Source organism: Anomalospiza imberbis, chromosome 2, assembly GCF_031753505.1.
Source record: "Anomalospiza imberbis isolate Cuckoo-Finch-1a 21T00152 chromosome 2, ASM3175350v1, whole genome shotgun sequence".
Lineage (NCBI taxonomy): Eukaryota > Metazoa > Chordata > Aves > Passeriformes > Viduidae > Anomalospiza > Anomalospiza imberbis.
Window position 1 is genome coordinate 107142028 of NC_089682.1, and position 144179 is coordinate 107286206.

General features: G+C 41.4%; 1 protein-coding gene and 3 long non-coding RNA genes across 4 annotated transcripts; 3 read left to right on the forward strand and 1 right to left on the reverse strand.

Annotated features, from left to right (window-relative positions):
• The first annotated feature begins 701 nt into the window (after positions 1 to 701).
• LOC137469583 (uncharacterized) lies at positions 702 to 1695 on the forward strand. Its single transcript, XR_010996598.1, has 2 exons — positions 702 to 1536; positions 1606 to 1695. It is a non-coding gene; the product is annotated as an uncharacterized lncRNA (long non-coding RNA).
• A 1949-nt stretch (positions 1696 to 3644) lies between these two features.
• On the forward strand, positions 3645 to 33924 carry RAP2A (RAP2A, member of RAS oncogene family). Its single transcript, XM_068182471.1, has 2 exons — positions 3645 to 3988; positions 30688 to 33924. Exons 1-2 carry the CDS (start codon positions 3675 to 3677, stop codon positions 30923 to 30925), a joined length of 552 nt encoding a protein of 183 aa, XP_068038572.1. The 5' UTR covers positions 3645 to 3674; the 3' UTR covers positions 30926 to 33924.
• A 13119-nt stretch (positions 33925 to 47043) lies between these two features.
• On the reverse strand, positions 47044 to 60918 carry LOC137469585 (uncharacterized). The gene is made up of 3 exons (XR_010996599.1): positions 60827 to 60918; positions 55064 to 55294; positions 47044 to 48372 (listed from the first exon to the last, which is right to left on the reverse strand). It is a non-coding gene; the product is annotated as an uncharacterized lncRNA (long non-coding RNA).
• A 2420-nt stretch (positions 60919 to 63338) lies between these two features.
• LOC137469586 (uncharacterized) lies at positions 63339 to 66000 on the forward strand. Its single transcript, XR_010996600.1, has 2 exons — positions 63339 to 63448; positions 63612 to 66000. It is a non-coding gene; the product is annotated as an uncharacterized lncRNA (long non-coding RNA).
• Positions 66001 to 144179: the final 78179 nt, after the last annotated feature.

Consider the following 144179-nt stretch of genomic DNA (forward strand, 5'->3'; position numbering starts at 1 on the left):
AGAATTGGCAAAACCTGGTTTTAGAACAGAAATAGATACTAGAGACCATTTTCCTCTTTTAAATACATACCCTAATGCATAGTCAGAGGCTACAATAGCTAGCAAAAAAATTACAAACCAGTGTGTTGGTTGCTGCGCAAGATAAAAATTCAATATTTATTGAGAAACTCCAGGCTACCACAAAACAGTGCGGTAAGCCACAGGCCACTGAAGCTTGAAGTAAGACAGCTCGATAGACGACATAAAAAGACTTGAGAAGTGAGCAATAAAACTGAAGTTTCTAAATCCTAGGAAGCCAGCAAAAGCCCAGCTGTACAGCACAGGGGGACTAGATCACTCTCAAGTCTCCTGTGAGAAGCTAAAAAGGAAGTCATGCTGAGAAAGCCTGCTGAGGGCTGAGATACTTGCCTGGCAAGCCTTGCCCAATTCAATCTTTTATGGCAGTAAGTTTCTCTTTCCCTGCAACTTACTACCTTATTTTTTTTCTCCTGTTCTTCAGTAAAGAATAACAAGTATAAGCAACATGCAATAAAAAAAGACTGGCAGTACCTAAATGACCCCATGTTCTCCACCTCACTAAAAATAACTCCACATAACTGATACTGTATTTGTTTTTAGGGCTGAGCCTCCAGCACTTATTAGGTGAATTTTCAGTGTTGTTGCTGTTGTCAGAGCAGAAAAATGGGGCAATGACCAGATGTTCAGCCTCGAAACAGCTATGGTGAGATCCTTGGAAAGAGTCATCCATTCACAGCATCCAGCACTTTCTCCAGTTGACCATCCTACCTGGACCACCATCCAGCTGACCTTTCTTTTACATCCTCCATACGCTATATACATCATCCCTCTGTATTTCCAGTTTCTCCATTTCTTAGGTCCCTGCATAGACTATTAAGTAAAATAATATTTTGCTGCCCATCAAATCTAAGAGACTGGTGCAAATCTCCTTAGTGAGAGTATTCCTGTTACCTCTTTCTGAACTGTGGCCTGCCCACCCTCCCCAACATGAACCAGCAGTTGACAGCTTTTTTTCTGCTGAACATCAGGGGGTTGCTTTGGTCTCAGGATGAGACAGGGAGGCCCAAAACTCCTCCCTCCAACACTGATCACTTAAATCTGTTTTGTATAATTACATATAATCTTCCTATTCTGATGCACAATAAATTTTAAAGCCTGTTAGATAAGTCCATTTTCACTGCTCTTCATGGAAGACAAAACCCTCACTGCACTGAGACAGGGCTTAGTTTTCTATCTAGGTTATAATCAGTTTAGATCCATGCTCTTCCATCAGTGTTGCTCATTAGGTTAAATGCCTACTCGCTTGAGCTTGACTCCACCCTGCCTTACTGGTTACTCATAACCCTCCCCTGCATTTGCTTTTCCTAGGTTAATCAAACAAATATTCCCAGTGTACTCTTGTAGATAAGCTTTGCTTACATCTCCAGTAACCCTCCCGGAAGTATTTTTGTACAAACCCCTCTTTCCTGGACGTGATTTATCAGAACTGGATACAGCAATGTCTCACCAGTCACTTCTGTACAAACCCCTCTTTCCTGGACATGATTTATCAGAACTGGATACAGTAATGTCTCACCAGTCACCCAGAAGCTTGGCTGTGTGTACACCACTGTCACACTCCATTTTTTCACAACCACATTAAATTGGCAGCCTGCTTTCATTGTTGACTAATAAATCCAGGTATTTTCCCATTACTCTGCTGGAGGGTTCCTGGAGTCACACTACTAATAGTTATTAGTCTGTACACTAGTTACAGTTAATTAATCTCTTACTGCTAATTAATTAGTTATTTAATCTGTACAATAGTTATTAATCTGTACAGTATCTTGTATTTTGTGATATTACACGTTCTTGTAGGCTCATTTCTAACACTTGAATGTCTCAAGTCACCAACAGAAATTAGGTCATTCGCTGAAACTATTACTCAGCTCTGACCAGGCTCTGCAATATTTACAAATTAATTCTGACAGTCCTGTAAAAAACTGTCTACCTCTTTCATACTGATATATTTAAATCATTCAAATACGTGTGGTTTCTGGTATACTTTGGCAGCTTTGAACATGGGAACTGCAAGAAGCTGGCAGATAATCTTTCTCCTTGAAGCACCAAAGCTATCACCATCCTACTACGAAAAATCTGTTTTGAAGCCTTGCAATTAAGAAAAAGAATCAAAAACACACAGAAGAAAAGCCAAACAGAATACTCAAGCAAAACACTGGAAAGTTTAAAATACTGCACTTGGGAAGCATTTAACTGAAAGACTTGGACAGGAACAAATGTGCTCCAAAAAGCCCTTAATACGTCTGCCACTGTTAGGTTTGGAAACATGAAAACAAGCCCAAAAGGAAGCAGAACGGGACTTGCCCAGAAAGCAGGCCGACACCTTGGGCCTTACTTCAGATGAAGAAATGACAATGCAGTGGGAACAACAGCACAAGAAACACAGCACCAGGACTGGGCTCATTTCCGACAGCCAGAAAGCATTTTCAGAAAGCATCGGAACAGCAGACTAAGGGCTCTGGCTGACCTTCAACCCGCTAACGGAAACAAAGTCTTTACTCCCTGTATCAAATAATTCTAACCAATTATGACTGAGAAAAAAAAAGAAGGAAAAAAAAAAAAGCGTTAAGGAGTCTGTCTCATAGCAGACAGGCAAGCATAGAAGTGAGCATCTTTCCGGAATTATACCAGTTCCTGGGAGGAACTGTGAATTCCATCCCATCAATCATCTTCATTTTGTATATTGTTTTGATGGAGCGCTTTTCCCAAGCTGGACCACCACGTTTTCTGGCCCCTTCTCTCTGTCAGAAGGGGACGAGAACGCAGGAACCCGCGGCCAACAAACGCCTCCGGCCGCCCCCTTGCAGGCACAGCCCAGACCGCAGTGCGTCCAAAGGGATCCAACGCGCGCCGGATCACTGCCACGGATGTGATGAATCCCGCTGACTTTTACATCCAGCAGCGTGATTCGCAGCCGGAAAGCCGCCAGGTCTGGAGCGGCCCGAACTTACCGCGCCGGAGCCGCCTCCCGCAGCCCGGGAAGCGGAACCGCGGGAGCCCGGCCCGCGCTCTCATTGGCTCGGCCCGCCCCCGCCCGCCGGCCCTGCCCGCTCGGAGCCGGCCCGGGCAGCGGGGCCGGGGGACGCTGTGTCCCCAGGGCGACGGCGCTGGGCGAGCGACGGGACGGGAGGAGACAGGGGAAGGGGAAGGGGAAGGGACAGCGGCGACAGCGGGGACAGCAGGGACAGCGCCGCCACCGCCCGCCGGCATCACGTGAGGCCGCCGCGCCCGGGGGCAGGAAGGCGGGCGCGCCACGTGACGGGGCGGTGCCCGCCCTCTTCTTCTTCCTCCACCTCCTCCTCCTCCTCCCCGCTCTTTCTTCCCCCGTCCCGCCCCGTTGGCTGTTGCCGTGGCGACACGGGAAGGAGGAGGCGGGGCCGCCGCCCCACCCCGGCCGCGCCGCAGCCCGTGAGCGCGGCCCCGCCGCCGGCAGCGCCGCCCAGGAGCCGCCGCGGCGGCCCGGAGCATCCGCCGGGCGGGGAGCGGAGCGGAGGCGGCTGCGGCGGCGGGCACAGGGCGGGGCGGCCGATGGCGGGGGGGTGAGGAGGGGCCGTCGGCAGGTGCGGGTCGGGCGGGCGGTCCGCGCTGGCGGGAGGATGCGCGAGTACAAGGTGGTGGTGCTGGGCTCGGGCGGGGTGGGGAAGTCGGCGCTCACGGTGCAGTTCGTGACCGGCACCTTCATCGAGAAGTACGACCCCACCATCGAGGACTTCTACCGCAAGGAGATCGAGGTGGACGCCTCCCCCTCCGTCCTGGAGATCCTGGACACGGCGGGCACTGAGCAGTTCGCCTCGATGCGGGACCTCTACATCAAGAACGGGCAGGGCTTCATCCTCGTCTACAGCCTGGTCAACCAGCAGAGCTTCCAGGACATCCGACCCATGCGCGACCAGATCATCCGCGTCAAGAGGTGACTTGCCCGGCGGCCGCTCCTCCGGCGGCCGCGCCCGACGCCCACCTGCGGCCCGGCCCGCCCCGCCGGGGCCTGCGGGCCTCCCGCCCCCCCACCCCGTGCCCTCCCCCCCGCCCCGGTGCCCGGATCTCCGGCCCGGGGGCTGCCCACGCCCGCTCAGGTGCCTGCCCCGCGGCTCCCTTCCCTCGCCCGCCTCCCTCCGCCCTCCCCCGGGCGGCGGGGCATTGCCCCCAGCCCGCCGCCCCCTCCGGAGCCGCGCCCGCAGCCCCGGGCTCCCCGTGGGCGGGTGCCGGCCGGGGGTGGCGGAGCGGGGGCAGAGGCCGGGGGCAGAGGCCGGGGGCTCCAGTGGTTTCCGCCGCTCGCCTTCCCCCCAGTCGCGTGTGCGGGGAGTTTGGGGTGCTCCCGTGTGGAATACGGTGGAGAAGCTGGCCAGAGGCTGGAACCGTGGGGGCGGAAAAGCAGTTCCCCCAGTGGAGTATCGGGTCAGCCAGCCCTCGAGTGCACTTTCTTGGTGCACGTGCTATGGCCGATGTGCAGGGGGAGCACCTGGATGCTTTCGTGCGGCAGACGAGAGATCTGCCTGTTCAGATACCTGCATAGGTATTTCCATGAACTTCCTACTCTTAAAAGTGCAGAACGCCAGCCTCTCTCGGTGGGAGTGATGGCTGTGAGTGTTAGGCCTCATGTGTGCTGGTGTTTCTCTTAAATTTCCCACGGTCTCGTTGCCAGCCGCTCTGTTAGGAGCGAGCCCACGGTGGTGAAACACCGGTGCCTACTGCCAGTTTGTTTTTATAATCGCTGCGTTGTTTAGATGTGCATCAATCAGTCAGATGTCGGCGGCTGAACTGCCGCCTGTCGCGCTAAAATAAGGGTAGGTGCACCATTTGAAATCATAGCAACCGTTTGAACCGGAGCGTGGATGAGAAAATGCCGCTGGCCAGACCGTGGCAGACAGAGAGAGGTCTGTTACTGCCCGTGGAGAGAGGCTGTAATTATATCGCAGAACTGGTTGTAGCTTTGGCTTGGACATCTGAAAGGGAAACCCTTGTAAATAACTTAGCTGGACCACATCTGTTGGATTTGCGTCTTAATGTAGAGTAGAGCATAAAAGGTGATGATGATAATAATAATAATGGCTAATCATATGGTCGGGTATGGTCTGTTCACAGAAACTGCCATTCCAGACCAAGGCCTGGGGAAGATGTATTTTGAAATTGGGGAGGAGGGTGAGTAGGGGAAAGGGGAGGGAGGAGGCAAAGCGCTGCTATTTTTAAAGACTTGCAACTTTTTCATAGTGGGTGTTTCTTAATGTGTGTCCTGACTCTTTCAGTGGAGATTTCTAAAGACCAATGTAATGGAGTTACTTTGAATTTATTATGAAAAGTGCATTTTCAGTATCCTTCCATTCTTATCGTTTGCACATACCTTACAGAAGAACATTTTTTCTTTAAGTAGTTCTGGTAGACTTTATTCATTTTTAAATGCTTTTAGTTTTCTTGTATTTAGTTGTCACTATAAATTCATTTAGCTTCTGAATTTATATCTGTGGCTTTTGCAGATTGCTTTGTACCTTGCACTGGAGCATCTGCATTCAGACCCCAGCTGACCAGCTGTAGATAGGTGAAGCAGAATAGAGAGCAACTTGTACTTCCATAGTTACATTGACTCAGCACTGCTGAGAGTGGGTCTAAATGCTCCTCTCGTTTTTCATCTGCCAGCTCTTTTACTGCAAGACTTCAGCTTTTGGATTTTGGTTAGATATTTTGTGAGACATATGAGCAACATTGTAATCCTGAATTTCATTTATGCAAAGTAATCTAAATGCAGCTGAAATCCTGAAAATTTTAGCAAGTCCAGATAATTTTAATTGAGTTGTAGTTGAAAGGAATATGATGCATTAAAAGGATGTAGCTTCAGCAAGGGTACCAGTTTTTTACTTGTTAACTTGCCTGATTTACATATGTGGGTTGTGGTGGGGGAGTTATGTTTTGGAACTTAGGTTTGCAGGCAGTGTAAGACCTAATATGCTGTAGACTTAAGGTTGCATGTTTCTTACCAGTTGAACCTGAAAAATGCATATTTACAGATACAATATGCATCTGTACAAGGACTTCTAAAGTATCATTTACAGAAAGGCATTTGCAGAAAGGCATTTAATCCATGATGAGAAACAAATAATCGTAGTACTATTTTCTTGGGGGTTTTGGATGACAACTATACGCTTATATCGATACAGAGCCACATTCTGAAAATCTCTGAATTTTAGTTGTACCCAAAAACCAATTGGCCAGGTCTCTAAGTCGTAGGTATCTGTGCATTTCACATATTGTCCTTGCTATTTTATTTTATTTTCAGATGAAAGAATCCCTGTGTTATACCATAATTAGACAGTAATTTTAATTACTCTCCCAAGAAGTAGAAAAGCCAGTTGAAGTTCCCTCTCTGGGTTAAGAGATGCACACTTGAGTCTTCTGCTTCCCTGGTCTAACCACCACATACCAGGCCAGCTAAGCTAAGCGAGTCCTTTGCCCCACCTGATGAATCTGAGTGACCTTAGAGGAGTGAATGACATGTTCATGAATGAAAGAGAGGAAACAAGTGGACCTTCACTTAACTCTGAAGCTTAGTGGTTAGCAGAGATTGAGATCGCTCTTGCCACTCTAGTTTCTGTTCTCTTTAAATGGCTATTGAATATTAGTGCATAAATAGGCTTAGTCTGAAATCCAGCTCTGCCAGCTTGCAGAACTCCCTAATGGCAAAACTGTGAAGTTGGGCTTCCTTGTGTAGTGTGTGTCGGCCTTGCATCCCTTTCAATCATGGTGCACAGCTTTATCAAGAGTGGAGGACATCTCCATGGCTTTTAAACAGGTAATTAAAATTCTTTCCTGGGAAAAGTTTTAAATGTAAACAGGATTCCTCTTTTCAACGTAAAAAAAAAAGAAAAAATTGTTTAGCCCTTTCTAAGAGAGAGTCTATGTGCTTTACCTTGAGAAGGGAGCCCTGCCAGTTCTGGGTGGATAGGTGCACCCCCAGCAGCTCTGCCTAGACAGAGGATGAGGAGGAGGAAGAGGTTTCAGAAGTGCTCACTGTACTCTGGGCTCGAGTTTCCTATAGTGCAGGGTGCTGCCACCGTTGGATGAAGGATCACGGTGGTACAAAATCACAGCTGCCGTTCTTCCTCCAGATACTTTATCTGAAATGCCTTGATCCAGTCCCAGTTTGGGCACCTAGAACTGATTTCTGGACCCTGCTTGTGCCAAATAGGTCCATTAAGCTTCATTTCTTGATTCTTGCATGTGCTGAAGGTTTGTACTGCTAGGAAGATGGAGCGTATATAAGGTAGCTTTGAAGACTACTTATTTTCTATATTCAAGAAGGATAAAGAGAATCAGCTACTGCTTTACTGCCTCCTGTTGAGGTAATACACAAAGTATGTTACCTGTGCATTGGTAGGTGCTGCAGCTTGGGGGCCTTCTTCCTTAGATGTACAGGCTTGGCAGCCAAGAATTTACTTGTTTATGCTGCAGACAGAACTTGCCATCATTTCAGAATGAGCTGTTTACTGGAGAAACCTTCTATTTGTGAGAGCAGGGCTAAATTGGATGAGTGGGCCCATGCCAACAAAGGTCTGCAGTGAAGGAAGAACAGAAGCTGTCAAAAGAACAGATTGGAAGTGGTATACCCCAGTTAGATGTCAAGATTTAGAAGTAATTAGTGAGTGTGAAGATTAGGTAGTGCAAATTTTATTTTTTTGGAAAAAGCATTTGGATATCTTCTAACACTTTTGTGTTTGTCTGTTGTGTGATTAGAACGCTCTCTAAAGAGAATCTGCTAGTATTTGCCAAATACTGAATTGCAATTTTTAATATGACTGCCAATGTTTTTCTATTATGAAGGTATGTTTAAAACTCACTGGGTGTCCATTCTAGGTGCTTGCTTAGCCTTCAATAGTATAATTTCTCAATCTGTTCTACAGGTGTTTTTATAGTGTTTTTTTTCAGTTGAACCCCATGAAATAGGAAAGTAGTATTATTTCTATTCAAGCAGAAGACTAGACCCTAGAAGTAAAAGCAAACTCAAAGTTATTTCAGAGTTCTTCACTTGTAGTTATTCCTCTAGTTGTCTGACCTGTGCTTTAAGTACAGGACTGTTACGTTCATATTTTAGGGACTAACAGAGCCTATTTAAAGTATTTCTCAAAAGTGCTATTTTACTCCAAGCAGTGACAAAAAAAAAAAACAAAACTTTTCATTAATCTAATGCTTTTTCTCTAGAAGAAAAAGACCAGAAAATTTATTTTATGGAGTGCTATGTTACTCCAAGCAGTGACAAAAAAAACCTTTTCATTAATCTAATGCTTTTTCTCTAGAAGAAAAAGACCAGAAAATTTATTTTATTTAGATTGGCTGAAAATGTAAACTAAATTATATAAGTATATTGCTATGAAATATCACAAAAATCTGTCTTTGAGTTGACAATGTTCTTTGTAGTCTGTGTGGTTTATGATCAGGATGAAAATCTGCCTCCCACTCTAGGGATTCTATGTAGTATTAAAACATACAAGAGATGTAATTATTGAAATTTATTAATTGTGAAATCAGCATCTTCAGTCAATGATAATTGATGTATTTAGTGACTTAATGGTGATTAAGTCTGGAAAACTATATTTGAAATTACAAATTGCTCAAAAGTTTAGTTGAAAATATTGCTTTCCAAATACTTTGAAACTGAAGTATGATTTTTATTCAAAGAACATAAGACCTCTTTAAACAAGGTCAAAATTTTCAGTTTTCTGAAGTTCTGTGAGTTGCATCCTTATTTTCAGAAAGTATTTTTTCTACTTTGGAGAAGTAGTTAGAGGATTCTTTGTGAACACTGGTATAACACCTTCAACCACAAACATGGCTTCAACCTTTCAGGAAGAAACACTGAAGTGTTTGGTGGAAGTATAGAAAATCCTGTTTCTTCTGAAGTGTACTGTATGCAAAGCTTGACAAATGTCTAGGGATTTTCATAGGTGCTAGCTGTGTAGAGATGGCAGAAATAAGCACACACTGAAATCCTTAAGTCTTTTTTAGGGAGAGATCTTTTTCTTGCAATCATCTTAATGTAAAGGATTGTTTTGAGTACTCATCTTTAGGTAAAAAAAGGCAGAGTGGCTAAAAAGCCCCTATTCTCTCCTTGGCCAAGCTGCCAGCCACTCTTGTGCACCCATGAGATGAAATTTAGGACTTCATTGGAAGAACAGATTAACAGATCCTAAATCTCAGCAAACTTTTGAACATATTTAAGTACAATAGAAGAACCCTGCTGGTCTCCCTTTTCCTTTTTTTATAGTTGAGGGACACGTATGGATAGTTGCTTATCAGGTGGGAACCTCATCCATTTATAAGAACAAAATGTAAACACTTTAAGCATCTGTAGAGCTATAAAGGAGTGGTAGACAGAAGTAGTCAGTCATACCTAAAATTGACTCTGTATATAATATCAGAACTTCAGCTGTCTGGCCATCTCTTGTGTTCTGCTGGGGAACTGATACATAGACTGTCCTCTAGAAAGGGTCTGTAATAGAAAGAGTATAACTCAGATTTGTGCTCTCGTGTTTTTAAAGTAACTTTAGAGATCAAAAGAAGTATTGTATAAAGCTTAGATTAATTTTTTGTGTGTGTGAATCTACCTTTGTTTTAATTTGAAATTAATGAACTAATTCTATCAGATAAAATTATAGGTTCCTACAAGTCATATGCAGACAATCCTCTAAAAAATGTCTCTGACAATGTGCAATTTTAAGCTATAGAAGACTATTTTAAAGTTGTTTGGCTTAGTCCTAAAATCAGCTATTTCAGGGTGCTTGTGCCTCTTCAGAATATATAACCTTTCATGTTTTCCTGTAGTAACTTTTGAATTTGATTACATATTTGCAGAGTTCTCTTGACTCTTAGGCCTCACACTTTCCCACTCTCACATTCTTGATAATCTGAAATATTCATACTACTTTGAATTTCTTTCAGTGGAAAATATGAAAATTGGAGACAATGCTTATAACCAGAGTGTTCTAATGTGTTGGGGTTTGTTTGGCTGTTTCCCTGCTCCCTACCATCCCGCAGCCTAGTCTAGATAATTTTATAGGTATTCCTTCCTAAGTTTTACTTATTTTTCTCTGTAAGGTAAAGTGACATGATAGTTTTCATATACGAACACTGAATATAAATATTTTTTATCCCCTCCTGCTTTTTAGGTGTTCTTTGGACTTTTATTGAAAAAGCCAGGTAGGCAAGCTCCTTTTGTATGCGTGTTTAGTTTAGATTGTGCTAGTTTAGAGTATAGTGCTTTTTTGTTGGTTTTTTTGGTTTGTTTTTTTTTTTTTAATGATGCCTGTATTCCTTAGCATCATCTTCTGGGTTTGGGTCTTAATTGCTGCTGTAGCTTATGTTGTTGTAGAGATGTGTGGATAATTTTTGGATAGCTACAATTATCGAATAGTAGAACAGTATGTGGCAAGACTTCTTAAATTTGTTTTTGGTCATGCAATATTGCTTAATTGTGTCTGTGTTGTAAAATGTCATTTAATGTGTTAAAGACCAAATATAACCATGACTTTAATTGCTTTCATAACTTAGTTCAGTAATATAACATTAATGCTTGGGGTTGAATGTTTTCTATCTTGCTCTTTATTAGGCTGTTTTGACAAAGATTTTTGAATATTTGGAAAATTTTATTAAAAAAAAATCATTGCTCATTAGAATTTCTAGTTTTGCCTTTGAATTTCTGTTTTGCTGAGAGGACAGTAATCCTTTAAATACTGTTTTTTATAGCCAACACATTTGGCAGTAAGTTTAATATCTTCTTTCAAAATAATTCTTTGGTTGGATAGTGTGTGGATAGAAATAAGTTTCATTCTTTGGGCAAACATAAAGCATTCTGGGTATCATTATGTTTTGTTAAAGCTCTTATGTTATTGGGCATACTTTTTAGACTAAAATTTCAAAAATAGGCATTCTTTGCCTGTTGGAAGCTTTTGAATGAAAATATGAAATGTCTGAGTGGGTGGAGCTCCCAAAAAAAAAAAAAAATCATCAAATCCTTCTATTAAATTTCTTTTCCAGTTTTCTTCTTAATAAGTGAATGTCAGATTTTTCTTTCTTGTACCTAAGAAAAAACCTGGGGTTACTGGTTATTTAATTTCTGGAGCATTACAAGTGTTGCTCAAACAATTTTTTTCCTCCTTGTAAATTGTGTAGGTGGTATGTGATGATAACGTTTTGAGAGAGAATAGGGAAGCAATCAGGACTGCAGTGCTAAATTATCCTGGCACGCAGTGACTTGTATAAAGATGTATGTATAAAGATTTTAAGGTAACAAGAACTGTAGCTATCTGCTTCTATGGGCTCTCTTATTCATTAGCTTGCTTCTGCCCTTTTGGGGGGTTTGGATTTGTTTTGTTCTGTTCTGGGTTTGTTTTCCAGAGGTTTCCAATACAGGACTAGTATTCAATTTTTGCTGCACCAAAGCAAACACTATAGTCTAGGTGCAGTTTACAATGATGAGTGCAACTTGAACACTTTCTTTGTCAATGGGTTGGATGCCTTTTGGCAGCTGTGTTGTCTTAAATCCTAGTCTAGACAAGAGAATTAAAGGTGTGTTATGAGCATGTTATCCTTTCTCAACATTAATGTCATAGGACTCGCTCAGTACTGTGGGGCGCTGTGCTCTTCAAAAATGCAATGGTGACAGTATTTTAATTCTTGTCTTGGTTAGCCCTAGACTGGGTGAAAGATCAGGTGAAGGACAAACAAAAGGAATGTTTTTTACGGTTGATTAGTTTGTTTTGAAATATCACTTGTGTCTTGTAGATAGAGCTTTAACAATTTTTAAAATACTATCTTCTGCAAAAGTCATAGTAATGAGGAAATTAAAGCATTTGTAAAAATATTAGGATGTAATAGTGTAGTGTAGTGGTCTGTGGTAAAATAAAATACAGTTCTTATTTTAAAGAATGGTTTGAAGAATGGAAGAATTTCCATTATTGTTCTGGTTAACAGGTAGCCACCTTAACTAAAAGATTAATAGTGTTTGAGATTCCCATGTGAGTTTCAACTCATCTACAATTTAATTTGAACTGGAAATGAATTGGATAAGGCACTGAACTTAAGTGCTCTGAATGTGAAGAAGAGCTTTGATCCTGGATTTCTGATTAATTGCAAGAAAGGATGCTTTCAAGAAATAGCCAAATAGGTCACTGCTAGCCTATGTGCATGTCTGCTGAATTATGAGCAAGTTTTCACAGGAGAATGTTTGAATTATTTGCCCTCTTACTCCTAATATATTTTACAGTAAAGAGGGTAAGCCAGGACTGATCAACCTACTATATCTGATTAGATCTGGTTGCAGTTTCCAGCACTGCTGTAACATCTTTTAAAATGCTGTACAAAATCCTACTTGAAATGTTTTATAAAATAATTGGAATCCTTCTGTCTTTTCAAAAAGCTGTGAGCTTTATAAGACTAGTATAGAAATGCATAAATTCTTTTCTTTTGAAATGTCCTTACTATGTTTTTAATTTAATTTATAAATTTTAGAAACTCCTTGGTTTTGTTAGAACTAAACAATGAATACAAAATGTTGGGGGTTTATACCATTTTCCCCAGAATTTATAAATGAGTGGGAGAAAAAATCTGGTGTTCTTTTTTTTTCACTCACCTCTGTATTTAATGATGCAGAATGCTGAACAAGTGTGTTTTTTTGAACTATGACATCAGTCCTAATTTGTATACTGCTGCTTGTAAATACATGTTTTTGGGAAGGTATGTTTTCAGTCTGTATATTACTTTCTACTGCCAGAAGAACTTGATGTGTTAATAGGTTTTCCTAGTAGTCATCTTCTATCTCCAGGTCCAGAATTTGCCCCTCTTCTGCTGAAACAATTCTGATGAAGGCCTGTCTCACAGTGGTGTTTTGTGGTTTAGTTGTGGGGTGTTTTTGTAGCTTCAGGAATTCAGGTTGGATTTTTTTTAATAATTTGGAGGGCAGAAGATGATCATGTTGAACTATTTCTTCTGGAGGATTTTATCAGATGCTTTTCATATCCCTCTAGCCCGACAAAGCAAAAAATCTTAGCTGGTCTGAGTGTTCTTCAGTCTCCAGCTGAATCCAGGCTCTCCATCTCAGTGCTTAAAGAAGGCATCTGCTCTGTTATAACAGTCCCAGATGCAGTTAGATTCTTGGTAGCTGACATGCATGTCACTCCCTACAATGCCTGGAAGAGAGAAGAATGAGTCACCTTCTGCTGGGTTAAGGCTTCTGCAGTCCACTGTCAAAGTCCAAGTGATAATGTGGAGTGAGTTCTCCCATTGCGTTCTTCCATTTGGGTGTGGTTTTAGGTTTGGAGGGAGGGGAGTGGTGGTTGTCAGTGTGGTACCAGTTAAATCTGTCCAATCTGCTTGGATTCCTTAACAGATGAGCTCCTCAAGATGCATGGAGGCTTTGGAGGTAGGAGAGGTTGGTTTTGTTGTTGTACCAAATGTGCAGGATGCAAGCAGGCACTCCTGGCATCAATCTTCTGAACATGCAGTGCTCTGGAACAGATGCCTTTTAAAATATATTTTTCCACAATGCCAACCTTCTCTTTTTATGCATTTCATTTAGAAATAAATGAGACCTGGGCCTTACAGGAAAAAAAAACACTAAGCTATTTTGGGTAATTTCCTTAGGAATCTGCTTTGTTCTAAGGTGTATGATACTGTTGCAGCAAACCACTCAAACTACCAAGTCATATATGCAGAATCTTTTCTTTTGAGAAATGGGCTTGGCCATGGGTCAAAACACTTAAAAAGAACAGGAGAGGAATGGAAGTCAGTATGTCATCATGAAGCAACAGCTGACTTTTCCTGAAATATTATGGTCACCTGGATGAGGGGAGTCTTCTGATGATCATTAACTATATGGGATATCAATTTTGCATTTTTGCAGTGACTTCCTAATCTAAAGAGAATAAACAGTTCTGAGAAATCACTGAATATCAGTCCTGATACCTTTCTTTATCTTCTACATACAATCTGTTTCTGTTGTTCCCTTGGGATTTGTGAATTTGCCTTCTTGTGTTTGTACTTACCTTCACAGCGGTACATCTTCAACAAAAAGATTGAAGAATATTTTCTAAACCTCTCTTGCAGCTGAGTGGTTAGAATAGTCTTCTGGGAAAAGCAGTTGTGAAACTCCTATGACTAAAGGGGGTGTGTGGTGCAGGTCTGTCACCTCATTGATCAGGCTTATAATCGCTGTACTATGTTAAATGTGAGAAACAGCATTGACACCATTTGCTTTTATTCCCAGGGCTTTCTGTGGAAGTGATATCTGTTGTGGATTAGTTGAATATCTTACTGTTGTTGTGTTGGTAGACTCAGTAAGCAATGTTTAGTGAATGAGGCCCCTTGAGGGACTTGGCTGCTTGCATGAGTCTGCAGAGACCATAGGTGTGTGGCACTGTTTTGGTTCCAGCATGTGGCTCACTTGGGCTTGCACAGCTCTAGGCCTTCAGACAGATACCTTGTTTTGACAAAAAGTTTTCAAGAAATTTAATGGGGAGGGAGAAATTTTATGGAGCAGTCTCCTGGTCATGGGCCTCTAAATGCTTCTGGAGTCCCAGTATATTATCTACCTCAGTTTTGCCCTCAGACCCAGAAATATTTGCCATCAGAATGAGTAAATCTCTCTACCTCCTTTTTCACATCAGTTTCATTCTGCATGTTTTGAGCAGTGAGTTTCTGAATGCCTTTGTAAGACTTTTTTAGTATAGAATATGGAGTGGGCCACAAACTTGATGATCAAATCATCCACAGCATAGACTTAACAATCCTTGTACTTCAGATGCCTTCCTTCTCTAGAAGGAGTTCTATGCACAGCTTATATTATATTGCTGATTGTAAAATTTTATTTGGAGTAGAATCTGCTTAGATGTCTATCCATATACAAATAGTTGTCTGAGGGATGGTAGACTCTTTCCTAGAAAGACACTGGAGAAAAAGATGATATCAGGATAGCCTGTCAAGAATCCGTAGAGTTTTAATGTTAAGTGTCAAAAGGAAGAAATTTGATTATTTTGCCTTCATTAGGTATCTCTTCTGTCTGTCTCTTAGTTTGGTTGTCTGCAGCCTCACTTAACATTAGAAACTGCAGATGCTCAGCAGTCTCTTTTCATGCCACCTGTTTTCCCAGTAGTTGGTATAGGTTGGCCATGTGAGAGAATCAATAGCCTTGTGCTCCTTGGTCCTTGATGTTCTAGAAAATTTAGGCATGATGACACATTCTAGAATTTCACTCAATCTGGATATTCACAAAATTCATTATAACTGGGGAGAAGCCTGGCTGCCTGCTGTGTGTGGCTATTGTTTTGATGGGAGTGGGGTTCAAGAGTCCTCTGCTGCCTTTAAAGATAAAATAATGGATCAGCTGATAATTTTGCCTAGACTGGTCTCTAATAGTCTTACCTTTAGTCTGGCACCATACACGATGTAGTTGTTCCCTCTGGGATTTTGTAACCTCTGTTACTTAGCAAAGTATTATGATGTAGTTGTTGCAAATTTCTGAGTCTGTTCGACTATCTAGCAGTTTGTAGTCAAACTTCTTGTAACTCTTTTTTATTTCTAAGGCTGCCTTGTAACCAGATCTCTTAGCAACCAAAATCAGATAGTTGCTACCCATCAGATGAGTCTGTTAACAGCTGTTGGCAAGGAATGCTGTTCCTATTACCAGTCCGAGTTCCAGATTTTACATTGTGGGAATGGTCCTGCTCCCACAAGGCCTTTTGCCCCAGATTCTGCACTGACCATGTAATTGGAAGACCTGCTCCTCATCTGGGTGAAGGTGATTGTCAGGACCCATAATGAGCAGATGCAGACCTTGGACAACCTCCTGATGCACTGGAACTACTGTTCCTTTCATCTTTTTGATTTACACTGTTGGTTACACCTGTAATTGCCAAGAGCTCAGCTACTGCAGTGATTTTTGCAGATAGGACATGGGAACATTTAACAGGAAGCAAGGTCCTTTCTCAAGGGGAGGAAGTGATGGGCACTTGCAGACAATATGAACCCTCCATCACAAGACTAAAATGTATCAGGCATGTTCAAAGGGCCCATATCTCTAAAAATTATATCACAAGAAGCTGAAGATAAGCATCATGGTAGCTTGATGGTGGAAAGGTGGCTTATCCAGACTGCTTCATCTTAGGTCCTTTAATAACTCTTTGAACAAATCCATGCAATTCAGGTTTTACCTACCAGAGTTCACAATGTAACTGTTATGAACAGGAAAGCAAAATATATGGAAATCTATTATCAGAGTACTTGAACTTAAAATGCCCAAATTGCTCTGGAACATAAGGAAGTGGGAAGGATGGTGCTGTGAGTTGCAGGGTTTACTAATATGTCCCTAGGCTTGATAGGAACACATTGGAGAAAAAGAAACAACCCTGTGTTTACAAAATTTTCACCTCTGGAAAGAATTGCTGCATTGTAGACTTTACAGAGGAAAGAAGTATGATTTTTGAAAAAAGAAAATATTTTCTTTCCATGGCAACTCAAGAACTTGGTCATTCAATATAATGACTGCTGCAATTTATTGCAGGATATCGCCTTTTCTATTTTTTTCTCACGAACTATATTCGGAAAAAAATACACATACAAAAAAAAGAGAAAAGCTTTTTTTTTTTTTTTTTATGGGATGAGTCTATTCAAGAAAGAAAACAAATAACCTAAAGGTATGAAAGCACATAACTTGGTGAATGTTGAATTTTCCTCCAGATGGTTTTTAGTCAGAAGTAGTGACTGCAATCATGGTAGCTTCATCTGCCAGAGAGGGACAATGGTAAGCTCAGCCTTGGATGAAAGCTGAGAAGGAACACCTTGAAAAGTCCATCATTACTCTAAAATTAAGCAATTGTATTGCCTTCCTAGCTGGGATAATTAGTCTGGTAATTGAAGTTTACGTTCTTTTCCAAGAAATGATCAAAACGCTTGCTTTGAAAGACTTTGTCTGTCAGCAAGAAATGTGGTTAGATTAAAAGGACTGGGAACAGTCTAGGCTTCACACCTCCGCACACACCTTCAGATTAATTGAAATGGCCTTTCTGAATAGGACAACTTAATGTGGAAAATATAATAATGAACTATTTTCAGGAAATTCCAGTTACCAATTAGTGATTCAATGAAGAAGGTGTAATGGACACTGGGGTGCATGTACAGTACCTCTAAACATAATCTCTTTCTTAAAAGAAAACCTTATTTTTCAAATATTTTCTTACTGTTACTTTGGAGGGTTAAGTATACAAATTACCATCCTTTCTGTACCTAAAATGTGACAAATAGACTTGTAAATATTGGGGTAATATTTTGTTTCTTAGAATAAAATTAAGTACATGTGTTTTTTGGTTTTTTTAAATTAAGTTTGCTCAGAAAGAGAGACAGTTAAAATATATGTACAACATACACACAAATATATGTATATATGTACACAAGAGGTTTTCAGTCTTTTAGCCACCTGGGGTCAGGACTCAGGATAAAAGGAAAAAATAATGAATCAATTCTATCAGGTTCTGCAGTCATCTTCTGTTTAAAAAAAATTAAAATAGGCTTTGTCTACATGTGAAAGTTTTTTCACCAAATTGCTTCTGAGCAAATTTGTTTAAACCAGTGTAAAGCCACATTGTTTGTCTCATACCTAATTTGAGCAATATGAAAATTGGTATCCATGTGGGAATTTGCAGCATTTTAAAGAAGTTTCTTAGGTTGACCTGGCTTGTTTGTGTTTTCTCCCTCTGAAAAAAAAAAATTATGTCAGTAAGAGTTGTAGGCACTGATTTTGTTCTTTTTCCCTCTCTCACACACTTGTGCACGGGTTGCTTTTTCTGTCGGCAAGCGAGGCCCATTCTCCCCATCTCTGGGTGACACCGGCCATCGGCTGGCACACGGCCACCGGCAGAACGCCAGTGCAGAGCCGCTCCGCTGCCCGAGGGATGCTGACAGCCGGAGCCCTGGGCTCTGACCCCGGCACTGCTGACACAGCTTTGGCATGGCCAAGGTGCCCACATCCCCAGAGATGAGCACCGTGGTGGTGGTGAAGTCCCAGGGGCCAGCCTTGCTGGTAGGGTTAACAGGTACAAGATAAAACAGTCTGCAGGCTTGACTGGCTGCCACAGAGCATCTTCGTGAGCAATAAAATGGCCATCAGACAGGTTAGTAAAACTCTTCTGGGAAAGAGGAGCTTTTTATAACCTAGAATAGACCCGAGGAAATTAACATTTATACAATAGTTAAAATATAAATAGCTCGACATCTGAGATGATGAGTATATCAGTTCCTCATTCTAGATGGCTTCATTTTGATAGGTAATCAAATATTAGATTTGACATATTCATACACGCATCTATGTATGTGAGAAAAAGTGAAATATTTAGATTTCACTGTTTTACTAGGTACCCTGTTCTTAATGTCATATTATAAACAAGTTCTTACTAAGAAATGTCTGGATATTCAAATGGATTATACTCACAACACTGATTCAGAATGAAGTAGTTGGTTGTTTTTCTTTAATTGGTACCCATCTTGTTGTAGAAAGAATGAAAAAATCTCCTAAGAAAATTATTTCTGAAGCTTATGCTCAAGATAGAAGGGAGGTTATCAAGTAATTGTTCTCTATATTTATCTTTATTCCACTTAAAGGTAGTATGTTGGGAGGCAGTATTTTGTATTTGAAGATGAACCAGAATTTATTAAAATAAGAACAAACAAGTAACAAACAATCAAAAAATCCTGACAATTCTGAAGCTCTTATTTTGGTCTGTTCATCTTTAGATATGGAAACAGTTTCTCTTAACAGGATTATATACACTTTTTGAATACAATTTCTGGGGATAGAAATTTGAGGTGTTGAAGATGGAGCTGACTTCTTAAACATGTGGAGAATAAAATCTTACGGGTGCTCTGTTTATTCTAACATTCCAATTATTTTGAGTAGGTGTATGGTAATTAGATAAATTGTTCTGTAAGATAAGGGCCACCGACTTTCTGAAGCCATGGCAGAATGGTTTTGCTTACCAAGCTGAAAATAAAATGTTCTGGTAGAAACTTAGCAGGAGTGAAGAGGCTTTCAGAGCATCTGCTCATGAAAGTAGTCAAGGCCTTGGATTTTTACTTTGTTGGTAGAGGAGGGTTTGACTATGGTTGAAAGGAACTGAAATAAGAATGCTATTTCTGCAGTAAAAGCGAAAATGCATTTGTACTGTTTTGTCCCGAATTGGTTCACTGTATCCATGTGGTCACTTGCTTAGAGTTTCTGTAAAGTAGTCCATCGCTTGAAAAATATCCAGAGTTGCACCCTAATTGTGCCATTGTAAAGAAGATCTGTCTCAACAGAGCATTTTTTGCAAAGTTTTTTTATGTGCATTGTAGGATGTTTTTATTAGCTTCAAGGACATTAAGCTGTATTCTTCTTTAGTTTCTAGGGCAACAAAAGTCTCTGCGTTGAACACAAATTCTTTTCAGGCTATGCAGTATCATAAAAACTGTGGTATCTACCTGCCTTAGCTTCTACTTAGAGGCAGATGAAAGAGCAGAAGTTCAGGCCAGGTTATTTGCCAATTAGCCCTGTTATTTTTGTTTTAATTTTCTTAAGTTTTAGTGACCTGCAGCTAGGTTCATTGCAAGCAGTCAAATTCTTTAAAAAGCAAATAAATAAAAGCCTCTGTGGAACTGCAGTTTGTATCAGTATGTAATGCTCGATTCTGCAGACTAGATTGTGGCAGTCAAATTATCAGAAGTCAGTTTTGTGACCAAGGGTTGCATTTCAGGGGCCAGATCTGGGTGGTGCCAAAAGTCAGGAGCACAGACTTTTTGGAATAAAAGGTTCTTACCTCGAAATGGAAGAGAAACTGTTTCTTTCCCTGTGGTTCTGACTGGACAGGACAACATGATTGTTCCTGAATTCTAATCCTTTGGAAGTGGGTGATGCTGCTAAGAAGGTTTTGAAATAATTGTTAGGCCTATTCTTGAAGACTGTAAAAGTGTCATTTTAATGACCTAGAGAAAATCCTATTAGAATAGTTTAAACAAGTTTTGCAGTGGAATTTTTATCAGTGATTATAAATTGGTTAAAGTAATATAAGAGTGTGTTGGCTTTGAAGAGTAAACTAATACTTTAAAGAACTATAGTCTTCTGGCTCTTTTAAAATACACATGAATTTCACTATTTTTACTTTATGTATCCATGAAAAAGTTTCAATTTTATAGTTTAAATAAACAAGGATAAAAAGTTTGAAGTTGTCATTAACTTAGGCTTGAGCTTTAGTTAATTCTGCAAAATCTAGTTAGTTCATTTTGCTTTCAAAATTCTAAGATATATGTCTATCTCGAGGCCTGTAAATATGATTATCACTTCCTCTACATAAATGAATAGCTATAAATAATTATATAACTTTGTCATTTGTTTCTCAGCCCATTTTCTATATAAACAAGCATTATGCAACTCAGTTGTCCGCTGGTCTCATCTTCCTCCATTACCTGCCAGTAAGTTTTGAATTCTACAGCACAGTTAAGCTAAATTAAACATTAGGACAAATTCCCAAAGAGATCATGGAAGGCCTGTCCTTGGAAGTTTTCAAGACTGAGCTGTGCATAGCCCTGAGGAAGCTGGTTGAGATTTCCTGGCTGACCTTGCTCTGAGCAGGGGGTTGGACTGGAGACTTCCCAAGGTCCCTTCCTGTCCAGATCAACATCTGGAACAAATTAGAAATCTAAATAATGATTAAGTTCTGTCAGAACTGTTGGTGGGAAAGACACACTGTCGCTGCTACAGTTATGGAAGAAACTGGCACATGCTTAATGCTATTTATGGACTGGAGAATGGTGAGGGGAAGAGTTGTAGGCAGAAAGAAAAACTAGAGCTTTAGATAGCAGCATTGATAGACTCTGTAAGAAACGAGACCTACCATTGTACTCATAAATTACTTTGCAGATTCTGCGCTTTAAACAAAGTCTGATGCTGTTTCAGCTTTTCCAGGAGGATTGTTAACAGTATTTTATTGCAAAGATATTTTTTTTAAGCTGAGCTACTGGCATAAACTTTGATATATCTGAATTGGTACTAATCTCTTCGGTCTCTTTCTTTCTCCTCCCTCACCTTTGTCCCTGCATGCTTGTACAGGAAGTTTACAGTATATCTTAAAATATTACAGTAGTTTATCTAAACATTTGCACATCAAGATATGCTTCTGAGAGAAATTTCTTGTGACAAAGCATGTGTTGATAGATAAATAGTAAATGCATTTTAGGGTCGCTGTTGTTTGAACACAGCAACAGAAACTATAAAACAATTGGAATCCATAGATTTGTGTGATGTGCAAGAGGCTCACATTGCTTTTAACAGATATCTGCATTTTTCATTGCCTTTGTAAAGGCACCTATTCAGTCCCACATCACCAGAATGGGCAGGTTTTATGACTTTGTAGAGTTTTGTACAGAGAAGCAAGGAAGAGGAGAAATCCCTCAACGTCAGCATGTCTTTTAAGGTATTGTGAGCCTTTGCTATTTCTGCTCAAGTCGGTGGTGTTGAAGTGAGGTAACAACCTTGACTTTGACCCCAAAGCTGGTGTTCTTCCTTCAAGGCACACCTAATCCACCAGCTTTACTCTTTTTGCTGACAGATTTGATGCTGGCACAGAATCTGCCCTAACGTTCCTTATACTTGTAAAGAAATCCCAAAATTTTGTGATGTTACGTAACTTACTGCTGAGAATAGCTGGGATGCAGGGTGCTTTTTCAGTTGAAGAGCAAGCATAACTGCTACTGCATGCTTCAAGATGTTCAGATTGCCTCCATGACTAAGGATGAAACACCTCACAAGTGTTTGTGCCATAGGCAATAGAGGTTAAAGCTGACAACTCTTTTCTTCAGATGGAGAGCAGAGGTACAGAGTTCAAGGGACTTGCTAGAAATTGCACAGGTGGTCTGTAACAGGGTGTGAAACTGAACCCGCATCTCTTAGATCACATGTCAGCATTTGTCTTGCTTGGTGCTTAATGTTTTGGCTCTAAGACATTGAGGATAAAATTCAATTATAAGTGGTTATGTCTGAAAAAAGTTGTCATTTAAAAGAAAGTTCTTTTTTTTTGAGACATCAATATACAAATAAAAGATAGATGGTAGTCTCTTTAATTTTAGAATCTTCTATATGTTGCACATTTGGTAGGTACTGAAAGCCTTGGCATATCCAGTCATGCTCATTATATTGGAATAAACATTAGTATATTAGCATGGATATGGCTTAAAAATATTCAAGGTAAGAAAACTAATGTGGGTATTAAGAGTAATTTTCAATTATGGATGCAAAGCTTAAATATTGAAATGTGAGACCTAATTTTTAGGATGTTGAGCTATTCCTACAGCTAGTAGCAGTAATTTTAAAAAAAAATTAGGTGCTCGGCTTTAATGTCTGGAAATTTTTTGAGCAAGAACTTTTTTTGTATTTAAGCAACTATAGCATGCCTCATAATCTGTTAGTAGTTTTCTTGACAAGTAGACTTCTTTCAGTATGAACTGAGTAGAGAGACAGGAGCTAGATGAAATTGGTGCAGCTGTGAGAATCTCAGATTGGTAGGACATCCTGATTTTCTTGTTGCTTTTAGAAACAAGGGAATTAGTCACAATGGAAACAGTCAGGTAAAACATTTGCCTTTATTTACTTGTGGTTATTGCTTCTTAAGCTAAACCAAGGAACAGAAAATTCCCATTTGAAAATTCCAGTGTTTCTGAGTTGCTAAGTGTGCCAAGCATTTCAGGATTTCAACAAGATGATGTTGATGCTCAGTTATGTGAGTTGAGGATTTTGATTGGCATAGAGAGGGAACTCGAGGATTAAAATCTTGTTTGGATATGCTCCCAGCAAACCTGCTGCTAAGAAGGTAGATTTTATATATCCCTTAGAGTCTTCCGTCTTGATAATAGACTTCAGTGTTAGATATGAATTTTAATGATAGATACTAGGCAGAAGTGTCCTTTTTAAGGTGAAAAATAACCTGTATGTGAAGACTTTTGAGCATCTGAAATGGCAGTAGATGAGAACTGAAGCTACTTGTGTGATTGGCTCCTTGTCATCCCCAGCACTCAGAAAGCTGTTTTCCTTCACCTGTGCCAGAGCATTACTTTGAAGGGAACAGACAGTGTCATGGGACATAGTTTGAACATTCATGGAGTTTTGCAAGCTTAATGAGACTATATCTCCCTAACATCTTAATGATCAGGGATTTTTTTTAGGACTTACTTTAGTGACTTGCGAACCTTTAAGACATGTTGCTAAACCTTTGAATGTTCAGATGCTTTTGACATTTTATCTTAAAAAGCTGTAGGGAGAGCCAAAAGTAAACTCTATCTGCAGTGACTTGCAGAAGCGGGCTGAAAACGTGGAAGGAGTTTATTGTTATTCTGGTTCTCCTATGAAATCTTAGTGGCAGAAAATCCTCTGTAGATAAGCATTTTCCTCTGAAGTGAATGGAAATGACCTGTAAAGATCTTTGGTGTCCTTTATACAGAGATGATGTGGATCATCCTGTTACATCTGTGGCAGCAGGGGAATGTAGGTTTACTGCATGGCCTTTGAGTATGTGTGTTGGGTTGGACCATCCGTGGTTCTTGTCCCTTGGAAGGTCTCAGCTGTAAGCTGCCTGGGAATAATGTGTGCAAGTGCTTTGCCTGAAAAGTGCTTATTGTGAGAGCTGGGAAGCAGATATTTATAGTGCTTCTGTATACTGTGGTTGGTTGTTGTTTCTTGGGCTTTTGCTTGGAATGATTTCCTCTAATTTCATACAAGCACAGCACCAATGGTGAGCCAAACTGGCAAGTGAAGCCAGCTCTAACATCCACAGAACTGAATTGGCTTTAAGGTGTTTTATTTAAGCTGAGGGGATTATTTCCAGAAAGTTTCATGTACAAGAACAAAGTTTCTGAAGCCTCCTCAAAAATGATATGGTGTGTTGTTATTTATTATTCTAATGTTATCCTCCCAAGCTGTTTTGCAATTATTATTTAATTTGCTGTCCTATGAGTAAGTACAATTATCATGACTTTATATACCTCAATCTATCCGTCTGAAGAGTTTGTTTTCCCAAAGGCTATGTAAGGAGTTCATGTCAAAGCCTAGAATAAAATGTTAGATCCCAGTCCTGCAATTAGGCCATACGCTGTTCTTTATAGCAAACTGATTCATGACTCAGCCACCTAATTGCAGTGGGACTTCCAATAAACTCTTTAACATCTACTCATTTATAAAAATTATTTTAAGACTATTTTTAAAGTTGGGAGTTATTGCTTAAGAAATAAAATCACTACACAATATAACTTACAAAACTGAATATTAAATGCAATTAATTAGTAAACTGGAATGACTTGTTTGCAGCAGAATCGTGGGAGTTTTACAGCTGTTCTGTGTGGTTTTGCCTGAGAAGCTGTAATAATTTCCATTAGAGGGAAAAGTGCTCAAACTTTGCAGAAAACTACCTTTGTTTAGATTTGAGTACCTCTCTGACACATTTTTACATGTATACAGGTATTGACACGTCTTTATTGCTGTCTATTTGCAGGAGTCCATGGAAACATAATTCTGTACAATAACCCCCTAATAGATGCAGTTTTTAAAGCTACCAAAATACAAAGAATAGGGATTTGGTAAAAGTGAGATATCTCCTCTGTCTGTGTCTTAAGATAGTAATAGATGTGTGTGTGGTTTTGTGTGTTTTGTTTTGTTTTGTTTTTCTTACGGCTGCTTTGGTTCAAAAACTGGTAGCTTCAAGAAAGGGTTAAGATGGTTTTCTCCTTGAAAATTCTGTGGATTTTGCTTCCTCTCATCCTGGTGTTTGAGAGGCTCAGAGTTGGGCTAGGGAACACTTGGTGCCTTTTCTTACCCTCCATAGCTGATGTGAGTTTTAACTATGAAGGATTCTGCATTAAATATCCAAGTAATTACATGAAATGGATTACAAAAATTCTAGATAGTTACACTGGAATATGTTCTTCCTCTAGATGAGGAAATGGCTTGTTCAAGTTAAGACAGATTTTACTGAAGGCAATCAAAGTTTGCAAGTTACATTAGAAAAGGATATTTAGTTATATTTAGTGTGGATTTGTAAATAACCTAATAGATTTAACTGTCACTTCTGGTACTTTATCTCATATTACCCATAATTCTTTTGCTGCATATTTTGGCAGGATTCATACCACAAATTTTTTGTAAGTCTAAAAGGAAGAACAATTATTATTGACTTTTTGATATTATTTGCATCATTTTCAACACTAATGTCTTTATCCCTTAAATTAATTTCCTTTTTGAAATACTACCAAAAATGACAGAAATGCATTTTAAAAAAAAGGGAAAGATGCCCTGTGTGTAGAAGGTAATAAAGGAGATTTAGTACTGGAGACTCCTTTTGATTATTAGTAATAGTTATCCCATATAGATACCTTTTGTATTTCAGTGGTCCCAGTTTTTATTATATAAAGCTGTAATCATGCATCTTTCCAAAAACTTCAACAGGACTAAAACTTGTTATAAAAAATAGTCTTTAAGAATGCATGTTATTATCTTGGTTTGGTTTTATTACACAGAATAATTTGGTTGAAAATATTTGCATCTAATATGAAGCTCAGGAAAAAAATCTTTTAAAAGAAACACCACTTCCAGAATATGAATTAGAAAACAGGAACCTGTTTGTACTTTTTTCTCTACTGAATACTACAACTCACACACGCACACAAAGTGTAGGGGTACTGGGCAATCTCTACCACTGTTTAAAGGAATCAGGTCCGTATATTAGCCTTGGTGTATATTTGGGATTTTTGTTTTTAAATTCTTGCTGTTTCAGTCTTCATTTTTATTATAATTTCTCTGCACATCATCTTTGGTTTTATCTTTATCCAATGACAGTTCTAACCAGAAATCCGTGAAGTACCTTGTAAAAGAAGTCAGGTACTGCCCATGTTTTTTTGGGTGTGATTGGAGGTGGAGAAGCTGTGAGGAAAAAGTCTCTGAAGATCATTCTCATACCATTCACCTTGAAGCTTTCTAAATGTTCTAAGCTGTTATTCAAAGTGTACATGGTCATCTAAACAGAAATGTGGATGATGTGTGTGCTGTGTGAGGTAAGATAAAATATAGAAATATTTATTGCTGTGTGACACATAAGGCTGTGTGGCCAGTGGTGTATAACTGGGCCCCATAAAACATTTGATGTTTGTGTATTTATTGATTTCATGTGGCTATGGTGTCCATTCTCAGGAAAATTGAGAGATTTACTGTGGGCTATTGGTCCCAGGTGTTCAATAAAGATGGGTAACAGGGTGAGTTTTAGCACTGACTTTATCTAGAACTGGGAGGTCATTTTGATGGTCTTTTATGGGGCAATGACTGTACCTTGCCAGTAGTGGAGACCCTAGATATGATGGCATTTGAATCTGTACTGGTGTCTTTCATAGGGCTATAAATGACTGCAGTCGGGCTACCTCTTCAAGAGTGGCTGGTGCTCACTATCTGTCATACGGGAGCTAAAGAAAATGAGATCATTTAAACAGAGTGAAGTGCCTTTTTCTTCAATCGCATTCTGCAAACACGTGTAATTGGTCTTGCAAAAATTTGTTCCTGAAGAGGTCTTAAAAAGTCAAGCTTTCCCCTGCTACATTTGAGAGGGTTTCTTACAGGCTCTGCTATATTTGCCCCAGAATACATACTGTGCTGATTTGATACTGGCAAAAGTAGCAGCAGTTCTTATTTTCGGATGGTCCTCATGCTTTCATCAGTGCTGCTCAAAGCTTTTCGTCATACTGAGAAAATTGGATTTTCCTGCTCCAGAAATGAGCAGAACTGTGCCACTTTACCATTGCTAAGGGAACAGGCAGGGGCAGTTGGGCTGCAAAAAAAGGCAAAACTTCTGCCCAGCTCCCACTGTGGGCTGAGCTGCTCTCTCACAGATCCTGTGATGGAAGCAGCAGCCTGAATTCAGGACTTCAGTATAGGTGGTGGGGATCTAGCCTCATTTGCTCTACTAGAAGTATTCGTGAATAAGTTAGACCCTGCTAGAGGAAGGATTTATGAATTCCTGTGTTTGATTTTTGTGGTTGTATGGAAGGGTTCTGCGTTGCTGCTTGGACCTTGCAAGGTGGCTCTCTTTTTTTTGTTTGTTTATTTATTTTTTCCTTTGTAAACAACCTATTTTTCTCTTGGGCCACTGAAATTCAACAAAGTGAAAAGCCTGTGAGGAAAAGATTTTCTTCTTCCCTTCAAATTTCATTAGAATCAAGTAATTCCCCCACATCTGAGAAACTGCCCTTCCCTTGGTGGGCCTGTGCTACTGCACACCACCTGAGTGGTGGGTGTCCAACATCTGGCTGGTCAAAGCTCTGAGTATGAAGTGGAGTCTCCAGACGCAGGCAGAAGTTACCTCCAGCGAGATCAGCAGCTGTAGTAAGGAAAGTATTGAGCCAGGGATCTCCCCATACTCATCAGAAAAGAAATTGCCCAGGATACCAAGCAAGGCAGGGAATTCTGGCAGTGTTGAGAGGTGTAGGGTGTAGAGCTAGCTTGAACTTCAGAGCTTGCAGAGTTTGATTTAGTCAAGAGCTAGATTTTCCACAAAGTGTTACCAGAACTCAAAACTGGAAAGTGTGAAGGCCCTTAGGACTCTGAATGAAGACACACAGTTGATCATCCTCTTGGTACTTGAGGAATAGGATACACAGAAGTCTGGTCTGACTCGCTCTACTCAGCGTGGGTCGGGCAGGACTGATACTGAGCTGGAGCACTTAAGTCCAGCTCATACAAGAGCCAGTCTTCTGCTCAGTACCCATGGACTGTTTTTCCATTATTTGCTGTATTCTAGATAGTAGACACTGACTTTGCTACGTAGAAAGATAAATTGTATGTATTTATTATAGACAGGCATAAGTATATATAAAAATCTAAAATATATGTCACACAGAATATGTATATATATAAAATGTATTTTCTCTGTAAAATTAACTACTCAAAATCTAGGTAGTACAGAGATTTATTCTGCAAGAGCAACTTTCTTTTTGGTAAGAAGACAGAATGAGAGCTTTGCAGAAACACTTTCTTACACATTTCAGTATTGTAATGTTATTGGGTGAATCTGAATTATTTGGTGAATAAGTCTATTGACTGTAGGATCTCATTTTAGGTGATGAAGGTAGGTAGTGAATCAGGTAAATGCAACAGGAAAAGCAATACAGAAAATTGCTTCTACGAGTTCCACCTAATAGTTCCTAGATGGTCCTGTGCAAATAAATTATATTAGGCTTTTCATATCTTTTCTGTCAGCTCATCAGTTCTTTCTGTTCTTCAGTATGAAACATCAGGGTTTCCACTGCTCCATTTCCCAGGTGCTGAGTACTCACTGCATACAGAATCTCAGATATTTAGTTGTCCGGCTTTTCTAGGGTTACTAAACCTTTTAAGCACTTGAATTTTTCAGTGGAACTGACTATAAGTCTGCAACAAGTGTGTATGTGTTTCCTTATATGTTTCTTAACAAATTGGAGTGATCTCACAAACCTCACAGAAGGGGTCTTGTGTTTTAATTCTGGCTCATCTGTTTCTTCACTGGGCATTTCTCAAGCACGTGCTTTGAATTTCTCAGTTTTACCAGAAGGCAAGCCAGTGGAGAGTGAGAGGAAGTTCAGGGCCCTCAGAAATCAAGAAATGCAGGGAAGGGGTACCTGATTCCATTTCCACTGAAGGATTTTTTTAATGCTCTCTAGCAAATACAATAGGACACATGCATCTGAACAATAAAGATAAGACAGCAATTCAGTATTTCTTTTTATCTGTTGAATGCTATCCATCTTATGTAATTAAAAACTATTCTATCTTGTGTTTAAATGCAGGAGGACAGATTTCAAGATGTTTGTGTGTATTTTGGTACTTAATCAATGGCAGCTTAGCTCTTGCAAGAGTTCCAGAGATATCATTGTGCTAAACACTTATCCACAGAGTAAGAAATGGATTGTATCTCTTCAGATGGTAAATATAGGCAGGAAAAATGGTAAAAGTGAGGGGAATTCTCTGCAATTATTGATGACAGGCCTGGACTATGACATTCCCTTAGTAAGCAAAGAAGCATAACAAAGTTTTGAATTTCAGCTACATCTTATGACATAGTTGGACAAATTTTTGATGCTTGTCTGGGGATGTAAGAGTTGCTGATGTGGTTTGAGACATTATTGGTCTTTTATCCTTTTGGACTCTGGGGTAGCCCACTGTCCCTGCAGCAGAGGCAGCAGGAACACACAGGGTACCTGTTCCAGTGCAGAGCGGTGACAGACAGGGAAACAGGGTGTTTCCCTCAACCAGATGAGGCAGATGCACCAGCACTGCTCTGCTGCCTTGCCTAGCAGGCAGGGGGGATGGATGGGTGGGAGGGATGAAGAAGGTGGCTTTAGGAGGGTGTCATCTTCAGCTGCTGCAGGTGTCAGCTGCATCTTTTGTCCACAGTTCAGTCTTACTCTAGTGATTTGACTCAAAGCAATACTACTAAGAAAATATGAAGAAGCAAATCAGGTTTAAGTTAAGAAGGTACCCTCTTGCTTCTTTTAGGTCTGGTTTGAGTGCTAAAAAGTCATAACTGGTTTTCCTCTCAGTCCTAGTTGCTTTCATGAGAAAACCTGTGTAAGAGTATTTTGGAAATAGGCCCAGTGTTTTCTTCTCTCTTTTCTTTTCTGTGGCAAATATGTAAATTTGAAACCTGATGGAACACTTAGTTTCATGTCTGAAGAAAGGTTTATGAATGTGAGGATGGAAAAAAAAAAAGGGCAGGCATTTCAATTTTGTAAAAAATTTGGCAAGGATCCCTTCACGAGGAGGTGCAAAGTAATTAATTCCTTCATAGCTACATGATCTGTTGTGCTGTCCAAGTTGATTATGAAGCAGAGCTGTGATGGTATTGCCTGGAACTTGTGATTTTTTTATTTGTCTCTTCGACTTGTTTAACTGGCATAATGATGTGAATGCTGCAAGGGAGAGATACACATTCTGTATTATCTAATACGTATTTTTTATGTAACAGTACTTATGTGTGTATGCAGTACTTGAAGTGGACTACATTTCCTGAAATTTGGAATTAATCTACTGGCTGTTGGGTTGTGTCCCATTTATTGCTATTCAGAGAGTTCTGTGTATATTGACCAAAGGTAAATATACTCTTGAAAGGGAGAGCGTTGCAGCATTATTCCAAGCAGGAGATGCAAGATACCTGTTCAGGCAGAAGGAGGGTGTAATGTTGAAGGGAAGATTTGATGTCCATCCTGTTCTTACACATGGAGATTGCAAACAGAGAAAATAGTATTATAATCCTCATTTTTGTAGTGTGAAAGTACTCCTGGCATATTTCCTGGAGGGAAGGAAAATTCAGAGGAGGAAGATTTTTGTAGAACTCTGAAAGCTCTGAGGGGAACAAGATGTGCAACCAATTGCTAGAATGTGAAATACACATTTTTTCAAATGTAAAATTTTAAGATCATGTAAATGTCTCTTTCCTGTTGGGTCTGTACTGTTTGCAAATAGATTTTTTTTTTTTTTTTTTGCTTTAAGAATGTTGCCATTTTAAAAATTTAATTATTGCTGTTGTTTTTGTTTTTAAACTGTAGGTATGAGAAGGTGCCAGTAATTCTGGTTGGTAATAAAGTGGACCTGGAAAGTGAGAGAGAAGTATCATTGAGTGAAGGCAGAGCCTTAGCTGAAGAATGGGGCTGCCCCTTTATGGAGACTTCTGCTAAAAGTAAAACAATGGTGGATGAGCTCTTTGCAGAAATTGTTAGACAAATGAACTATGCAGCACAGCCAGACAAAGATGATCCATGCTGTTCTGCATGTAATATACAATAGCATTAAAAATGACCTAACCTGGACTTAATTTGCAGAAATTTTGTAAGGTGGTAAAACTGTCTACTTCACTTCCTGGTTTGTGGGTCACTTGAAATACATCTGTAGTGAAGTAGCAACATTAACTCAGAGCTGAGCATTGAAAGTCAATCACTGACTCTGAATATAATTGGGTTAAATGACCACATCTCATCCGTTTTTCCCCTTTGAGCACCTGCAATTTTATGGCACAGTCAGTTGATCTACAGGGTTGTTCCAGTTGAACGTGCGTGTGTTGTCATGTCAGACAGCAACAACAGCAACTATTTCCGAAGAGGACAGAATCCTTTTGGAAACGGAGACGAAAGCAGTGGAGAGGATATCTCTGAATACCTTTCACAACAAGTGTAAGCATGAAGAGGAGAGCCAAATCTTTTGGTGTCTGATTACCACGCTTCAGAATGGACACTATCACATGTGACTGAGTTCGTTCAGTCAGTTATGTTGATTTCACCAGAACTTCTGACAGTGTTGGAGGAAAAGGCTACCAGAGACCCATATAGTTTGGATTCTTTTCAAAATCAATGCTATTATTTCTACACTTTATCCCACATCTTGAAATAGAAAACATTGTATCAGTGTGTGAAATGAGAGGCAAGATCTGGAAACAAGTGATGGGTGAAGAAACAGTCTGGCATTGGAATGTTTTAAATCTTTCATTTTGCTGCTCAAAAATGGAGGATCGCTTCAGGTTTTGGTCTACAAAAAGCCAAACAAACCCTCTGTTTACAAAGCAGGAAGCATCTTTATTTTCACTTTACTGAACCAGGAGGAAGCAACTGTGATGAAAAAAAAAATTGCTGAGCCTTACTAACAAGGAACACTTTAATAGATTAACTAGTACCATCTTGTAAGGAAAATTAAGCCATGTTTCATCCATATGTTCCCTTCTGCAGAAACCTCGTGGGACAGTATGAACATTCTGCATTTTTAAGTTTGTTAAAGACAACAGTTTTTCTTGCCTTTAAGGGCTACATTCTCTGGTGTGATCCCAAACTAACATTTGAAAATACAGTTTGCTATTTGATAGCTTTAATGTTGAATACACAAATTGAATAACCATGTGAAATCATTTGGTTCAGAGGTGAAATAGTTAAGGCTGTAATTCCTTAGGTGAGTGTGGAAATGGCTCTTTAATTGCCTGACACACTATTCAAAGGTTGCCCCAATTACTGGAGTGTTTAATGGTGGGAGCAAATATTTTATTTGGAAGGGATGCTCGAGCTCTGACTTGCTAGTTTCATAGCAGTGAAGTATTTATCATTTGCATGACTAATGGCACAGAAATACCTATTTCAAAGTCTTACAATCAAAGTATAGAACAGTTTTCAATCGCAATGTTTAGATTTTAAATGCTGGAGAGATTGTCTTGAGCTGGATCTTTTATAGGTAAAATTGGCCATAAAAATACAGTCACTGAGCCTGTGGTCTAAATAACACCATGCGTTTATTAGTTTTTAAATCTTGTGCAGTAACAGTGTAGTTCCTTGTGTTTAAATGAGTGAAAATAGGGGTGCTGGGCTGTGTGTGTGTGTGTGTTGAGTGTGTATGTGTGTGTGTATATGGCCCTTAGAAATGCTGTAATTGGAGTTAGGTTCGAGAGTTTTGCCTCCATCTGCAGAACTTCCTAAAAGCGCTCTCATCTGCCACAAAGGACGCTGGAGTAGAAAACACTTCGCAGATTTCCATACATAAATATCCTTAACATTTGAATTATAGTTCACTGGATGATAACTAAAGAAAATCATATTCACGGAAGAGAACTGGCCAACTCTGCCCTTAATCTTTCAAGACCTTTCCACAACCAGTGTGACAAAGGGCATTAGATGTCACAGAGCATTAAGCCTTACTAGAACATAAATGTAGCCCATTTCCCATCTACTTTGCAGAGCTTTTGTTACTGTACTTTGTTCTCTTAGGGAGATAGGCACACCGTTTATTTCTGGCATCTGAATGCCCATTTTGGGTGCTCTGAATTGCCCTCCTAGAGGCACCTACCTCTTTCCATTGTCTGTATAGCAAACTTAGGCTTTTAACTTTAGTCCTCCAAGTCACAGAACTCACATGCCTAAACTAGATGGTATGAATGTTCTCTTACCACCCCCTGCCTGCCCATTGTGTCAGCTGCCATGCTTAAACAAGATGTGAGATGTTGGATTGATGGTATTTCAGGGTTTCAAATATCACGATTGGGAAACAGTTAATCAAGCAGCACAATCCATCCATAGAACAGCTTGTCAGTGTGAGATTCACTGCATAAGCACTCGAAAAAGAAAAAACACAAAAAAACAGACTAAAACCAAATTTCAAACTGAGTTGGAAGTGCAGGTTATTTAGAGAGATGTTAAAAATCTTACCTGACAGATTGTTCATCAGCCAAGAAAATGGCATGAAGTAGAGTATGAACAGCCTAACATGAAGTTCATGATATAAAGCAGATGGGCTTTAAATATAGGAAGAATTGCACAGTAAATTTGTAACAAATATTAAAGAAAATATCTCCCGTTTTTTTTTCTTCATTACATTCTTACATTTTTCAAAAGCATAGGCCATATGTAAGCTACCATGCAACTTGGCTGGGGGAGCAAAGCAAGTGTTGTTTTTTGTTGTATAGTTCTGAGGAAGTAGTTATGCACTATTTGTATTTCCACTAATGTGAAGATAGTGGAGCTTGAATCAATGACAGTTGCACTCGACAGATTTTTCAACTTATAGGGGTAGCAGAAAGGGAGGTAGGTGAGCCACACAGCAGCTGCATGGCCACCCTGCAGGAATCACTGGTCTTGGGTTACTGTTTCATTTGTACCCTGATAGGATTACCAATTATAGTATTTGAAAGTTTCTTATAACATGCCTTAAAATATTATGATTTGTTCCAAAGACCCACTTTTCCTTTGGCTGTTCTTGTAGAGCTTTGTACTTCTCTACAAAGACAGCATTTCTCCAGTTTTGGTTTGTTTTTTTTTTTATAAAGTTGCAACTTTTATTCTTTTAAGCTATGATAGTGAGCGCAACTGTTTCCTCTTTCCCTTAAAAATGCACACAAAAATGATTCAAAGCAAACAAACCAGAATCAGATAAAGAGTATTGAATATAATTTGCATTGGATTTTGTTTGAGTTTCTTCTCTTGTGCCCATCCCCCTGCCCACCCCTTCAGAGCATCAAGAAAAGAAATTTGGTGACATTTTCTGTTCTGATTCTAGCCTCTCCCTAACCCCAGTGCTACAGTTGCCATTACTTTTCTATGGGAAAACTACTGGTATTTGCTTTCCTGTATAGAATGTTACCTAAAGATGTCAGCCATTTGGTTGGGGGGTTTTGTGCATGTTTGTTTTTAATTTTATTTTATTTTTTTACCAGTGTGCCATCAAAGCACTGGTTAGGCTTTAATTGTGAAACTCCGCAACAAAAGCAAATGTTTGACAACTGCAGGAGGCTTTTATCTGCATTGTTGTGCATCTGTTAATTCTTGATCAGGGTTTGAAGAAAGACTGAAGTGGGTTCTGGAGTCAGACTTAACGCTGTTGATTTGGAGTTTCCTAGGGGTGAATTAATGTATTTCACAGTTAATTGTTGAGCTCTAATACAACTGGCAACTTAAAATGGGGCAACAGTTTGTTTTGTAACAATGTCAGTTGTTTAAACCTTGATGTTTCAAATAAAACAAGAATTGTACATAGAACTCAATGCAAACTCAGCAGTTGTATTTGGAGTTAAATTATTTTAACAAATAAATTTATTTAATGAAATCTTCCTTGCATTTTCTGTATTGTCCATTTTGATTTGATTAAAAACTTCATCCAGAGCTGATGAGGGTGCCCAGTAATTCGAAACAATATTGTCAATTATATTCAGTTCAGGAAAATATTTCCTGCCAAAATGCTCTTCTTATACAAATTAGTAGCAATAAGTAAAAATCAAATATAATTTATTTTGGATTGATGGATGTTGTGATCTAAGTTATGAGCTTGATAAAGAACAATAGCAATGGAGGGGGGTTTTCTGTTCACTTTTCTTAGTGGGATACACAGTGACAACAATCAGTAATACTCAGTATTTGATAAGATACAGCCCTTGCTATGGCAAGAGAGAGAATGGTGCTTATTGCAAATATATAATAAAATGTTCCATATACAAAAAATAAAATGACCACATGAAAACTTGTTCAATATATGAGATAGTTAATATGCAGAGCTACTTTTATAGCTCTGAGACTGCAAAGGGTTAAAGAAGGATTGTTTGTTATATCAGCTGTTCAATTGATGAGTGTTTTGAAGGCTTTCAGCACCACACAAAAGGAGTTAGTGTTAAAAGAACTTCAAATACAATTAGTGTTGCAGAGATTTGTAAATGAACAGTTGAGCTAATGCTAACAAGATTATTCTAGCTAATTGGCACTGATCAGCAGTTATATTTTAGTCGTGCTAGTATCACTAAAATACCCTATTTTCAGTAATGATGGGTGCTTGGTAGTCTCTTGTTTTCATGTAATGCATGCCTTAAGGATCAAGAAGCCTGAGGCTGGCACATCTTAAATGCTTTTAGTTCTATGGATCATATAGAAGGCTGACACATGCTGCTAATTGCATGTTTTTGATTTGCCCATTCATTCTGTAAATCAGTTCCAAGGGAACTTTTGCTGATGGGTTCTTCCAGTCCCATTAGCTCAGTAGTATCTTTTTGTTTTGGCCAAGAAGATACCTATAGAGAGACAACATTAATTCTTTGGGCTGTTCTGAGCAGTTAAAAAAATGCCAGTGTGACATGCTCTTTTCAAATAACTGAACAGCTAGAAAACTTTGAAATTTTCACTCCTAGCAAATGCTTTCTCTGTCTCTCTGCACCCTTCCCCCCTCTGTTTTTTTTTTTTTTTTTTTTTCTTTCTAGCTACTGCAGGAAGTTTTTTACTCTGTAAAATATTTTGGTTGGATATAATATTTTGTTGTCAGTCTTCCACAGGTATCAGTCTAACTGGATCACCAGCCTTTGGTCAATATTTCTGTTGCTTGACCAGGGAATCACTGGACTACATCTTCTATCCCAAGTTACGTCCAGTAGTATTGTGTCCTTGCTGTTTACCTTGTGCTTTATTCTCTATCAAACGTCATCTATTTATATGAGTACAGGAAGAATGATTCTGAAATTGCTGGAAACTGTGCTTATTGCTCTGTCTGGCCCATAGCAGTGTAGTCATCTCTTCCTTTGGCAGGCACCATCTTGGTCATTCTCATTTAAGAAAGAAATTTCCAGGTTCCAATAACTGTTTGAATGCACTAGTGTCCTACTGAGTTGTCTTAAACATAATTCCTGTTTTGCCATAAAACCTGCAGAAAGAACTTTTGTGTTTTTTTTTGCTAATTGCAGTCAGACATTTAGAACTGCAGGTTTCTTTTCTTCATAGGGAGGTTAGTTAATACATCTGGATTTTGACTCCAGTTGTTTAGGGTTTCAGTTGTCTGATGGTCAACACGTTTTTCTTCTCACATTGGAAGTAAAAAGTACTGAGTTAAGAGTCATAGGTTCATAGAATGATTCATATAGAAAGGGATGTTTAAAGTTCATCTAGCTCCAATCCCCGTGCTTTGGGCAGGGATGCATTCCACTAGACCAGATTGCTCAAAGCTTGGCCTTGAACAGTTCCAGAGATAGGGCATCCTGTGCAGCCCGTTCCAGTGCCTCACCACTCTCACAGTGAAAATATTTCTTCCTTAGACTCTAAACCTCCCCTCTTTCAGTATGAAGCCATTCCCCCTTCTCCTGTCACTACAGGCTCTTGTCAAAGGTCCCTCTCCAGCTCTCTTGCAAACCCCTTTTAGGTACTGGAAGACTGCCAGAAGGCTCCCTGGAGCCTTCTCTTCTCCAGGCTGTGGGTTGCATTTACAGGCTGGATTGCAAGTGGGAGGAAGAAAACGCCGTGTTGATGTGAGCCAGGCACTGTGTGATACTGGATCTGCTAACGGCACATCTTCATTCCATTCTGCTGGAACAGTTTTTCTGTGTACTTTCAAGCACATGCTTTGTGATCTGACTGGAATATGAAATAGTCTGTGGGGCGCTGAGAATTTATTTCAAGCTCTTCACGGTGCAGTGACCACGTACGTAGACAACCAGACAGCCACGTAGGAGTCTCACTGAAGAATGGAACAGTGAGATGGTTAGCTGGCAGAAGTGGAGGAGAATGGGGGTAGATCTAGATTAAAGAGGTAAGTTTATAAACCTGAAAGACTGATGAAGAAAAATATGTAGGACTGAGTGTTACGTTGAATGGTAGAAATACAAGTATTAAGATTAAGGATATTCTTTCACAAAAGAAAGAATTCACCTTATTAGGTAGATCAGAGAACTGGATCTGAAGTGTAGTCTTCTACAAGACATTTCATTGAAATAAGTATAAAGCTGCTTCTTGAGATGTTGTATGGAAAGATTCTGATTTTTTTTTCTTGCTTTACAATCCTTGTACAGTTTAATAACCAAAAGACATTAACTTCAAACGTCATCCCCAAATACTTGAGACATGGCACCTTAGCTTTCTAGTTGTACAACACAGCTTAGGAAAACAAAACATGCTTTCATCCTACAGCCAAGAATATACGCTAGATCACAGCTCTTTTGGTTATTACATAGGCTTTTTGCTATTCACCCTTTGTTCCTGCAGATGGAATAATCAAACTGAATAGAGGTTGCCTGGCACTTTCCAGTATGACACAAGGTGATCTTTTTTATTTTTGCTTTCCAAACTAATTAGTAGAGCTCCAGTTTTTTCAGGATGATCTCTCTGTCCCAGATTTGGGGATAGTTGTTTGTTCTCTATTTTTCAATGGTTCAGCTGTTTCTAAGCTTAAAACAATGGAAGATGCACCATTCTGCATGTGCTAAATGCTTGAAAATTTTTGGTCAACACCTGGCACCATTCTGGTTTGAACCACTGGGAAATGGCCCAAAACACCACAATATTGGTACCTGGGTCTAAACTTGGCCAAATTATAAGCCTCTGAAAAAATGGTTTGCCTAGTATAAGGAGGGATAAATGTCTACATCCAGACTCTTCAACTGGATTGGATATGCTTTTTGCTCTTTGTATTTCATATATAGTAACTGCTGGGTGCAAGGCACAGTCCTTGTCTGTACACACTGGCTTAGAGCTGAGAAATAGAGTGGGAAAGAGTAGGATGAGACTTCAGCAGGGAGGATTTCCAACTGTAGATCTTAATGTTTCTAGTTTAAGGAATAGAAATCAGCTTTGCTGGCAGTGAAGTCATCTAGGAGCAGGTTCAGAGGCAGACTTCATTAACACCAGTAGTGGAGGACTGGTTTGAACACAGGATCCTCATATCCTGCCTGATGGCATGTCACCAACACAGAGACACAAGAAAAACTTTCCAAAAGTGCTAGTGTGATTTTGCCTAGAAGTCTTTGCCTAAATAAGGCAAAAATAAGTTAACCTTTATAATATTTGTGGTGTGGGATTTTAAATACAGGAACACAAATAATTGATTAATGCAAAGAAGATAAGATTCCACACACTAACATAAATGATACATAAGTGTCCTATTGATAGAGAGTAAATGGATGAGGTCCCTCAATGCTATGTGAATTAAAATTCTCAAATTCTCCATGAAGCCTCAAGACTTGTAAGAGATGCTGCTCTAACTGGGCTTGATTCCTTCTAGGCCTTTGTATTTCTCTAACTGGTTTTTAGGTAGAGTTTATTTTTTTCCTGTGTGGTTCTGTTGAAAAAATTTTTGGGGGAAGACAACACTTAAATGCAGTATTGATGTAACATTTACCTTTGTGTTTTAAGATGGAGGGAGAACACCAAAGACTCTTCTGGTTCTGCCTAATTTTTCAGGAAAAGATACACTGTGAAGATTCGAGAAGTATTCATAAGCGTTGGCACCTCTTTATTAGGGGAACTCACTCAACCTTTCTTGATGAAGGTGCTGTTTGTGGTTATTTCTAGGAATGTGCTTATTCAAGCAGTCAGAGATCATGAAGAGTGGGTGGGCATTTACAGCATGTTGTCTACTTGTTCCCCTTTTCTAACGGGGAATGCTGTGCTTGACATGCATGATAGTTAATAATGCAGAGAGAATTCCTAATCTTTGCATTTTAAGTTAACCCATCAGGTGGATATCCTGAATCCAGCAAGTCAACAGCCACCTGCAAATAAGCTCCCTGTTATGGCTGTGGGGAGGGGACTCTCATCTCTGAATCAGATCTAAAGCAAAATGCTCATTTTTCATGGCTAGAGGAAATCTAAAGAGCAGTAAACATTGCTTTCTTCCCATTAGGTGATGTATCACCAGTTTCACAGCTCTTTGATTTGTCCAGAAGCATACACTGGTAAAAAACTTTATATTTGTCAGTATGGAGGAAGGATATTGACAGGGAAGTTACACTGCTCATAAATGCTCTTCACTCCAGGGAAGTCACCTCTGCCGTTGGGTGAACATCATGTTCTCATGTTCATCTTTTTTCTATGTGGAAAACAATTTGGTTCATGTAAGACAAGAGAGATTCTTCCTCCTTTATTCCCTTTTTTTTTTTGTCTGTTTTTTTTTTTTTTCCTAATCTTGTATAGGTTTGGCACAAAGCAACCACTGTATGCTCTTGAATCAATAGTTCATGGCAGAAGCTGCGTTTCCCCTGCTCTCCGGAGACATTCTGACTCAGAAATGTACACAGCCTATGCATCACTGAAGCTATAAACCTACTTTGCTTGTTTATGAGTGGTAGAGTTTTCCGATTAATTATGAAAACCACACTTTCAAAAAGTTCACAATGCTGCTCCTTTTTAAACTTTTTCATTTGTTCCAGATTTTGGCATGTTTGTCAAAAATTTTAAAGCACACCAATGAAAAAAACACCAGTAAAAGCCAAGCAAAACAAGATAAAAAACAGTACAAACCAAATTCAGATTTCCTCATCTTGCTATCTCAAACAAAAAAAGAAGTTTCAGCTACTATTTGTCACCCTTATGTGTCCAGAAATGTATAAATGCAAATTAAAAGGAGGGAAAAGGAAAGACTTGGGGATGGGAAGAATTCTTACAGTTCACTGAGCTCGGATGGCAATATCAAAATAATCCATAAAGTTCCCTGATCAAGTATAAAAAGGAGATGGTGGAAACAGGTGGTCGCTTGGGACTCAATGGCAGTAATGACAAAAAAAGTTCTAGAAAAAAGAGAGTTCCCTGTTCTTTACCCATACAAGTCTCCCTGTAAGGAAGTGCTTGAATGAAGTGTCTGCCACACCGTGTGGGCACTGGGTGATGAGCAGCCTGCTCCTGCACTGGTGCTGTGAGTGCTGAGAAAGCTGGATTAGCATTGCAGCAGCTGCTACTGCTACCTTCTTTAGCAAAGCTTCCCTGCAGACCACAGCTGGGACTTAGTGCATTTAGAGACATGCAGCTTCTTTAACTGATCATGTAATTGCTCCTAAACCTGCATTTTCCTTGAAAACCACCTTCAGGCGGTGTCCATCACAGAGGAAGGGTAGGGGGGCCATCTTTCTGTTCAATGTGTTAGTCAGGAACTGCAGGACCAGATCATGCTGAACACTCGTTCTGCCTTGAGGGGCCACCCCAGAGGATGTTTCCAGATAAGCTGGGCTAATCAGGCCAGCAAGTTTTCAGAGACTGCTGCTCTGGCACCCTGTGAGAGGGGTATGGCCTATGCTTCCCCCTGACCAGCTGTGTGTCAGTGTGGCCCCAGCTACCTCTGCTTCTGGATTTCTGGATCAAAAGTCTTAACCAGTTGTCTACCACATCACCCAGTATGGGCAGTAATTGACTGACCCAAAGATCATTTGGTAGCTCTTTCTGCTCTGTGTGAGAAATAATCTTTGACATCAGCCCTCTTAGACTAATTAAGCAGAGATCCCCTCTAATCCCCTTAGAGCAGGCCTCCCATTGCCTTGGCTTTGTGTGGACAGACTCCAGAAAAGCTCTGGCTGCTGCCTGATTGCTGAAGCAAACACAGCTGTCTGAGACAAACATTCTGCCAAAGGTGTGTCGGGGGGCAATTCAGCATCCTTGCTGTCAGCATGCTTGGATGCATACATTTCTCTGTGTGGCACCAAGAGCAAAGCAGCTCAACGTCCCAGGTGCTTGTGTGGGTTTCCAGCACTGTGAAATGCCCGCTGTGCTGCACTGTGGCTGCATTGCTACCCCAGTTTCTCCAGGATGTGCCTCCTGCACATCCCCTGATAACATCCTTAACAAAACCCCTGTGCTGCTGCCTGCGTTGGGCTGCAGACACCACGCACAGGGTGGCTGGCCCTAGCCCTGGGTGTGCCAGCTCTGCCCCCAAGCCAGAGCTGAAGTGCCTGGGGCTGCAAATATTATGTCACAGCCCCAGGGGAACCCGCCCAGAGGGACTCACCAAGTGAGATGCAGGACTCAGTTCTCTACCCAGAGATTTTCAGGGTGTGCAGAGAGGATCTGGCCACCTGCAAGTCACCGAAGGTGAGGGAGGTGATAGGAATCCTTGTGTCAGGACACAAAGGATGTTTTCCCTTTCACTCCCTACACACCCGAGGTTTTTCAAGGGTTGGGATATTTCTCACCTGTCCATTTACCCATCCAATTCTCAGTGAGCACAGCTTACTGTCACTGGCAAAACACTCAGTAGTGGCTCTTCATACTAGTACTGACCAAAGGAACAACCTGAGAGCACAGGAGTGTTTCCTGTAGTTAACTAAGTAGTCACGGAAACTGGAAAGCTGGAGGCTCCTACAGAAAAGCTAAATTAAAATCAAATTAAACTTGGCAAGGCTTCTTACCTAGGGATTAGAGTACAATAGCATTTGAAATATTCTGCTAGAACTAGTCCAACAGTGGTGGTAAAGCTGATTTTTGAAGGCCTATCTTAAAAGTCAGTAAAAACTAAAATACCCTGGAATGTCTGTTGAATGCTTTGGAAGAGGTAACCATTGATATTGAATTAAAGCAAAGTTTCCAGCTAAGACTTATTTTTCCAACTTCTGTTTTCTGCACAACTATTTTAAAATACTTTGGAAAAGATGAGCAGTTGCATTTTCCTCAGCTGAGTGGCTCAAGGATGAATTAGATTCAGGAACCCAGAGTCAGAGGATTTCAAATGACCTGTCCTTCCCAGCTTTTTCCTATTGAGGCAAGGAGATACCTTTGCACATGTGCCATGTGAAAGTCTGGGAATAAGGAATCCTTTCCTCTGCTGATACTTAACAGACCCTTTACTAGTAATTTATCCAAATATGCGTGTAAGCTTTATCATCAGGTTTTAATGGTCTAACAATCTCTTGCAGTGAAATAACAGATTTTTTTGCCTTCTCTTTGTGGAGTTTATCATCTACATTTATATCATGCTCTCAGGCAATGAGCTTTAAACTCTTGAGTGAAATGTCTGCATTATATCCTCATTTCATGATTGTGGAAAGAAAGTTGTAGAGACAGATATTCATCCAAAGGAGTGTTGCATGGCACAGCAGATCCCCAAACTCACCTCACTGAGTTATTCTGTTAGTAAAAATAACTGACAAAAAGAATTAAACCCTGAAACTAAATAAACTTGAAAGACCATTGGTTTTGAAACCACCCTGCTTCTAAGTGCATCAGCATATACGGAATGTAAAGCAACAAGGGAGGAAATGAAGTTGGCACTATTTCTGTTTGTTAAAAAAACTTGGAGCTTCAGTCTTTCTCCTTCCTGTGTTTAAAAATCCTGATGCAGTAAGAAGTGGCTCTGTAGATCTTGATGTACTTATAAAAGTAGTCTGAGTAAACATAAACTCTACTCTAGTCCTTTTAGTGCCAAAGAGCATGTGGCCAAAGAGACAAAAAGCATTTCAAGCGCTCAAATCGGGAATCTCCTGGAAAGGGACAGCCTGAATAGAGCTGGCCTTTGTGATGTCGGGGAAACATGAGGTCAGGCTTAGTAAATTGGCAGGAATTATTTAAAAGAGCCGTTTCAAATGTAGAAGGGTACATTTTTGTGCATTAGCATGTTTCTGCTCACAATTTTAATGGTCAGAGGGAATAAAAGATGCTTTTTGGGGTTCTCTGTGCATTCTGGCTGGGTGGATGGAAGAGAGGGAAGCAAGGATGGTACTACTCTCTTGCACACATCTTGGTTGTAGATGCTGAATTCTTTTCCTAATCTTTAAGTTGTGGGGGAGAAGAAAAAGCCAGACCGATGCTTTATGAACCTGATGTCACAGACTGCCTGTATAAAAAAGATCACCAGTCTGTTTGGCAGTGTGTGGTGAATAATGAGCTTTCTGGGGACTCTCCAGCCCCTACCAAGGGAGGCAGATCTTCCCACAGCCAGTATTTAAGCAACCGCTGTGGTGCACTCCAGCTTATGAGTGCATGGGATACCCTGAATGGACCTAGGAAAGAGTGATTCCACAGACAGACTCCTGTTGTCATGCAAATCCCAGGAGAAATCAGGAGAGAAGTTTGTACTAATAGTAACTGCTTTTACTGATAGAGAAATTTGCAGGGGGACAGGGAGCAATGTAAAAACAGCTACAGGAGACAAGTCAGTATGCAAAAGTACCCCACATAAATAATGCCAATCCAATTACATCCATTAAAAAAAAAGCTAAGTAGCCATTATTTTCTAAAGAGGAAAGCAAAAGTGATAGCAGAAATGCCTGTTCTCACTATCAAAATTGCCTGTGTCTGAGAGCTGCTCTGAAGGGCCCTTGTGAGGTGATTTGATCTGGCAGTCTCTGCTGGCATGTACCTACTGGGAAATGCTTTCTTAGAGCTGATAAAAACAATTTTTAAACCCGCCCCATATTTTCAGGCCGAGGACAGCTGATATCTCCCAGTAAATTAATTTGCCTAAAATGGCCTCCAAGGGAGGAAAACAAAAGGAAATTCAATCTTGTTTCAGACTTGCACACCTTAGAGTTGGGCAAGGAGGAGGAATGCAGACACCAAAGTGTCTTTCCACATGAACCTGTCAGATATTTCAGCACTGTTGAGTCAGGGCTGGTGTTGATGCCTCAGGTTTTAGCTTTTATATTTTTCAGATTCTGAACTGCTTTAGTGTATGGGTCTGTGCTTCATATTAGGGCATAGTAAGCTCTCTTCACAGAGTATGTAGACAAAACAATTCCTTCTCTAGCTAGAGACCAAGGACAAATGATACAAATCTCAGGCCCAAGAGCATAAACAATGGTGGGCTGAAGAGAGAAAAACAAGATGGATGGGACTTCATGGGCTAAAGCTGTAATTGGACAATTAACTCCAATATGCAATTGTGTCCGGGCTCACCCCCAGACTGGGGTGACCCAGAAAGGTGGAAAAGTCTCTCCTCCAACCCGTGTCTCCAAAGAAAGACTCAGTAGTCTTCAGTCGTCCAGTCTCAAGGTAGTTTACTGTATGTTATCTAAAAGATTTTCTTCCTGAACTGCTGCGGTCCGTTCAGCAGTCAGACAAAGGCACACTCCAACACCCAGGGGGCTGGTGCCTTCTTTTATATCATACATTGCGTGTTAAATGTTTATGGTTTTTCCCCAATGCCTATCACCTATATTGAACAGTGACTTTCTACTCTAAACCAATCTGTGAGTGCCAACATCACCAAGAACATGGAGGTTAGGAAGAAGAAGGAAAGAGGACAGGGCACACCCAAGTCCCTCCATCTTAGAACTTCTGACCCCCATGTACAAAACTCAGAGCCCTCTGTACAAGGCCTAAAACCCCCCTGTACAGCACTCAAAAAAATCTTCCTTTCACTTTGTGACTACTTCTACTATAATATCTAAACTTTTGTGATTTCTTGTTCTTCCTGCAAAGTTGGTAAATTGTTCCATGGATCAGGTTCAAAGCCACAGGGGTCTGTGGCTGCATGCCAGGGTCTCAAATGCTTCTGACCTGGGCCCAGAACATCCAAGAGTGTCCAAGGGACATTCTGGGTTCCGACATAAATGGACCAAAACTTATAAAAGTGTGAGACCCCGTGACCATTTTGGGTTCCATTTTGTGACCATTTTGGATTCACCTGGGCTATAGCCCTGGCTGGGCTCTTGTGCTGCCCAAGGTGGCTCCATTGAGGCCTCCTAATAAATACCTACCTTATTCATTAGCTCTGTCTACTCTGTTCCAGGTCAGCCTTCACAAGGCATCAGTGTGAGGTGGCTGACACTCCTGAGGAAGGGTTTGGTCCTGGCCTGAGTGGACAAGATGCAGAGATAAAGCAAACACCCAAGGGATTGCAAGATCCCAGCTGGGGAGTTTGGGCCAGCACCACAGCAGAGCCAGTGCCCCTGTGGGGGCTGCTGGCCACCTCTGCTGGCAACAGATGCATCATGGACCAGAGCCCTGGGCTCAGGGCCTCCTCCCCAGGACTGGCTGTTTGCTGAGCTGCAACCACAGGCACTCGTCCCTGCTAAGGGAAAAATGCTGACAACCAGTCTTCTGCCCGCTGTCCACACCAGCGCTCGGTTCCTTGTGGAACGCACACTAGAACATTCCCTTGGGACAAAAGCCTCGGCTGCCAAGGGTACTTTTGTTTGTAACCTGTCAAATGAAGGCTGTGGTCAGGGAGGCTCTTGTACCTGCATCACAGGTCGCGCATTCATTTTGCAAAGCGTGCCTGTGTGTCCTTGCCTTCTTCGTCTTCAGCACTGAAGAGAGATCTTTTCTCTTTGAGGGAGAAAATGGGTACAAGCTCCTCCGAGACCACATGCAAAACCTACGCTTGCCACCTGCCATGCAGGCAATAATTATTAGAAACTGCAAACAGCAAAGCATGGCCCCCTGCCTGACCTCCCTCAAACACAATCAGTGAGGGCAGCCTTACATGGGTGGCAGTAGCTGGGCTTTATACTTAACTGCGCTCTTTTTCTCCTCATGTTTTTGGGCTAAAAGCAGTTTTAGTCAAAGCCCTCACAGCCTCTGTCACCATCCCTTTAGTAGACAGGTGATAAGTTTTAGTGACAACATGCTTTCCTTTCTCCACCCAGTAGCTTTTGAATACGCTCTTCTAGCCCAGAAGATGGTCGTTTAATGTTAGCTGTGAGCATTGCCAGTGCTAGTTGAGATTCTCGGCACTCACATCGTGTTGATGGGATGCAGGGTCACGGGGGTGTATCTATTCCCTGATTGAGCATGGCTTTTGGAAGAAACTTCCTCTTCCCAGTGCTTGACATGAATTCTAAATTCACTTCCAGTGCCTGTTCTGCACGCATTTGAAATTCACTGTTTTGCAAATTCTCCAGCTAAGGTTGGTTTCTGGGTAGCAAATGTGATAAAAGCATTTGCAGGCTGCCCTCCTCTCTGTGAGCCACTTCTATGGCCATGGGAAGGGTAGTTATTGAGCCTCTGCCTCCTGGACATTCTTGAACTCAGATCAATTGATTGCCACATCTTCAAGGCTGGCTGTTGACTGTTTGCCCAGCTGCAATCATAGGAAATTGTACTGCTAGAGCCAAAAGGGGGGTACACTCAAGTGCTTCCATGCAATTTCACCCTACTCACACCACAGGAACTTACTAAGTTTATCTTCCCACAACTGCCTTCTCTGCTCAAAGCTGGGTGCTGTGTCCTGTTGGGGTCCTCTTCAGTCCGAGCAATTCTGCAACTGGATCAGCAAAAAACGACCTGTCAGAAGAGCTCGCTGGCACTGTCAAACCTGTCATTCCTACTCACTTAGTAAAGGCCCTGAAATGGCAAGAGGGGGCAAAAAATGCTTCTGAATATTAACTGAAACAGGCAGGAGACAAAGGAGGAAGGAGAAAGTATTCATTTTAATGCAATAAGAGGTGAGGAATTGGGTATGCCCTCCTTCCAAGCTGGCAGCAATGATTAATAGAGCTGTTAAGGACCTGGAACAGCAGTGTGGGTGCAGAACCGGCTGGTAGCAAAATATACAGCTACTTTCATGAATACCAGGGAAGACTGGGAGGTTATGGTCCTAACTGGGAAAACTGGATGCGTAGCACAGCAGTGGGTGGAAATCCTTTCCAAGCTGCTTGTGGAAAGGGATGATTTGAAAGTTTTCATTACATACAGACCATATGTCCTAGAGTAACTCAAGTCACCTTGATCCAGGCATCATTGCACTTCATTGTGTTCAATAACCTAGACTCAAAATAGACACCAAATCTGAAAACTGACAAAAATGTGGAATTTCTTTATAAAATTATTGTACTCCCACTTGAAATATTGTAGAGCATTATTAGCATGCCACTTCACATCATACGTCAGCAACAGCAAAGTGAGCCAGAGACAAGAATGAAAAGGATTAGCGATACGCAAAACTTCTGCAGTCAGCAGTGGAAAAAAGAGATGTGCTCAAGACAGAGATGAGTCTAATATCATGAGACTAAGAGGTGAAGATGTGACAACTGGTGAGCAACACAGTGCATGCAGATCCAGCAGAGTCCATACACCAGTTGTCTCATACAAATCCAAAAGAGAAAACATCTGAAGACAGCACAAATACAAGGCAGTGGAGTTTATTGCATGAGATAACCACAGTCAAGGAATTGATAGTGCTGAAACTGATACAACACTTAAATGCATAGTGATGGGAGGGAACAAAAGCACAGCAGCAGCCTTAATGCTCCAGAGCTACCCAAACCAATGTCTTGAATTTTCAGTAGCCGCTGCTGGACACAGAGGAAAAGACAAAGTGCCTCAAATGTTCTGCCTTGGGAGGGATGCTCCAGCAGAGTCAGTGAAATATTCTTTATATGTTCATGCCAGGAGTAGCATCTGCTCTTTCTGGTGACCTCCTCACTCAGTGGCACTGATAGTGCAGGTATGGTACAAATGTGATGAACACAACCTGAAGGAGAGCAAAGGCCTTTCCAGGAGCACCATCCATGCTGGTTCTGGATCCTTTATGAAAAAGCAAAAGGCAGTAAAGCTGAAAACCCTGGCTCATTCTGGAAACACTTTTGATACCTTGCATTAATCTTGCCATTATTAATGACTGAAATACTCTGGCAGCTGGTGGGTATCTGGCAACCTGCATGTCTGAGTCAGATCTCCATGGAGCACCCGCACCAAGCTGGCTCCAGCACCGAAGCACTCTCCTTGTTGGAAACCTCCATGGAAGAACCAGCCAGAGGACAGACTGCAGGTCCGCTGGCTAAGAGAGAAGTTTCTTGCAAGCAGGTTGGCACAGTGCTGGCCATGTGTGCTGTGCCTGTCCTCACACAGCCCTCACAGCCCATCAGCACCCTCAGCAATGCTCATGTGGGGATCCACAGGCAGTGGCAGCTGAGACAGAGGGTAGAGGTTTCCTGGGGCCCTGGCACAAATGCCTCAGTCATGTGGAAGTCCTGTATGATGGTGCATTGTGAGTGCCTGGGACCCTTATGCTGAGATCCGGCAGCTTCATCTCTGAGTGTCTCTCCTGCCATGTTTCCCTGGGTTCAGAGTCAGAGAATGGGGCAGCAAAGCACACACCTATACAAAAAAAAAAAAAAAAAAAACACAGAAAAAATAATGTCAGACCCTTAAATTACAGAGATCTTCAGAGTTTGAGGATCTGCAGGTCTGGCTTGTTCAATAAAAGGCATATTTTACACTATAAGAAACTACCTTCATAACCACCAGCTTCATAACATTAACTTCGTACAGGCAGAAGGGAGGGGGAACGGGGTGTTCAACATCACGAAAATCAGGGTTTTTTGGAGTACATACCCTGCATCTTGTCCTATTAAAGCTGATGGGACATTGGTGACCATCTCCTGTGTGCAGCAACAAGTCTTAGAGCAATAAAAAGGTATAATAATGTATTCTTAAAACTCATCCAAAAGTATTCAAGTATTTGCACATATGAACCTTCATATCTCCCTGCCAGTCAATTCTGTAAGCTGATCTCTGACAAGAACAACAAAATACATCTAATTCTGAAATGTCTTGGTTAATTCTGAAGCTTCTTGGTTAAGGGATGCTTTGTGGGGCTGGGACTTATCTTAATACATGCCAATGTCATATGCAAAAGGCAACGCTGACCTTGCATGCCAAAGGAGGCTCATTTGAGCCTTGCATTACAGTGCTGTGCTTACAGGCAAATAAAGATAATTTCTCTAGATTGTTACTATTTACTTTACCAGCTGTCTCTCAGAGCGCTGGAGCAGATAATCTGAATGGCCTGGCAGCCACTCTGTTGCAAAATCATTGCCACCCAGTTGGTTGCGATTACCAGCAAGCAAAGATCAGCTTTGCTGGATGAAGGTGAGCTGACCGCCATCTCAAACGTCCCCCAGCGTGGCTGTCTGTGGCTGCACAAGGGAGAAGGGCCTTCTGGTGGGAATGCAAACTGATGTAAGGAGCACGTGTCTCTCCAGGGAAAGAGGTTGGCAGCACCTGGCCTGTTCCCAGTGGTCCCACCAGTGCCAAATGGTGAGCAAATACAGGCAGGTGCAGCCCTCTGCAGGCTGAGGGGCTCTGTGATGAATTTCTCATATGAGTAATTTAGGCACTTCTAACCTAAGCAGTGCTGTAGGAGGACCCTGGCTAGGATGGCAGCTGATGCCAGCTGTCTGCTCAGGGCAAGAATGCCCAGAGAAGCCCTTCAGCCCAAATGGTGACCCAGAGGCTGATGCTGCCTCAGTTTTCCCTGTGTGCCTGAGTCCTTCAGAGTGTTGTGCTGGCAGAGGATCAGCAGGTGGCCAAGGAAGGTACCCTGACCCAGCTTCAGCACAGCCCTGAGAGAACCGTGAATGTTCTGCCTGTGAGCTGTGCTTCCCCTGCAGCACTCGGTGGCATTTGGAGCTCCGGGGAGAGGACTGGACATACCCAGCACCATATGGCCTCATAACAGACAGAACTGAGAGGGCGGCCTGGTGGTGCCTTCGTGAAGAAGCAGCACTTTTTTAACTTGAGTTCCCACCATGCTCCACTCAAGGATGTATGAGCTGCTGCATTAAAAATAGCACCATGTACAGAACCAGGCAGAACAGCAGGGTTAGCCACACACATTGCTTCTGCTGCTGTGAGAACAGGACTGTCATGTCCAATGCACTAGTAGGAAAAGGTGGGTCTGGCATAACCACCCAGACCTCCTCCCTTTGGACCTATTCTGTCTCCTTCCATTCCCATCCCCAAAATACTTTAAAAAGATGCTAAGTGCATTTTCAAGAAGAGACAATTAATACTGAAAGAAAAGAAGCACACTATTGCTTCTGCTCTTCAGGCACAACAGGGTGACCCAACTACTGTTCCAGAAACTTGTATAGTTAAAGCAAAACCTAATTATTTCCCTCTAACTCTAGCTCCAGCTTCATATCTTACAGTTAGCATAGGCAAAATGAGCTGTTTGTCAGGAGAGGACTTAGTACCACTGGAAAAATGTACCTGGCATTCTCCCCAAAATCCTCATAATTTTTAATACAGCTTTCATGTTTGTTTTCACTTTCCCCTTTGTTAAACACTTTAGGCAACTCAAATGAAGCCCTTGCCATCAAACCAGCCTTTTAGCAGTAATGACATAAATTACATTGTTCTCCTGAGCTTGCAGTACCCAGCTATTAAATCTAACCATGGGAGTTTGGCAAATCATTTCATTCGTGAGGCAGCTGTTTCCTTTCTCCCCTGCTTCCACCCTCCACCCCTTTTTTTGCCTTGCATGAGCACGATGTGCACTCTGAGGGACGCACTGTACCCAAACCCCTTTGCCTAAGGTGCTCTGCACAGAGTCACAGGGCTCCCTGAAATGCCCCCTGAAATACTCCCTGCCCTTAGAGGAATGCAGACCCACTCTTGGTCCCAACCTGTCACAATTCTCCAGAAGCGCAATCTCAGGTGTCCAGAGTGGTTTCATGGTACAGAGCTGGCAGAAGCACCATGACTTGGAAAGTCAACTGTATCACCCAGGGGCAAATCCTGGCTCCTGCTATTGGAACACTCCGACTCAATGCAGCACAACTTGGAGATTTATCATACTGGTGCTTGGGACATGCTTCCAAGAGTCTGTGCTCGGTCAAACAGTCCTGACAGCTTCTTTGTTTACTTTGGGGCTCTTCTGGAAGCATTTTGACTTGTGTTTTCTCAGTGTAGTTATCTGCCCAGGCTGGGCTACCATGGAAAAACCATCACCTTGCAGAAGCTGTAACTGTGCATATCCTGCTTCAAGGGGAACTTAATATTCAAATTGCCCTGCCATCAATGGTCTTTTCATGCTGTGCAGAGTTATTCAATGGCAATACTCTAATGCAGGCTAAAAGATGGTTAATTTGCAATCAGTGCTGCTTTACACATCAAATGGTAACATGTCAGTCATGTGCTGCCTCTCGGGATAGCTGTCTCTCATGGGAATGCATGACATGTGGCCTTGGTTGGTACCCTGTGCAGCAGCATGGGCTGGCTGCTGCACAGGCCACTCCTGGTTATCCTTGTCCCCATGTGGTCTCAGGACAACCTGCCAGGTGCATCAGTGTGCCTGGGGACACCGACCTGTTCCCCATTGCCATCCTTTCCCGGTTCTGCTGCTACACCACTGCCAGGTGGTCAAGAAATGGATGGGGAGCCCTGTGCTCCCAGACAGCATCTCCCAGAGGGCATCAGCTGCAGACTCACTGAAGGAATTGAGGAGCCCTCTAATTGGTTTGGGCCTCTCTGCAAGGGAAAAAAATGAAACTCAAACCCAAGCCTATTTTTCTTCAGTATGCGCTGGCATGAGCAGAGAGGCTTTTCTCCTGATGAACTTTCTTTTTCTGTACAACAGCAACCAAAATAAAAAGAACAGCACTTAAATGGGGTTTGTTAGTAGACAAACAAGGTTAAACAGGTTAAGCAGTGGAAATAAAAGTCTCAGTGTTCCTATCTTAGAGCAAATAGATGCCTGAATGTTCCTGTGAGACATATTTGCTGGTACTGCAGTGCAGAAAGACAGGCACTGCAACCCTTCGCCTCAGCAAGCAAAACATATCTGTGCTGAGAAGGGAGGGAAATGTTTTTCCTCCTGAGTTTCAGAAAGCTGGTTTTGAAACAGAGATTAGAGGTATCAGAAATGGCAAAGAAAATGCACCCCCCTTGCAGTTCCACTGCACAAAAGGAGGAACATCACTAAGCCATTCTGCCCTGACCAACAGAGCAGGGGATGGGGCCACACGCTGGCATAGATGCCATCCCCAATCCAACACATGCTCCTTCCCCAGACACTGAGCAGCATGAGTAATAGAAAGGAAGAAGTGACTATTTCTCCACCCCTGTGTCTGCCACTCAACAGCTGTGCTGACCCACCCCCTCTGTGGCACAACATGTGGGGCAGTAGAGCAGCAGTCGCTGCTCTTCCTCCAGCTCTGGCACAAGAGGCATGAGGTGGGGATTGGAGTAGTTTCTCCAACCCAAGGATTAATGGAGAAAGTGTGTAATCAGGGGATAACCATTAGCTTTGGCTGAGTCTATGACTGACCTTGCAGAAAAGCCACCAACTTGTTTACTTAGTGCTGGGTTTATGACTGTAGAGATTTAGAAAACCTTTGGAGAAGATGAAGGTTTTATCGGCCATCAAAGACAGGATTTAGGTTCATTTGGTGGACTCCTAAATTTATTCCTCTCACCTTCCAGTGTATACCTAAATCTGAGTGTATACCTAAATCTGTGAGCACCCTTGAGGCTCCATTAACTGCAGTGGGGTGTAGGTATCTGATTTGCCTTTACTTTTAGCTGCGCATACTTGGGTGAAGTCCCACCCCAGGTGATCATTATTTGCCCTTGATGGGCAGGCACACAGGCAGCCCTTTGAGGGATTGTGTGAGTGCTCCAGCTCCCTTTCAGTGTGAGGTCCCCAGGGATTTTAGCAGAATGAAGGGCTGCCACAGTGGTATGGAGAGTCTTCATACAGCTCTGATGGGGCCCTGCTCTCATGGTGATAAGCCCAGCTAGTGGGGGGTACAGTCAGCTACCAAGGGACATGATGGCTATTCAAACAGCTCAGTCTATGTCTGCAAAAGCCTTTTGGCCTGAAGGCTTGTTTTCACATCATCACACCAATGGGTTTGCTACTGCTCTCCTTGGATCTCTTCTTTCCTGCCAGGTTATGTCTGACTGACCCAGGAGGTGCAACCTTCCATGTGATCCCAACAAAAGCCAGTGGCACTGCTACCTCAACATTTCCAGCCACAGCCAGGGGCCAGGGCAGATGAGTCAAGATGCTGTGTCTTGTACATCAACACCTGCCTTGATAACCTTAAAAGATAAAAGCTACGGGCACTTACAGAGGCAGGTAGACATAAAGGTTTGTTCACAAGATGAAGTAAGCAATCTCCAAGTTCACCAAATAACTGCTGAAGAAGTAAACTCCAGAAAAAGCTAGAAGTGAATTAATGCAGTTAATCTACTTTTCAGCTTGATTAACTTCCACCAAATAATCAGCAAATTCTTATAAGTTTTTGATAATAATGTTGAAAAGTACTCAGGGGTGCAGGACAAAGAAAACTCATGTGACATCCCTCATGGCAGCACAGCATGAACACAACATTCATCACACTCTTGCTGCAATAATAGGCATTTCCAGGAATGGGACTTCTCTTGGCAAGGGAATTTCACCTGCATGCCTAATCTACCAGTCTGATGGGATAATGCTGACAAGCCTAGAAATAGAAGAGTTTTCAAAAAAAAAATAAGAGGAGGAGATTATCTGAGACTCAGTAAAGCCATTTGCTTGATTTTATCACAGAGAAAGAGAAAAGCAATTTAAAAGCAGAAATATCCATGGACATGTTAGGGAGCTGGTCAGAGTGAACATATATAGACAATGCTGGAGCAAAAGCAATGACCATGACAGTAGATAGAAGATAATAGCTAGATAGCTAGACAGACAAACACATAAGCAGAAGGAACAGCGACCAATCTATGAGCCGTTAAGGAAACAGAGAAACCAATGCAAATGGAAACAAGGGATGTTATCAGCTGATTTTGGAAGAGACGATTGGGGAACTAGGGACTGTGAAACAGACTCTGTGTGCTCTGCCACACACTCCGAGTGTGAAGCAGCTTTTGAAGTGGGAGAATGCTTTGCAGTTTCAGCAGAAATAGACACTCTTGAGAATTGTATCATTGAAAAGTCCTGAAGTTCAGAGTTGCTACCTGGAAAATAGTTGTGCTAATAGCAGAAGCCCCAGGTATTCTTGGATGCAGCAGTTCACTTGGTTCACTTCATCCTTGAACCAAGCAAGGATGACATTACCTCAACCTAATTTGTCATCCATTGGACTGGTTATAGAAAATCTCGCTGCAGAAGATGACCTTGGACCAAATGGGCATGAGCAGATTTGAAGTTAACAGAAAGATAAAAAAGTAAGTTATAACGATATGCTAATGAGAAAAAGTTCCCAAAGATGAACAAAATGTTGCATGCTTAGGACAGGAGGCATTGCAGTTGACTGCTGGCAGGGTATGGTGGCCACAGTGACAGTACCCCCAGCTCTGTGGGAAATCCTGCCTGGTCTTGGCTGCTCCAGCACCATCTATATGGGCTTGGGACAGGCAGCTGGGAACTCACTAGAGCATTTTGTTCTGGTCTTTGCACCTCCATGAAAGCAAACCATCAAAACTTCTTCAGAGCCACTCAATTCCTCCTGTTGATTTACCTTCCCAAATGAAAAGATCTGTGAGATCCTGACATTCAGCTTCCTGCTCAGGTTAAAAGGAGTAACAATTTATTCAGGTCTCTAAACATAAGAGACTAGCTTGGCGCTGCAATTCAATAAGAATAATTATCTAGACTGCAGGGTCAGAGCCAGGATGACTAACAGAAATGTTCAGAGAAATGGAAATTACCCTACTACAGATGGAAGCTAAACTCCGAGTTTAATATATTCCAGCTAAAAAGACCAGATAATCTCTATCCCCAGAGCTGAGGGAACTGGCCCATGAAATTGGCAGTCTGATAGCAAGGATTTCTGATCTATCAAATCAGAGACAGATACTATAACACAGGAATTCAGTTAGTGCAAGAAATGGGAAGGAGGGTATGATCCAAGCTGTTTACACACTCATTAATCCAACCTCATTGGTTTGCAACCCTATAAAACAAATTTTGAGCGAACAAATAATTGAAGACATGGCAGAAAGTGAAGCTAAAATGTACCATAGGCCAACCAAAGGTCAGTGAGATGGTAAGCTTACTGGCTCAGGATGCACAGACCTGAGGGATAGCTGCAGCTTACTTGTTGCAAATCCAGGACTGAACTTGTTGCTCGTTCTTGGACTCCTAAGCCTTGGTGGCAAGGCAGGAGGGTGGTGGTAGCACACACCTTGCTTCAAGGAGGCAGCCTGGCATGTCTGGACACTGGTGACTGAGGCCACTTTAGTCACCTTTACTGTGTTGCAGGTATGTCACATTGTCAAAACAAGCAGCGCCCTTACACCAGTAATGCTGGAAAAAACAGTATCCCCAAAAAGCGAAGCAATTTGATGAGAAAGCCCATAGGTATCTTGAGCTAGTGGATGAATGCCCAATCATTGCTTCAAACTCTGTAAAAACACCCATCTAAAAGGTAATTTCTGTTTTCAAAGAGCAAAGGCACTTGGAACCTGGACCTGCATTTGCAGCAAGTAGGCAACTGTAGAGTCTCAAGCTCTCAGAGGAAGGGCTGGGCCCTGCTCTACAGTCAGGGACCTTTCTTTATTTGTGGTGCTCAGCAGCTCAATTTCTAACAGCTTTGTTGATATACCCAGTCCTCATGTTTGCCAGCATGACAATTCGATGGATTTTGTATGCAAGCCTAGCATAAATTTTCGCAACTCTTTCCTTCTTCTCATTCTAAAGAGTGATTTTTCCTTTTTCTTTTAGAGGCTGCTGGCAGACAGCCTATGAGACTGTTTTAACATGGAAATTTTGCTTAACTTAGATTTGTAGCTGTGGTGGGTTGACCTTGGCTGGATGCCAGGTCCCCACCAAGCTGCTCTATCACTCCTTCTCCCAGCTGGACAGGGGAAAGAAAATAAGATGGAAAATGACTCACAAGTTGAGATAAGGCAATTTACTAAAGCAAAAGAGAAAGTTTGCATGCACACAAGCAAGGAAAAAAACCCATGGCTTTACTCTCTATTTCCTATCAGTAAGCAAAGCCCAGCCACTTCCTGGAAAATAGGACTTCATCATACTTAGCATTGGCTCCGGAGGGCAAATATTGCAAATAACAATGAACACCTCCCTTCCTCCTCCTCTCCTGAGCTTTATGTCTGAGTTGACATCACATGGTGTGGAATAACCCTTTGGTCAATTTGGGTCAGTTGTGTCCCCTTCAAGGATCCACCCACAGACTACTGATGGCACAAGCACTGTCACTGATGGGCTTGGCTCTGGCCAGCAGTGGATGCATCCTGGATTGGGCACTGGCTCTGCTGGACATGGAGGAAGCTTCTGGCAGCTTCTCACAGAAGATATCTCTGTAGACCCCTGCTACCCAGATCTAGCTATGCAAACTCAGTACAGGAGCTTTATAAATGATTTTCCAATGGGACCAGTCACTGCAAGGCCATATAGACATTGATGTTGGGACATGGAAGACAGGAGGACTGGATGGATGTAGGACGTGAAATACTGACAAACTGCACTGTCCCTGCAACGTGTCCACTGCCCAGACCCTCAGACCCCAAATCCCACCAATGCCGCACAGAGTGGCAGGAGGAATTTTCAGGGTATTTTCTTGCCATTGCCCAAGTCAGTCTCAGTCTGAACAAAAATTTACCAAGTCTTATAATTATTCACAAGAAAGCCTTGGCTGAAAATGGTATTTACAGACTGACATAGATGTACAGAGAATATAGGTATGTGCCAGCACTGCTGTGGGGTTGCTCTGCCCAAGTGTCCCACATTAAATTGCATGTTAGTGCTGCAGTTTTGGCTCCTGTTCAACAAAGTACAGATCAAAATGAGCTGTGCAATCTTCTGCTGCTACATTAGTCAATTATCCCTGAGCTCCATGACTCAGTGCTTGCCCGGCCATAATGCCCCCATGGACAGCAGTACTGTGGCCAGTTGGAATGTAGAGGATTAAGGGTTTAGTCCTGCATTAATTATACTAATAAAGACAAGTTAGAATAAGATCAAGGAAAGAAGAAGTAGGAAAAAGCTATAAGATACTGCTGTGGTTGTTTTACTAATTCCTCTTTGTTCTGCACTGACCCATGAACCCAGAACTCAGGAAAAAAGCAAGATGATGCAGACATTTGCAGGTCCATAAACACAAGATCTCGACAGGACTACTCAGAAGAAGGTTCTCAGAGGAATTGCTTTCCTGTATCTCCTCACTTCCTTCCCTTGCTCTAGACACAGCTTTTATCAGACTTGCTGCCCCAATTCTTCAATGCTTTTTTGTGCTTTTGCTACTTTAATTTAACAGTAGAGCCCCTGTTACACTGGAGCTCAAGGAGCTTGAAGAAGTACACAGGAGCTTTCCTGAACTGCTTGTCAAAGCTGATTGTCGAGGTGCCTGTGTTATAAGAACAGTTCTATTAACTTCTGACCTGTAAAAATTGACTCCCAGCTCCATGCCTGGCCAGCTCCAGCATCCCAGAGAGTAGCAAGGCCAGCATTTACTTCTGTTGCAGCTACAAGAGAAGCCATGGCTTGAGCTGGGACTTGGATGCTCCACAGCTTCCTGCTGTGCCTGGAGCTGCAGGAGGAGGTAGCTCTGGCTGCCACAGGAATGAACAGAGTGTCCCATGGGAGAAAGGACCAAGCTCCTAGGGAGGACTCAAGAAGCCAAAACCAAGTACAGGTCATTCTGGTTGGGTATTTTATGCCCAGAAGCATTTTGATAAATCCAAAATATCCTCTTGAACCATATGGGGAGTGGGGGGAGTTGTTTGAGTTGTTTGTTTGTTTCTAAATGTGGGAAGAAAAGAAAACCCTAAACATTTGGAGCAGATTAAGATCTTTCCTCCTAATATATTTTCTTTTACTATAGGGATGTCTATAGAAACAGGCTCTTTCTGATATGTGGTTCTAAATAAATGTTCCAAAATCTTTTTCTTATGAAACATATCCCAGTTCTAAGTTAAAATTCATTTTTTTCTGACCCAGAAGTGATTATTTTTTCCACTAGGAACATGGTCCATGGGGAAACTTCAATCTGGAACACAAACAATGTCAAAAATCTTGACTCTGTAGCAATCTGGAAATTTGGAAACCCACTAGAGAAGTTTGGAGGCTTCTGTTCCTTGTGAGCAGGCTGGGAAAGGAGGGCTGCTCTGCCCTACAGCAGATTCCTGCAGTGTATGAGGTGGAAAACCAGACCCCAGAATAGGTTTTGGGGGAGCATTGCCCACCATCACCTCCTCATACCAGGACCCAGGGCATCATATTTCCTTTGGGATAATAATCACAAATTAGCCATAGCTAAGAGCTTTCCCTAACATGCTGGATGCTCTCACCAAGACTTCTGAATTGACTGAGGAGTGAGTGTGGCTGAAACAGGTGCTCTCAGTACTGGGTCTCCTGTTCAAGCTCATTAGAGCATCCTCCTTTATGCATTTTTTACTTATACTTTTTACACAGGGAAATCAGAAATTTTCTTAATTCAGCAGATATGCGCACACAGGAAAAGATCTAACCAACAGTTAACCTACTCACAGCACCAGCAGCCAGTGACTGTGCATTTGAAAGTGAGCTATAATCCATTTGGCCTGAGTGCCATCAAAATCTAACTACATATGTATTTATTTTAGCTTCATATGTATTTTTCATGTAAATACAGATTTAAAGACTTTTTATGTGAGTGTATACACACACACACACATGCACATATACATGTATTTATCTATACATGGTACAATGCATGGTACCTATAGTTTTAAGCAAAGTCACACCCTGAGAAAGGGCTGTATCAGGAATGGTCAGGGTGAGTCATAGACGTCTAAGCGTGTGAATATGCGTGTGCTTTACCTGACCTCATTAGGATTATCATTCGGGATATGATTTTACAAAGGATGGTGATAAGGTAAAGACAGCATCTCCCTTACAGTGCTAAACAGAAATGCAGGCATTTGAATGAAACCAGAGCGAGAATAAGAGCATGGAAAAACAGATGAAACTCAATGAGTGTTACACGCCAGTGAAAAATAGCCCAAAATTTGATATTTCATATATGTATGGTGTATGGTGTATGGCAGACTCTGACTTCCCTAGAGTGATGACCAGCCCCCTCCAAACAGTGTCCTCAACACTCAGCTAACCAAGATGGCAAAGTCATCCCTTGAACACGCAGTCCCGATGGAAACCACCTACGAACCACCTTTACCTTCCCCTCACTGGCTAACACTCCTCCCTCGGGCGATGGCTTGGCATCAGTGCCATGCAGGGAGCCGACTCGCAGGTGTGGCTCTGTGATTCCCGCAGCCAGGTGCCCAAAGGCACAGCTGTGCAGATGTTTGATGTGCCCAGGGGTGAGCCAGGCTCTCAGCCTCGATGGGGATGTTAAAATACTTGTCTGTCATCTGAAAGTGCCTCTTCTCCTGTGAAGGGGCAGCAGCACATGCTGTGCATTCAGAGACCAGCACACAGTTTTTGGGCACTTTTCTTCCATTCCTGGATGACATCTGAGCAGCAGGAAAACAATTTAGTGACTAGGCGAGCAGCTTACAGGAGGAGGAGAAGGAAGAGGTCATTAAAATCCTGTTATTTTTTAAGCTCTTATGAGTCTGATGCAAGATTCTGCCACAGATTTGCCACCTCTTTGACCTTAAAGCAGTATGTTTATAATGTATTTAGTGCTGGAAGCACCGAGAGTGCGCCAGTGTATGGCATCTTTTTGCACACTGCAACGTTTCCTGAAGAAGCCTCCAGGATGGGTTTTTCAGATAAATTCAAAGAAAAATATTTCTTGGCTTTTAACCTCTTATTCTCTTTGTATTTGCTAAACAGCTCAGGGAGCTCTTTTGGCCATAAGCATGCCGTGTTTTGAGGCACCCTTGCTGTTTTAGGTCCGCCAGACAGATGACAGCAAAAAATGCCAAACAGTTTGGAGTGAGGCAGCATGGGGCTATTTTAGGTTGCATGATCCCGTTTCAGACCAGTGGCAGTTTGTTTCACCCTCCTCAGGGATACCATTAATGGGGTGGAAGTCTAGATCCATAAATTATCGTAAGTTTTCAGATATTGTAATTTCTTTTTTGTTCTCAAGCCTGCAAACATACACAATCACATTTAGCTGAGTGCAGAGAAATCCCTCTGTCTTCAGTGAAAATAATGACAATGCCAGCTAGTTGACAGTCATGACAGGCAGTGCATCAGAGTGGGTTTAGCCTCTCTTTGTGAGGAAAGGTGGAAAGAAACAATATAAATTAAGCCCAAACAATGACAATGCTGATAATCAACAGAGGGATTTTTGTTCTCAGAAAGTCAGGTTTGGGTCTCTATGAAGAGAAATGACCTCATCTATTAAAAGCAGAGCTGGAAAACGGTTTCCAAGATGATGAACTAGTAATAAATTAATTTCAGGAGGGAAGGGTCTTCTGTAGCTGGTTGGAGACACATATTCCAGAAGAAAATATGGATATAATGAGCAAAGAGAGGAGCAGAGTAAAACACAGGGAAGATGCTCTGGGAAAACCATTAAATACCACAATAGGGATTTTAAAGCTCTTTAAAATTGTCAGCTGACTTCATGCAGCAGAAAGGAAAAATTGTGAGCTCTAAAGGAAAACAGAAACTCAAATGGAGAGACAGAGGAGTGTTTCTGTAAGCCCAGCAAAGGCAATTTTACTGAGTCTGGGCAGAAAAATAGATCTGCTTTTCTCCATTGTCTCTCCCAAAAGCTATTTCAAAGTTGAGCAGCCGTCCCAGAAATTTCTGTGCACATGGGCTGTTATACATCCTCCTCAGGAGCCAGGCCCTGGGGGAAAAGGCAGCCAAAGCCCCACAGCCACTCTGCCATGACCTGGGACCTGCAGACAGACCCACCCTCTTCTCAATCTTCCCACAGCCCAGAGGAGAAAGAGAATGAGTGGAAGGCCATGTTCCTCCAAGGCCTGGTGGTATTGGCATGGGTCTGGCTCAAGAAGCACAGTCAGGCTCCGAAAGTCTTCGCTCCAGCTTCCCCATCATCCTCACTCAGCTCGTGAGTCCCTCTGCTGTGAGCTCAGCAGCACGGCTCATGAGGAACATGCCCTTCTCTTCCTTCAAACCTGTGCTGGTAAGACATGAGAGGAGGAGGCTGGACAGTGTAACTATGGAAAAAGCCCATCGGTAGAGTTGATGAGATTGGTTTCTTTGCTGTGGTTGTGTCACTAGTGAGGACAGGGGACGGGATGAACCTTGTCTGTTCATCAAAGCTTGAGGGCCAGAGAAGGAAGAAACATCAAGTGTGTTTTTGGAGAGCCTCTCCAGACCTGCAGGTTCTCGGGTCACAACTGGGGATGCTGGTCCACCCATGGTGTCTTGTGCCTGGGACCTTAATTAATCCACCTACAAAGCACAGCTTTGTTTTCTTACCCAAATACAAGCTCCAGGCCTGAGGGCCATGTTTTGTGAAGAAAAGTAGGAGAGTGATGTCCTGGTTTGTGTGGATATAGGTACAAATTTGGGATAGGCTCTCAGGCCAGCTCTGTTCACCCTTACCTTCTCCCAGGTAAGGGTGTTTTTTCTATTAAAATGCTGGCATTAGCAACAGGTAAAACAAGGAGTTCAGCTGGTGACCCTGTTGGGTTGGTTAGCCGCTGTGCTAGCATTCACACCAGCGCTGAGCCCCAGGGCATCTCCTGGACTGAAAGAGCTGCCAATTACAGAAACTCCCATGCTCCATCTGTTTTTTGTTGGAGGGGAACTGGGCACCCATTGCAAGCATGTTTAAGTGTATTCCTCTGCTGCAGGCTGGGGAGCACCCACTGAGCTCCCCAGCCTTGACACACAGGTCTTGGAGGACAGAACTTTCCTTGCCCTAAACCTGCCAGGCTTTAACCATGGAACCATCAATACTACCCTGCTGACTGTTCCTGCAGGAGCTGAGGAAACAGGTTCACTAGGAAGCACTCTCAAAGCCACCAACCTTTCTGCTCTTAGCAGCTACAAGAAGACAGCAAAATTATATGTGTATTTTATACATATGTATTTATGTATATTATTATCAGCAAGGTGCTGATGACATTAAGGATGGGGAGTTTTGCTGCATGGACAGGAGCCAGGCAGTCCCTGGGGACAGGAGTTGATCCTCTCCTTCCTTTAACTACTGTGTTTACAGAGACAGGCAAGTATCAGTCTCACAGGCTAAAAGAGGAGCATAACGACCAGCAAATGTAAGGACCTGGCAAATATGGACAGTTTGGGAAAGAGTAGGTCATCTTCCACAAAATCACAGAGTACTTCTTTCTTTGCTTCAGTCTCATTTCTCTAAGTGAACTTCAGAAGCGTCCAGGTTATCATTTTGCCCCGTGTTCACTGTGGCTGGCCAGCAGCTGTTTTGGTAGCAAGGAACAGAACAAGCTGCGTGCTCTCCTCCACACCCTTGCACAGGCGTGCTGGGATCTGCGTGGCTGAGACATTTCCTCCCGGGGCTCAGTGGGGAGGTTACCAAGTCATTTGGGCTGAGAGGCATGAGGGCAGGGCAGGACAGACCTGACCAGACTTGCCCTCTTCCTTTTGCACTGCACTCACAGAGGACTGTAAGAGAAAGGAAGATGTTTTTGTAATCAAAACTGGAAGAAAACACCTCCCTGAACTTACCAATATTAATTTTTATGATCTCTAGCATCGCTGTAGCCTTCCGCACCTCTAAATTAACATTTGCAAATCATGTGGAGATGCTCATAGATGACTTGTTTGATTTCTGGTTTCCAGTAGTTTAATTTTATTGTTAAACATGTGGCATACCGCTTTATTTTTGACCAAAACATATAGCTGCAAAGGAGAGAATTTCTCACCAGAAGGGATGAGGTGCCTTATACCAGGCTGCAGTAAAGCTTCACCCGTGCCACCACCCTGCCAAAGTCACAGGTGGCTGGGCAGGTGTGACAGGGCTGCCTCCACACTGGGGAAGAAGCACCTCATGCCCCAGCTTTGTCTTCCATCAGCCTCTTTGGCAAGGAAAGGATTTTTCCTTTGCTTGGATTCATGCCAAAGAAATAAAAGATTTCTCCCAACAGAGCCCAGGAGATACAGAGACTTTGAGGACAGGCAGTTCTGCCTCACTGAGGACCAGCAGTCTCTGTTACCGCACTTGATTTTATGCTGTTTTTAAAATGTTTGCAATGTTTTATGCATTTGTCTGTCTTTCCTTAACCAGAATATAGAAGTGTGCAAATAGAAAAGGAGAAGCACAGAGACTTCATCAAAGACCTTGTACAACTGATGCCATAGCAGCAGCTGTGTGGGCTAATGTGAATTGGTGTATAGGGAGGTGTTTTGTTTTCATCATAGTTTGGTTTTTTGGTGGTTTTGGTTTTTTGGTGGGTTTTTTTTTTTGGAGGGGGGTTTGTTGTTTTTGTGGGGTTTTTTTCTTTCTTTTAATGGCTAATACATTTGTTGCGGAAGGTTTATTTTTAGCTAGAAGAGAAATCATTGTTATGCCATGGCAACCAGAACTGGGAGGTAAGCTAGAGCAAAGTGGTCTGACTAAAATATATCTGAAAGCATCCAAGTTGATTAAATATCCTAAAAATAAAGATGATAGTTGTTAGGATAACACAATGCTGATGTTTGTGATTTAGAAACACAAACAATTTCTGTCCTGGCATATTTTTTTTCCTCCTAGTTACTGGCTGTGATGGGAGGCCTGGAAAATCATTACTGATAGTTATAAATGACTAATACTGCCAAAGGATTTGCAAAACGGGTGGGATGTTCTGCTGGAGATGTGGGGAAATTAGTCTTTCTCTTTTAAGATGCAATAAAATTCTCCTGCAACCCATGCTTGAGGATCCAGCTGCAGTGCTAAGCTGATCAGCTGGTGGGAGGCAAAGGACCTTGTGGGTAGGTTTTTCCCCTTCCTCGCAGGGACTTGTTTAATGTGTGCTGAGCCAAGTCCTGGCTGCAGAGATCCTGGTGCTTATTGGGATGTTGGTGGTCATCCCTCACATGTACCAGGCAGCACAACACCTCTGGGTCCAGATGCTCATCATGCCTCATGGTTTTCCAGCAGTGTCAAAGAGAAGAAGAGCTGCACAGAGCCTAACCAGAGCCCCAGACAGCCCCATCCCTGGCAGCCACCTTGGGATGCTGAGAAGATAGAAGTGTGCAGTGGTCCCCAAATATCCTCTTGGTGACTGACTATTTTAGGCACCTCTGGACCATGGATGTGTCATTGAGTTCACATGCCAGCATGTGAAGACATTGTCCTTTTGAGCTGAGAAAGATGGAGGGCTTTGAATACCTGGACATCATGGGTGATCCCCAGCTGGTGTCTGCTGTGTGGGCCCCTCCATGCCAATAGATCCTAGGGTGGACCCCAGCAGTGCAGGTGCTGGACCATGAAAACAAACCAAGGTAAAATGGAGCAAAGTCAGAACCACAATGAGGGGCCCTGAGCCCAAGGGCTGGGTTCTCCATCCAAGGGAGGTGGCTTCCTGAGAGGGGGAGGTACCAACACAGCCCTGTCAGCCTCTCCTCTGCTTTTGTCTTTCTCTTGGAGGCTCTTCCCCATCAGTGGTAGGAGGGAAATGGTTTCCATGAGCACCACTTAGGTTATGGGTCTGACCTAAATGGGTAAGGCCCATTTTAGGCAGGGGAACAAGAGCAATGGAGCACACAGGTCCTACAGATGGGCACATCATGCTCCTATTGCCATGCACAGATCCTGATTTGGTGAGGGATGAAGTTCCCTTGCCCTGGTCCCCAGCTCTGGGCTGTTCCGAGGCAGTCAGACTTGGCAAACTCCAAACAGGCATTGTCAGGTGTTTGGGACTGGAGGTTTTGCTGTGAAGTCACTTCACCTTAGGCTGTGGTAGACCCATTCACTCTGAAGTGCCAAGTCACTCAGACAGGAAGGGTTGTCAGATCTCAGATCCAACTTATGGCTCAGAATTAGGTCAGCAATGGCTTCATACCATGTTACTTTGTCCTATTGGATGGTGGAAGCTTTCATTTACAGACACTGCACAACTTGTCAGGGCAACCTGTCCCACTGTTCAATCATCCTTGTATTATGTTTTTGTTTCTTACACCTAGTCAGTCCCAGCTCCAGGTTCTTTCATCCAAAACATTCTCCAATGGCAAATGCATTTAAACTCCTCCTCTTTATATCCTCTTTCAATCTGTTAATTGAGCTCTGAAAGTTCTCCTTTCTTACTGGCCATGACCCTAGCAGAAGAATTCAACCAAAATTACAGTACCGGCCCTGGAATTAAGACTTCTTCCCCAGCACCTCATAATTTAGTACTGCGTAATTTTTGCCACTCAGATGCTACTTGGTTAAATCAAAAGCAAAAACACTTGGGGGTGGAAAATGTACATGGTCCAGAAAACACTTTAGGCCATAGTGGTTTTCTTCTACTTGTGGCAAACTGTCAAGTATGAAATTTTGACAAACAATGTCAATATTTGTGAATAATTTACTATTTTCAAAGAGCTGTGCTGTAGTATGTTTTAAATTATATGCACAACAGAATTATTATATTTAGATTTGTGAAAATAATTTATCCTTAGTTCTGGTTAACAAATAATCAGTAAGGTCTGTGGGTTTTCTTAATTTTGAAATATATACCCAAAATTATATATGAATTTTTTTCAAAAGATGCTCCATAATTAGACTCCTCTTGACCTGTTTTTACAGATTTTTTTTCATCTTTTAGGCACAATGGTTGGATTGACCCTCTATTCTGGTATCTATTTAGAGTTGTTTGACACCATGGGAAATACTCTTAATGAATACATTAGTAATTATGCACACATTTAGAAAATCAAGCCTGAGCACAAAGGTGAACACCAAGTCTGAGCAAAAAAAATTCACATTAATGTTTCAGAGGGCTGGCATAATTTCCTCCTGTTGCAAAGGCTGCAGGAACATGAAGCATTTTAGAAAAAGAGACCATCTTTGGTCTACAAGAGGCTACAAAGAAAGGTCTTGATCTTGCAAGTGGCTTTGAGCAGATTTCTGAACCAGTTTGCATCTGTTCATGGCTGCATGAACAAAGGGCCCAATCTCAGCTCTGTGTCTCAAAATTTTCCTTTTCTGAGGGCTGCAAATCTAGACATGTTTGAGGGGAGTCATGCTCTTCCTTGTTCCAGGTGGGTATCCTTTCCCCTCTGATCCCCCTGGACACTCTGGTGTCCACACATTGCTCATTACAGTTCAGGAAATACTAGCAGCCACTGCAAGAGACAATGGTGGTTCTCCCTGGCCCAAGCTTAGTCATGTCCCTGTCCCATTCCCCAAGCAGCAGAAAGGGAGTTTTCTGCCAGTTTAGCTCCTTGAAGGAGTACAAGGACATTAGTAGGAGGTCGAGGGACTAGTGGGAATGGCTTTTTGTGGGCAGTAGTCATTAGCTGGGAGTTGATGTGTGCTACCCCACACTTCTGTCACATCCAGGATAGGAACCATAGCAGGCACTGGACCCAGGCTAGATGTCTATGTGCTGAGTGCACAGGTGTGACTTCAAAAGGTAAATATGGACCCAAATAAAAATGGCCTGAGCTTATGATGAGCCATTATCTTCAGGGTTTTGCTGCATGAAGTCTCGAAGATGTTTTCCCCAAGGCTGTGAAAAAACACATCATTTTTTCAGAGTGGCAGAACCAGGAAGGGAAGCATCTGTGGGGTCTCCTTCCCCGAGAACAAATACCAGGTGGGGCCAGGTCAGCATCACAACAAGGCAGACATCAAAACCCAGGGATTTCAGCATCCCCATCCTACCAAGGTGTCCACTTTGTATTTCCTTCTACTATACATCCCCTCCTTTCCTTGGGATGAGTGTCTGGTATGGTCATGGGGGCACAACCCCTCCCTCACCCAGGGCCTGTTGATGTGGCTGGTTTTGCTCCCCATTTGTAAAGTTTTCTCCAACACCTGGATTCTCAGGCATCGTGATAATGAAAATAAGTTGAAATAGCACTTGGTTCATTTGGTGACACTAAAATTGATTTTTAATTTTTAATAGGTTGACTCACCACTCGTGGGCATTGCAGACAGTACTTAAAAACTACTTTGCACTGGAGTCGGAAAGTCAGAACTAATTAAAGAATATGTCCACAAAAGCACAGCTAATAGACTGAAGGGAAGACCTTAATTAGAAATTTGGGAGATAGTAACCCTCGTGTTAATAATGCTTAAATGACATTTGGGAGCCATGCAAAATAAGTAAACAGCTTCCCTCTGCATAACTACAGTTGAAGACAGGAGACCAGAAGAACAACATAAATAGGGTCTGGATGCTGCCACTCCAGAGCTGCAACAACCTCCTCCTGAAAGCAGTCTTCAGGCTTGCTCTCTACCTAGTAACAAACAGCACTGCAGCACTTAAAAAAGTCTGTAGAGTAAGGCAGCAAGGTGACTCCAAGGACTGCAAGGCATGAGCAATAGTATGCAGAAGCTAGAACACCTCAGCCCACACAATATGACTTACCTCGGCTCCTACAGCAAAGCTCCAGGCGCACCCTCAGTTATCTGGCAGACACAGCCAGCCAGGGCTCGGGAGAAATGTAACTGAAGCAAGATAAGTATTTCAGGCATGTCGACGGTGATGCAGTGATTTGGGAATGACCCATGCTGAAAAAATAACCAGGCTAGGAGAATAAAATGTTTTACAACATTTCATTTCTATTCAGAAGAAAAATAAAATAATAATCTGGTTGTAATATGCCCCTCAACACAAGCCTGAAACTCTCTATATTAGCAAACCCGGACAGTACTGCAAATCAAAAGGCATGCTTTCATTTACCTGCTGTGACAGACCCCAGTGTAATCTGCTCTAGCAACCATCCCAAACTCCATCCATGCCCCTGCTCCAGCCAGTTCCTGCAGCAGCAGCAGGAACTGTGTGGCTGGCACAGCTTGGGGGGAGCCACAGGGATCCGCGGGTGACCTGAGACCGGCTGCCGCAGCACCCTCACCTCCATCAGCACCCTCACCTCCATCAGCACCCCCTCCCCTGGCACCTGGAGCCAGGGTAGGGAGAGTGGGTGCTGAGCATGCTGCAGGAGCTGTCTTTTGACAAGAGCTGTCTTGGAGCTGAGATATTAAAAATAACAATCGACGTGTTCAGGCACGACAGCTCTCATACAAAAGAAGTTCTGTGAATTTCACCATACCTTCTGTGTTGTGGCTGCCAGTACAGAAACCTACCTAAATTATCACATTGTTTGGGGGGAAAATAATCACACAGATTTAAAGTGTGATAAAATAATGCAAAGGAAAGGTTTCCACTAATTTTTAGCACATTACCGGAGGACCAAGAGTTATCCCCTTTCTCTTCTAATCCACAAAACAGGAGTAGTCTGAAGTTTGAGGTGTTTCATGATCTCTGAATGTTGTTAGCTACATAAGTCGAAAATATCAAAATGTTGAGTTATCTGTTTGCTGATGCCTGGCAGTTTCATAGCATCCTTTCCTAGGCACTCCTTGCAAAAAAAGCATAAATATACTGTACCAGAAATATTTAAAACCTGAAAATTTTATCAAGGTCACAGTTCTCGCATGTTTCTGATTCGCAAGCCAATTTTATTTAAATTTTGGGGAACTTTCAACAAGTCATTTAAAAAATACTAAATATGGGTAATTACATGGAGAACACTTTAACAGCAGGCTTATCAGAAGTTTCAGCCAGGAGCATCCTTGGGTGCTCTGCATGTTCAGCAACTATATCTTCCACCCCCACAAAGCAGCTACCACGGCGGGGGAAAGATGAGAACCTAGTTACAGTCTGGAAGCTGCATCTGAAGCATTTAGGGGTGTTCAACCTCTTTCACTTCCTGTCCTTACTGGTGAAGTCTTGTCTTGGGGGCCGACAGGAGACTGGGTTGTGTTCAAGTCATTTTTCTCATGAAATCCTTTGTTACACATTTTGATGTCCCTATCTTTAAAGTCTAAAAAAAATAACTCTTAGCACAAGCTATTACTGGCCTTGAACAGCCATCAAAAACCTGCAAGATGTGATATTAAAGTAACTTTTTATCATCTTCCACCTTCTTTTTGTAGTGGAAGGCCTGTGGTTACCCTACATTTTCTTATACCTTTTAAATAATGGGAAACCTCACAGTAGAGCACTACCTGCTGCATCCCTGTTATTGAAGAGTGAATGGTCAAAATTTTGCCTAAGTCACAGGTAGGAGAGCCCATTTTGATCTGCTGCTTGATACAACTATTTTCAATCTGCATTGTTGTAAAAAATAAGGTTGTTCATTTCTGTTAAAACAAGGTTGTTGTGCCCAAACTTCCCGCAGCAAAAATACGATAGACATCAACGGGGGAGCTGGCATCTCACCACCAAGAAAAGCTGGGGATAATCAGTGCGTGTGCCCTTGCTTCACTTCACAAAGGCCTTCAAGAGAAGAAATAACAGGCAACATAGCAGGCTGGTATTAAGCAGCCTCAGCCATTCAGATTCTTAGCTGAATTATCAACTTCGTCTGAAAAGAATTCAAACCAGACCATTGATGGTAATTATCAACTGCATTTTGTGGGCTTTCAGTCTAATGAATACACAAATGAAAAATCAATGGAGGAGGCTTCCAAAAATGAACATGGCAACAATCTTGATCTTAGAATTGGCTCAATTCTCCCAAACCAGCTCAACGGCTATGTTCCTACTGTACATTTCTGTTATTTCATTGCAGAGCCTTCCCTCTGAGAAACTCATTAGTCCTTTTATTCATAAAATAAATGCAAGTTTAATTTTCAAATTAAAAAAGCATTAAAATAATTACATCTCCAAATCCCCAGTTAAAAATGATAAGAGATCAAATCTGTCAAAGGCTATAAATTATTCCCCATCTTCTGAGGGTCAGTTGAAAAATTTACTCAGAATGAAGCAGCCACACTGAATAAAACTTTAAATAAAGAGGATTAAGCTCTGCAAACCACCAAACTCGGCTGAACTTGCAATTCAACATTATAAATTGCCAACTTCATCTCTTTTTAGCTGGAGAAATACAATATACATTTGTCTTTGTTACAAAGAGGTTCTGCAGCTCTGAGATGAATACACTATAGGACTAACAATGGCTAATCATGTCTAAAGGCGGGGGAAGGCACGAATCCTGTCCCTCTGGGGTCATTTTGCAGGCTCTATTACCTCTGTATGGCACAGTCAGGCAGACTTCTGCTACATACCTGGTATCAATTCTGAATTATGTCTTGACTGGAAAAAGATCTTGGCAGGGAAAAAATCTGTTTCAGCCAGACTTAATTATCTGTGAATTCTAAGGAATACTCACTGCTTGAGAGAAAACTTGAGAAAATTTGTGCAACTACCAGTCAGAAAACCACACAGCATGGGGAGGCGCTCCCAGCAGTCAGGACATGATTCTGAGGTGTGACGTCACTTAGATTTCCTTCTTTCCTTTATCTTTTGCCCCAGGTCAGAACACTGGTCTATCTGCATCCTCCTCCTATTTCCACCACACTGCTGAGTAGAACATTCCATGACCCCACTGCTAGTGTGCACAAGACCAACCCCTTGCACAGATGAAAAGAAAGCATTTAAAAAACATTTGGGGGTTGAATATAATATTTAAATTGATTCAGGAAATCGTTTATGTTTGTCCAGAATTCAGAAATAGTTTGATTTGGGATGTATCCAAAATGAAATGTTGTATTTGGTGTAATCACAATATTGTAAAAGCAGTGATTCCCACAGCTTCTTCCTCCTGACAGCAATTGAAGCTGATCTCACATGACACATTTTGTGCTGCTGCTGCCTTCGTTGATTAAATTTTTCTTCAACCAAGTAGTTGCATCCATATACAAGTAAGAGAGAAACTCAGAGTGATCTTTTAAGGAACTTCGGGTCAAGTCATAATTTGGCTGCCAATAGCTCAGAGGCAAACACATCTGCCATTATCCACCTAGCAGCAGTTTATCTGTATCAGCTTTCCAGCCATAGAAAAAAAAAATTGGTAATTAGGAGGCCTTGGGACAGAGAGAAATGGTTGGATACAGACTCAGTCAAGCATTCCTAAAAAAACTTGCTCTTAATTCCCAGTATCTAATACCTGGTCTTCACCACACTCAAAAGTGAGTGAAGAGCAGAAGCAGCAAACTTCTCGCAGCGCCCCCACAGGTGCAGAGCAGCTCTGTTTGGACAATTATAGTTTCTTCCTCATAATTTTAAACCTGTCTCAAGATCCTGCTTCTAATTTTGTGTAATGTTATTGCCACAGGAACATCTTGTATGGTTGGTTAATCACTGCAGCCAACAGAGGACTACTTACGCATTTCCTCGTGTTCTGTCTCTTCTGGTGCTCGCTGGTTTGTTTCTCGAACTGTGGTGTGATCAGCACTGAGACATGTTGAGGAAGCCAAGATCACTATTTCCCTGGCTGCAGGCCACAAGAGCCTGAGGATGCTTCACCCACATGGGGTACGATGTCCAGATGACTGTGGTAAGACCATAGGGACTGGTTTTCTGCCACTGCCTGTCAGGGGTGATAATAAGCACTGCTGACTTTCATCTCTGAGGGCTGGACCACTTTTTCGAGTGGTCATTGAAAACTGGAAAATCTAGGCACATGGAAGAGCAAAGGCAAAGGAAAGCAAAGTTTACACAGCGCCTATTTCATTTTGACTTCACTACTCTGAGAAGTTTGCACCTTTGAAGAGGCAAGCCTACTGAAAGAGATGAACTCTCTCCATGTGGGAAGTAGCTTGTTGGATGCTTGCATTAGTCTTGGCCCTCACCTGAAGCAGGTAGCTCAGACCAGCCAAATGAGAAGCACATGAAAGCTGGTGAGCCCACATCAGTGCCTCCCCAACTGGGAGAGCTTCTCAATTCCCATTTCTATGAAGTGGAGCAGTTAAGTATAGCTTATCCAGATAAAAGGGCTTTCCTTCTGAGAACATGAATTAACAAGCAAGTTATAACTGGTGCCTGATTTTAAGCCTATGTGTCTAGCATATCATTAGCTGGGTTTCTCCTTCTTTTGGGTTTTTAAAGCCATGAAACCTACCACCCTGATGAGATCTATTTGCCAATCCCAGCTGGAAAGTGTTGTGCCCCCACAGCACCCACCTGTGTCCCAGCATTCGAGCCTCTTTTCAAGCAAAATGTAGAAACAAGACCCACAGCAATGCAACCCTCATCTTTGGGAAAAGATGGGCAGAGAGATACTAAAAAAATATAAAAATATAATAAGCCCTTGCTCTTGGAGACACATATAAAAGAAGTTTCATGGACTCGTGCTCTGAGAAGAGGAGTTGCAATAGTAAAAGCTTGTTAGACTCGGGAAGTTTCAGAGCAGTTGAAGAATGAGATCACTGTTCTTCAAACAGCCAGTAAGGCATGGTAAGGTAGAAAGGTGCCGCTTCCCACCTGTTTGGGCGTGGTAAGGTAGGAATGCACAGGTATTTCCAGCCTTTGGTCAGCTGCCCCTGAGCCCACTGACCCCTCCATGGTGGTACACACACTGGAGCCAGAGCAGCCTGGCTCTTCACTGTTGACAGTGAAAGAAATGTGTTTTTCTCTGTAACCATCTGCATGTAAATTGTAGTAAAAAGTCTTTTGGAGAGAAGTTGTACTTAAGATCATTTCAGACCAAATATTTCTCCAACAGCTGTGCAGCACACTTTGAAACTGAGCTTGATCCTTGCTTCTGTCACAAAGATCCACAGAGTAGCTCTAGAGGTGCAAAACTCTTGTGCACCAGCTTTTGCCTACCTCCCATATATCACTGCCAAGAATGCACAGTTTAAAAGTAAAGGGAATAAATCTCTGGATGAAATAAAAACACCAGTTAAAGGGACCTCTTACAGGGTCACCAGAGGGCAATTAGTCTTCTCATGTCTGGTCACCTGAGCAAGATGAGGTCATCACCCTCTCTGGAGTCTTAGGAGGAGCCAGTGCAACTAACTTTGAGGAGAAGACAACTAAGTCTAGAGGTAACATGAAAGTGCAATGGGAGTGACATGGCAAAGTCCACTGTAAAGCCTGGAGCTGATCCTAGGTGTTCCCAGACTGCCTTTAGTGCCTTTATTGTGGAATCAATACAGATGAATAAGGTCTTAGATTAGCTTTATTTGGAATGATATTTGAGTATTATAAAGCAGAATGGTGCACAGGTTATTGCAGCAGCATTAGTGTGTAATGACTTTGAATTGACCTATTCAACTGTATAGAAATTTCACTTGAAGGAATTCACTCCTTGAGAGATTGGTTTCTGACAAAATGTAGCCGTGGCATGAGTGTTTATGGTTTCTATCTACATCTCCAAAAATAAGCTGATAAGTTAACATCTCACCCCAAATTCTGTGTGGCTGAACAGTAACCTGGGAAGGTTATGTTGAACACCAAGTTGGGCAGTGCTGAGCATCCAGATCAGCCTCAGCCAAGCTGAGCAGCAGGAAGGGTTGCAGCCATCTGCCACACAGTTGGTTGACCCGCCTGGGATTAATCTGTTCTCAAGAAGACGTACAAGGAAAAAGGTGTCAGTGTCCTCCAGCCTACCACTACTAATTAACTGGCATTGTTGCTGATATTAATTTATATTCTTGCTGCTGCGGGAGAGAAGCCAGAAAGCAAGCAGGGATGTCTGTCTCCTCTTTCTGAAAGTGAGCTTCCAGCAACATGGGCTGAGATGTGTTATCCAAAAGGTGAGAAGAAGCTGTGCACAGCCGCTGCCCAGATGGCACCTGCTGTATGGTGGCATGGAGGCTGCCAGTCCCACAGGGGATGCCAGCCTCATAGAGGACATGAGTCACACAGAGCAGGCTTGGAAAAGCCTTGCCCTCTGGCTACCAAAGCAAGGTAACCATGCCACAACGCCACAGTAGATGCATGGAAGAGTCAGAAAACTGGTACCTTTTGCAGACAGCTGTTGTTATTTCAAAACCATGTAAAATGAAGACATTTGATCCATCTGACTTCATAGCCACTGTTAAACATCACTGCTGTAGCTGCCTGTCCATCCAAGTACCCCATTTTTTACAAATCAGAGATTGGCTTTAGGACATGTTTACTCTGGCCCAACTTGTTCAATTTTTCAAGAACATCTGAGTAAAAAGAATAATTGCCTTATTACTTATAAACTACAAAAGTGATAATGATACTAAGGAAGCCTGACACAAAAAACAGGACACTGCTCCTCTTGGGACACTGTGATGGCTGATGCAATACTCCCCAAAACAATCAAGCAACTTTCTGTGTGAGAAGATATTAGAGAATGGTGACATTGACCAGTGTTTGTCCTACAGGTGTGAGCACCTCTTCCGTGCATGCTCCTGCCTCTTCCTTGGCTTATGTGAGCTGGGTTGGTGCAACCATCTGGAAGCAGGCAAACACAGAGCCCTCCTGAAGTCCCTGAAGATGTGCTTGTGCCACCCCCTTTGCTGACAGAAGTGTGAGGGGGAGGTGGTCACTTCCCTTGAAGAAGTCATGGCATTTAGCTGGAGTCAGCATGGTTTTCCATCAGCTGTTCAGTTTGCAAAGCGAACGCCTGGCTACAAGCAAGTCACACAGAGCGGCCAAAACAAGACGGGAAAACGACAGACAGAGCTTGGTGGGGCGAGCCTTGCCCTTTGAGCTGCCTTCCTGGTGCCTGCCCTCCTGCAGATATTCTTTCTTTGCAGCCTCCTCCTGTTCCCTGGCTCCAAGAGCCTGCAGAAGTCCAGCCTACATTCACCACATGCTGTGGAAAAATGAGTCAGTAATTAAGGCTTTTAACAATGACGGAAGCACAACTGACACACGTGTGTCTAGTGCGTGGGATAGGAGCAGCAGAAAAACGTTGTACGAGTGACTGATGTGCCAAATTTCATTTCACTTGCTGCAAAGAGAAATTGTGTCCATTATCGTTGAGCAGTCGGCAATTTTTAATATTTTTTTTTGTTAGCTGCAATTTTATAGTAACCTGTTCCACAAATGAACCAGTCTGTGGTCTTACAGGAGAAAAAAAATATTTTTTTAGAAAGACTAAGATAAATGAGGCATGTTTAGGTATTCTGGTTCATGGATTTGATTTCTCTGTCTTTTAGGAAAGATGGACATTTGATAGGAAACTTTGGTCATTTTTTCCCTCAGATTTGTAGGGGATGAATTTGCCTCTTATGCAATTATTCCCATGTGCCAAAGTTAGTGGCTGCTGGTCTTACAATTACAGAATGAAGATAGATGATCTTGAGTGTGATTTGGGTGAGGAAGGAAAGGCCTGCTCATCTTTCAACCAACTAGATCTAGGTGCTGAATTTTGCATTCTATGGGGTTTGCCTGTATTTTGTTTGCTTGTTTTCAAGAAGTTTACAGTGCCTCTGTATCCTTTATTCTCAGTGAAGATCTGGGGTTTTTCTGGTATGTAAACATTCATGGATTATTATGCTTTGAGGTATGAATTATTCTCATAAATGATACCTAGACTATCTCAGCCTAAGAGAGACATCTTCCACTCACTTCGGAGTTGCTCTGTTAAGTGCAGGACCCTCAGGCTGGGTTTGCAGCCCTACCTGCTGCTTTCATCTGTTTGTGTCATCTCCCACCAGAAAAAAATTGCTCATTTTAGCAGATAGAGACCCAGTCACAATATATATGGACCTAAAAGTGTGAGAACCATAGGGATTTTTTTCATGCCACTTTCCCCTTGTCCCTGGTTGTGATTGTGGCTAACCCAGTGATGCCTTGAAGGATCTCAACTGACAGCTCTAAAAACAACCATTATAGAGCTACCTTCTCATTGTGCTGGGAAAGGAAGACCTGTGGGGTACCCAGGGCATCACCTGCTGCCCCAGCCAGAGCCCTGCCCAGAAAGCTCTCCCCTTGCCCCTCCCTCACTGCTGATTTGCATAGAAGGAGGTATCCCTGTGGGCTGTTCATGCATTACCTCAAATCCAAGGGAGGCTTTGGGAAGTATATAGCATACAATTCCCTGTAATAGTTCTCTGCCATCCAGGAAAGGATGGTTTCTGGAGTGCATCCTGGTTGCTTACAGAGAGCAGAGAATTTGTAGCTGGAATTGCTCAGGGCATACAAAGGCTCTGGCAGACTGAAAGCAAAACCTCTCTGCAGGAAACATTTGGCACCTCTTCTCCCCAGAAGCCCATATACCAGTGCACAAGGGGGCTTTGCAAATATCCCCAGCATATTCACCAGGAGCAGTCTGTAGCTGTTTGCACTACTTCTAACTAAGGCATCTTTTTGTCATTCTTCTTTGTCTTGTATCACAGGAAAGCACATAAAGAGTTAAAATATAAGAATAGATTCCACAGCAGGGAACATTTTATGGGACCTCTGACTTAAAACACTGGCAACACATCACTGCAGAAGTCTGCCTTTCCTTTTCAAAAAACCATGGAAATATCAAGCTGGAACAGCCTGAGATGGTCAGCCAGCTGCCTGCTATTTGAATCCCATGAAAACTCAAATGCAGCTGCAGGTTCAACTTTATTCTGGTCAAATATGGCAGTCCTGGAACGTGCTCCTTTACACTGGGGCATGAATAGTGTCAAAATTGATGCTATTCTCTTAGCAGTATGGATTAAAAGCTCTTTGACAGCTCCCTAAAGACATGAGTGAATGGGGAATTATTCAGGAGTGGATTTCCCTCTAAGGAGGTTCTACAAAGATAAATTACTGACTCTTTTTTTTCTACTGAATGTTTTAATCAGTGATTTGGGAAGAGAAACAAAAAAAAAAAAATCACAAATAAGAAACTTGCAGGTGGCAAAAAAATAATGCACTACTTTGAACAGAAGAAACCCAAGGGCATTTTAACACACCCAAATATGAAATTGAAAACCTGTAACTGCAGAGTATAGGTTGCATTTACAGAACTCTATCTTGCAGGTATATTGAGATCCCCTGGAAAAGACCTGAGCATTTAAAACATGCCCACTGCTATTCAATAGCTCATGCTGCACCAGCAGGTCTAAACAAGCCTTGATCAGAGGCTGTAGAACCAGGACAGCCTCCAGGAGGAGGAGCAGAAGGAGGAGGCTGCATCCATCATACCTGCATCAAATGTGATTATTGCCACAGTGGACTATCTGTTACCTGTTCCCTGGTCAAGCAGGACATTAAGAATAAGAGAAGTGTTCAGGAAAAAAGCAAAAAGACAAGGAATGTGATCATAAAAATATGCTAAATAATTAAATAATCCAGAAATTACATCAGTTTTACTTAAGAAGGAAGAAATACGATCACAGTCTCCAACTACTAATGTAAGGAACAGAAGTTTGAAGGTTCTTTGTTCTGTAAAGAAAAGTGTAACAGCAGGCAATGCCCAGGTGTTGAAAACAGAGAACTTCGGATGAGAAACATGGCACAAATCATTAAGTATATTAGTTCTCTGAGTTAGCTTAGCTTACTGGTTTCTAGAGTACTGAAAATTTTAAAATGAATTGAATGTCCTCTGGAACAGATGCTCTTGCTCCAATTAATTTGAATAAAGCTTATCATCTGCCATATGCAGACAGAGAAATGGTCACTCAAGTTCCCCCTGGACTTCTAATTTCTGAGAATAAACCCCAAATTATTACAAATGCTTGATACTTATTTGATGCAGCACAGAGCTCTGTCACCTGTATGTTGAGAGCTGATACAACCATGTCCTGGCTTGCTTGTTTGCTTGAACTGAGACACATAAATTCTGCTTACAGCCTATTTTGGGCACCAGTTACATGGACAGCATCCTCAGCGAGGGGGCTCAGGCTTCTTGTGCTCCCCCTCCTGCTGTCTGGGAGCTAGAGCAGGGCTGGCTGGCTGTGGCTGCTTGTGTCTGCTTGCCAGGGACCAGAGAGACACCCCACGCTTCATATGATCCTACCAGGATTTGTGAATAATAAAGGCTCACTCTGTAGAGAACGGCCTCGATGTTCTCCCAAACGCGGGAATTAATTCTAGCACCATCCATGCGTCTCTTAGCAAAGAGAACAAAAGGTCTTGGAAAAGCTCCTGAGCTAGTTCAGTGCAAAAAACAACACATTAAGGTACAAGAAAGGATGAGGCAGGAAATTTCTGTGGTTAAATCAGTTGGTAACATCGACATCCTGCATGAACAGCATTGTTGGGTTTTTTTTTGTGCTCCCTTTCTTTTTTGGGAATCCCGTGTCCTTGGTCAGAAGGAAATGCCATCCTGGGGTGAGAATACTGGAAGCAGAAAATGGGTTTTATTCATACTGAGAATCCCAAACCATGCCAGTGCTAACAAACTGGGGAAAAAAAAAAGAAATGAGGAAGCTGGTATATGTGTAAGGCATGCTGTGAATGACACACTGCTAATAAAACTAATTCCCGCTCTGAACGACAGCGGATCTCACAAAAGCCTCTCTCCTTTGAACAGGAAAGCCTGAATGAACGAAGATATTGTGCCTCTCATATAACCTTTGTGTGCGAATGAATCATAGTTCTGGTACAGAAAGTTAAAAAGAGATCTTTTAAAAAAACTTATAGTGAGTTAACCATAAAATTTCCACTTAAATAATGCAATAAGTTCTTTTTATTAATCTTTATCTTGCAAATTGACCAGTACTATTCCCTCCTGTTTTGGTCTCATTTTATTTCCTGTGTCAAGCCAAAAAGCTGGAATTCAAGGGTTTCTTTTATGTATGCTGTGTGTTGATATTTGCATAACAGTAGCTTTCAGGAAGGCTCTTATTTTCCACAAACTGCTCAGCTTCCTCACATGGTATGAAAACCTTGATTGGATTTATGTGCCATTAAAAATTCTGTCCCTTAGTCACACAACTCTGCAGATAGATCAGCAAACCTTCATTTTCATTAACAGCCCCATTGAGGTAAGCACAGCAACCAAAGGGTGTTGGGTGTAAGCACACACAAACCCAGGCTCTCGTGTGTGATTATCCATTCATAGCTCAGACAGATGAAGGATGGGGGCTAGAACGATGGGGATGCCCCATGACAGCTGTCTGCCACAGCTCTCCGCTGTGAACCTAGGCTCTGTTTGAGATATGACCCTGTGAATGGTCCAACAATGCTCAAAATGGTCTCTAATGTCATATTTGACCTGCACAGCATGCAAAACTTGGGTATATTCATTGTGGACAAAACCGGTTTTCCCCAAACATTAATATTCTTCACTAGTTAGTTTTGACAGTAAGTGATAACTAATAGATAGTGCTAATCTATTACTGAGAAATTCTTCTGCATTTCATGTTGATTAAATTATAGGTCTTTCAGAAATATATATAACATTATATAATATTATTATATATAATATATAAGTTATTAATAAATCTAACTGAGAAAAATCATTAAATTATCATGACATTCTTATCACAGGTCCAAAATACAGACTTCACTGAAATCTAAAGAGAAATTATTATCAACATAGGGAAAATTACCAATGAAGTTAGAGCATGGTTCATTGCTTCTGTTAACTGAAGAGTTTAAGGCAGATAATTGACTTCACAATTGACATATTAGGTTGTTCAAGCTAAGCCATTGCTCAGTGTTATACCATTTTTGTTCACAGACAACTGTACAAGAAATGTTTAATCTCCTGAAGTTAACAGCAAAACTCTCACTGAAATACCTTCAAACGATGTGCGGAGTTTCCAAACCTATTTGCGTTTTGGAACTGGAAAATCATGTTTGCATCAAACCCTCTCCCAGTGCAGAGGCACCACCAGCAGCACTCTGGGTCAGTTCCCACTTTTCCATGAACAAGACAACTTGCTTTTGTCCTGCCAGCAGCTTGTGACAATCATCATAATTTTCTCAAGCGTGGTGCGCCAAGGTCCATTTCCCTTCCCCACACCGCAGATCAAGTGTGCTGGCCATGTGGCAGCAGCTCTCTGGCTACAGGGAGTGGCACACAACTTTCCCAGGCATCGTCCTGGAAAAGGCTGTGAGAAGATCAGAGAAAAGAATGATAAACAATACTTATCTTCACTTGCTGCACCTGTTGTTGTGAACATGTGGAATGCGTTAGGGAGATTTGTTTACCAGAGGGTGGTTTCTTGACTGGCCAATGATGATGGTGTTTGAATTGAAGGACCAATTGGGTCCACCTGTATCATGGCTGTCTGTAAGGGTGATGGGTTTCTTAATAAGCATAGTATAATAAAGTGGTTGATCAGCCTTCTGAGAAGCATGGAGTCAATGCTAATTATTACCTGGCCAGGGCCCCACTGCTGGGACGACACTGGTCGTGCTCTGCAGAAACCACAGATGCAAACTCTCTGGGAAGAAGGATACCCTGTCACCCTGCCAGCTCTAACGTGCCTCTCTGTGACGCACTGAGTGTGTACCACAAGCTCTTTGAAGTCTGCCTGTGTGCCGACTTTGGCCATCTTCCCTCAGTCTTTTGGTATAAAATATACAGTGCAATATCTTGAATCTTCTTCTGTGCCCGTTCCTCATTAGGCAAACCACATATTATCATAGCAAGCAACCCTCCCAGCCATAATTATTCCAGCCATTAGGTCTTTTTCAGCCTTCATTACTCAGTCACACAGACTTGCCTTATGACTACATTTGTTACTCTTATTTTGACACATAAAGACATGCAGTATGTGATGATGACTCAGACATCATTATCCCCAAAATGATTGTCTTTAAATACATGGAGTCTTTCAGCATCCATATACAGTCCTCACTCTGCAATTCACTTCCTGCAATAATTTTTGCTTGTCTTTCCATTTCACATATATAAATTTCTTGTATTAAATCTCAGCAAAGTTAATAACCCTGAAAATGTTCAAAATCAAAAAGCATTATAGTTTTAAAGAAGTAAAAATGTTAAATAACCCTTTTGAAAATGTGTATTAATCTCTATTTGCATAGCCTCTGAACTTCAACACTCCTTTATTTTCATTAGAGCAAAATTGGCTCCTGACCATAAACCCAACAATAAGTTGAATATATAATGTACCTAAAGACTCCCAGCCTTTAAATGAGTTGGGCTACCATAGCTTTTTTCTCACAATTTAGGCAGGTTTGCTTCTATGCCCATGCCCATCTCATCTCACATTAATGCAGCAGCATTCAGAGGGAAGGAGAAGGTGGGACTGAAAGGCAGGTGCCTGTCCTGTCCCACACCCTGCTCAAACACAGAATCCAGGGGGACCTGTCCCAAAACTTTTCAGGTCAAAAGGGCAGGAGAGGGAGAGTGAAGGAGCAGAGGCTCAGAGGAGCCGCAGCAGCTCCTCTGACATGCTGAGCAGCCCAGTGCTGTGGTCAGGTTTAAGTTGCCTTGTTCCCTTCTACTCCAGTGCAAACCAGGCTTGATTTCACTAAGATTCATCCTATGAAGCTCCTAGTTCAGGGCAGAGTGGAAATTATGGTATCTTTGGCTTAGACTGCTGGGGGTTTTGCTTCTTCATGGTCTTGTCATTCTTGCTCTTCTTTTTCTGTTCTAATGACAGCAAGTGTTCTCCCCTTTCCTTTCTCCTTGTTTGTGTGCATTTCTTTTCCTCTCATTTAACACCGCAAAAAAAAAAAAAAAAAAAAAAAAAAAAAAAAAAAAAAGACAAGAAGCTTTTCCTATTTAAATTGCAAGAAAGGCTTCTGAACAATTATTTGTACAAGGAAGTCAGTTCTCCTTTTCATCTCCCTGTGAGTTTCACCATGTTCCTGGACACCTGATGAAGTCCTTTTTTTCATGGTGTTCATTGGCATCCCTCATGAGGCAACCTGCTGCCGTTCTGACCACATCCCTGAGTTGTGCCTGCCCTTGCAATCATGAGCTTCTCCTATCAGCTCTGTTGTCACCCTGTGCTGTCCCAGAACTCAGATGTCCTTTTCATCTTTTTTTTAACAACTCTGACTTCAGTGAGCTACAGTTGGAAAGGGATGGTCTGTTGCCCAGGAGCAATATAACAGCATTTGAGCAGGAGCTTAGCAAAGGTCCTACCCAGCAAGGTTACTCTCATATTCTGTCTCAGGTAGATGGAAAGTAGAAGGCTGAACATTTCCTGGGCTCATGCCTTCCCACCTACTCTCCTTACTTAGATCAGAGCTGCTACCAGAAGCCTCTCAGTTTTCCAAAACCTTTTTACTCTTCCTCTGTGTGTCCACCTTTTGAAGGTCTGCAGTCTGCTTTTAAGAATCAAAACTAATGTTTAAATTTGTGTTAATGATGTCTCTTATTATGCTTCCAGCACTAATACTTCATACTTTACCCTCTTTACCATCTTCATTACCCACTGTCCCATACTGAGTAGTCACTGTTCTGATTTTTAGGAGAGGAAACATTTTAAGTATGTGGAGCACTTTGTCTTTCCTTTATGACATTGCAAAGTGCCATGGTCACAGATATTTAGATATGAAAAGACTCAATTTATATTAAGCAAATGACACTACTGGGCTGTCCCTGCTTTTACTCCTACTAATTTTAGTTCAAAGTATCTTCCAAACCGTACAGATACACCTCTGCAAAATAAAAGGGCTCCACGTGGTGACTGGCACTTAGGGGAGGAAAGAGAAAAATGGCAGCAAACCTTGTCCTTCAGACAGCTTTAAAAGCTGTCACAATTATTTCCATGTCTCTGTACTCCTGAAAATTACTATTTTAAACTAAAACTTAGCAGTATGACGAGAGAAATGAAGTATTTGCCTTGGGATCCATTCTGGAAGTGGAGAAGAGGCATTTCAGATCTGTTTCTCAGCCCATAGTGCGATAGCACAGCCCAAGGAATGGGAGTCAGTTTTGCCCATAGATGGCTATTCCCAGATGGAAGTGCCCTTTTATATGTGTTTCAGCTCATCCAGGATGGTGAGCTGGCCAGCTGGCACAGGCACTTTTAATGTTGGTACCTCCAAAACCAGTTCTCTTGAAGGAAGGGTCTCTTTAGGTACGTGCATTACCACCACTGCAATCAAATCACCCTTAATGGTGTACCTAAACAGGCATCCAGAAAATCCAATCTGTGCATTTGATTTAGCCAATGCTCTTTCTCTATAACTTTGTGTGCTTAAAGGAAAACGTCATTGAAAAAAAAAAAAAAAAAAAAGTCTGTAATACTTCAAGAAACTCACAGCCCTTAAAATTAGATTTGCCTGAATAGACAGCAGTCAGAAGAAACCTCCCTTGCCTCCTCTTTTGTCCTTGCCTGGCCTCTTCCATCTTCTCCGCTCTTTTTGTCTGGGCCCTTCCTGAAGCTTTTCTGAATCATGTGTTATTGCATTTGACATTTTTGGTCTTGGGCTGCGTCACTGATCACACAGAGAGGAATTCAACAGCCTGGCTTCCAGGCTAGGCTGCAGTTACCTGAGGTGACTGCTGTACTCTGAATCAAGCACTTGTCTATTTTTTCCTGTGTTTGAACTACAGTCCCAAACAGGAACCTTGAACACATCATTTATCATCATACAACCAGCAATATGCTTCAGCATCTCATCTGCATTTGTACTTTGGCCCTGTAGTTCACTTCTAGGTGCTTTCAAGATGTTCTTGCATATTTCTGTGGTGTGCAGGAGTGTTTGAAGATTTATGGTTTCTCAGCGGAATTTTCACAAAATGATTGCTAAAAATTAGGTGTTGGCATTTCTATTGCAATAAAAACTCAGGCAAGTTATTCTTGCATATGGAATGATTTATTTCCCTTTCTCTTTTGAAACCCTGATTTACAGTTAAAGTGGGGATCACATCAGAAGGTGGTTAGCCAGAAGCAAGCCTCATGTAGATTTTTTTTTCCTTATTTCTAGCTCTGTTACAGCCACTATGGTCTTTATAAACAACCTGGCTACAGACAGCTTTAATATTCTGACAGCTCAGTGTGTATCTCAAGCAGCAAGGAAAATGCCTTTTGTGGTTTTGGTTGTAATATTTATTTGGGGGTATATTGATTAGAAAAACTATGCTTAAAGTCTGTAGGGATTTCCTGTGGTTTGACATTGGAATGTCATCTTAGATTTCCTGAGAAATCTATAGTATTTATTTAGTGGCTTGATGCTATTTATCCTGCAAAGAATTTAGTACGAAGTGTCCTAAGAGCAAAGACAATTGTCATTCTATTTGGCTTCAAGTTTGCAGCGTTACAGTCTAGGAATAATATATTTTCTATAATTTTCTTGACAGTCTTTTGAACTCAGCATGGATATTTTTTTCTGACATAAAATCCTAAAACTGAGCTTTCAAAGAATGCATCAGTTTAATGCTATTCTTCAACATATAATGAGTGTTGCAAGGAACATCGACATCAGAAAATTTGCTGTACTTATTTCAACATGCTAACAGTTGGGATTTTGCTAACTGCCAGAATTAGACTTTTGTTTGTCTTGTGCATCTACAGGTGCGAAGGATTTACAAAGAAGGGGGAATTGTCAGACCAGTGAATCAATCTGAGTCATACAGAAGAGCAATCTTTCAGTGTCACCAACAAATTCAGCTGCTCACTCCATGAAGCTGAAATTCATGACATAGTTCATTTTTCAGCTGTTGAGCACATTCACATAATGTAGCTCATTCACTGTGTGTTGCCTACTTCACGTATGAATGTGCATTCACTTGAACAGCCCATGAATACCCTTAGGTTTACAACACAGATATTGTAGTGTGGTACATTCAGCTTTTCTGCATAGCTCTAGGACTCATGTGGCAGCATGAATTAATCAGAAATAGAATGGTTTCCAACTTGAAAAGATACCAAAATGCTGTTAAGAAGATTTAGTCAGTTTTAGTCACACAAAAAGAAAGAAAAAAAAAGGAATCAGAATTATTGGATGCAGTAGCATATTTCCTCCAAACCAAAGCTGGAGAAAAACCTTCATTTTCCCCATCTAGAAAATAAACAGAAAAGAAATCCTAAAAAACTGTGTAAACAAATCTATTACTATATTAGTGATGTTCTTGTAGCAGCAATTGTGTGACAATATGGGTAAAGCAAGGCTGGCAGGTAGAATGGATACTTATAAAGTATTACTTATTAAGCATACACTGGTATAAAGTATGCCATCTACCTGCAAAAGGTTACTTTGATATTCTTTTCTGCTTTTCTTCATCACCAACTTTAACACATACTTATCTCTAGAGTGAAAAGGTACATGTCTTCTGAAAGGAAAGCTTGCCATTTTCTAGTTAAAATGCAAGAACACTGTAATACCATCACTGTTTTGCAACTAGATAGGCCTACTGTATTTCCTCAAATGTGTCTTCATGCCAAAATGATCCTTAATCAACATATAAAGTGTTGTGAGGGCAGAGTTAGCACTTGGCTGTCTTCACAATTGGTAGAGAGAAGAAGCCCTTGCATATTCAGTTACTGAATCCTCTGTTTTTGCAGCAGTAGTCCAGAGCAGATCAGTTTCAGATACAGAAAAATCATTCTGATCTGGCCTCTGGCCAGCTCAGGGCCTGTTCTAAAGCCAAAAAAAAAAAAAAAAAACCAAAAAAAAAACCAACAAACCAAACCAAACCAAAAAAAAAAAAAAAAAACCAAAACCCACACACACAAACCCAAGCAAACAAACAAACAAACAAACCAAAACAAAAAAAAAAAAACACTTTTTATGGCACTATAGATCTATAGACTTTACTATTTTTTCCACATCCCACTATTTCTTCAGCCCTCCTGACTGGCTCTTCTTCCTCCACACCCAAAAGAGAAGGGCCAGTGCAAATACACATCAACACCCCTGCCAACAGGCTGAGAGAGACCCTGCTTTCCTTGTGAAGGGAGGAGGATGTGCTATCACAGCTTAACACAAGAGTTCTGGTAGAGCAGACCCTCAGTCTTTGGACCAGAATACATATTTGTCAAAACTTGACAGCTTTTTGGTAAGTAGTATATAGTTTTGCTTCTACAAACCTTGATACTGTTCTGATATGGCCAAAAGGAACATGCACAGACCTCTGTAGAAATCCAAGACAAAAACAAATTGCAAAAACAAAGGCAACAACAAAACAAATAAATTAATTTAAAAATGGATTATAAGGAGGCACAGTTAGGTACATTTCAGGACTTCTATTTTGTCATTCCCTTATGCTGTGTGGGTGGGAGATAAATGTGTGTGACTCTGAGCATTCCAGTGGTAAAAAGCACAGGAGTCTGGGCAGTTGCTTCTCAGTAAGGGAGCACATAAACCTATTGCAGCACAACTGTGTGGAAGCATCACAAACCGTCCATATTCCCTGTAACATCCTGAAAGATCCTGAGAGATCTCTCAATTGACAGGAATAGTCACTTCAGGGCTTACAAAAAACCACCCACATCATCTGAAGAACAAGGTAAAAATTCATTTTCTTTGTTAGTAGAAAAATATTTTGCAAATTCTAATATTTGTATGCCTACGCCCCATCTGAACAGAGGTATGGCAGCTTCTGAACAGAGGTGTAAACATGGGGAAAACACAACTTATCTGAGAAGAGATGAGGCCCATTAAGAATCCTGCCTAGGGCAATCTGACTGACTCTGTGGAGAAATTTGGCTCTTTATCTGTGAGCTGGGGTATTTCTATCAGAAAAACAAACACATCTGACTCAGTGCAAGATTATCAAGACATCGAAAGTATGGGAAAACAGGAGTTAGTGACCTCTCCAGGAAAGTGATGTGGAGGGCCAGGAACCCAAGTCCCACAGAGGGAATTGACTGGGGGGATTCTGATGATATCTGTTCAGCTGCAGTGGGAGACAATGAGCTGTTGTCACCATGCACAAACTCAGTGACCCTTCTTAATGTACCTTCAATAGGAAGGTTGATAAAAATCCAGGAGGCAGAAGAGTGCCACCAATTAAAGTGAGTGCTGCAACAAGAACAAGGAAAGAAAAATGCTCAGTCAGTGGTCAGGTCAAAAATGCTCAGAAAAATGCTCAGTCAGTGCTCAGGTCAAAAATGCTCAGAAAAATGCTCAGTCAATGCTCAGGTCAAAAAGGACAGAGCACCTGGGCTAAAGTCCATCATCCACAAAGAATACGGATGTACAGCAGCAGGGCCAGTAGCAAGGATCTTCAGTAATTTTTCCCATCTCAGAGATGGTGTTATTGGAATAGAGAGTAACAAGTGGGGCCTTTCATGATGTAGTTTCCAAGAAAATGGGAAGGTAATCTGTGCTGTGGTGGATCATCATTCTGGTCTCAGCAACTCTGGTGGATAAGTGTCATGATCTCTGACAGATGAGGGCTTTAAAACAGAATTTAAAGGTAAGAAATATCAAAAATATGGAAAAGAATGAAAAATACTATTAAAAAACACACTGGTTTATCAAAGGTGCATTATATGTGGTACCTTTTTTTTGATGGGATTGGTTTTTCAGACAAAGGAGATACATCTATTGATTCTATAAAGCTTATGGTATTTTGTTGCATTGGAAACCATTAGTACAAATCAGCACAGGGATGGGAAATGTAAGGGAGAAGAGGGCAGATGAACAGAAGACCAGGCTAGTGAAAAGAGGGCTGCTGCCTGAAGGGAGGTTATGACCGAAGTTTTTCAAAATTTTGTCTTAGGGCTGACCTTATTTAATGTTTGTACCAATAAATTTGATGCAAAATGAGTGTGCTATTAAAATGTGCTAAAGACGGTTAGCTACAAGGGTTTGAATACCTTGAGTGAAAAAATTGATGATTTTGCCAACTCACATAATTGAAATGAAATTACATGCAAAAGCTTGAAAGGCAGGAATAATGTACATCCAGACAATTCACAAGATTTTCTGCTATAAACCAGGGAGATTATGCAAAAGGACAAAGGAAGAAGAGTATTAGTTATCATCTTGATTATGATAGGTTACCAGTCTGATGAGGCTGTGAAAAGTGCAAATGTAATCCTTAAACATTAGTTTGTTTAGCAGAAATGGAGAAATATTAATAACATTGCATTAGGCAGCAATGAGATATCATCTGTACTGCTGTGTACAGTAGGAGTTATAAGTTAAAGAAAAATAAATGTGAGCTGAAAGAGCAAAAGACTACTGGGAATGTTATGTCTAAAGAATATATTAAGAATATATTAAAAAAAAGAATATAAGTGGAGTAGTTAGCACCATGCTTTTCTCTGTCTAAAGAAGACAAAGCTGAGGAATATAATATAATGTAATACTGTCTGTGCATTAGTAAAGAGTTGAGTCAGAGAGAGTAGAAAAATAATGTTGCTGCAATAACAGCAACAAATAAAGCAACAATAAACAGCCACAATACAGTAGCAAGGAAAAGCATGATGATTTTGGAATTCCCTTTGACCTATGCACTGCAGGTTGTATTTACTTTAGTCTATTATGCCAGCGAATTGCCTACGTTCTCTGCCATTGTGCTGCTTCTTCTGGTTCATAAGCAATCAAATCTGTTCTTTCACACTAGAAAAAGAAAAAAGAGTAGACATCACAAAACCAAGGAAGAACAGCATTAGGGAATGCAGTCCACTGAAATGTCAGTTCTAGGGGATACGTGAAGAAATGGATGTGACTGGTCTCTGCTGAGGAGCCATACAAGCGATGCCTGTAGGTGAGATGAGGTGAGCTGACATGGGGTACCAGCCAGGAGATGCTGAGCAGATCTCAAGGGATCTTGAGTTTTGATATCACCAGTGATCCAGTACAATCATAAGCAGACGTCCCCCCGTTAAAGAGCTATGGAGAGCAAATTTCACTGGCTGATGTCACCACAGAACTTATGAGTGGTCTCTGCTGACAGATGAAAGGCCAGGATAGGCATGGCAAAGCAGGACAAGGCAGGAAAATCCAGCTCTCTCATGTTTGCTCATCCATGACAGATGATGTTTTCTGTATATGTGTTGTCTACAGTCTGATAATTTTAATGCTAAGAATATATATACGGCTCTTACTTTAAAGCATCAGAAAAAATACTCTTTTATCTTAGGACATCTGTTGGGTAATCATTATTATCACAGATATGAGTAATATTATTCCTGTTAATATGCAAATAACTAGATACAGGAAGAACTATTTGGATGAATCAAACGAAAGTGGAGGCCGTAGAGGTTTTGTGCAATCACCCTGAAAAGGAAGCTGCCTGTCAGCCCTCCTCCTTCCTCATATCAGCATTTCCCTGCATGCTGATTATGTCATGAGTATTTTGACATATTGCTTTTTTCCTCCATCCTGTATGTGTAAAGCAGACTCCAAAAACTTCCCAGAGGTTTTAGCTTCCAGGGCTAAAGAGGGCTGAAATATATCCAAACTCACTTGGGATCTCACCGGCACTGACAGCTGCCAGGGAAGGAAACCAAAACTCTGTGACTTATGGGATCCCAGTTTGTTCTGCATCCAAGGTTGTTCTTGAATACTGCTCCTCTTTGGGTCATATCCCAGGTGTGTTTGCATCTTCCTTTCATTTTTACATGCTACACACAGAATTGGTGCCTAGAGAGCAATCTTTAGATTGCTCTAATAGAACAAGACCATGCTGCTTCCTTCTCTGGGGAGAAGGGAAGGTGTGAGTTTGCAGTAGAGAATAAAAAATGGTGGGGGAAATTCTGGATGTTTGTAGTGTTTGCCTGTCACTAAACAGTTGAAGAAATGGAGAATTATAAGTTACATGCAGCAGGTGACCTGGGACAAAAGGCAGCCTACAATTTTCACGTTTTAAGAAACAGACAAAAGGAAAAATATACAAAGAAGTCAGAATCACAGCAGAAGGAATGATTCCCCGTTGTTTCATAGATTGCATTTGTCAGCTCTTCCCAACACTGGTCTGATTCTGTACTTTCAGAATTGTTGGGAAAACCCCTGCTGACTTCACAAAGCCCAGAGTTTGTCTGGTGTTGAGTACAGCTGAACACTCACACTCTGATTGCTCATCCCATTCTCATCCACTGCAGCTTCTCAGCAAATGATATTGCATTTCCCCGGGCTCTACGGGCAGCTTCTGGTGTGTGGAAAACAGCTAATCTGGCAAGTAAGCAAAACACTGAATCTCTGAACATAAACTATGAGAATCAATCAGCTGGGGGAAAGTCAAGCCGAGTGGGAGGAAAGGGCAGGAAAAAGCATCTGGAGTGTATTTAAAATTCGAAACACTTTAATGTATAGAATCATGGCATGTAATACACACGGGACAAATCTTGCAGTGGTCTTTCAGGGGATGTTCCCACATGCCCTGTGCCTGTAAATCATGAAGGCTGTTGCCTTCTCAGAGTTCCCAGGTTTTATATTTCTATTCTATATATACCCATATATGTAGGATGATACTTCCCAGGAGAGAGCATCTAGAGGTGGTGGGAAAGTTTATGTATTTCAGTGACCTCAAGAGTTATGCCAGAGTGGGGTTGACTCTTGACAGGGCCAGCTCAAGCCTCACATAGGGAGCTAAATTACAGAAAGACAGGAAAGACGGCCCTCCTTGAAACCAGCTGATAAGTAGAGTGGACAGAGAACTCATTCACAAAGCAAGACTCTGGCAGTTGTACAGGAAAGAGCTTCTGTTAGAATTAAAAACACAGAACAAGAGATAATATTTCACTTTTCTAGATAATGAACATTAGCATCTTCATCAAACCTGGACCATATCCTACTTTTCTCTCCACCCATACTGCACAATAAAGACTGGAACATCTCGTGGCTTCTGTTTTCTTTCCTTCTGGTAATACCCATTTTTTCTCTATATACATTGGATTTAAAACCTACACACACACATCTATGTACATTGTCTTTAATTTTGTGTAAATTCTCCAGTTGTTAATTACAACCAGAGACATACTATTATTTGTTACACTGTTGCATAGCTCTGGGTTTGTAACTTTTCTGTTTCCAAGCTTACTGCATCGTGAGCATGTACAAAAATACGGAAGATGGATGGATGTATGTGGGAAGTCACTAGGAAAGCTTGATTGATGTCCCTTGAGGATTTTCATATTCAAAAGTGAACAGATGAGTGCATCCTGCCATCATGTCAGAGTCATTCAGGATGAATTTGCACCCTAAGTTAAACAGCAAAGTGTTAAGACAAGAAAGCAATTTTGGGGTAAACAGTGTTCTCACTGTATTTTAGAATTCACTCCATGAGTTCTGTATACCTTGACCATATAACTGTACAAATACACAAACATATGCTCAAAAGAATATATATATATATATATATGTGTGTGTGTATATATATGTATGTGTGTATATATGTATATCTGCATATATAAAGTGTGAGGTCATGAGCAGCCCAGTGGCAGGGGGTGGTTATCAGACATTCTTTGAACCCTCAGGCAGGGCTGCCTGTGAAGTCCCTCAGTTTGGCACCCGAGGCCAGGGACATGCTGCTGCATGAGTGACTGCCCAGCATGTGCCTTTGAGACCAGCAGGTGGGAAATCAGTTAAATAAATGGTGTGGGAGTTTTCCACAGTCTTGCTGGGGAGCTCCAGGGAGAAGCCCTGACAAAAAGAACAAAATTGAAAAGTCAGCTGGTGGGGAGAAAAGCTCCCCAGTGTTTTGTATATTTCTGTGGAAGGGTAAGGATTTTGAGACCCAGGAAATCAGGGACAAAATGTGAGCAGGCTGCCAGGCTGAGCCTTTGAAAGGGCTGGCCACAGCAGTCACACAGACAATTTCATCCGAGTGCTGCCTCTGCCATGCCCCACATGGGATGTCCCTCAGGAGCAGGAGATGCCTTCCTCATATTGTTACCCTGTCAGCCCAGGAAAACTGGCATCCAGGACAGCTCCTGCAGCCAGCAACAGCCACATCCTTTTGGATCCCAGTCCAAACCCCTGCTCTCTTCCACCCACAGAAGCAATTTGATACAAATGTGCGTAAATGAAGCATCTATGGATTTGGTTTGGGGATGTTCCAATTTGCTACAGATTCAGAAGCTGGGACTATCACTGTGTCTCTCGCAGATATTCTCTGGCGGGATGTGGCCAGTAGGGATGTAAGACAGATTGTCTCAGTAGGGTCTGCAGGATGTGGCTCCCTGTCATCATGCCCATATCAGTATAAATTACTGTCATATCCTCAGGACAAGGTGACAAATCCTTTACACTGGCTGAGTCATCCTGAAGGTCTCCAAGGATTCCAGATTAATTTTCAGTATACAATCCTTATTGTAACAGTATTGTTTAAAAAAATGTATGAAAGAATTCTGTATGTTTGTATAATTATTGACCCATGGGAATTCAACCTTTGAGGATGCATCATTTTAATATCATTGTGTTTCTGCATTTAGTGAGGTGGCTGTCACACTGAAGACAATTAAACTGAAGTGCGTGTTCACTCAAGACTCAAGTCAGCCAGCTGGGTAGATAATCTCCTGGTGCTCCACACTTTCAGGGGAAATCCTTTAGTGCAAAGGGTTTGGCTGCAAAGCCTGCACTGTCTCAAAATACTTGTGCAACCTCAGCTACTTCAATCAGTCTGGCTCCATTAAAGTATATTTCTATTGCCCAGGCTAATTTACTTCTCTGTACACTTCACAATTATCTCCCATTCCAAGCTCTTAATCAAACTTGGGAAATCAGGCCTTGCAGCAAAAGAGAAGAAAATTTTGAATCTGAATTTTACAGGTGGGAAAATAAAGGTCATTTTTCTCAAAAGTCAAAATTGTTGCAGAGTCTCCTTATCAAATCACAGGTTATAATTTCTTCTCTGCTTTTAAAAACAGAAATGAAATCCTATAGGCACATGAAATATGAGGAGGAACAGTTTAGACAGAGGATAAATAGATCTATTTCAGAAGGCAGACTTCTAGGTAAATAGTATGAGATTGCTACTGCCACAATAGCAAGAGAAAAAAGATGGAAAAACCAGCTTGCCAAACTTTGAGTACCAAAGCAAACCAAAAGCAAATTTGTTACTAAAAAGCACAAGATACAATAGTACTTTGGACTAAGACATGCAACGCTTAAGCTTGGGCGCATGACTGTATATGTACATGTAGTGTCTTCCCAATCCATAAAACATGAGCCATCTGCTTAATGTCTTAGAAAATAAGAGCAGATTCTCCTCCCCCGGTGTCGTGTAGCTGATGGAAGTGGCTTGTGAGGTCTTTTGAATAACAAATAATGATGATTATGAGGTTGCTGGTTCTAGCGTGTGTTAAACACAGGCAATGACAAGCTCTGTGAATTCCTGTATGATTTTGCTTGCTTAGCTTCTGCATTCCCTCCGTTGTGTGTGATTGTACTACAGTACAAAGCAAGCTCCTGTGTCATACAATAAATGTAGAAAAATGACATCCACTAACAGTCCCCACTCAGACAATGAGATAAAGAAATAATTGAACCTTGTTTGCAAAAAGAAAGGCACTATTAATAGAAACAGGGTGTATATCAGGACTTGTTTACTTGATTGTTGATAATTTGTGGGGCTCTTGAGTGTGGCAAGCCCCTGCTGGGGCCAAGCAAGCAGCATTCCCAAACCTGTGCACAGAGGTGTGCTACTTTCTAAAACAAGTCCTGGATTAAAGTCAGTTCTCCATTCCTACAAAGCCTAAATCCCCAGTCAACCTTCCTCTTCCAAGTGAGTCTGGGGCTTCACCATGCTCCTCACGCAGACTCCATGGAGCCTATCCCGCCTCCTTTTCTGTTCCTGTGGTAGACATCCATCCATGCTGCTCCTTGGCCATGAGTGTACAGCCAGTAAAACACTCATAAACTTGTCCTGTTTACAAGCCTCTATTTTTTTGCCATTCCTTCCTGTTTAACGTTTTCAGCTGCCAGACATTCCTGGTTTTTGGCTACTCATCTGCTTTCCAGGATTACTGCTCTACCTCATAGTGCTGTGGCATCATATCCTGTAGGAAGACTGGTGCAGGCCTGTTTCCCATTTGAGCAATTCTGTTGTCCAAGCAGGAAGGATGATTCCCTGCTGCCATCCCTAAAGGCTCTTCGCTGATGACAAACCAAGAGTTTTATAGTATTTGTTACAATGATGAATTTTCAAGCAGAGACCATCAAATAACGTAAATCAATATGGCTTTGCTGGCTTCAGAAGAACAATTCTGATTTACTTCAACTAATGATGCATCTTTGTCTATCTGCCACAAGAGAACACTTCTCTCAGAAGCAAATTAAATACAGTAGGATTTCAGATGGTCGGGTGGCTCCTTGGATTCGACCTTTTTTCTCTCTTCCTATTATTTTTGTCATTATCCTTGCATTCCCCATAAGGTTTTCTGCCTGACAATGCAGTTACGATTTAGACTTGGTGAAAACCATTGTAGCTTTGACACGTAACACATATCATATCTTTGACTTCTGCACTTCTATTAGTCAGGCCGAAATATTAGCTTTGGAGCCGGTGTTTTCCAACTGCCTATCTCTGAGGAGTCTGGAGATAAGACTTCCTCTCCAGTTCCACCCACTGGGAAGTCATTAGCACAGCTCCCTTGCAGACATGAAGTCCCTATAACATGCTGTTCCCAGGCATATACTCTCTATCTCTCTCTCTTTCTGGCTTGCCTTAGTATCATGGAAATGCAATTTTTTATTTTTCCATTGGTACTTCATTCTCAACAAGCTTATACTTTGCTGTGGTATGCTAGAATAACACATCCTAGTCCTGAACATAATCGGATCCATATCAAGCCTGTGAGTTTTTAAGGTTTTCTCAACACTTTACACCATACAGTGCCATCACTTCTCCCATCTGGTGACACGACTCTGAGAAATATCAAAGAGCTGAGAGACCTATTTGTCCTTAAGCTGCTGTTTCCTTTTTTGAACACTGGCAAAAAAAGTCCAGTCAAGTGCCAGAGATAGTCTATTGTTAATTTTCAATTCAATTAAGCACTTAAGAAAAAGGATTTTTGCTTGGCAGTTGTTGCCTGAAGGTCCTGGTTAAAATAACCACCCATAGGAGCCATTCAGGTAAGCAAAGGACAGAAATTTGGCTGTCTAAAACTTCCCTTGTTTGCTCTCCTCTCTGTCGGCTTTTTATTCCTCCAGCTGTCCCCTGGCTCCTTCTGCTAAACATGTTCCCACAATTTTCAACCTTGGTGGGGATTTCAGCAGCGTCTCCCAGGAAAGCCATCCTCACCCTCTCAATCTCCTCACTACAGGGGACAGCTCAGTCTGAATATTTCATCTTGGGTTAAGTATTCAAAAAGGAGCTGGACAGAAAAACTTGTCAAGCCGTTGTAAGAGGCTGAGTTTTGTTTACAGCCAGGGTGCAGGCAGTGACCTGTTCCTTGACCTGGAAGGAGAAGTGAGGGTGAAGATTTTGGGGGGTTCCAGGTCTGTGTAGACCAGCTAAAATTATATCCCATCCAAATTTCAGTGCTTAAATATGTTATTCACACATACCTACAGCTCTAAACAGATTAATAATAAATTGGCATTAGATAGGCAATGACAATCCACAGAAAGCTTTGCAGAGATATTTGTCATAAGAAAAAAAACAAAGGTTTTCTTCATCCCATAAAAGTTCTCCAGCCTGTAGAAGCCATTACAAAGAGACTGTCTTTAAGAATGGTGAAGGTCAAGAAAGACCATGAGGCACTGTAGGAGTGATTCCCACAGGCAGCCTATACATCTCCTGCAACATCTGACATACATAACTGTCCACTCAACCTGTATCTGCAGTTTAAGGCTTCCTGCTGCATAGCTCATTCTTGCTGCAGTGCACCCTCCCAGTCTCTTCTCTGCAGCAGGACAGGAACCACTGTGCCCTCTGGACAAACCCCACTTTTGTGGAAGTTCTGCAGGAATCTCACATCACCATGTGGGAATCCAAGAGGAAAATTTTACATTGGTAACACTTAAACAGCAAAAAATAACTCTCAAAACAAGCAAACACGCCCACAAAAATCCCAAGAGATCAAGATCAAGGGCAAAGGGACTTTTACAAGGAATATATAATTAGGATACCTCTTGCTTCAGACAAAGGGATATAAACTATTTGGAAGTCTCTTGTCTCTTCCCTCTACTGCCAGATGTAAGACTCACTCAACTACTTTTGTTTCTAACAAGACTTCCCTATCTGGCATGCAGCTGTGGAAGTACAGACAATGAATTTACATGAGGAGAGATCCTAGCAGCAGCTTCCACACTTCTCTGGCAGATTTGTACAAACTGGATGACATTAGCAGCAGCCAACCACATCCTGCTCCAATAAACACTGTTATTTATTGTTGAACTAAAGGGGACCAGCTCAGCAAGGGGTAGAGGACTGAGCACTGCTGGCTAGTGTGTGAAGTCAAATGTGCAGGTTTTACCCAGATCTGGGCAGCAACAGTGATAAATAAGAGGCAGAAAAATACACAAAAACCAGTTCCACCTTCAGTACAGAAAGCTGCAATTTGGGAAATCCATCTCAGAAGCATAGCGACTCTCATCATCCATCTTACACTTGGACTAACCCTACATTTCACTTATGCTTTACAAGCTTTTCCATATTATTCCCCATTTCCTCACAGAGAAACCACCATGCCTATGCCTGATGTGGAAGTTCAGACAATGGAGATGGCTGAGAGAAAGGTTTCTCTCATAAGAAAACAGCCTCAAGTTATGCCGGAGGAGGTTTAAATTAGACATTAAGAAAAACCTTTTCATGGACAGGGTTATAAAGCATTGGAACTGACTGCCCATGCAAGTGGTGGAGTCATGATCCCTGGAAGTGTTCAAAAAACACTTGTGTGTTGGACATGGCATTTGAAGCCATGGTTTAGTGGTGAGCATGGTGGCGGTGTGAGGTTGATGGTAGGACATGATGAACTTAAAGGTCTTTTCCAACCTTAACAATTCTATGACTGCTTGGAACCTGCTAAGGCAGGACAGTCCCCCTGTCCTTACCAACTGGTATGAATTTCCTGGAGCAGCCTTTGTCTAGCTGTGTGTTATTCACAAGGTTTTTCTTTTTGCAAGGGAAGCCATTGAAAATATGCAGTAGCACCATTATTTCTAGTCCTTACCTTCCCCTAGAAATATCATAATTCCTTCCACATTCTCACCCTTGGCTCTACTAGGCCATGTGAAAAGACATTTTTTACTCCATCCCTATGAAATCTCAAGACTTTTGTCCAAAGATTTAGCTCACATCTGCTTTTCTGTGCAGTGGATATTGATGTGCCTGACAGGCAGCAGTTTTATCACATAAGCAATCTCTCTATAAATACAATTTTCAACAGTGGCAGGAGAGAGGATTCAGAGAGGAAGTTGCTAGCAAACTGGGAAGCTGTGACACATGGCTCTAAACCTTGTTCTGAATTTTAGTTTTCCATGAATATTAGGAGGGCGGACTTCAATTCTGAGGCAGGAAAGCAAGTTGAAAATGTAAACTGGCAAAGAAGGATTGAGCAACTCAAGTGAACCACAGGGTTCCTCAGATCATGTTTCTAGCTGAGACTCTACTCTCCTTTCACATTCATGCCCCATAGAGCCACATTCCAATAAACTTACCCAACAGAAACCTTCCCTTCTGACATATCTTTTTTTTTTTTTTTTTGCCTATCAACAATATTGTCTAATTATCTCCTGCTCTTTTTCCAAGAAAAAGTCCAAGTGACTTAGCATATATATATTTGCAGGGACATATTTATATAGATATAGATAGATATAGATATAGATGCTATAGATATAGATGATATAGATATATATATATGCAGCCTGAAATGTTCATTTGGACAGGGAATGTCTACAAAGGGAAGGAGGTTCTGAGGTAGTGCTGTTTGTGTAGGGGAGGTAGTTCAGATGGCCAAAAATACCCATTGTCACAGCAAACTATTTGTATCTATTCTCAAGGCAATGCATTTTTGTACATTTCTTTGCTACATACTTTTTCCAGAACTGAGTTTTCTAGCTTCCATATGAGGATGCCAAGTGTGATAGTTCCACCAAAGTCAAGAAATGACAGGTACAGATCCTCTCCAATCAGCCAAACCTGTCAGAACACATTAGATTGTTTTCACATGAATTGGTCTTGACAATTTTGTCTCCATTGTAACTTCCAGGTGCCCAACAACAGCTTTAGTAATTCCTCCAGTCAATTTTAGGAATTGAGGGTAAGCTGACTGGTTCCATCTTTTTCTTTTGGAAATTATGTACAAAATTTTCCCATTCCTGATTTTCTAGGGCCTCAGTCTTTTTGCAGAAGCTCTTAACTATGCCACCAACAACCCCTGAATTGCTGGTGGTCTGTAAATACAATATGATGAATTTTATCAGATACCAGGAACTTGAAACCATCTATCTCATGTGCACATTCTCTGTCCCCTTGCTGTTATCACTCCTATCTTCAGAAAGGGCAAAAAGGAGAACCCAGGAAATTACAGGCCAATGGACCTTATCTCAGTCCCTAGTAAGGTGATGGAACAATTCATGCTGGAAATCATTTCTAGGCACATGAAGGACAAGGAGGAAATCAGGAGTAGTTAGCATGAATTCATAAAGGCAGGTCCCACATGGCAACTGGACAAACATCTATGATGAAATGACCATCTTGTAGATGAGGGGAGAACAGCGAATATTTTCTTCCTTGTTCAGTAAGGCTCTTGGAACTGCCTCTGAAAACCTCCTCATTGACAAGCTGTTGAAGTATGGACTGAGCAGTCAACTCTAGGTGGCCCTGCCTGAGCAGTAGGGTTGGACCAGATGACCTCAGCCATGCTGTGATTATCTTAATACATTTTTATTTGAATTTAGGGCAAAGAACTCAAGATTTAACAATAAGCACCTTGGACTTGGACTCCTGACAAACAGCACACTTCACAGGACACTCAGCTGGGTCATAAGATTCTCAAAGTGAGGACACCCAAACATTTTCACTGTTCATATTCTGCTAAGAGTGTTTGTAGTGCTTGATTGCAAGGGAACAGAACACCCTGCATTGGATGTAGTAGAGCCCATCAGGCAGGTGGCTCTTACGGGGTAGAGGTTTCTCCAATGCTGATGGTGCTGCAGCCCCTTGAAATTGTTGTCTTTATTTGTCCTTGGATATCTCTACTGACAAAATCTGATGAACGTGAAAGTTTCTTAGCCTAATCTACAGCTGGAGGGATGGATGCATCCAGTGCCTTTACTCTTGCACTTTTTTCCCCACCAATTCCATGAGCTCAGGAAGGGAAATTTGCAGTAATTATGTGCTACTAGCTTTATAGGTCTCTTTGCTGCCCTTCCAATAGATTTTTCCCAAAGAATTTCCTGCAAAGAGTCTGGTAAAGCATTTATTGCTCATCTCCCAGGAGATTCTCTTAAAATACTCCATCAGTGTTAAGCAGAGTGTCAGATTCTGTTATTGTAACAGTTGTCTCATGACTTGAAAACATTTGCATTATTTAGGAAAGAATCCAGAAATATCAACAAACAAAGCTCATACAGCATATTTTAAAAGCATGTTAATTGTACAGGCATAACGTATTCCGTTGTACTTTGGAAGGCTAAAGTATTCCTGGGACTTCTTTCATAAGTGCATCAGGACAAGAGTGGGGCATGAATCTGAGGCCAGGCATAAAAATAACCATAGCCTAATTCAACTCTGAAAACCCTAGAAATTTAATGTTTAAACAGAGAAATGCAGGGAGACAATAATAGTCCAGTCCTGTCTAGTTTGTGTCTTTTAGCTTCAGGGATACCCAGCAGGTGGAACTTGTGGGTACAGCTCCAGGCTGTTGAGATGCACAGTCTCCTGCTCTCAATTACTCTCATTTGCACCTGCACATGGTAGAAATGTGGAAATGTCCAGCTGTATGCAAAAATGGACCATGATGCAAATACACACAGAAGAGTTTAACACAACCATGTCATTTTAAATGATGCCTGCTTGGCAATATGGCCATCTTCAAATAAAGGCAAGGAGAGGATCCTGACTGGAAGGAATGCTCAAATGCCCAGCACCAGCCTGTCTCCTTCATTTGTTTTATTTCAGTAGCCAGGAGTATAGCCAGGAGCTTCAAGAGACAAGAGATCACCAAGTTTCCGCTGAGACATATATTGAAAAGTGATTCTCCCAAAATATGAGGGCGAGAAATATTAAGTGGAGCAGGAGATTCTTATAAAATTGCAGTCAGCCCCTACCCCTCTAGAAACGTTTGAAATTTGCAATTGCCCTAGTCAGATATTTACTACAAGAACTTTTTTCTCTTACTTCTCCTTTCCTACCTAAATATCCTCAGGCTCTTGAGTGATTGAAACCCACTAAGAAAGACAGATGGCCTTTTGATAATATCTAATGGAATGTGTAATCTGGAATTCCCTCCCATGCTGAACTCTGTGACCCAGAATGAATATGTGCAAATTTCAGAATTCTAGTTGAATAATTAAATGGAAATATAATACAGCAATTGAGCTGTTGCATTGCAAACTTACCCAAAAAGAGACTAGTATTGGAGTAAAATTGAGGATTTTACATGGGCAATTAGTTCAGTACAGAATCATACATAGAGTACATGAGAAATATATTCTAATTTTTAAGACAAAACTACATGTAAGGTAGTCTCCTTTCCAAAATAGTTAACTAATTGCATAGATTAGCAGGGTCATTGCAATACTCAAATGCATTATGGTCTATTCTTTCAAATGCAATTAGGAGCATTCAATTTAAGGACCAGTCTAAATGGGCTCATTTTACTCCATTATTTCAATCTAGCTAAGAGTAAATCAGTGAATAAATCAACATTTCACCATTATCTGATTGTTATGGGATTAACAGGAAGCTGATATTACCAAGCAGTTCTTTATAGACTGGCACTCCACTGTAATAAGCCATATTCTGATTAAGCACCTAGAGTGCTTCTGTACTATTTTATATTTCTGCATCGTGTTATGCACTCCTAAAAAGTGACAGTGACTGAAGAGGTTATTGTACATAGCCCAGATAAAGTCTATAATGTTTTGGCTGTTCCACAGAGCATATTTGTTGTTTTCTTCAAGATCCCCTTCAGAGTGTTTCTCCTTGGCATGACAAATCAGGTTTACTGGCTGTGTTTGCAAGCCTTACAAGCCTTTCAGTCCTCAAAATATGACTAGGAGGAATTAATGACAACAAAAGCTTATAGCCCCAAACACTGACTTCCTGAGCTAGAAAAATGGTTGCTTTGTCTGCTAGGTATAAAAACACTTTTCCCTTTAGGTAGATCAGGTCGTCAAGGGAGTCACGAAACAATTACCAGCGCGTTCCACAGGTGTAAGCATCTGACAGTGCTGTAGGCAGGCTCCAACCTGTCACGTACAGTACTGCAAGGATTCAAATACAGTCACCAGAATTGTTATGGAGGTCTTAATACCTACTCAATAATGTCAAGGTGTTTGTCATTTCAGCAAAGAGGCTTCTTGCACAGCAGTGAATGGAGTTAACAAGAATTAGAGGAGCAGAGACCATTATCTGGATGTCTGTAGAACATTTTGCCCCAACTTCCTCTCAAAGGATACTGCCCCCATATAACGTGTTTCCATCAAAATGATACCAGGTTATGTAAAAAGGCAAAGGGAAATCTCTAGTGAAACTACAAGATGAGCTGCCTAAAATTATTTGAATGCACAGCAAGTGAACAAGAAGACATAATGAACAGGCTAACATGTGCCTGAAATTTCAGTCAGAGATGGCCATATTTACCCCATAAATAGACCAGAAGACAGCTGAAAGTTTTTTACAAGATTATACTGTGTCTGCAATATTAGCAAGGCAAAGGACAAGTGGACTTAAATTTTCTGGATGGAGCAATATCAGACCGGTGCAGTAAGGGTAAACCCCTCCAATGTGATGTCGGATACACCAGTAAATAAAGGTCTTTTCATGTGTGCATCTCAGAACAAAACCTTTGTCACAGAAAGTCCCTGAGAACCATGTCAGTGAAAGCAGCCAACCCCTGCAACCCAGACTGAATTCACATACAGAAGAACAGCACTACCTAGTTGCCAATAGCAGTGCTTCACAAAATAATCTTGCCATCTTCAACCCCTTCATTTTTACTAGTAAGGACTATCTTCAAAACCATATCAAAAATCAGCTCCAGAAACTACTATTTCTCACTGACTATTAAAAGTCATAAATTCAAGCAGAATACTTGTTTTGCAACACATCAGACTCTGTGGATGCTCCTTCCTCAGAAGTTTGCTGACAGGATTATTCCTAATTTCCACTGAAGTCTTGTTGGATGCAGATGGGCATCACACCATGGCTCCTGATCTGAACAGAGACCAGCCACCTGACCGGCAGTTTCTGCAGAGCTGGATTCCAGAGTGAGCAACTGGGCTGGGACCAGGAGTCATCTGTGGATTGACAAGGAAAGCTGAATTACGGATCTCTTTCAGGTTCAGGAGTGAGACAGGTATCAAGTAGATGAGCTCTTTCTAATGGTGGGCAGATACAGACACAGAAGCAAGCTTAGGAGGCCTTGGGAAGTTCAGAAGAAAAGAAACCCCAAAGTTCCCATGGGATTTAGGCATCTTCCAGGCTCACTGGTGTCCAGCTCCAAGAGTGAAGGCACACTTACACCCAGGGCATGGAGATAGTTATTGAGCTGCGTCCAGAACTGCCCAGCCTTGCAGATGCACTATGTGAAAGCTGATCACAACAGTACCACAAAAAACCTGGCAAATAATGTAGACATATCCTAGAGGAAGATCTTATCCATATGGAGTCGTCCAAGCCTCAGACAACATCTGAAAATCCTTCACCCCTATCTTCTTCAACAAGGTGACTATTTCATATAGCTCTTTGTCTCCTGCATTACACTGTCTTGTATCACTTTAGGATGCAAGGACACTGAATTGTCAGTTCTTTATCCAAGTTTCTGTGCTGTACAATGGAAAGAAAATGGAGAGGGCTCTTTCAACAACATAACAAAGTGTTCTAAAAGTGGATACCTTCAGAATAGAAACTATTTTGAGGAAAGGTTTGCAAATTATAGTTTAGAAAGCACTTAGAATATTAGTGTTGACAGTAGAAAGATCAATAAATAGCACAGAAATATAAAAGAGAAATTAAATTTTTAAAAATAGCATAAAATACTGAAATAATAGAAATGAGAATATGCTGATAGGTAAGTATTGCTTTTACAGAGCAGAGTACTAGTTCTCCCAGATCATAACCTAATTCTCGCCTACTTGAAACAATATAAAGAAATAAATCACAACAACCTAGAAACAGATGCTATCTTTAAATCAGGACAGTACTAATACAGAAGTGAAACCTTGCCTATGTTAACAAAAATCAGCAAAAGTAAATGGTGTTGTGACTGAAGCATACTGGGGAGATTTGTTGGAGCCAAACTGACCAAGTACACTGCCTTTCCTGTTCTGTTCTGCATAATTAACCATCTTATTAACTAGACAATTGATTCACTGCTTTATTGATTGATTGTTGCATTCATTCTCTCTTTCTGCTTTTTGTTTTGCTGCCAACTTTATCAGTTTAATTGCACAACTTTCTCCCTAAGCGATTCATTCCCTAAACAACTCTCTCATTCATTGCTGAGCCTGTTTCTCACCCAGTTCACTGCTCAGCTGAATCCCAAGCCTTCACCTGCCTGATCTTCTTGACATTTGTGACAAGTTGTGGAGCCCCTCAGGGTTCACACGATGGGTTCTGTTTGATGCTTTGGACATTAGGACATTTGATATTTATTCTACATGTGCCCAAAGAAAACTGCCTTGTACATCGACAGTGATGGGGGTTTGGTGTTCTGATAGAGAACTGGAGCTATGAAAAGTCGCGGTAAAGGGTCTGTAAAAAAACAGTGTTTCTTTGGTTACATGGATGCCTCTTTTAGACAGCACACTTGACTACATGACAGCTGACTGCTATCATACTGCCCGAGGTAAAACTGCTTTTCGAATCTCAATCACAGAAGACAGGCAAGTATGCTTATTGCAGGTCTCGGGGAGGATTTGCAGCTTTGACCTCCTGACTAGCCTGGCCAGCTGACCAGCAGAAAAGGTCAGCAAAAGCCACTTAAAAGTTAAATCGGGTTCCCTAGGACTTTGTCTCTTTCAAGTATTTAACACCTCCATGGAGAGAGGATCTGCCACTGCTCTGTGCAGCCTGTTTCCATGCTGAGCTACCCTTTTCGGAAGAATTTTCCCTTTGTCTCCAGACAGCATTTCCTCTGGTGCAGCTCGTTACTGTTTCCTGTTAATGTTTTGCTGTGCATCTTTCATAGAAGGTGGGTTCCATTTTCTCCATATTTCCCCTTCCAGCAGCAGATTGCAGCATTTAGATCCCACTCCTGTATGCCACAAGCTCCAGCAATATGACAATATGACAGCAAAATGAGAAACTGTCCGCTACTGAGAGCAATGGAAGGAAAAAAAATGGCTGGACAACTCCAGCCTGGGGCTAAACTAATGAAACAACCCAAGGTACTGACAGGTATCACACATAGGGAAAGGGAAGTATTGGGAACTCTTCTTGGATGGATGAATGTCAGAGGACAGTGGGAATAGAGAAGATTCCCAGACTTAACAAGGTTACTGATAAAGACCAGAATTACTAAAATCACCAAATCTAGGGGTGGTGGGGAAAGAGTAAACAAGAGTTTATTTTGGAGGAGGCGAAGGGAAAGGGTAAACCAAATGTTATGACTGGGAAGCTCATAGCTCATCCATCAAAGCAGCCTTGCCCAGAGGGTGACAACTACCCTGTTTCCCTGCCTATATCACATCCACAACTTGCCTCTGTGTTCACGGAGACCTTGCAGATTTATTTGAATTTCAACAAGAGGAAGGCCCAGAGGGAAAGGAGGATTGACCAAGCCTCTCCAGCGTACTCCTCTCAAGGTGCAGGATTTTTCCTTTTGCCTTTACGATTTGTTACCACCAACACTGAATCCTTTCAGCTGTCCCTAATCCCTTCCACCACATCTTCAGTCCTTCAATTTTACTGATTTTCCACCTAACAACCCCTACTTTCCCTCCTCTTTCTAGGTAAATTCAATGGCAGCACAAGCTATAACATGTGACCCTTTTCCATCCTCTCGTCTACTACACTTAATACTCCCTGTCAGCTTCCTTTTTTGAGAAAGTGAGTTTTAGACAGTCACATTATATGTCTGCCAGTTTCCCCTAACACTTCTTGAACCAATTTGGCTTTTCAACTGAATGTACAGCAGCTGAGGACAACTGAGTTCCTACAGGTTCTCATGGCCAGGCAACAAAGGAACCTAAGCACTGACAGAAAAGCAGACCAAATTCACACATTATTTATCACCTGGCAGCAGCTGGAAACCCAAGCTGCAGGAACACCACTCCTGGCTGGAGACAGTGTTTGCTTGTGCTTACCAAGCAGAAGCACCGTAGGAGACATGAGGGACAGTTGGAATATTGCAGAGGGATAGCTTAAACAAAATGAGACACAAATCTGTAGGAAGTTCCACTCAGGGTGATCCATGCCTTTTAAATTCATGAGAAGCTGCCCAAAATAAAAATCACATGAAAAATTTCCACTCAGGGTTTGACAAATGACTAACTGGAACCATTTATTTAAAATCAGATTTGTGATTAATATGAAACTCAAACTGTTTCTAATTTGTAATAGAGATTTTTTTTAATTGAAAATTAAATCTAAAATAATTTAAACCAGTACTATTGTTAATTAGGTTTTTTGTCTTAATAGGAGAAAAAAACTACAGGCAATATAGCACATTTTGTAAAATATGCATCCTTTTACCTGGAAAAATCATGGCCTCTGAGTTTAGTGAAACTGCATTTGGAATTAAACATGTGATTTTATTTATAAAACAGAGACTGTTTTATTTTGGAACAACTTGTAGTGGCAGAAACTCATCATGAATACAGCTTCATTGTAAAGTGCCAGGAAATAAAACCTGCTTACGCTGATTTCAACATACCTAATGAATGCAGATCATTTTATTTCAAAAAGGCAGCCAAGATCCAAACCAAGCTGCTGTCCTACATTCATATCTGGGCATCCTAAGGAAGGAGTTTCAAAGCTATCTCAATGATTTCAGTGCTCAAGCCCCACAGCCCCAGCCACAGATACTAGAGTAGCCCCAGCAGTGCTGGCCTTAATTCCTCAGCTTTCTGAAGTGAAGGAGATGCAGCACACTTCTAACTCACCCTTTTTGCAAGCACTTGCCTTGCAGCATTTTGCACAAACGCGAGGCTTTCTAACAGCAAGAATGTCAGTGAAACCCTGACAGGGTCCCATGCTGTTTCTTTCCACAGCACAAGTAAACATTTCAAATAGGAGATTTCTGAGAGAAGAGTTATTTCTCTGAGAAATGTGAAATTTTAGGAGGTGTTAGGAAATAAACTGAAAAGGCGGCCACAGGTCTAACACATTTGAAGTTTAAGATGATACAGTGTGAACATTTATAAACATTTCAACTTACAAATGGCTTAATCAGCAAATCAAATTTAAACCTTTTACATATCTTTCTTCATCTGTTTCACTATATTCACATCTTAACCTCCCAGGCTCTTCTGAGTTCTCCACCATCACTTCCCTGCCTACCCTCAGTAAAACACTCCACACCATCTCCCTCAAGCTTTCTCTGAGCATGCTGCTTCATCTTTAGCAACTTCAATTTTGGAAATTCAGTAAAATAAATATTTTGGAATTAAAACATTGAAGACCACATAGCTGCAACACTGTCTGTGAAGTGTCTGTGACACTTGCTGTTCACCACCACCTCCTCTGTTCTCCAGGTACACAGGTTTGGCTCTGGATATGTGTTGTGTCCAAAAATATTAACAAAAATATAATTTTCACAAATTGCAAGACGCGGGAAGTTCAGCATAAAAATCAATCAGCAAACACCATGAAAGCCATGATCAAAGCCTGAGATAGAACACAACTGATCTTGTCTTCTGCACAGTAATGACTAAGCCTCAGTCTTCCATTTAGTAGTTATATGAGGAACATTTTCAGATCCTGGAGAAGGAACTAAGGTCCAGCCACCTCCACATGATTTCCTTCCAGTGGGGATTTGTCAAAATTCCCCCTGTGCAGGAGAAGCACATCCATCACAGACTTGGCACAGGAGGACCTTCCCAGCTTAGCAGGTCCCAGCCCTCATGCAACCATGGTTTTAGGACAATACGTAGAAACTTAAGGTGAGTCCCAGATTTTGGTTGTTAATAGAAAAAGAAGTAAGTAACCAGTCATTTTAAAGACCTTTCTCTCTTGCTTTTCTATGTCTTTTGTGAAAAACAAATCACCCACTGGACAAGATGTTTACAAGCAACCCTTGCTCAGCCTGTGCAACTTTCATGGAAAAACTGAACAAATACATATGTAACTAATCCTTTGTCTTCTATGGGATTTGCTGATTACTGAAACAAGTGGGTAGGGTAGGGGGTGGGAAGAAATAATAATTTCAGGACCAAGCAGTTTTATTTGGTATATGCTGTTTTCCAAACAGACAAAGTATTGTTTCTCTAAAATTAAGGACAGATTGAATGTTGTGTGAGGTCTAAACCAGGATGCATGTTCAATCATTTGAGGTTAGGGAAAAAGAGCAATGTGCTGTCTCTGATTTAGGTGTACCAGGCTTTTTATTTTTTTCTTTTTTTTTTTTTTTTAATCTCCAGCCTTTCACAAAGCACTCTTGTGTTCAAAACGAGATGTTTTTATGAGCAAGCTTTTGTGTACAGCAGAGCTTCAGCTGTATTTCAGAAATTAAGAGTCATCCATCTGAGATTCACTTTAATGACTAATTTCCCTACCATAGAGTTTAAAGTACAAAGAACAGCCACTGACTGGCAGAGCCAAGCTTTCAGTTGCCATGCAACACCCCTGTCGCAGGTTTCCCTTCATCTTCTAGTGCTTTTACTCCGGCTCTGTTCTTCATGGATGAAAGTTATGCAATGCTTTCTAGATACTTAACAGCAGATGTATTAAATTTCTAATCTGATATAAACCAGACTGCAATTTTCTACTGAAAAAGTCACATCAATGAATTTAATAATGTTTTAAATTATAGTCTTTGATAGCAGAGTATCTAGTTTTCAAGTTTACATTATATGGATTTTCCTAACATGTGAATCAGAGACAACTCCCTTTGTCTGTGTCTTCTTTTAAGTGCCTGTGGGATTTGGACAATATTTTGTGGGGAGAAAAAAACCCATCCAAAGCTTTGCAAAGCCACCTGTCCAAATGCTAGCTGGTGGCAAACACAGAGCACTTGTGGAGGCAGAGATTGACACTGTGGCTCCTGTGATGATAACTAGCTGCTAGTCACCCCATCCCCTTCGTGCTGACCAGTCTGGAGCCACAGGCTGAAACCTCTCCATCTGTGCTTCCAATGTAATCAAGGTCAAGGGGTTTTGCTATCAACTTCAATCAGATTTGAAGCAAAGTAGACATAAATGACTAGATATTTTCCAATGAGACTCTGAGTCAGAGTTGTCTATGCTGCTGTCTGTTCAAATAATATCTTGCTATTTTGCAAAAGAGCAATTTAGTATTATCAGTGGACTGTAACCAAAATTTAGAGCAATCTAGACATATTAATGGAACTATGCATGCATGCAGGGCTCCAGAGTAGCTCTGAATTGGCATAGGCAACCATTTCTAAGCACAACAGGCACCAGCCATCCAGAAAACAGTGCTGTCACATACATAAAGATGATTTTCCTTTCTCTTTCCTACATGGATGAATGCACTAGTTCTCTTGTGGTGTTTCTGAAATCTGTTTCAAAAATGTAAGAGCCTAATTCTATAAATTAGTGGAACAGTTACATAGGCTAAAATGGGTTGTAAATTTTGTCTTTTTGCCATGCTAATGAATATTTATAACTTTTGTTCTGCTGTTTGAGTAATAGAATTATATACTAGTGGGTTTTACAGTAAAATGCATTTTTGAAAATAGACTACTTACAGTATCTAAATTATGTTCAAAAATAGTATAGAAAGATGCTGTGTGTCTACTTAGTTTCTTCAGTTTTTGACCTGAGATTTATAACAAATATTACCATGTGATGCATTTGTATGGATTCAATGAGTCTTTCAATAAAAACGTTAGACTTTATAAGGCATAAAGCTTAAGAGGTGAAAGCCTTTTCTAAAGGCAACAGTGCTTTTAAATGGTTGTCATTTTATAAACTGGATTTTGCTTTTTCTCACTGAAAGCTTCCCTGTGCTGCCGAGGAAAGTGCAGATGAGTCAAGAAAACAGGATAATTTTCATTGCATTCAGAGTTTTTGAGTGAAAGATAATGTGTACCCTGGTTCTGAGAAACCTTATGTGAATCTTCTCCTGTGTAGGTTTCTATATGAGTCGTTCTGGTTTTCAACAAGCAGCTTCTCCTCCTTCTTCCTGATGTTTGCTGGCTCAGACTGGATCAGTCCCAAAGGTTTTGATGGGATCTTCTTATGACCATCAGTCTTGCACATTTTCCCTGCTTTCAGCCCCAAAGGTTTTGATGGGAGCTTCTTATGACCATCAGTCTCACACATTCTCCCTGCTTGTCCTTAGGTTCCTGTGGATAAGAAATGCCTGGGGGTCAGAAAAGGGCCCTGTTCATCCCTCACATGCCTCCACATCCAGCCCTGACTTCAGACCCAGCCTTTGCTGATTAAAAGATCGCGGACTACTTTCAAAGCAATCCAAATCAAGGTGGTTTTCTTAGCATTTTTTGTCCTTTTTTTTTTCCTCACAGCTATTACTAGGGGGTTTTGGTGTCCTTCTTGTCATAACAAGGATTCTTATCTTAAAAGATAGTGGTCTTTATCCTGAATGCAGGAGAGTTTTTATCTGTGTTGATATGCCATTGATGTCCTGCCTGATTGTTCAGCAACTTCATGAATTATATAACCTTTATGTAAGTCTGGAGAATCCTGAAATCAGTGAATGGCTTGGTTTTGAAGGCACCTTAAAGATCACCTAGTTCCAACCCTCCTGCCATGGACAGGGACACCATTCACTAGACCAGGTTGCCCAAAACCCCATCCAGCCTGGCCTTGAACACTTCCAGGGATGGGACATACACAATTTCTCTGGTCAATCAGTTCCAGAGCCTCAACACCCTCTCAGTAAAGAATTTCTTCTTAATATCTAATTTAAACCTACTCTCATTCAGCTGAAAGCCAGTCCCTCTTGTTCTGCCACATGCTTTTGTGGCAGAACAAAAAGTTCCTGTGCAGCCTTCTTTCAGGCCCCCTTTAGGTATTGAAAGGCTGTTTTAAAGTCTTCACGTAGCATTCTCTTCTCCAGGCTGAACAACCCCAGCTCCCTCAGCCTGTCTGCATAGGAGAGGTGCTCCAGATTCCTGATAGTTCTTGTGACCCTCCTTTTCACTCATTTCACACATTGCAACAGGTCCATGCCTTTCTTGTGTTGGAGACCCCAGTGCTGGATGCAGACGAGAGAAAAGGGGCAGAATCGCATTCTCCAACCTGCTGGTCACACACGGCTTTTCAGGAAGCCCAGGAGATGTTTGGCTTTCTGGGCTGCAAGCTCATAATGCCAAGACGTTGAACTTCTCATCAACCACGAGTCCCAACTCTCTCTCTTCAGGGCTGCTCTTGGTCTGGATTCCCCAGCCTGTGTTTGTGCTCGGGATTGCCCCAACCCAGGTGCAGAACCTTGCACTTGGCCTTGTGGAACCTCATGAAGCTCCTGAAGACCACCTCCCAAGACTGTAGAGGTCCCTCTGGATGGCATTTCTTACCTCCAGTGTGGCAACTGCACCACACAGCTTGGTGGTCTTGACAAACCTGCACTTGTGCAATCAGTGTTCAGGCAATAGAGTCAGTAAGTCTGAATATAAAATTTCCAGAACCCCTGCCACCAGTTTGGGTTGACAAAACTGAACAGTTAAGTGCATTTGATAAGACAGGCTGACTATTTTACACAGGAGAGAGTATAATATATAGGCTTCTCCTAAGGCTCATTTAATTTGACAAGGATCACTACCTGCAGATATTTTTTTCTTGCTCTGAATAAAACCACAATTTAAAATCTTTACTTTATGCAATTTCTCAAACTTGGGATTCACTTTTACAACAGACAGCCTACTAGGTAGCTCTTATGGCTCTCCATCTCTCTGAGGGTCATACTGGAGATGTTAATCCAACACCTCATAAAAAAGAGCTTTACAGTTCTGCCATTTCCACCATTTGGTTAGCCTGTGGCTTTCCAGACTTGGGGAACAGAGGGATACCTATGCACAAACCAAGTCTGCATCCCTCCTGCACAAGAAGAATCAGGGCAGATGTTTCCATCACAGCACTGACCCCTATCACAGACCTGGTGGAAGATCCCCTTCAGGAACAGGGAGGGGATGCACACATTGCACTCATGTCCTGACCTGGGCCCCAGTCTGCCCTGTTCAGTGATGTCAGCAGAGCCTGAGCGCATACTGCCAGCTTTGCACAGAGCTACTGGGTTCAGAAGCATGCAGCTGCCAATGTTTGCTGTTTCCAGGATGCTAATCTTGACTTGAGAGCTGGCTGCATTCCAGCAATGCACAACATCTTTCCTTTCTATGTAACAATGGGATGAACCATTTGGTTTTACTGTGTAAAATGTGCCACTTCACACTGTTATGTCTATGTGAGTTGCCCCATGTCCAACCTCAAAAACTGTAGCAAAATGAAGCAAATCACAGAAGACTACTATGCCAAAAATACGTGCACCAACCTGGCAGTCACAGTGTGCTTCCCATTTGTTTGTGATGCATAAGCTGTATTGCAGTAGGCTGTGTGAGGGAGATTTGGGCATCAGCATCTATGTGTATGGAAACACCCACCTGTGTACATGCCCATGTGCTCAAGGACAAATTATTTTGGTGGGCACTTTTGCTCATAGACTTACAACTCCTTCCTCTGTCATGCAAATAACACACCATTTTAAAATCTTGTGGTTTAGCTTCCTTTATGCCCCTTCTTTCACAGGGAACTTTAGAAAGAAAAAAAACTTCTTGCTCTCTGCTTAACCTTTACCTAAGACTGGTAAACAATCATTAATGTTTATACTGAAAATCCTGGAAAGGAGAATCCCCTAAGTGTCATTTAAAATAACTATGTCAATTTAAACAATTATAGCAAGAAATCAGTTCACAGATGTCTCTTACAATGGTAAAACAAATATTTAACACTGGTTAATATTCTATCAATCAGGTGAGAATTGATTCTGAGTGGACAAGAAAGTCCATATTTACTGTGAATGAGAAACCAATTACATGAGGAGAATTAAATATGTAGCTTGTGAGACACTAGTGTACATGATGAAGGACAAAACAGAAATGATATGAGGGTATAATGAAGAAGAATATACAATACTTAACAGTACAGAGACACATGCAAATTACATGATTTTGCAAATGAAGATGTGTAAATTAGGAAATCATTTTCTTAGTTTGCAGTTATGAGACCAGATGCATTGGCAAAAAATATTGTGGTTGGAACATCATCAAAAGTATCCTCAAACCATAGGAGGCTGAAAAACATATTTCCTTGAAATCTTGTTCAAAGCATCAGTTTTTAATTTTGTTCCAATTAATAGCAAAAGTTGAGAAGAAAGCAAGATTGAAGAGGCTAGAATTCTATTCTTCTAAATATAGAGCAGAAAGATTTGATTTTCTACCTTGGGCACCAAGTTAACACTTCAATTATGCTATGGTAATGGTGGTAATCCTGTTACACAGACCTTTTAAATTTTTGCAGGTGATGCTTTTATATGGACTACCTTAATGGTGACACTGTAACTGAGACACAACAAATATTTTAGTAATATATTTAATACAGGGAGTAATAATGGACAGAAAAAAAAATTACTGTTCTAGAATGGCTAATGGTACCAGAAACACAAGTCTAAACATATTTTACTTTTATTTAAGTATTTCTCTTTTTCAGTGACTGCCCTTAACTTGTAAACATCAAGTCCCAAAATGCCCTACATGTCATTCAAACTATTGTTTCCATAATTTGCATAAATAAATGTAACAAATTGTTGTTGAAATTATACTTACATATATAGCTTAGCATAAGGGTAACATTTAGAATGATGGCAGCAACCCAACCCAGAGCAAAGAGAGAAGAGAAACTGAGCATGGGACTGTGGAACTGCAACAGAGGGAGTTGGTTTGACATGTCCCTTTTTGCAGAGATGCTACTGTCCACCCTCCCAGCAATGCTGCACTGCACTGGGGAAAACACAGTACCAGGAGTTTCCTGACAAACTGCAGAAATCTCATAAATCCACAAATATGATTGGGATTTTTTTTCCCTAGCTTGTGTATTCTTCTACAGATAAGATATTAACAACACTCTAGATGGAGTATTGCCTCTTAATATTAGGCTAAACTTTCAAAACTTCTCTCTTGGCAGGAGATCTTTAGTAGAGAGAGTTTTTGTAGGAGAGTTTTTACCTTGCTAAGCTTAGTCCCTGAAGGTCCTGGTTGCCAGCGACACCTTTACTAGTGATTCGCTTGTCAAGTTGACTTAATTTCTGTGGGTCCAAATATGAATTGTGCATTGGTGGCCAGACTTCCTCTCTTTACGAATGTTATTTTGAAGAAGGAAGTCACAAAAACTATTTATTATTATTAATTTATTATTTAAAATGTATCAAAAGCAAAGTCTTGGCTATTTCATGTTTTAGACTGAAAAGTCATTTCCAAAAATAGGATCAGATCCTTCACTGCCTTTAATCACAGTGACAGCCAGGCTGTCCTGGTTTGGGCTGTAGATACTGTGTTGGCTTTTTTGACTTGTCTGGTGCCAGAATTGAAAAATTAAAATGCTGCCTAGGGTGTTCAAAATGATGAAGCAGCAAGTGTCTCCTCAACATCAGCAAGATCCATTAAAGATTTGCACTGTGAACTTAACGTGAGAACAGTTCCTCCCACTCCAGGAAAATGTGCATAGAATCAGAGGATTTTTTTATGTTGAAAAAGATCATAAGATCATAAACCATAAACTCAGCACTGCCAAGTCCACCAATAAACCATGTCCCTAAGTGACACGTCTGCATGTCATTTAAATACCTTCAGGGACTGGGCCTCAACCACTTACTTTTCTGGGCAGCCTATCCTGGTGCTTAACTACCCTTTCCACAAAGGAATTTTTCCTAATAGCCAATCCAAACCTCCCCCAGCACAACTCGAAGCCATTTCTTCTCATCCTACCACTTGCTGCTTGTGGGAAGAATTCGACGCCTACTGCTGAGGCAGAAGCTCCTGTCAGGCAGTCGTGTGAAGGTCTCGGACCCTGCAGGAGCGGCTGCTTGTGGTACTCTTTTCCCATAAAAGCACAAAGCCCTGTTGCAGGCCCAGCAGTGGGAGCAGCCTTTGGAGGGGCTGAGGCACAGGAGCTGAGCTCAGTCCTCCTGTGTAGCGTGGCCATCCAGCAAAAAGCACTGCATTAGCACCTTCTGACATAGCAACTGATACTGCTTATCAGCACAATGTGGGCTTGACTGTTTCTGCCACAGGAGTGGCCAAGGACCTTAATTTCCTGGGTATCAAGGCCAGTTTCAGACAAAGACAATTTGAACCCAACCATTCATCCTGGGACAGTAATGTGTCCTCCACAGGGGTTGTATTCATGCTGACTCTTCCAGAAGCATAACAAAAAGCCAGTGTCTCCTCAGTAAATAGCACAGTGGGCAGAAACTACATCAGCCTGCTGTTAATGCTGTGTGGTCTAAATGCCAGTAAATTCCAGGATTGTTTTATAGATGCCAGTCACCTATAGAAGAGAATTACTCTAAGAGTTTTTAAATGTGCTCAACTTTCTTTAGCACGACTCGCAAAAAAAGAAACCCAAACTGGGTCTCCTAACAAGGTCAGCTGGTTTAGCCCTCCAGAGGCTTTGCCATCATGTTTTGTCTACCTTGGCATACCCCCTGGCCCTTGGTGCGTTTGGATCTGCTGGGATTTCTGAGAATTACACTTGTTTTTATTTGAAAAGCATCTCACGAGGTTGGGGTGGATATTGGCTTCATAAGAACTGCTGGTTGGATAATTCTCTGTGCTTATGTCACATCTGCACCAGTATTTATCACTCTCTGAATAGAGGAGGTCAGAAATTGGAGGGATGGAGTTGTTGGAGTTGTAAGGCCACCTGGATTATTCAAGGACATGATGGGCAAACACTTTGAAGTGTGGGTGATATTTTGCTTGGTAAATAGCTTTTGAGACCATAGCAAAGCACCCATGAATAGAACATTTTTCAAGACCCCTCTGTCCTCCAAGGCCTAGTATATTTAAAAACCCATGCCCCCACATGCTTAGGGGCTCACCGTGGAAACATCTTCGAGAATTGCCAGCCTAAACTTGGGGCCAAGAATGCCCCTCTTTACCACTTTGTTTTTTCAGAGGTGTTTTTCCTGTCTGACCAAAAGTAAATTTTTTTCACCCTACTTATAGCCTAAAAATAGCAGACTAAGACATTTAAAAGAAGATGCTCTGATTAGCACTCAGTGGCATGGTCTGATGATAAGCAGCCTCAAGGGTTTTTTGCAGTGCAATCCAGACTTATCCTTGCTCCCCAGATATGTGTGAAGAATGATAAATTTCCAGCAGCCACAGGTCTTGTCCACCATGGCCTTACCAGCATGCAAGGAGCAACCAGCCCAGGGCTGCAGCTTCTTCGTGGCCTCCCTGTGAGTCACCCTGAGCAGTTCCTGCATGGTCTTCACTGGTTTTGAGTCGATGCAATAGAAGGGCAGTCACAAGCTTTTTGGTTGCAGCTGCGCTCCAAACACTGCCCAGCAGTGATTTTAATCTAGTCTTACAGATGTTTTTGCTGACAACAAATGGGCCAAAATGCCCTCATCTACAAGCACATCACTTCAAAAAAATGTGGGGGCAAAGGAAGAAACAAATGAGTGCGCACTCTTCCAGAATATCGGTCCTCCTTGTCTACACTGCATCTCTGCTAGTCCAGGTGAGTTCAGGAATGTATCTGTCAGGTTTCCCAGATGTTTAAGCATGTCTGCTCAGACAAGCTGCTTGATGACCGTGCAAAAATTGTCCCCACTGTCCTATGTCTCCTCTATGGAAGCAGTTACCCTTGGGCTTTCAACCTTTGTCTGGGAAAGACATAGGGATTCACTGACAGAACATCGGCAACAGCTCAAGGGGGGCACGGGCTGAGGTGTCGGTGGGATTTATTAGCACCAATAGCTGGGGTGGGGTCTCACAGGCATTGAAATTAGAACATTAAGCTGTTGCTGATCCAGTCTTGGACTTTGTTCCCCAAGTCAGAGGCATCTGATCTGCTGATGCACAGCTACTGAGCTGCCGTAATTTCAGTCCACAGATAAGTTTAGCTGCTTTGTTTTTATCCAATCATCTCTCCAGAGTAGAGGTGCTCCCCTGCCGGAATTTTCCTTCTTCCTCATACTTGATAATTGGTGGTTTCTAAGTTAAAAAGTTTTCTTGACAAAATTATTTGGGAGAATCAGCCAAGACTGTTGGTTGTCTGTCCTCCTATTCCTAATCTTTTACCAGTTCTTGAGTTATCTAAGTTAAATTAGCTTTAGTACTTCTGCACTCTATGACTATACCAGCCACATACCCTGACCAACTAGTTCGGGAGCACCTTATCTGAGCAGGAAGCTCAAGACTGAATTCATTTTTGGAAATGGTGGTTCTCAGAACAAGCTTCTTCTCTTCTGTTTGCAATGAAGTGAAGTGGTGCTTTGCTCCAAAAGGCTGAGCAGCCCTCTCAGATTAGGTGCTTATGTTCATATGTTGCATACTTCTCTTGTTCCTATTTAGTCTTATTTATAACAAATTTAAGAGGCTGCATCACTTTATTTCTAAATTCCCCCCAAAATCTGCAGTACTAATTAGAGGATAGTTATCCCAGCTGGTAACCTTTTATCTTTGCTGGATACTTCCATTTACCAGCAAGGCAAAAAAATAGATTACTGCCGTCACTACCATTACAGCAATCAAATGTTGCAGACTGCTAAACACAATTCCTCCCCCCTGCCCTCAATAAAAATCTTTTCTTTCAACGGGAGTAAACCTTTCCAAAGCACCTTTTCTTTCTGATGTGAATAAGTGGTTTGAAACAGAAGCATACACATGCCTATGTGACGTCTTTTTTAACATCAGATTTCTGGGCTCCAAGGAAACCAGGCATGCACACAATATACAGAGTGACAGAGGACAAGGTGGGGGGGTGTTTTTATTGCACTACAGTGACACTCTTTTATCTATTCTAGGCTCATGGATACCATTTTGAGATGTCTACTGGTGGCAATATCTTCACATTGGTCTAATGTTAGGAAAATCATTACACTGCTTTCTGAGGTACTTCACAGGAGGCATCTCCTCCTGTTTGCCACAGGCCATCATAAGAGGAGGTTCAGAGAGGAAAAGCAGTGTGGACCTTAGGACTTCAGGAAGAATGGTGAGCACTGCAGCAGTCAGCACCCCCATCTTCAACAAAGAAATTTGTGCTGCTTAAACACTCAGAAAAAAAATGAAATTATAAATCCTGTTTCCAAAATGCTTCCTAAGCAGGCATTCCACCATGTCACAGTCCCAGGACCAACCGGCAGAGGGGATCCCAGGGCACAGGGCTCATGGTGCAAATGGTCCCCTCTTCCCCAGGACCCAGTGGAAGACCTCCATCTCCAGAGTCTCATCAGCTGTATTCAGTAAGTGCACTGTGAGTGCATTTTATTTGAGCAAGAACAATACAATGGCTGTGTCTGGGCACAGAGTAGTACAGTATTCACATCTGAGAAAGCTTTTCTGTTGTTTTGTTGCTCTATTTTCTGACTGGGGTGAAGAACAATTCTGAGCTCCTTGAAGATGCTTTCAGAGCCAAAGCTTTTTTCCCTATGGTTCCACCCGTACGAAAATGGAGGAGTTTTTTAACCAAGCAATGAGCACAGGCAGGTCAGCTGCTCAAAACTCCTCCTGCCAGGAGGCAGCTGCCCAGGTTCCGACAAAAGCCTCCTTGCAACTAACACTTGGAGTGATAGAGAACAGAATGAGAATATAAAACAGGGGTTTTAAAATGAGGAGCCACACTTGAGCTTGGCCCTACAGTACCCCTGCTAAAGGACAGAAATTCGTTAATGTGCAGTGCATATATCTACCCAGAGGTTGCCTTTAACCATGAGCTTGAAGGAAAAAGCTGTAGTGGAAATGGAGAAGGGGAAAAAGCAATACATCTAGAATGTGCAGCATCAGGTTTAAGTATGCCAGGGTAAAGAGAGACAAAAAAACACTGTCCGAAAGAGTGAAGGGAAATAAAAAGGGCATTTATAAGTATCAAGAAAAATAGACTGAGGACTCTGAAATGCAAATATTAATTTATATATTGGATTTGCTTTCATCAAAAAAAGAGAGAGTTTTAATGCCTTGGCTTAAATGATTTATGATGAGTAAATGAATATAAAAATAATGTACAATCATTCATTCATTCCTTTGAAATAATGAATAAAAATATTGATGAAGAGAAAAACAGTCTGATCTAGTCTGATTTCCCATATAACACAGTCTGTTTATCCAGGCCATTAGCTTGTGGACTGAGATGTCCATTTCCTAAATGTCCCACAATGCACATTTGGAAAAAAACCCTTTCCCTTTCTTGAGACCTAGTAGCTGGAAGCAGACTAGACAAAGCTTTTTCTACATTTTCCCAAGAAATCCGGTCCAGAGAGTGCTTGCTCCGTGAATCACATTGTTTTCTGAATCCAAATAACGTTTGTACAACCCCTGTACTTCAGTGCTGGTTCAAAAGCAGGATGGTGTCCTCTAGTCTCAAAAAATTCTCAGAAGCTCCCTGGGACTCTTCCCCATGTCCAAAGGAGAATGGCAGGAGCTGGGCGAGACAACATCTCCCTCTACCACACACTCCTACTTCCAGAAATAAACAAACTTGTGTAATCCCAAAGAACAACAAATTTCCAGAAGGCTCCAGTCCTTTGACACCAATCAATACCAGAATGAGCATGGCACTCAGACGCTGTTGGTGTGTTTTGCTGTGTTTGGCACCTGCATTTCTAACTACCTTTCTCCTTGATTTTAGGTACTTCCACACTAAGAGTGTTTTGAGACTGAAAAAAGGCACATGCAGATTTACTTTTATAACATGGTGAGTTACAAAGGACAAACTGTAATTTATTTAACACAGACAGTAGTACCTGTTTGAGGCTTACTTTTTTTAATTGCTTATTGTAGGAAAAATGTTGATTAATTTGGTATTTCAAGGAAATAGGCGGGCCTTGAGGAAGCCCTCATATTTGTCTGACACTAGAAGCCAACATTTGTCATCAGCAGCAATCACAAATACAACCTTATAGTAGAGTTTCTTGTGTGTATTAAGTGGATTGTGTTTAATCCCTTGATGACATGCAAAATGACATTAGTCACTATCACTTATATAATGAATCACAACACATCACTATAGTCAGCCTCCATGAACATAGACTCTGGCTATAAAGAACATGTTCTTTCAAATAAAGAGACACTGGCTACTCTGATAGGTGTGACGGGGAAGATAGAAAAGTTTTGCCCTCTATTTTATTATACTGCCCATAGAAGAGTTTTACCAAGACAATTAGCAGTCCCCAAGAGCTTCTGCCCTTAAAACCTACTGGAAGAAGTTTTGTTTAAAAGCAGATTGTGCCTGTAACCTGTTACATGTGTCCCCTCTACATCATAATTGTTCTGCTGGTGGCAGAGGGCACATAGGAACAAGAGGTGCAAAGCACTGCCTCAGAAATAATAATCAGTAAATCATAGAATGGCTTGCTTTGGAAGGGACCTTCCTCATCCTCTGGTTTCAGGTCTCCTGCCTGGGCAGGGACACCTTCCACTAGACCAGGTTGCTCATAGCCCCAACCAACCTGCCCTTGAACACTTCCAGGAACAGGGCATCCACCGCTTCTCTGGGTAAACTATTTCAGTGTCTCACCTAAACCAGTACAAGCAAGCTCTGTTGGCATTGGCATGGGATTTAAGATTCTGGTTTGGAGGAGCTCAGGAGGGCTCTTTCATATCTCTTAGTGGCCTGCCTGTATCAGCAACCCTTCATTTCTCTCTGGAGCCCTGCAGGAGTATAACTGTAACTAACTTTCTTACAGCTCCTCAAAAGTTTGGGGTTTAAGAGGTCCAGATTTTTGTCTTAAAAGAGTTCCTGCCCCAGTGTTCCCCACCGACTTTATCCTTATCTATGAAAAAATGAGAGAAAATGAAAGAAAATAACCTTCAGAGAAACAGGCACATCCACTGTCTGACTACCAGCAGCACAGCAACCTCAATTTCACAAATACAGATGAACATAGACAACTCCCACATTCTTGTCCAGTGCTCATTACCTTTCTGACTCACCAGAACAACTCAGAAATAATTTAGGGATTCAATGAACTCATTAAGTACTTCTATTTACAATTTAGGATGCTATAATCTGGTCTTGATTATTTGCACAAATTGAATCCTTCTGACTCATATCATACCTCTTTCTTTCAACCTGGGTCTTTACTTAGGGGATTTACATTACTTTCTAATTGTACATGCTCAAGTTTTCTTATTCAAGACCAGTTTTTGTTAAAGTACCACAATAATTTTAAAGATATGATTAATGGCTTGCCCTTTCACACTATTTGGTCAATGTCTCATTCTTTTCTATTTCTAAGACAATTTTAAAGCAGGATGAAAAGTGCTTTCATTGCCTTTAGTTAAAGCTTTTGCTGCTGTTGCATTTGCACTGTTGTGAACCTTTAGTAGCTCTGTGCAAGGCACTTTCAAGAGAACATGATCTCTGCTCTGAAAGGTTCAAACCTAAGGGCAGACAAAGAAATAAACTGAAGTTTAAATGAGGGAGACAAAAATACAGTCAACACACAAAGCAATTTGTTTCTTTGTAGCTGGAGGCTGTTATGAAAAAGTGTCAGAAAAAATTTCTGACAAAATTTCTTCATACCCAACAAAATTCTCAAACACAGGATGTAGTGTAGTGTAGAACAGGACTTCTACTGAATAAGAATGAACTTGAACTCATGAGTGTCCTACTTACTGAGTTTGTACCATCCTGATTGAAGTCAGTGGGAGAACTTAAATGAAATGTGCAGGATACAGTACCCCGGGACTTTAGATAAAGAATATTCAAGTCGTGAAACTTGAGATTTGAGGTCCTCATGAGACAGGTGAACACTCATTACCTTTAAAAAAATGGGCCAATGAACTGTCTTGTGATGATGGATAAAAGTAGAAAGTTTTCTATCAAAGGCAAGCACGAACATGACTGCAGCAGGCTTATATACCCTGAGCTAGCAGTACAGACATTGTCCATAACACTTGGAAACCAAAAAGTAAGCAACCTAAATGCATTCTTTCAAGGTTCTTGGGATTTTTAAGTTGCTTTCAAGATTTGGAAGGTTCGAATCAAGAAGAGAGCTTATCTGTGATGGATTGTCCAGGAGGATGAAGTAGGCATAGGCATGGCAGATATGCACCTTAGAAGACCAAGCTCTTCTGTCAGTCCTGGGGACAGCCATTGCCAGGCCACAGCACAATGGGCCCTGTCATGCTGCTTTCTCAGTCACATTCCAGGCTATAAATGCTCAGCAAATAAATCCCCCCAGGAAAAGCAGGCTGCAGGCCACAGGGGCTTTTTTCTTGTCTCTTTAAGCTCTAGGCAGAGGGTGTGCTCCAAACCCACACAGAGTCAGAGACCCCTTCTTCTTTGTGCTGTACCTTTTGAGACAGCTCAAGGGTCCATCACATGTCCCCACAACCTTTCCAGCTCTTGGCTGAATGAGACCATTTCATGTTTTCTGAAATCCTGGCTATGCCTCTTTGTCTCCCCTGCACTACCTACACTGGGTCCTTCTGAAGGATATCCTTCTAGATGCACAGTTCCCAGAGATCCCATATATCCCATATACCTATGGCCTTTCCAGTCCTGAGGAGAGGATTATTTCACACATCTTGCAGACTATGCTCCTTTTAAGATACTTGGGTAGGATATTCACCATTTAGCAGTAGTACATTTTCACCCGATGTCGAGCTGTTATCTCCAACAGACCCAAAGCTTTTCCTCTTGGGCCGTTAACCACTATTACCTGCTCACTTGACCTTTCACTGCTGAAATCCTGATGATAAGTTATACATGGAGCACCCTGTCTTATCTGATTTTATTTCCTCATTCTATTAAAATATAAGCTTATATAAAACTTGAGGTTTCAAGAAATAATTTCATGTTTTCTTGCATAATCTTTCCTTTTGCGTTCTTTTTCATCCTTCTGAATTTGAATCCAGAAGTATAAATTTGGTATATAAAAAGCCATTCCTGTCATAAGGAACAAACACAGTCCCCATAAAGGAAATTGAAAGAAGGTACTGGATTTATTATTTACTTTTCAGTTCAAATTATTTTTCCCATGCTAGAGAAACAACAAATTAGTGTAAAGGTGGGCTTGCTGTTACAATGAACCCAGAAAGCAAAACCATGTTTTGTTACCAGAACTACATGAAATATTTTGTCTTCTCTCATCATTTTTCATGCTGAATTTCTCCACTTGCACTCAAGGTAGAACCAAGTTATTAAATGGAGCCTTACATAAGAAGCACATGACAGAGCATTTTAACAGCTCCTGTAAGGTCGTTAAAAGGGGTGAGTCTCTATATGAGTAAAACAATCTGACTGGAAGACCAAATAGAAAGACAAAGATGAGATTTCAGATGCCTCCTCCTGTGTGTGCTCATAATGTGTTTATTTCTTGAAATGGGGGTTACCAGCAGTGTCAGCCACACATAGACTGAGGGCAGATCAGTTCCAGTGTAAGAGATTAGCATACTTTTTCTGAGGTTGGTGTGTTCAACTAAAAATAAAATGAAAAAAGCAACAAGAATTTGAAGTGTGTCATGAATAAATCTTTTGTACTCTCTAGCCCTCAAGCAAATAATTGAAAAGCAACTCTAGTTATGAGTCATGATATTTCTTTAACAATGAGAAGTTATTCTTGACGTCTGCAATGATATTATTTAGTTAGATATTGCAGACTCCTCATCTACATCCTTTTTGTAAAGTTATAGAAATGCACCAAAGGGTATTTAAATTCCTTTGCAATCCATCCATAAGCCCACTTAAGGTACACTGCATTAGGTATTCTAACAAAAGGAGTTTTCAGGTGCTGTATCAAGTTGTCAGTGCAGTGTTGCTTTCTATACAGATTTTTAGCTAAGCTGAGAGTCTGAAGCTCAGTAAAGCTGAGTGGCTCACTCTTGATTACATTGCACCTTGAAATCCATGGTTCAGCTGGTTTTAATTTTTTTCCCAGCACCAGTCGCAATAACATGAAGGTGCTTTAAGGCAGAACATGGAAACTCTTGATGGCTCTGCACAATATGACTGAAGAAGGATGAAACAGGACCTGTACATCTGACCCTTGGACAGCCCTTGGCAGCTCTGGGTGAGCTGGTTCACAGCAGATTAATAGTGAGGACTCCAAAAGAGTCTTTGTTGTAAACACGTAGATATTGGAAGAGTTGAAATGTGTTTGAAAAAAATAAGGAAGTTTTGTTGCTGGTGGAGGGCACTTTAATGTTTGTGACATCTCTTATGTTGATCTAAGGCGGATGCCTCTTGCCTACGCTGCCCAGCATTGGGTAGCCAGAGAACTTGCCAAGCAGTTCACACTGTTTATCACAGAAAACCCCTTTGGTAAAAAGAAGTCCATGCTGGGCTGGAATGGAATGGAATGGAATGGAATGGAATGGAATATTTCAGTTGGAAGGGACCTATGATGACCATCTAGTCCAACTGCCTGACCAGGTAAGGGATGAACAAGAGTTAAAGCATGTTGTCAAGGCCTTGTTCAGATGTTTGATATGGCTGTGCCATAACAATCCCAAATCAGCTGTTTGCTTATCACAGTACCTGTGAGTGCCCAAGTAACAGGGACTTCAAAATGCCAGCACTTGGTGAAAGCATAACCGTTGAGAGCTCACATGTCACTGGAGCTTTTAGGATCTTATGATTTTGATGGTGACAATAGTATGGCTCCATGTACCCTACTATATAGTAATCTCTTCAGAAATACCCCCAGGATTACATTGGCCCACAGCTTTACTAATTTTTCTGTGATTGGGAAAGAAAAATATTGCATGGTAGTGGTTTTGATCAAGCTGGGTTATAGCAGGAAAGAGCTAAAGTGACAAAGGCCTGAAGCTCTTGCAATGTGGTGCAGTAGTTACTGCTCAGACAGTCATTGCATGCTCTGCCAGGGCAGGAAAAGGTTTCTCTTTTTGACTTGTAGGTATGGGCTGCCATCTGTGGGGATAGTGACTGCCTGCAAGACTGGCTGAGCAGAGGCATGTAGTCACTTAAGACACAAGAGTGCCATGTGTGTAGAACCAGATAGAGCCAGCTGCCTACACAGTATGAGAAGACTTCTGTAGTGTCCTGGAAAGCCAGTTTATCTTGCAGCCTCTTGCAGGGAGATTGGGATGGGATGAAGATCCCCCTTAACCAAACCTACAGCATCTATCACCTCCACCTCCTCTATGCCTTTTCCAGGAGTGGCAAGTCAGTCTGTCTGTCACAGCTCACCTCATTCCCTATGTTTTCCAGAAAAAATAAAGCTGCAGACTGATGTCAGCTCCTTAGTTCAGGGTAAATAAGACTCACATATTGCTATGCAGCCAATACACTCTGAGTTGACAGAGCTACAGGTTTAGAATCGGGGAGGCATTCACAGAAGAGTGGTGACCTTTCAATATAAAGCTCCATGCACATTCATGCATGGTCTTTAAAAGAAGGCTTCTTGGTGTCTCTTATAACTTTTGTAGATGGTAGATCCTCTTTTGAAGAAGCAGAAAACTGGCTGTAAAAGGCCCTATCCACATATGATTTGGGCCACCTTTATTTCAGCTTTTATCACCCAGGAGAATGTGCTGGTCTATGCCTGTTCTGTGATCCTCAGCTACTCTCCTGTCAACTGCTCTTATCACTTAACTGTAGTGTAATCAGTTGTCACGTAGTTATGTGTTTATGGCATGTACATTATACCTCCTCAGAGATAAGAAATGATTACTGACACACACACCTTCATTAACTCACTGACAGGGGAGTAGTAGTGACTACAACTGTCAAGGTAAAATGACAGAATATATCAGCATTAGGGCGATCAAACAATGCAGGCAAATACTCTCTATAAACATAAACCTGTTACAACAGCAGTACTTTATGACTTTTGGCAGCCTCAAAGTCATCAATAAGATCCTAAAAGCTCCAGTGACATGTGAACTCATTCTCAATAGATATGTTGTCAGAGCAATTTAATTTGCTTTGTGGTGGTGTCACTCTTTGTTGGAGAAGGACCTTTCTCATCCTCAGAGCTCATTAATGGCAGTGTCAAAAACAGCCTTATTGCCATGACAACATTGAAGAAAGTTGAACGGAGGCTACTGGATAGCAGAAAACAGATATGCACGTGGCTCTACTTGGCAGGCATGTTCATACCAAGCAAAATGCTGTTCTTTCCAAAATGTATTAAGGTGCATTCAGTGTGCACCAACAGCTTCTGAATCTTTGGATGTGTCTTTCTGGGATTATATTTTTTGAACACACACTAATCTCTTAACATTTTTTTTACCAGAAAAATAAGAAAAACTACTCCATGATTTATGCCTTAAAATCTGCTCAGATTTATCACTTATAGATGAAAGTATCTCTTGGACCATTTTCACCCATCTCATGTTTTCTTTCATAGCAACGATGACCTTATTTATATTATAGGGCAGTGGTTATAGAGGCTCTTTTACCCTGCAATTTAGTCACACAATCAACATTTGATAGAGTATTAATGGTAAACACAACTCCGGGTTAATGATTTTTACGGTCTAATTATTTTTTCTGTGGCAATGAGATTCCCTCCTATCACTTTGCAATTTTCTCTCTGAGAGACTCAATGACTGAAAAAGTGGGTAAGCCCAGATATTTGGCGTTCCAGGTTGGAGCAGCAAAACCCAGATACATACTGAATTAGAATTGAACTAATTCTAATTAACAGTATTTCCTTTGTCTAAGCCATTGATTTTCCCTTATTCTTGAGGTCCCAAACTCACTTCCCCAGATCATCTGCCATTATATATGTTGCTATCGTGCTCTCACTTTTCCTTGTGTCAAAGGCAGATGATCTCAATCTTTTAAAACATTGTTTCTGCTGAATATTTTAACACATTCCCAATCATTCCCATCATCCGGTGCTGAAGGTGACATAGATCTGCTTCATAGATTGTCTCTTGAGACTTTGAGCACCCAGTCCTGCACTTTGTTCCCCACAGAGTCACACTGCCAACCACAAAAAAGCACTGCCTTCTTTTTCCATGCCTTCACTATCTATGAACTTGTTTTATTCTTTGGACTGTGGCTATACACATCTGTCCACCACCAGATCCAAGTCCCCTCCCTAACCTGACATGGGCAGAATGGTGTAAGGTTAATGAGTAAATCATGTTTCCCTTTCCAATTAATAGTATTTTGCATCTGTTAGACACTGAGCTCCACCTGTCATTTTGCTCCCTATTGTTCAGTTCTCTGGAGCTCCAAACAACCTTGCCCCTTCATGATAGGTTCCAAGAATATTATTCAAGAGATCAGTATTTGAGTACTTTAAATCTTTTGCTTTGTTGGAAATGGATTAATCTGATTCTTTATTTTCTATTTCTTGGCTTTTGCTCCCCGTCAATACATTGCTTCTCCAAAGAGAAAAAAGACATGTTTTTACACCTTCTTTTTACTCACCTTATGAAAATTAAAATTAATTGATGTTTAATTTTTTTACACTGCTTTGCAGTTTTACATTGCATTACTTACACATTCAAGAATTCTAATAGATTAGTGAGACACAATTTGCCATTGCAGAAATTGGTGAATTGCATTTTTCCATTAATACCTCCCTTTTAATAACTTTTTCTTAATGTTTCCCCATTTAGAGGCATGAGACATGATTACAAAAACTACTTTTATAATTTTCAACAGCAGAAGCCTGAGAGTATTAGGAAAAGAAGAAGCAATTCCAGGCCAGCCTTTGATATGTCAGTGAGATACTATCCTGGTGCTCTTAGCAGGGTTCATCTAATGACTGCATGTTGATTAATCAAATTCTTAGAATATTAAACTGCAATGCAACCCAATTCTGCTAATTTATCATCTACTCGAAACACATATTTTAATTCCTCACACAGGTACAACATCATTTCAACACAAAATGCAACATGAGAAGCAAGAGGAGAAATAGGGAACAGGAGAGACACATCACCATTGAAATCAGGGTCATGAGAAAGCTCACAGAACCCAAAGACCAGACTGAACATTGCAGTTACATTCACATCCACCATCTTCCTTCTCAGGGGTAAATTCTCTACTCATGTTTCACCATTTTTATTTCATCATTCTCTGTACCAAAGAAAAGGGAAACAGGTATGTAAGACACTGCACCTTGTCTTGTTGGAGACAGACATCTCATTGATACCACCTTTGCTACGCCAATGTCCTGCAGGACACCTTGGGTCTTGGTCTCTTCAGACTGGAGACCTATCAAGGTGTGCTACAGAGCTCTGAACTTAAAGGCTTGTCTTAATATCTCCCACAAGTAACTTCTCATCCATGCAAGTATCAAGAATGATCAGCCTTTTCCTCCTGACCTGTTGTTTAAGCATCTGTAAGAGACATGTGGTCCTTGCCAGCCACAGGCATTCATTCCGTGACAATATTCTGCCTTTCAAACTCAGGAGTATGATTTTCACTAAATATTAATCAGCCTGGCTAGTGAGGTCCTGACAACACAATCAATTATTTACCAAGTTTTCAGCCACATTTACTTACTATGGAGACGATGCCAAGTGAGCTGTGCATCAAGCGCTTTGGTTCAAATGGCTCAGGAATCAAGGGCTTGCTCGGTGTGTCTGCAGAGCAGAGCAGGTGAGGGGGCTGTGGCCAAGGGATGTTTCTGCCTGATGGAAAAAGCCATATCCTGGGCTGCATCCAAAGCAGTATGGCCAGCAGATTGAGGGAGGCAATTCTATCCCTCTGCTCTCATGAGACCTGCTCTGGAGTGCTGCATCCAACTCTGGGGCCCCCCAACATGAGAAGGACGTGGATGTGTCAGAATGAGTCCACAGGAGGGTCACAAAGATGGTCAGATGCCTGGAGAATATCTCCTATGAAGGCAGGCTGGGAGAGCTGGGGTTGATCTACCTGGAGAAAAGAAGTCTTCGGGGAGACCTTATACCACCTTTCAGTGCCTAACAGAGGATAACAAGAGAGATGGAGAGGGACCTTTGAAAGAGCATGTAGTGACAGGACAAGGCAGGGGTGGCTTCAAGTTGAAAGAGGACAGATTTAGATTAGATATTAGGAAGAAGTTCTTTGCTGTGAGGGTGATGAGTTTCTGGAACAGGTTGCCCAGAGAAGCTGTAGATGCCCGTGGAGGTGTTCAAGGCCAGGCTGCATGGGCCTGTGCCACTTTTATCATACAACCTTTTTTTCCCTGAAAAATACCATCTTATTTGATAAAGGTAATGCTGTAGATTTATTTTATTTATATTTAATGCATGTCAGGTGGAGATTGTAGAAGTGAGTAGAGGACTTGCAAGAGCTCTAAAAGGAGACTGAATGGATTTTTTTGACAAAGCAAGTTTGAATTATTTTTACACTGCTTCTAATTAAATCCTCCTTTCAGGTCTTCTACTACTTGCTTGCAGTGGTCAGGAGGGTGATTTTTTTCTCTTGTTAATGTATAGCTTGACTTAGTATTTTTCCTCCTCCCTTGAAAGTATGAGACATGATCTAGCTTCAGAAACAGTGTGACAGTCAGAGTATACTGACAGTACCAAAAATCTCTAGATTTATATGTCCTGATGACTGGCTGAGGCTTGTACAGATACACTGGGTTTGCATGACCAAACTCTGGGGGCATGGTGAGGGGCAACAGGGGTGGCTTCTGTAAGAAGTTGCCAGAAACTTCCCCCATGTCCAGCAGAGCCAGCCCTTGGCAGCTCCAAAGATGGATGTGCCACGGGTCAAGTCTGGGCCAATTAGAAATTGTGTTAAGGCTTCTGTGGTAATATGCTTAAGAAGAAGGGGCGGGGAAAGTTATTGTGCAGATGTAATTGTGGCCAGAGAAGAGCAGAGTGAGAACATGTGAAAGGAACAACTCTGCAGACACCAAGCTCAGTGCAGAAGGAAGGGCAGGTGGTGCTGCCAGCACCAGAGCTGAGATTCCCTGCAGTCCATGGTGAGGAAGCTGTGATTCTGCAGCCCTTGGAGGTCCATGGGGATACAGAGATCCACCTGCAGCCCATGGAAGACACCCACACCAGAGCAGGTGGGTGCCTGGGAGGAGGCTGCGACCCTGTGGGATGCCTGTGCTGGAGCAGGGTCCTGACAGGGACCTACAGACCCATGGAGAGAAGAGCCCACTCTGGAGCAACTGCAGAAACTCTGGAGTTTCCTGGCAGGGCTTGTGACCCTGTGAAGGAACCCATGTTGGAGAAGACTGTGCCTGAAGGACTGCAGCCTGTGGAAGAGTGATCCATGCTGCAGCAGTTTGTGGAGAACTGATGCCCTTGGGATAGACTCACACTGGAGAGGTTCTCAGAGAACTGTCTCCCATGGGAGCGACTCCTAGCCTGAAGCAGGGGAAGGACTCCTCTTCCTGAGCAGTGGGAGAAACAATGCATGATGAACTGACCATGACCCCCATTCCCTGTCTCCCTGCATTGCTGGAGGAGTAGGTAGATCTGGGAAGGAGGGAGGGGTAGAGGTGAAGGTGTTTTTAAGGTTTTACTTTACTTCTCATTATCCTGCTCTGACTTTGTTAGCAGTCAATTCAATTAATATCTCTAATTTGAGTCTGTTTTGTCCCAATAGGTTTTGATGAGTGATCTTTCCCAGTCCCTAGCTCAACTCACAGACCCTTTGTTATATTTTCTCTCTCCTCTCCAGCTGTAGAGGTGAGTGATAGAGAGGCTTTGTCGGGTTCTTGGCATTCAGCCAGCTTCAACCCACTATGACAGGTCACAAAATCCAGGGGTAGAAAGGAATTTCCTTCCAAGCTAAAGTGACAGTACCACTGGGAGAGATGGTCACTGACACAGTTCAATCCCCAGCACCCTCTGGGCTTTTATTCCTTACAAATCAGCTCCTGCTCTAACAGAACATTGGCTCTAGCCCTAGATCTTTCCTTGCTCTTTTCTGAGACCTTTCATTTAATTTCTCGTACTTCCACTTTTGTATTAAAGTTAAGGTTTACTTGCAATGACAAAGTAGATGTTTTTTAGCTTTGTGTTATCTGATCTGTGGGATACAAGGATTCTGCAAATCTTTCTGGATTAAACATTGATCACATGAGGGCTTTTGATGTCAGGGCACAAAACTGATGATTTAGGCAGTCCTAGTGGTCTGTGCCTGAGATGTCTTGCAGAACAGCGCAGTCATAATCCCCCTGCTTGTGGATTATGAGAATGAGGGGTTCACCATGATAAACACAGAGCAGAAATTGCAAAATTAGCTCAGGGCAGATTTTTCCCAAACTATTCAGTGGAATTCTTTCTAAAAGATACATGCTTGTAGAAACTTGTTAAGGGGAACAGTCAGAGATTTCTCACCCCTGAATTAAGAAAAAATTGCATTGACATGGACTAAATTTTCTTCCTATGAGGATGCCATTGCAGTGTTATATTTATGTTCATTTGTGTCACTGGCAAATGAAACAGTGATCACTGGCTAGTTCCTCATGACCTCTTGCTGGAATCCTCAGCCTATCCATTCCTTCAAGGAGCAGTGGCTAGACTTTATGTGGGATCCTTTATGGCATCCTAAATGACACCCGATGTCTGATGAAGCAGTTACAGACTCACATGTCCATACACTCCACATTCACACTGGGGTAAGTTATACCCCATGGGCCTAAGTCCCACCCCTAGCTGCCTGTATCATGCCCAGCTTTCCTGAAAATCCTTTCCTTAAAATGCATCAAGAAAACAACCATTCCCAGCCTGCTGTTTAACTAAATTGGGTTTCATTGCTCACCAGCTACAGCACAGACATGATATAAAAAGAAGAAACAAGGTAGTTAATAGGTACTCTGTCCCCCCTCATTTTTCTGGATACGGAGCACCAGAATATTTCTGTCTCCTTCATCAGCAAGGATCCATATGGATGCACCAGTTGCTTAAAAATAATTGTCAGCTTTCACCAGCATTCAGATGGGCCCTATTTCTGGCCCCATGCACGTAGCAAACAGAAGGTGCCATCTAGTGTCTCTGAGTAGTATCCAAAATGGAAAGGAGAAATTGCTCAAATGTACATTTAATGTCTACTTTCTCACTAATTGACAAAAAAGTGGTCTTCAAAATTCACAAACATTTCATTTCAGGGAATTTTAAGCAAGGAAGCACTTGTGTTTTCTCTCTTCTTTTATCTCTCCACACTGTTTTCATCCAAGGTCTGAGCCTGAACTCAGTCAAGACTAAGGTGTTAAGGAGTTGGATCCATTGGTTCCATTTTATTGAACAATTTGAAGTCATTCTAAGCAATAATGATTAATTTTTTCAACAAGCTGGGGCTTGAAATATAGTTCTGCATATTACTCATAAACTTTTGTCCCACAGGACAAAAAGCCCCATTAAAAGTGGAAATCAATTTAGTCAGTTGATATCCCACAAAGAGAAAAGAGACAGTCTCAAAACTAGTAAAATAGACAGCAGAGCTGCATCTATAAAAAGACTTAAATCCAGCTTAACTGCTTCTGCAGGTGCCTTTGACAAAAAATCAGAGCTGAAAATCCACTCTGCACCTCACAGCACCTTGCAGGTGTATTTGCAGCTGCATGTCCACCAACACCTCAATGGCCAAGTGGTAGAGGGGCTGTGTGTCCTGCTCAGCACTCACCCCTCAAAAAGCTGATGGGCTGCACCCATCCAGTGCCACTCTTGGCCCCAGGGCTGCCCAGAGGGGCAGAGCAATGCTTCTGTCGTGCCACAGGTAAGAATGGGCTGAGACTGTTGCTTTTGTCTCCATGTGTCTCAGATAATAGGACAGGGTGACACCCTCCATACCGGAATTTTCATGACACGAAATTGAGGAGTGCTGCAAACCCTGGAGTACGGCAGAGAGGTATGTGGGAGAGCTTGGCACTAGCAGCCAAAACTTGAGGATGGTGCTGAAAGATGCCATCCAGCAGAAGTGCCCAGATCTAGCATGGGCAGGTCCACACTGCCAAAAGGTCAGCCTGAACCAATCCTTCTGAGGTCCTGTTCTGGAGAACACTGGTTTCTTGGGAGGGACCTAGGAAACTGGTATTTGAGGAAGTAGAACCTTCTATCTGCACCAATAAGTGCCTCAGCTATACCCAGCTATAAAGCAGCAACTTGAAGCACCTGGAAATTTACTCACAAAATATAAAGAAAATTCTGACAACTGTTATCACCTTTAACTCCGGTTCCTCTACAAGGGGTTCTTGTACTTTTATCAACAAAACCAGTAGAAAACATTTTATCACCTCGGTGAAACTCTTTGAAGGAGCAGCCATACATCTTAGCTGTCTCTAACTGGCAAGGATCATGCTACCTGCAAGGCTGAGATGAGGCCACAGAGGAATGGAATGGGATGGGAGGGCCTCCCATCTCAGGAGCTCGTGTTGCTTCTCACTCTTGCAGAGCTGAAGTAAAACAACAACTGCATGAAACAACAATCAAATGAAAATGAAAGAAATTTTTCACAAATGTATTTCTGCCTCTCCTCCTTGCAGAATTAACTCTATTGTAAAATGTCTGCCTGCTTTATAACGTTTTTTGCATAGGCTATATTCTTAAAGTAATCAAGGATTTTTCTGTGAGAACAAATGCCATCAATTATTCTGCTTTCTTTCCCCCACAATTGTTAATCTTTTTACTTAAAAGAAAATCTGAAATACTGAATGAGGTTACATAATAGTTACAAGTCTTCTCCCAAAAGCAAATTGTATATAGGGTGCTTTATAACCCATTTTACTCCGAAAATCTTTTCCTTGATTACTGGGATATCTGTGTATATAAATAGATCCCGCTTGTTTTGCATGCCTGATTCATTCTACAATGCCACCATCCAGTGTTCATGATGCTTCACTATCATTGAAAGGATTATAAACCCCTAGATATTCAACTGGCATATCAGAAAAGGGGTAAGATAAAATAAAGCTTTGGAAGGGAATGTGCCAAGAAGCACATTAAAAGGAGAGATGAGTTTGCACACTCCTGTGAGTCAAGTTCTTTTGCCTTATTCACAAGCTATAGCAGGACTCCTGTGGGCTTAAAGCATTCAGTTGTCTTCTTTTGGGAAGCAAAGATCATGCATCTGTAAGATTACCAGAAGGGTCTTTCCGCATCTTTGAGCCAAGTCTCCTGAAATCAAAAGAAAAACATGCACCATACCTTCCGAAACTGATTGTATTCCATCTCAGAGACACTCAGATTTGCATTTCATGTGGTAAACTGTCTCTGAATGGTTATAAGCTTTCTTCTAATTTCCCAAATAATTAATAACCATGTATAATTTATAATGATGTTTAGCCAGAACTCCCAGGCTATTTTTATCAAGAACGTTTCCTTAATGTAAATAATTCTTCTTTCCTTTGTCTTCACAGAGATCAAACATGGAGTCTTAGAATACTAAAGCTGGAAAAAAAATCAAGAAATCATGTAAGCCATTTCCATGCCCTGAGGTGGGAAAACCACTATATGTTCATGTCATCCCTGAAACTTACCAGCAACTGAAGGTCTCCAGTGCTGGTGAATAAAATACAGATTTAGGCAACTTACTCCAGACACTCTTGGAGATATTTTTAGTTAATGTCTAATCTGCATCTTCCTTTCCTGAAAAATTAGGTTTGTTTTTTCTTGTCCCATCTACTACTGACATGGAAATCTGCACAGAAAACTTCCTTCTGCATGCAGCCTTTGAAGACTCTTTTTTAACAGAATAAATAATACAAATTAAGTCTCTATTCTCATAAAACACTCTTTTGAGACAACAGCCATTATGGGCTGTTTCCAGCTGGCCTACATAAATATGATCTGTGGTGTCCAAGAACAGACACAATACCACAACCAAGACCTTACCATGCTGAGAAGTTTGAAATACTTCAGTCTTTTTTATATACGTATTCACATAAAGTTTAAATTTATGAATCATGGTTCTGTTAGCTCCTGTATCATTTTCTAAAGAGCTGTTATGTGGCAATTATTCCCTATCTCACTTGGAAAGTTACTGCAAATTGAACTGCATCCTATTTTACACCTGATTTCTGAGAAAACAAAACATATGCATTTAGGCAGCTGCTTTATCTGTTTACCTGATACTTTTTCTTATTTCCTTCAATTTTCTTTGAACTCATTTACCTCTATATCTGATTTAGTTGAAGAGCTGCAAAGGAATTAAGTTCTTTCAAGTTATGTGAAAATCAATGACTGGATAAAGGGAAAAGATGGAAATTACAGCTCCTGCAGAGGTTCAGGCTGTGCTGTGTGAGCTCACTGGGCATTTATTTTGCCTGGTCTGCCAGCTGGTCCCTTAGCCTTGACTAGTCCAGGGCTGGCCTCATGTCCTCCTGCCCCTTGCCCAGCTCAGAGACAGAGAACATGGGGAATAACCAGCACCAGTGCAAAGCAGAGATGAAAAATAATATGGTAATGGTGAGAAATGGGACCTTACAGCTAGGGCAGAGGGAATGAGGGGAAGGTTATGCTCACATAACGTGCAGGGCAGATACAGGTATGGCAAATGAACCCACAGTTCCACAGATTGCCTGGTTTTCAACTGGTTTCTCCAATCAACAGCATAGTGGTCTCTCTCAGGTTTCAGTAACTGACAAATTTAATAAGCAGATCTCACTTCCTCATCCAAGACTTCAGGAAAAGGACAGAGTCAAAACTCATCAAGGACAGATGGTGCTGAACCCTCGGCTCTGCCCCTTCCTTGCAGGCAGTGCAACAAGAATAACATTCTCCAAATACAATTTTTCGAACCAGTTTTGTTCCTATTCTCTCTCAGGCTGTTTTAGCAGATTAAGCAAGCAAAGCTTTCTCAATTTCTTATTATGAAAGATGAGATACTGGTCCCAGCAGTGGTTTCCATTCACCTTCATAGAGTGTGAGACAGTCAGCTCCCAAGGCCTGTGATGGTGATGCTGTGCCATTCCCTTTCACATGAAAAAATAGCAAGAACATGATGTTTAAAGATGTCAAGAAAAAAATTATCACTTTAACAGTCTCTCACAACTGGTACCACAAGGAGAACTGGCAAAACAAATCATTTAATTTAATTATCAAGACATTAAATTTTTTTTTTGCTCTAAGAAATGCGGATTGACCTCTCAAGCTGTTTTCAAAGCAAGATGCATTCCTCTAGTGCATTCACAGAACACATTTCACACCTGTTTTCCTAATTTAATATTCTTTCTGCTCCTTATAACAGAATTCACTCAATGCATTCACTTACACCCTAGTTTAAAAACAGCAGCTCTTAAAGCAGATACATGAAACTGGGAAGAGCATGTGCTGCTGCTGGCTTCCACTTCAGGACAAACTTTAGTACCTCTTCACCTGCAGATAAATTCTTGCCCATTTGTTAAAATAGAAGTTCCTCTTCCCAAGACTCCAGGAGCAGGTTTGGAGGTTTCCACATGCTCCTATTCCCAAAGTCAAGGTGTTCTGTTATCACAGTACAGGGGGACAGTGGTATACTGTGGAGCTCAGGAGATGAGGAGAAGAGCTGAAGACCTCCCAAGATCCACCAGTTAACCTAATGAAGGCAGATCTTGAATCTGGAAAATACATTATGGCTCTGAAGCATGATAACCCATGGCATGGAAAATTTTTCACATAGAACCTGCATGCTGAGTCAGATTCTCAAGCCTAGGAAAGGATGCAGAGAACTAGTTTGTCCCCAGAGTTCTGCTGCATGATGTGGATTTCTAGAGGAGTACTGGTAGCTTCACTTTTCTGGAGTGGATTTTCTTCTCTTTTCATCTTACTAATAATTTCACTCAATGCACAAGAGGCAGTCCTACTTACAGAATATAGTCGATATTTGAATAACTTTTTCTGGTTTTCTGTCTTGTCCTGTTTCTTATTTCTCACATTCTTTGCATAATTGAAGAAAATTGCATATTTGGACTCAGAACCTTACCTGGGGTTTTTGTCCTCAATGAAATAGACTGTAATTCATCATCCATGACATATCATTACTCACTGTAGATAAACACAAAGTCAAGAAAATAAAACTTCATAGGAGGAATACTCTCTGCGAAGCAAAGGCATTTTAAGCATCAAGTTGCTGGCTTTCATATTTTCAACAATCTAAAAATCAAAAATATCACAACTCATCTGTATGATGAGAAATATTTGTAAACACCAAAAACTTCTTGAGGAATTATAGAGCTCCCTCCTATTTACTGAACAGCTTGCCTACTAATATACTAGATAGCCAATGCCTTCAAGCCAAAACTTAGATATTCTCAACTGCACTGATGCTACATCTATCTGCATACTCAAAGGAGGATTTAGAAATTCTTTGCATTAACTTTTTTGAGGGGCCTCTATCTGATTTGAACTTAATCTTCAAAAATTCAGATTCATACAAAGCAATATATGAGAAAAGAAAATATTTTGGCCTCAGGTAAGCTATGAATTGCTCTCCATCCATCTTACTCTCCATCCATCTAACATTATGTTTCCCTCTCATCTCATCAACCAAACACTTCAAATTAAATCTTCAGCATAAGATGGAAAAGGAATGGAATATAATTTTTTAAAGTGAGTATCTTATCAACAAAGATGCTGATCCTTTAAATGGTTCTATTGGTATTTAGTGCCTTGATGAAGTATACACTGGGAACATAAGCTGCATTAAAAAATTACAATCAATGCCTGTATACTCTGTGACAAAACCACTTCAAGCTGTATATCAAAGAACCTGGACACTTCTGTGTTCAATAATGAGAAGAACAGAGGCTTTTGCTGAATACAATATATCAATCAACAATGCACTGCAGCCCTCTTCATTTAATTTAATTTAATTTATCCTTGATACTATTTTCAATTAATGAAAGGGCATCTTTAAAATTTCAATCACTGTGTTGCAGAATCCTGGATATAAAACTAAACTGTAGCATGTGGGAATTAGTTAAGTTGCACTTTTAATGCTTTGAAAACATGCAAAGGATGCATAGGCTTTATAAACACACCAACTTTCCATACCTTCTGTCACAATCACAAACTTAGAGCAGCTCAGACTCAATAGCATGGAACAATCACACCACTATAAAATGCTTTCCATGAGGAAAGGAAAATAGATCCCATCAGTTAAAGGAATATTTATATCACTGCAAATATCCCTTTTTACAGCTCATGCAAATATCCCTTGTTATGCGTTATGCAAATACTATCCATTATTAGATTTATGGAAATAAGTGATTTGTTAAAATAAGTTGTGTAGTTTCTGCAGGAAAGAATAGATGAATTGCTGTGTGCACCAGTGGGGCTCAGAGATCCAAAATGCTGCAGGAGAAAAACTTTTTAAATAAACTTTAGTGGAAACAGACGGGAAGGAAGGATGTGTTTGCTAGCATGGGGAGTTAGGTGTCTCTCGGTCACCAAGGCAAATGAGACCAACACAAGACAGAATTGCTTGCAACTATTCAAGAGTCAGCACTAGTGAAGGTATTCAACTGAGCCAAAATTGTTGGGAAAAACATAGCCACACATAGGTCTTGAGATATTTTGGTTTTTTTAAGAGAGTAGAAGCAGCAGTTAGAGAAGGCTTTTGTAAATCTTATCCTTACCAGAAGCAGAAAGTGATTGAGAATGTGAGACTGTGTGTGTAAAGGTGACATTCACATTCCCTAAGAAGGGAAGAGGCAGAAAAATGCAATTAAACAGGGATTTCAGGGAAATAGACTTCAACAAGCACAGAGAATTCACAGGTAAAATCTCACAGATCTCACATACAAAAGAAAAAGGCATCTTGGAAACTTTGTCTGGTAGACAAGATGGTCTGCAAGTGACAGTTTTCCCAATGCAGAGGGAGGACAGGAGCTGCAATGAGAAATCAGTTTAGCTATCTTATGGTCTTTCCAATTATATGAAATATTACACACATCCATAGAAACAAGGTTGGATTGACTGGGGGTATACAAAATAATAGCATAATCAATTAAGAGAAAAATCAGAAATTCCCAGAGGAATTAAAAAAAAAAAGAGATGCTGGCAGATAAAGGTTGTTTTTTTGAAAAGACAGTCTGTTGGCAGATGATACCAGGGAAGACCATGTTTGTCTTCACACAAAGCAACAAATCAATTAGCTAATGAACCAAGGAGAGTGACAAATCACTGTTCAGAATAGAGAAAAGATGGATTGGAAAAGTGTTTAAGTAAGAAAAGTGCTTTTTAAATCAGCCAGGCCTCATGAATATTATCCTAGTGGATTACACTACTTGATGTGAGCTATCTTTGAGCACACTTGGAGAACAGACAAGTTGCTATAAAACTTGAAAGGGAGACTCAGATTTAAAAGGAGACAAAAGCAAGAGTAAAAACAAAAGAATTACTAGTTGTCTTCAGTTCCCCCAAGCCACTGAAACAAACCCAGTATCTTTAAGCATCCATAAAACAAGGAAACAAGTAACAGTCAATGTGAATTTGTCAAGGACAAACATTAGGCTAAAATAGTTTCCTTTTGTGGGTAGAGGAGAAATAGCACACATCACATAGATGAACTTGGAAAACAGAATTCTCATAAATGAACTACAGATTAAATTACTGCAGCAGAAGAGCAAAAGTAATGTTTCTGCAGGGTTATCTTAGAAATAGAATTATCTATTACCAACTGATGAAAAAAAAGCAGAATTCTATCAAATCTGCAAATTGAAAAATAAATAAATAAAAGAAGAAAATAAGCTTTTGAACAGGGTCAGAATTAAAATTAATTGCTATACTGAAGAAACCTTTTCTACAATAACCTATGATTCAGCAAAGAAAAGTACAGAAGTCTACACTTAAGCAGGAATAATGAGTCACAAGACTGGACTAGACAGCAGGCCTGCTCAGATCTGGTATTTCAATGGATCATAAGCAGAACAGAAGTCAATGATGTTATACTGTTGACAAAACTTATACATTCTACCAGGTCATGACATGAGGAGTATAACCCTTTAAAAAGTAATTAATTATTCATCTGGCCTATCCACACTGGCTAGTTCTGAGAAAGTACAGAGGGCAGCACTCAGAATGACCAGAGATCTAGAAAACATCACCTATGAGGTAAGAGGCTAGTCAGTCTGGAAAGAAGACAACCTCAACTCAAGAAAATCCCAAACTGGAGATGGGGCTGCCAAAAGGGAATACAAGAATGAATGGACTGCATCTGTAACAAAGAAGACACAGATTATATATTAGAAAAAAAAAACTATCTCTGAGGATACAGAAGGATGGAAGAAGCTGTAACAGGTATGTGAAAAACCCAGCTTATGAGATATTAAAGACTAGGTTGTATTACTGCTTGTCAAGGAGCATTGCTGATAGGGCAGTTTCTGCTTTTGGCATGGGAATAGACCATATGACTTCTTGGAGCCTCTCCCAACCATATAATTTTATGATTCCATGATTCCATAATGATGAAGCTAATCAAACAAGCTAATTAACATGCCTACACCTCTCAGTTCTAGTCTCAGCATTGCATCAGCCTATCTAGGAAAAGAGCTCCAGTACATTTACTTTGCAGCCACAGTCTTAGGAATGATCTTTAATGAAAACTGACTCTGCAGAACTAGTCTATGTCAACTCTGTAGGCAAGTGGCAAGATTATAGACTCCTGTGTTAAGGCAACAACCTGGAGCTAAATCCCATCACATCTTCAGGGCTGTGCAAGTCCCGATGGCTAACTTTGGTCCCATGGGATTTGGCCCCCAGACCTGCTCTCTGAGCTGCACTTGTCTGCTCAGCAAGGATCCAGGCAGCTACTGGCTGCTCCAGCAGCCTGGGGTTCCACTTGGATATCCTCTATCTGGGATATTTTAAAGCCAAACAAACTGCTACTCCTATTTTTTTTTTAATGTCCACTTACAGCCTCATCCTATTATTGACTGCACACATTAAAAGTGGGGAAAAAAAAGCTAAATCATAAAACAACAGCTTAAATACATGTTAGTTTTCTTTTCTACAAAAGCTGCCGAGTTATAGATATAGAAGCGTGTTTTTGGTTTTAATTTTTACTGACTCCAGTAGATGTGCTTTAATTTAGAAGCTGTTTGTACGTAATTTCTAAGCAAATCAGAGCTAATTCCTAGAAAGGGTAACACAAATTACATTCACCATAAAAAAAGATAATTACACTGTGCATGTTTTATTTGCCACTAGGTGGGAGTGGAACATAGTCTTCTAGTTAATCTTTAAGCAGTATCAATAGAGAAAGTGAAAGACAAAGTATATTTTCTTGGCTGGTCACTAAAGAAAGATCATTCTGCCGATAGAGAATGACTTCAGTGATTCACAGGTGTCTACAGCTACAAGCCATAGGAAGGCTGAATTTTTATTTAAAACTTCAATGAAGTACTGATAATTTATAAGAAAACATTTTGACTCCTACTCAGAATGCAAATTTTAAACGTTTTTTTCAGTCAGCATAAAGAACTAGATTTACAACTTTTTCTGAAACTTACACACCTGTGTAATGCATTTCCAAGGAAGTGCCTTGAATAATATATTCTTGCTCAGCCCTATCACCTACTGCTACTGCTGCATCTCCTGTTAGTATTAAGAACACTGCACATCTATATAAATAGTCTTCATATACATTGCACAATTTGTATACACCTAGAAATAATACTCTGTTTTATCACATAAGGCCCACTTGTGTTTTTTCATGACATTTATTTGCAATTATTTTTTAAAGCCTTTGTGTTGTAAACAAAAAGAGTGATCCTTACAATAAAATATCCTGTCCTGTACTTCTTCTGCTTGTGTTTGTACCTGACTAGAAACAGGCACCCTTTTCTTAAAGCATAATATCTTAGTCTCTTATTAGTAATCAGCAATTACATTATTAAACTACAACTGGATCATCAAAGAAAGAATGACCCACAATCACAAGTTACAGTTTTTTCTTCCTTGTTTAGAAAGCTTAACATTAAAAAAAAAAAAAGTAAAGATATTTTTACTATTTCTTGGAAAAGCACCAAGTTAAAGTATATGTTAGGAGGAATACACCAGAGGTTTCTAACATCATGATGGTGAAGATGGAAAGATTTTGCACCACCCTTGTTGGTGCAAGTGTTTTCAGTGAAATTAGAAAGGAGCTGATTTGAACAAACAAGAGGAAGCAACTTTTCATACAACACACAGTTAAACCATAGAACACTGCATTAATGATTGCAATGAAGTAAAAATAAAATTTGTTAATTGATTGATTGATAAATACTCAAATTATGGAAGGATAAATCGGTCATGTTTTTGAGTTTTTGTTGGTTTTTTATGTTTATCAGTATTAAAAACTGTCTAAGATGGAAAAAAACGCGGTAGCATCTATATATGGAACTAGTACAAGATGAAGAAGTGTATTTTCCCCTTGGCTTTAAGAGCATTTCAGTTCTTGCTTGAGCCTTGAAAGTCCAGCCCTGCTTTGGGAACAGCTCTGCAGTGGCATGAAGGAGGCATGGTGCCACTACGAGAAATGTCATCAGTGCTTCTCTTCCAGACTGAGCTGCTGGGCAGGAAGGCTGGTTCCTCACTACACTTCAACCTTTAGGGACAGCTGCAGGCAGGCAATAGCATATCTGGTGTCACACGTATTTGTGGACTCTCTCTGCCATTCTTCAGGGTACAGCTGGCTCTCTCTGGGTCACTGCAGCCAGCTCCTGCCGTGTGTCCAGAAACTCTGCCAGAAAGGTACAAACTGCTTAGCTGGTTTTCCACCAGGCAATTTTTCTTGGTGAACCTGCACAGGAGGCAGCTGGGGTTTAAAGAATTACCAGGCATTAGTATGCTCCCCATGCTAAGACCCCTAAGAGAGCCTTTGCCAGCCCAGCAGGCATCAGGCAGGTGGGGAGGGGTCAGTCCTGCTGCTCCATGCTGTGACCTACCACCTCCTCACTACAGTTCTCCTTAGGATTTATACCTCTCCATGCTGCTCAGTTTTGCCTCCTAAATTACTCCCAACAGCCCTACCTCGGCCTGCAGTTGTGCCTTCCTTATGTTCCACGATTTCACTCACAGCTTGGCCATACCAGTGGATGCCTGAGCCGGGGCTGCACAGCTGGGACAAAGCCAAGCTGGATTCTGGGCATCAGAGTCCTTGGGGAGGGGGCTCAGCACAAGGTAAAAAACAATGCAGTGGTTACAGCCTGTGCCATCTCCAGGCAGTTCTAACATAAATTTAGCCTCTCTGGGACACTACTGGGTTCTTCTGTGGTCAAAAATAGTAGGAATGACGCACACCCTGCTGCTCGTCCCCTCCCCAGCTGCACACCCGTGACAGCCGACCTGTGACAGGGGATATAAAGCTGTTCTGCCAGCTCCAAGTAAAAAGTGAAGTCTCTTTGTGAGACAAAAATTTTTGTTTGTGATAAGAGGAACTTCTCTTTATGAGAAGGAAATTCTTCTGTGTCCTTTTCCTCATGTTTTTGCTTCCATGTGGCTGTACAGTTGCACAAAATTTGGTACCACAGAATTGCCTGCAGCACAAAGCAGGTTCTTTTGTGACCAGGAGTCTCTAGCAGGATGTCATGGAAACAGCTTAAGCTCTTAAAATGAAGACTTTATTTACATTAGAAAATTGTTTACACTGAGTCCAGGATAGAGTGAAGCTGCTAAAATACCTTCTCAGAGCTCTGAGGACATCCAGTTCCCTACATTATGACCTGACTATTAATAATTTGGGGAAAAGAATGCATCTAATTTTAATGAAATCAGAAGAAAGGTTTCAAAGCATGCCCTCAAGACACACATTGGGTACACTTGAGAGCCTGTGCCTCAGCAGTCAGTCAACATGACCTTGGACCCTTGACCCACAGGTACACTGGGACCTGGCACCTGCCACACCGTTTCTCCCCATCTTCACAAGTGATGCTGGATTCCCTGCTCTCTTTTCTTTCCCTCTCCCCTCACATTCTTTTTCCAAGGAAGGATCCAGCATCCCCTCCCCTGCTTGACATTTTAGCCTAATTTTTGTGCTTTCTGCTTGCAGCGGTGAGCTAATGGGAAAGAGGCACTTCCATAATTAGCAATTTTTAAGAGTGGGAGTAGATGCTTCTGGGACATTGTGACTTCTGTGCAGCAGAGTTCAAAATTATAATCAGGGTGACTGACAGAGACACGGCGCGCTTGGGGACTGAGGAGGACAGTTAGTAGGACAGAGAATGCAGTGTATGCTGGCACCATCCCAGAGGAAGCTTCTTAACCAAGGATGTGTTTCATTAGGGTGGTATCAAAAAGACAGGGCTTGTCAGCATGGAACAGGAATACACACAGCCATGAAGAAAAGACTTCTTTTTCTAGAAAAGCTTTAAATGCTCACCCTAGTTTATTATAATTTTCCTATTATTTTTTTCCAGACCTGTTTCAATGCAGATAAGGCTAATTTTCCCCTGATACATCTTCATATATATATGTGTGTCTCATATATATATATATATATATATGACACATTCACCTATATATCCTGGTCTAACTTGGAAATCAGTCATGGTCTGAGCATGCTGTTGGACTAGATGGTCTTTCAGAGACTCTTTTCCAGCTGAAATTAGTTTGTGATTTGATAATTTAAATAGCTAGAAAGCATTTTTGCAGCCAACCAGCTGGCTTTTAATGCTTGTTTTTCACACGCAGTGCCTCCATACAAATGACAAATGTAATGCCAAGCAGTCAGAAAGCATGCTTCAGGTGTTTCACCAGGGGCTTTGACAGCTCAGATCACTCCCTAGCAGTTATCCCAGCTGGGTCTGTCTAACAGGGGCAAAGGGCAGGATCAGGGGCTGTCATCTCCAAAGGGATGATGCCTGCCACTTGTTTGACCTATCTTCCTTTTATAACAGCTGAGAGTAACCTGAACTGCATTTCAGCTCAGATACTTTCTCTTAGCTGCTTCAAATGAACAGCAGGCAAAGAAGAAAAGAATCTTACAAAACAGCTGGAACATTGTATTTACCAGGATGATTTTTATACAGTGAGACATAATTAACTTATAAAACTATTTACAATTTTTGAAATTTACTCAGTCTAGTCAGTAATTCCATTTTTGCACTCAGAGGAAGTGCCTCTGGTGATTCAACTACTCTTAAAGGAAGAATACAAAGTATTTTCAATATCCTAATGCCAGCCAACAAAACACTGATATACATTAGTTTGGAAATTATGGGGTGAGGTGCACAATAATTCTCATGAAGAATAAACAGGAATTCCAATTAAAAGTAAAATTGCAAAATACATCCAATCAAATGATGGAAATGACAGGGAAATAGAATAATATATTTTACCTGAGATACAGACTGCTACAGCTAGAGT

Excerpts from the sequence above, each read along its gene's own strand:
- RAP2A (XM_068182471.1), top strand. The coding sequence starts at position 3,675 with ATGCGCGAGTACAAGGTGGTGGTGCTGGGCTCGGGCGGGGTGGGGAAG. Across the intron at positions 3,989-30,687 it reads CAGATCATCCGCGTCAAGAG|GTATGAGAAGGTGCCAGTAA; the intron begins GTGACTTGCCCG and ends TTTAAACTGTAG.